The sequence below is a fragment of the Sorex araneus genome, chromosome 2, assembly GCF_027595985.1.
Source record: "Sorex araneus isolate mSorAra2 chromosome 2, mSorAra2.pri, whole genome shotgun sequence".
Classification (NCBI taxonomy): domain Eukaryota; kingdom Metazoa; phylum Chordata; class Mammalia; order Eulipotyphla; family Soricidae; genus Sorex; species Sorex araneus.
The window spans coordinates 342,276,902-342,421,080 of NC_073303.1; the positions used below are offsets into that span (position 1 = coordinate 342,276,902).

A 144,179-nucleotide genomic window follows, 5' to 3' on the forward strand; every position below is an offset into this window, starting at 1 on the left:
CTGCCTCTGGAAGCTTTGTGGCCTCTTAATATAGGGGAAACATGTCATTTGGTCCCGAATAATTGTCTGTCCATGCTGCTTCCATGGAAACGCTCCTGCTCTCCATTTTTTCTTCATTGATTTGTTAGTATCTCTGCTTGTGTCCTTTCCTGGCCACTCTTATGGGGATACTGCATCACCTAACAAGATGAAAGTCCTAGGACTGTAATCATACTTAGAAAGAATCTTGAGAGAGAGAGAGGGAGAGAGAGCGAGAGAGACAGAGACAGAGACAGGGAGAGAGACAGAGACACAGAGAGAAGAAAAGCACCTACCATAGAGGCAGGCTGCAAGGTGGAGGGAGAGGTGGTTGGGAGGTAAGCTGGGGACACCAGTGCTGGGAAATGTGCACTGGTGGAGGGACGGGTGTTGGAACACTGTATGACTGAAACTTGACCATGAACAGCTTTGTAAGAGTCTATCTCACAGTGACTCCATTTTTAAATATTTGAAAAAAAAAAAAGAATGCTTTGTGTTGTTACTAGTAAAGCACTTCCTGTGAGGGAAAACGCTAACCTAGGATGGCGGCGTCCTTGGTAAGCAGAGACCCGGGACCCGCACACAGAGCTCCCCACAGCGAAGACAGCAGCAGCGAGCGACCAGAGCACTGCAGACCTGCCACACAGCAGCGGAAGAGCAGCGACACAGGAGCCTGTGAGCATGCCACAAGAGCACAGCCCTGTTGCCACCTTGGTCTTTGACTCCTGACCTCGAGAACTGGGGGACAGTACTGGACAGTATTTTCCTGCTGTTTTTTTTTTTCCTTTCTTTTATTGTGAATAGGAGCTCCCTGTCACGGGTGTCTGGGAATGACTCCTGGAGCTGCCAGTCTGGCGTTGCGGGCCTGCTAGCTCCGGGTTCCACCACACTGTGGTGCTCAGGGTAACAGCAGGCAGTGCTTGGGGCATGCAGTGCCAGAGACTGAAGTCGGGCTTCTCACGTGCCAAGCATGTGCACTATCACTCCGAGCTACCTCAGCCTTATTTTCTCTTTCATGGAGTGGGGCATCTCAAGGAGTGCCCAGGGGGTCCTACAGGCCACTCCTGTGGATTCTCAGCCAACTGGGTGGGGTGGTTCAATGCAAGAGCCCAAGAATGCAGTGCTACTCGGGCCTGGAGTGTTGGGGACCACCAAGGACACCCCAGCATTGCTCACGGGCCTCCAGGGCTAACCCCAGTGATGGTCAGTAGAGGGCACGTGGTGCTGGGGATCAAATTAGGCATTCTCCCCGAGCCCGTGCTAGCTTCTAGGCCCCCTTTCCTCCTAGTTTAATCCACCCACTGTGATGTGTTGTTACTGCATCCTGGGGTAACCCTTACAGCCCTCTATGGAATTCTTCCAAATTACAGCCTACGTGTGAATTCACTGCAGTCTTTGCATCCTGAAAGTCAAAATTTACATTTAACATTTCCTTTGATTTTTTTTTTCTTTTGCTTAGTGGTGCTGAACATATTACTTTATTAGCCCTGCAGTCTTTTTTTTTTTTTTTTTTGGCACAAGGTCCTTTTTATTAAACTCATTTAGAAAGATGTGAGAGGTGTGAAAGAGAGAAGTATGTGTTCAAAAGAGAACACAGGCTTCTCCAGAGTGGAAATAAGCAAGCCAAGTAACAGCGACAAGCAAGTGAGATATGTGTTCAAGGGAGAACACGGGCTTGAAGATCAAGCCACAGACCTATATTTTGCGGTGCACATCCTCATCATTTAGCCATCTAATCCACAGGAACCATTTGTTTAATACTGATTTATAAAATAACCATGTATTTTAAAGATGTTGTGAGTTTTATCTTAAAAACAGAATAGAAGGGACACCCAGAGGAATTCTTTGATGGCTTAGAGCATCTGTCATGCAAAGGTAAAGTTGTCAGTTCAATTTTGGGCGCCGCCATGTGTGCTGAGTGGTACTAATGGTACCACAGTCTGGAAGCTCTACTCCTGGCAAGCACCACAAATAAAAGGTGTGCAGCCCTCAGTGAGCACCACGACTCACTGTGTGAGTACTACATACAGACGTGTGTAGCCTCATCGGCCAGCACAACCTTGCCGGAAATGAAGATTAAGATCATTAAGTAAAAATAAAAAATAGATGTGACATGGGCCAGAGAGAAAGTAAGCACAAGTGGTAGGGCACTTTGCTGCATGTGGCTGACCCTGGTTTCATCCTTGGCACCACATCTGGGCCCCTGAGCACATCCAGGGGTCACTCAAGCACAGATCCATGAATAGCCCTGAGCACTGCAGGCCCTCAAACCAAACATGTATGATGGGTAGTGGCACCACTTTCTAAGTTGTAGAAACTCACTGTGGTCAAGATATCCTAGTGGGAATGAGTGTGATAACCACAAAGAGGAGAAAAGGAGTAAAGAAATCGTGGTGAGAAAAGGAGTGAGAGAATAAAAGGGACTGGGCCTGCCACAGAGGCAGGGGGGAGGATGAGGTAAGGGGTGGCGGGAGGGATACTGGGAACATTGGTGGTGGAGAATGGGCACAGGTGGAGGGTACTTGATCATGGTATGACTAAACCATAATCACAAAAGTTTGTAAGTTTGTAACTGTATCTCACAGTGATTCATGAAATAAATCAATCCATTTAAAAATATAAAATTAAAAAAAAAGAAATCGTGGGGAGAAAAAAATTGGATGGATAAATTTGTTGAGGTTTATAGAATCACTGAATGCCAAGTTCTGGGAGGCTTTGGGAGATGAGAAAGTTGAGGCAGAAAAGGCTAAGTAATTTGTCCAAAGCCACTGAGAATTTCCAAAAGCTCCTGAGAGGCAGAGAAGCATCCTTGCCTTAGGAATGAATCCATGGGATCCCAATTAGTTTAGACAATGAGGAACAGCTCACCCAAATTCTTGAATAGCAAGGAAAGAGAATTTATAAAAATCCTGCCAGCACATCACCCAGGCTGAGAGGTGTGCTTCTAGCATACAGTCTCAGAGGCCTTGTTAGCCTGACTTTCTCATGAAGATATGGTGAGTAGGTTAATCCGTTATATTAGAGCCTCTCCGACAAAGCAGAAACACAGGCATTTCTGAATTTCCTAGAGCTAGAATGATTTGTTTCATATTTTACCCATTTCTCAGTGATCTCAGGAATAGGTATTTGGCTAAACATTTCACCATAGGATAGCACAGCTTAATTGGTGATTAATTTTAAGCATCAACTTGCAATGCCGAGGCCTCTGGTTGCCTCTCCCTCCCTCCTCAGGTCTCCATTTCTCTCCACCCAGTTTTCTCTCTCCCTGTGTCACTGCCTTCCTGCCTTCTTACTGGATTAGCAACTGCCTGACACAAACATCATCTCATCTTTTTAAATGTACACTTTTCACTGAATTAAAAGAAAACACGTCCCGTCCCATAAACCTGCACCATTTTTAAGTGTATATGTCAGAGCTCGGAGATCTTCAGCTGCTGGGGCTCTGTTCGGGGCAGGGAGGGAAACTCAACCCACCCTCTCCGAGGTGCCCGGTGAAGACAGCCAGGCTCAGGAGAAAGAGACTCTGCATTGCTCTCTTCTAGGAGTTTGGTTTTATAGTCTCTGGATGTGCTGTTGATGGGATTACATGGCACCGGGGGCAGTTTCTGGGTGTGACCTCCTAGCTACTGGAAAATGGGGGATCTGGGTGGAAGAGGCCCAGTCCCGATCCAAGCAGGCTTGGAGAATCTCTTGCTCCCCACACCTGGCTGTCTTCACTGGGGCCCCCTCGGAGGGGGTGGGTTGAGTCTCCCTCCCCGCCCTGAGCAGAGCCCCGGCAGCCAAAGACCTCCAGAACCTAGCCATAGCCATGCACAAGGCCCCTCTCCACACGTTCGGACGAGCTTCACTCATGAAGGAACTGGCAGAGAAACCCAGGTGTGCAGGACCCAGGGTGGAGATCTCCAAGCCTGCTCAGATCAGGACTGGGCCTCTTCTGCCCAGATCCCTCATTTTCTAGTAGCTAGGCGGTCACACCCAGAAACAGCCCCTCTATCGTGTAATCCCATCAGTGGCCAACATCCACAGACTATAAAACCAAGCTCCTGGCAGTGCGTGGCTGCGAAGCTTATAGCCTAGTTCTTATAGCCTATTTGTCCCTCTCGGAGAACGTGGCAAGCTACTGAGAGTTTCCTGCCCACATGAGAGAGCCTGGGAAGCTCCCTGTGGTGTGTTCATATGCCCAAACCAGTAACAATGATGGGTCTCATTCCCCTGACCCTGAAAGACCCTCCAATGCGACACCAGTGGGAAGGACAAGTAAAGAGAGCCTTCTAAAATCTCAGGGCTGGAACAAATGGAGATGTTACTGAGATCACTCAAGAAAATCAACAATCAATAGGATGATGATGATGATGATGATGATGATGATGATGATATGTCAGAGCATTGGAGCACATTCAGATTTCTGTAAAACAGTGCTCCAAAATGTTTTCAGCCCACAAATCAAAAACCACACCCACTTGATAAACAACTCTCCTTTTCCCCTTCAACACACACCCCCCCCAAGACCATTGCACTTTCAGTGTCTGTGAATTAGACTACTTTTGATCCTCATTTAAGTGGAATCCTGCAGTATTTGTCTTTAGTGGCAGGATGACTTCATCTGAACTAATTACATCTGAAGCAGCTATTTCCAAATAAAGTCACATTCTGAGGTTGTGGAAGATAGGACTTAAAAATATCTTTTTAGGGCCTCACAGAGAAGGCTTAAAGGGCTGAGTACTTGCTTTGCATGCTGGAGGCCTGGGTTCAATCCCCAGCATCACTGGAGGTAACCCCCAAGCATAAAGCCTGAAGCAATCCCTGAATACCAATGGGTATGACCCCACAATAAATGAACAACAACTTTCCCAAATGTGTGTCTTTTAGAAGGAACACAAGTCAACCCATAACACTTGCCTCACATGATTCTGACAGTTTTGAAGAGCACCGATGAAATAACCTTTAATTTGGATTCAAATTAAAATATGTAAAATATGTAAAATAACCTTTAATTTGGATTCACCTGACATTTTCTCAAGATGGAAATGTGATGATAGAGCATTAGTGGGAATGTATCTAAGGAGTTTATATTGTCAATATGTCATCATCTATGCTCCAAGAAATTTTTCACAATACCTGTGAGGAGGGGTAGTTGAGGAGCAGTCACAGTTGTCTGAAGGGGCAAGCAAAAAGGCACCTGGAAAAACACACATGAGGCTGCAGCTTTATAGGTTGGTGATGACAAATAACAGGATTCAACCAGAAATAGAGGAAAAGAGTGGAGCTAATATTATCCAGCCAGGACCCAGGAGATAGTATGGGGATAAGATGCTTGTATTGCATGCAAGCACTTTGGTTTGAATTCCCAGCACTCCAAACGGTCCCCAGAGCATCATCAGGAGTGATCCCTGAGCAGACAAGCAAGTGTAAGTCCCGAGTATACCACTGGTTGTGACCAAGAATGTGCCTATGGACCTAAACTTGTAGGATTTACTATTGATTTGAGTAAGAGCACTCTCACCAAGATTTTGAAAGAGGGGCTGGAGTGATAGCACAGCAGGTAGGGCATTTGTGTTGCACGAGGCCGACCTGAGTTCAATTCCCAGCATCCCATATGGTCCCCCGAACACCTCCAGGAGTAATTCCTGAGTGCAGAGCCAGGAGTACCCCTGTGCAATGCTGGGTGTGACCCAAAAAACAAACAAAAGAAAAGATTTTGAAAGAAATTATTGAATTTGGGCTTTGGTGGGGCTCTTTTAGGGGGAATTTATAAAAAAAGGGAACTTCACTCTAGATCAGCTGCTGTCAAAGAGTAGGGGGCGACTCTGTGATGAACAGTCTCCATGGTTCAACTGTGTGGGGGGCTGGCGGGAGCAGAGATATGAGTCGAGCTGAGACGGTGGCAGAGTCACTTCTCTCAGTCAAAAGGGAGCTTTGGTATTTTGAGTTTCACGATGATTTTTTTGTTCTTCATCACATGATCTCAGAACAAGCTTGACTGATGCTGATATTCTGCGAGATTGTTCTTTCTGACAGAACAAAGGCCCAAAGCTGCTTGTAATAACATTGAGGCCAGTTCCCAGCCCTTTTGCTTAAGTGACCGTAGAAGCACCTAGAAAAGAAAATCAGCAGATAGTGGTGGACTTGTCTGTGGAAAGGGGGAACCAGAGGGTTCTGGTTCTACAAAGTCTCAGCTGTGACCCTGGACCACAGATTGAATAGTGGCTGAGTTGGTGACGGGAGTTTTGACCACATTGAGCTTGAAGCAAACCCACCAACCCTCAACCTTGGAAGTAGACATTGTGTGTACACATAAAGGCAGACAACAAAACCACTAATGTTATATCTCCTGAAACATTCAGCACCTCTCAGCAAGGGCATTGAGGGCACGAATGCTTTAAACAGTATTTTCTTTACAGATCTAACACTTCCTCAGATTTTCATTTCTCACTCCAACCTTCAGTTTTACAGCCAGTTTCTTCGCTTTTACTTCACAGTTTATAGGACATCGGCTCCCCCTAACCACATTATGTCTTACCATCTTTCAAATTAGAAATAGACTCAGAATGTATTTCACCTCCTAACCCATTCCCCAGTTCATTCAAATCCAAGGCAGGCGGTCAATCTTATCTGGTCGTCGGTGCAGATGCTGAAGGCCAGCTGTGGAATCACTACTACTCGCAGTAGGCTGCAGGCTACTTGCTTAAGAACACTTGTGATGGGGAACTTTCCTCTGGCCTCAGCAGTCCCCAGCTGTCACTGCCAGTGATGTCACTCCCAGGAGTGAAAGGTAGTGAAACTGGGTACAAAATGAAGCAGAGGTTTGGAGTGATAACCTAGGGTTACGGGACTTGCCTTGCATATGGCAGTTTCTGTCGATTCCCTCCATGGTCCCTTGAGGATTGCTGTGTGCAACCCTGGGGGCTCACCCAGCACCACCAGGCACCCTTGTGGTGGATCCCTGGCACCTTCTGAAGCAAGAAGCACCAAGAAGCACCATGGCTTTGGGTCCTTGCACCAAGCCTTATTGGATGAGAATTGTAGTGAGGAGCACCTCCTGGACACATCTTGGGAGAATCCGAAAATAAAGTGATTTTAAAAAGACATAATGTGGAAATGTAGTGATTGGCTTAGTGGAGAGAAGCTGAGCCCTCACTTCTGTCTAGATGAGGATGTGGCTGAGTCAAATGAATAGTAATCAATAGTCTTGGTCAGTCAGGAGAGTGTGTTTGGAAAGCATGTTGGATATGCAAGAACCTGGGTACCAGTCCCTAATATGCGGTCAGTTTTGAAGGCATTAGTTAAAGGATTCAGAGTTAGGGCCAGGTTGGCAACAGTTCTTATCTAAGCCTCTTGCTCTTACCAAGTTGCCTTTCCCTTTCATATAAACAAACAGGAATTGGCACTCTAACCCTAGGAGACAGGCTAGTTTCTTGGGAACCACTGACAAGCTATCAGCTACTAGAAGTAACCCAGTTTGTATACTGAGTACCAGATTTTGCATCTTTGTTTTTGTTTTTTTTGCTTCGTAGCCATACCCATAGGTGCTCAGGGTTTACTCCTGGCTCCACACTCAGGGACCGTTCCTGGCAGGGGTCAGGGGACTATATGTGGTGCTGGGGATTAAACCCAGGTTAGCCTCATGCAAGGCAAGTGCCCCACCTGCTGTATTATCTCCCCAGCCCCAGGTCTTGCATCCTTGATGTCAAGAACTCAGACACGAAATGTTTCAAAATAGAGACAGTCAATTGAAAACATCCTAGACTGGGGCCAGGGCCCAAAGAACACAAAGGTGTCTTCATAATTTGTTTCAAATGTTGAAAGGCAGAGACTCAACTCTCTCCTTAGAGAACCTGGGGAGGGGGCCTGCCTGGAACCAGGCCCTGAACAACCAGTCAGGGTCGCATATGAGAAGTCAGTGTGTTGGAGGCAAGGGGCACCACGAGTGAGAGACCAGGTGTCAAAACACCTACGTGGGGCCTGCACTGTGGAGGCAAATGCACAGAAAATGCCATGAAACCTCTAACATATACCCAGCTCCATCACAAGCATCCATTCCATTCATGCACATCCACTCTTGCAACGACCAGAGAGGATTCTCAGGCCTCCTTAGCCCAGGGCAGAGGTCGAGAGTGAGCAGCTCTTTGGTTCAAGCCAGTGAAATCTCATTTTGGCCTATTTCATTGAAGGGAAATCTCGGGCCCTAAAATTGCCTCATCACAGGAAAATCCAGAACTTGTGTTTTATGGTGAGATAAGAAGTATGGCGCCTCCCTGGATGAATGCCACCCAGGGACATGCCAGCCTCAGGGCCAGGACCAGGACTGCGGCTTCAAGAGGTGCCAGTTCTAAGGGGACAGAAGGAAAGGCTGGTGATTAACACGGAGCACCTGAAGCGCTTCATATTTCTGGAATTTTCACTGGCATTAATCAAGTCTTCACTGTTTTTTCTTTTTTGAGTTTGACTTATTACTTGTATCCAGAAACATCTGAGATGTAAGAATGTTCATCTGGGTAAGACAAAAGAGGGTACAAAACCTCAGTAAGGGCTCCAAGAAAGTCTGGGAAAGAAGGAATTCGGAAACAGAAAATAGGTCGTATAATTTAAAGCTGTCCTAATTACTGGGGACATGGAGGCTTCACAGAGGAAGTAGATTGAGCCAGTCCTTAGAAACTAAGGAGGAAGAACTTATGGGCCATGGGAAGCTCAGGGAGGCAAAGGACAGTAATTTCTGGTCAGTGACTTTTGGGGTCTTCAGATCAATTTTCTAACGCTGCCTTAGGGCTAGGGTGGGTAGAAACAGGAAAACTTAAGAAGTAATTTCAATTGTCTGGTGGAAGGGTGGTAAATTCATTATGTTTCTTTTTGTTTTAATTGACATCTAATAAAATTAATGGAAAGGAAAAGAAACAAGCTGATGATTTGAAAATTCCCATGGTGATTTGAAGTGCTGTGGTTCTGTGATTCCTATTTAATGCATTTTTCCCAAGGGATTGGTAATTACACTTTAGCTTCTAGGCCTAGAGTGAAAAATTACATGCACTCCCAGAAAATGATTTTGGAGAAGTTTTTAGTATCTAGCTGGAAACTGTTCTTAAAAATATAACTCAAATATTATTTCCAGTGTCTACTAACAAGCCTTCCGACACATTTTATTTTCTTAAAGCTGCACTGGGAAAGCAGCATCTCATTCTCTTTAGAAGCTCCCAAACCTTTCAAATTGCAAAGAACTATTTTATATATATATACACATATGTATATGTATATGTATATGTATATGTATATGTATATGTATATGTATATGTATATGTATGTATATATGTATTGCTCTTTGGGTCACACCCGGCAATGCTCATTCCTGGCTCTGCACTCAGGAATTACTCCTGGCGGTGCTCGGAGGACCATATGGGATGCTGGGAATCGAACTCGGGTCAACCTCATGCATGCAAGGCAAATGCCCTATCCGCTATGCTATCACTCCTGCCCCTATTATTTCTTGCTTAGGTTTTTAACTGTAGTAGGCTGTTGGACTTCTTTGAAAACTAAAGTCAAGAATCAGAAATGAGTTACAAGAAAGGTTTATATAAAATGTGTAAAATTTCTGTAAACTCAGAAATTTTACAGAAAGTCTCACCCACCTTCCCTTATTCTTTTTTAGATTCTCAGAACCAGAACCAGAGCTCTAAGGAATTGTTTCAGAACATCCACAGATGCTCACATCCAGTTCAATTCTGTCATCTTAGAGAAAAACTATTTCAGAAAAGAACAAAAGAAAAATCCATCTTCCAAGAGCTACAATTGGATTTTTTTTTCACCTAACAACTATTTGTCAAGTTCCCACTTGGAGTGGCAGGTAAAGTTGAACAGGAAAATATTCCTTGTCCGCAAACATCTCACTCCAGTAGAGATAGTTTTACAGAGATTTTAACGTGCCTTAGCTTTTAATAGTTGTCACTTTGATAGATATAATCAAAATTGATTTAAATGAAGTTAGTGCCTCTCTAAAAGATCGAGTGTCTCAATGAGGGTCATTAGATTTAAGAAACACAATTCAGTTCAGCTGACTTGAATGACAAAGGGTTTATTTAAGGAGTTACCCGCACCTCACAGAACACAAAATGGACACAGTTGTGCCTACAGGGACTGGGTATGGAAAACCACCCAGAATGGAAAGAACCACCTTTACCTCTCTGTATTAAAAATGTTTAAAAAATTATTAATAAGAAATAACAAGAAACTGTGTACAAAAAAAATAAAATAAAATTGGGGGCCAGAGGCAGACCAGGGTTAAGACTCTTTCCTCATATGTAGCCTCTCTTGGTTCAATGCTCACCACCACATAAGATTCCAGCTCAGAGACAGGAATAATCACTAAAAACCAGTGGGTATGGTTCAACCTTCTAACCCCACACCAAAAAAAAATTTTTGAAGTAAAAAACATATAAAGGAAATGATCCTACAAAACAGGAAAACTGGGCATTCATTGGTAACAGTAACTAAATAGGAATCAGTTTCTTTAAAGTTGATAAAGTTAACCACTTGTAAAAAACCGACTTATTAAATATTTTCTCTGCATTGTCTAATTAAAAATGTATTTTCTGTTTAAAATCAATTTTAGGGTTGGCTTTTAAATTTTTTATTACATGAAAACACTGACCTTGTTGTAACTCCTAACTATAGAAAATCATACTGCATAGCCAATCCCTTTTGTTTTATAATAAACAACAAATACACTTTATTTTCCCATATACCATCCCCAAAGGGAAATGTTTCACATAGTGTGCAAACTTTATTTTTCTGCACAGGACACTACTGGAAATAGCACAGAAGCAGAACACAGTCCAGGCTCCATTTGCTATGATTGTCGAGTGTGTGGGAACCAGGAGCCTGCTCACCCCAGTCCCCTCCAGGCAAGATGCTTTCAATCTTTTGCTACTCTTAGAAAAAAGAAGTCTAAAAATATGTCATTAGGTATAAATTTGCATGTGTGAGCTATGTTTTGATGGCACATGCTTTTAAAAAGGCATCCAGTCTAGAGGTTTTAGTACATTTCTTGGATATATCTAAGTTCCCCTCCATGGGGTCCTTTGTGAGTTTCTGCATCATGAGGAGTGCCACTTCTTCACAGTCTCACCAATGGTGCTGGTGAAACCAGTGTGATGGTATTTATATTGTTTGTCAGTGTGAAACCAGAATTGGTACTTACCTTGTTTGCCAGTGTGGTGGGTCAGAATCATTACTTTGATACAACTGCAACCTGTGTCTCTGTGGGTAGAATTGATCTTTTGAATTGATCTCTTGGCTTCATCTGAAACTTGTCTACAGCAATACCACCCTGCACATGTCCAACCTCAACTAAACTTATTTCGCAGTAACTAGACATTCAAGAGCATGTATAAGGAATACAACACAGAGAGAGCCCTGGCCCCTTCCTCTCTCCTAACATTTTCACTGAGTTGGTCATGATGGTGTAAATTGCATCCCATTCTCTTCTTCCACTATAAACACAAAGACCCAACAGACTGAATAATGTTGCAACGAACACAAACTGCCTACAGACACGGGATGGGATTTGAGTTCCATTTTTTTTTCTTGTTCTCCGCCCTCCCACCCCCCATAGCCCAGGAGAGGTTCTAAAATCCTCCTTATTCTCCGAAACCCAGAAATGTCCAAAGAAACAGGCCAAAAACAGTGGGAAAACCTACTCTCTGTAGCTCAAGATTGAAGGAGAGGGGCTGGAGAGAATACAAGTGAGGCATCTGCCTTGCATGCAGTTGACTCTGATTTGATTGCAGTATCACAGATGGTCCCCCATGCCCAGCAGTGGGTCACTCCTGAGCAGAGAGCCATGATGACTTCTGGGCATACCTCCTTATTCCTAAAGAAGAATGTTGAAGAGTGGAGGCCAGCAGATACCCCCAAACCACACCCACCAATTCTCCAGAAAGGCAAAAGCCAGCAGGGTCGGGGAACCAGGTCCACACCACCCTCTCCAAGGTCTCGGGCACTGTCCTCCCCACAGGGCCTCTGGTGGTGTTCTAAGGCCCAGCTTCTTTATTTTGGGGGCCTCACCTGGCACTGATCCGGAGCCATTCCTGCTCTGTGCTCAGTTACTGCTTGATTTGCACACCTATTTTATATACCTATACTTAGGTTGCAAAAACCAAGTTGTGTAGAAAAAGTTTAAGCAGCTCAGCTCTATGGGGAAGGCCCTGCTTTTTATGTGCCCTGAGACTTTTGCCCATTTTTCGACTGGGTTTCCAAATACATTGTAAAATATTTAGAGTAAAAACGGGAGTTGGTCCCATGAGATGCCCTGGCATGCATCTTCCTTAATTGACTTTAGCCTAGTTGCAAGAAGGAACTGTGTATTGTTCGTATTATTTTCCCTCTGACCTCCAGCACTCAGTGAGACAAAGTAGATGCTTAATAAATGCAAAACAAAAACAAAAACCATGGGGCTTGGTAGGAATAGAGACAAGGATACCAGAACCTGCTTGAAAGGTTTAGACTGCACAGTCACTATATGCAAAATGACATTCATACAAGTCCAAGGGAAATGAAAAGGAAATTTGGTCACTGTATTAAGTAACCTTGTTCTGCCGGAACAAAAACACGCACAGGGTATCATAAAGACTCGAGGAAAATGCATAGCCAGCAAGATCTTTTATTCTAAAAGTCTTTGTAGCAGAGAAAAGAAGAACAGATGAAAGAGAGGGGCAAGATTATATAAAAGAAAATCAGAATCCTTGAAAATAAACTAGCTATGTATTTTAAACAACTTCCGTTGGAAAGTAGTCTCCAGAGGTAAATTAGCACCTCTTCTTTGAAAGGAAAAGAGGTATTTTCAGCATCTGCTCTCAAACTCTTTCAAAATAACAGTATTGTCTAGTTTATTTTTTAAACAACATTTTTTAGGAAGAATTAATTTCACTTTCCGTGTGTGATTTTTAAATAAAATTCTCTTGGCAGTGAATCCTTCACTATGCTTGTTTAAAATAACTAACCTGTATTAATTTTGAAAAGTAACATTTTTAAATACGCTGTGGAAAAGAGGAGTCTGCCTCTCATTTAGAAATATTTGCAGGTAACCGCAAAAGATACAGTGACCAGAATACAAAGACTATCTACAGAATGGGAAAGGATTTTTACACAATACCCATCAGATAAGGGGTTGATATCAATGGTATATAAAGCACTGGTTGAACTCCACAAGAAGAAAACATCCAACCCCATCAAAAAATGGGGTGAAGAAATGAACAGAAACTTTTCCAAGGAAGAGATACGAATGGCCAAAAGGCACATGAAAAAGTGCTCTACATCACTAATCATCAGAGAGATGCAGATCAAAACAACCATGAGATACCACCTCACACCACAGAGACTAGCACACATCCAAAAGAACAAAAGCAACCATTGTTGGAGAGGATGTGGGGAGAAAGGGACCATTCTACACTGCTGGTGGGAATACCGACTAGTTCAGCCCTTTTGGAAAACAATATGGACGATTCTCAAAAAACTAGAGGTTGAGCTCCCATTTGACCCAGCAATACCACTGCTGGGAATATATCCCAGAGGAGCAAAAAAGTATAGTCGAAATGACATCTGCACTTTTATGTTCATCACAGCACTGTTTACAATAGCCAGAATCTGGAAAAAACCCGAGTGCCCTAGAACAGATGACTGGTTGAAGAAACTTTGGTACATCTATACAATGGAATACTATGCAGCTGTTAGAAAAAATGAGGTCATGAAGTTTGCATATAAGTGGATCAGCCTGGAAAGTATCATGCTAAGTGAAATGAGTCAGAAAGAGAGAGACAGACATAAAAAGATTGCACTCATCTGTGGAATATAGAATAATAGATTAGGAGACTAACACCCAAGAATAGTATAAATAAGTACCAGGAGATTGACTCCATGGCTTGGAGGCTTGTAAGGTCTCTCATTCTGGGCAATTCAGAGAAGGGAACACCAAGTAAAATGTGGTCGGAGGTCATGCAGGGGAAGGGTGATAAGTGCCGAATGTAGACTAGAGACTGAATGCAATGGCCACGCAACACCTTCATTGCAAACCATAACACCTAATCAGAGAGAGAGAACAAAAGGGAATACCTTGCCATAGTGGCAGTGTGGGGTGGGGGGAGACGGGACTGGGGCGGGTGGGAAGGATGTTGGGTTTACTGGTGGTAGAGAATGGGCACTGGTGAAGGGATGGGTTCTCGAACTTTGTATGGGGAAAACATGAGCACAAAAATGTATAAATCTGTAACTGTACCCTCACGGTGATTCACTAATTAAAAATAAATTATTTTTAAAAAACTATGAAACTTAAAAAAAAAAAGAAATTTGCAGGTAGGTCAAAACAGATTTCGATAATGATTCTTAATGTCATAATTAAGGCACTGGTCCTACTTCACGCAGTTCAGGAAGCAAGGATGACATTCATGTATTAATGGAATGGTACTTTAGAATGTGGTGTACTGTCCAAGGAGATGGCAAGGGGCTGTCTTAATGAAATCATTCATTCATAGAACACTGCGCTTGATGCCAGAACAAAACGAACGCCACATACCACTGCTCTTAAAAAGCTAACAATCTGTAGGAGAAAGAATATGGGCAAATAAATAGCACGCTTTCCTGTAGATTATGTGCTACAGAGCAAGAAGGGAACAGATGAGAAATTTTATTTGGCTGGGCCAGAGAAGGCTTTCTCCGAAGATTTCACTGAATTTGAGGAGCAGTGCTCAGTCATCAAGCCCATCGAGTCTGGGGCTGGGATGGAACCATGTGATGGTGAAGGTAAGTGCCTAAAACTCTGTACTATCCATCTTTCCAAACCAAGCTTACTGAATTTTAAGAGAATTTAAAGCAACATGTAGTAGGTCCCTTGGGGGCTGAAGGTTGGGGGGGGGGGGGATGGCAAAGGAGAAGAGATCACAAGTTGACAGGAGCTAGAGAATGGAAGTGTATGTAAGTAATGAGAGGTATAAAGGCAAGTCAAAGCTGAACTGTAAAGGAGCTGGTGTGACAAAGAGAAATATTTGAACCTTATGCTGTAGGAAGTGAGCTGCCACTGATAAGAGTTTAAGCAAGAAAGTATTTCCAGAGACAATTTCTGTGGCAATGTGAAAGATGGAGTCAAGGAAAAGGACAAAATATTTTTCTGCAAGAAGTTAACAAGGGGAAAATCCTAGTAGTTGTGAAAACAAAGACCAGATGGACTGGGGGGGACAAGAGGTGAAGTAAGCTTAGAGGAGGAAGAGGACAAAGAAGGACGTGTCCTTTAGTGGCTCTATTTTTTACATTCAAAAACATTTTCTCAATATGAATGCACCATGATTTTTTCAGGCACACAACGTTCCAAAACCAATCCTACCACCAACTTCCCTCCACCAACGTCCCCGGCTCCCCACCTGTCAGCCTGCCTCTGTCACGCACATTTTTCAGTTCGGTGGTTGTGTACTTTGAGTCTGACACTAACAGTATTGATTCTGTAGTTCAGATTTATACATACACCATACCTCGACATCACAGATGCATCTAAGGCCCTTCACTGCTACTCTATTACCTCTCATCCTTCTTACTCCCCCTCCACAATCTCTCTTCACCGTTCTTTTCATTCCTATAATCTAGGGTCATGGTTATCTATGCCACCTTTCATACTTTGAACTTCCTCCTCCTGTTATTCTTCTATATGCTACAGAAAAGTGAGCTCATTGGGTGTTTACTCTTCTTTTAACATATTTCACTTAACATGATATCCTCCAGTTTCAACCGAGTTGCAGCAAATTACATGATTCATTATTCTTTGCAGCTGCATAGCATTCCTTTGTGTATATATAACATATTTTCACTATCCATTTGTCTGTTGTTGGGCACCTAGATTGATGCTATTTCCCAGCTAGTGTGTTGAGTGCTGCAATGAATAGTGGTTCGCATGTCCTTTTTGAACGAATGCTTTTGTATCCTAGGAGTAGATACCAAGAAGTGGAATTACCCCAGCAATTCCATTTATGTCTTGTGTCCTTTAAAAATTCAATAGATATATTAGCAGTAGTGGTATAATATTGTTAGTGTATTAGCAAAATATAGAAAGTATCATGCTAAGTGAAATTAGTCAGATTAGGGACAGGTACAGAATGATTTCTCTCATATGTAGGAATCAAAGAATCATAGTAATGAAATAACAAACAGCCAAAGCAACAGAACCCGAGGACTGGTCTATAGAACTGAGCTTCCTGTGGTGAGCACGGGGGTTGAGGGAGGGACATGCTAGTGGAGAATGTGGTGTTGGGTATTCATGAAAGCCTGTATGAACATTACTGTGGAGATGGGAGGCAGTACAGATGGCCGGTCATTTGCCCTGCATGCGGCCAAATAGGACTCAATCTCCAGCAGCACATGTGGTCCCCCAAGCATCATCAGGAGTGATGCCTGAGCACAGAGCCAGGAGTAAGTCCAGAGTACCACTTGGGTATGGCATTAAAAAAAAAAAGTACTGTAAATCACAGGGCCTACATTTTTAATATGAGGCTTTTTAACTAATAAAAAGTAGAATCAATTTCTCTCTCAAAATCCACATGAGGGGCTGGAGTGATAGCACAGTGGGTAGGGCATTTGCCTTGCACGTGGCCAACCTGGGTTCGATTCCCAGCATCCCATATGATCCCCTGAGCACTGCCAGGAGTAATTCCTGAGTGCATGAGCCAGGAGTAACTCCTGTGTATCACTGGGTGTGACCCAAAAAGCCAACAACAAAAAAAAAAATCCACATTAGTTTCCAATAATTTTTATGATCATAACTAGATTGATAAAAATATTTAAATAGTATGTTCTATATAAGGAAGGGGCCACTCCAGAAGGACTCAGGGACCCTTAAATATTACCAAGTCTCTTTTAAGATAAAAAAAAAGGAGAGGGGGATAAATATATTTTACTGAAATTTGCAAATGCAAGCTATGATCATTTTAAGCGTAGTTTGCAACCCAAGACTAACCATGTTGTCATCAACATGGTTATTCACTTGATATAATGTCATTCACTTGATATAAAGGGAAAAACAATGAACACTCAGATAACTCCCAAAAGGTCCTGAGAAAAAATAATTACATCATCACACAATGTCTTTAGAACATTATATTTCATAAAAGACAATGATAAAAAAGTACAAACATTTCTATGAGAAGCAAAAGAAAAAATGAGTACAAGAAACTTTTAGCATTTATTTCAGTGCATTTTACGTAGAAGCCTTTCAGATCTTAATAAATAAAATAATTTTAAGTACACTTTTCTTTCTGATAAACAATGCTAGGACATTTAAGTTCTCTCAGTTGGCATACTTGCAAATACAAGATAATAAATAGAGAATAATAATATTTACCTGACTGAAAGGAATATAAGAGATAAGCAAAGGCCAAATAAAATTATATAAAATCTGCCTTCATTTGTAGGGAGTCTCCAAAAGGAAGAGTATAATGAATTGGATATTTTTCCGTTTTGCCTTGAAATGGATATTAATATCTTAGCTGGGAAAGAAGTAAAGCAAGTTTTTTAAATATATTTTTATTTACATAAGAATGCAAATAAGATTTTCTTACTGAACAGCTTTTCATAAAATACAAACAGAGATTCAGATTAAAGAAATATTTACTAAATTCTAGTTCTGACAAAGACTAAAACAACTAGTTCCACTGTGACACTACAAATATGTGCACGTTTCCCTTTTCCTTTCTACAAATAGGCCCATTAATCATTCCTACTTCCTAGCTATGAGGCACTATATTACTTTTCCAATAGTGCCATAGGGACTTAGTAATAACTGTCTACAATTTTGTGACTTTGAGACTTAAAAATACAACAGATAAGTTTCCAAGAATGTCTTCATAGTTTTTTTAAAGGTTTCCACTTGCTTGATTTGATTTCTCTATAACTGAAATAAAACTTCTATTGATAAATCTAGCATTGCATCTACCAAGCAGGTTATTGATACATGTTCCCGAGCAAGTAATCAATACATTGCATCTAATACCGAGCAGGTATTCTGTTCATCAAACATAACCATGAAGAGGATGGTTTTGTATTTTCAAGGCATTTGTTAATATATGTGAAACATATATTTTCTTACAAGTAAAATAACTGGGCAAAGCTCTGTTACTCTTATGAAAACACACCAAAGTCATTATTTAGAAGCAAAATCAATTTTAAGTATGTTTTAAGTTTTACTTTAAAAAGCAAAGCAAAAATGTGATATTTTACACAAAATGGAAAAGCATGTTAAAAATTAAAAAAAAAAAACATTTGTACTACCCCTCAAATAAAATTACATGTAATTCAAGAAAATAAGGCAAAACTAGTGGTATTGAGTTCTCTTGAAAATGTGAAATGTGTATCAAAATGAAAAGATTCTGAAATGTGGAGAGTACTACATTAAAAATATGTTTTACTAATAAAATTCAGAAACAGCCCTAATTTCCCCTCCAACTAAATTATTTAAGTATCATTGGGTAAATTATGCTCCTATGTCCTTACTATCTTGTAAATAATCAAATTTGAACATTCCCAGCCTACTTTCTTTCATTTTATCAAAATTTTAAAACTACAGTGGCTACAAGACAGTAAATAAATCATTTTTTTGAAATCTTATTTTTCATGATGTTTGATTTTTCATTATTTTGAGTAACAGCAAACAAAAAGATAAATATTTACACCAATTCTAAGAAACAAATTTTGGATGGTCCTGCTTGGCATTATAACAGGTCTACTAATTTTTTCAAAGTATGAGAATTTCAGTTATTTCATGATCTTGTCTGTGGTCATTTGTGTTATTAGCATCACAGAAATGACACTTCAAAATTAAAATTACAACCTGAGATAAATAACCATATTTGTTTTAGGTGAATAATTCATGAGCAAACATAGTAAAAGTAGCTCTCATTTATAGATTTCTATTGTTTTTCATTGTTGAAAATTCACTTTATAAATATACAATGTTTTGCTTTAAGTTTGTGAAAATATCTGAATATTTTAAATAATCTTTGGTTAACTATAATAGTTTTCAAAGCAAGAATATTGTTTGGTGTTGCCATGAAAACAGCATCCAAATTTGATGTCAGATAGTGTGACTTGTTTTCAGAGAAGTGTCTATAACAATATATTAAATAGTTGATTTAATTCATGGTTTTAGTGAGGACATTTTAAGAATTTATTCCAGAGATGTAATCTGTAAATAAAAATAATGGTTTAAATGAACTTTGCCAACATTAAAGGATCTCTTCAAAACCTGAAATTCCATGAATCTAGGAATTAAAATTTGTTTTAATCTACTAAGCATTTATTTGCACAAAAATAGAACATTTATCTAATAGTATAATCCATTTGTATATTTTTAACTACTACTGTGCTTTCTAAAAGCTCATTCTTTTAAAAGAAAATGGTTCTGATTTTGTCAAAAGAAAATTTATTTTTGGCTTTCTGAAATGGAAATAATAAAACTGCTTATCAGAATTAAAAATAAAAGAAAGAAAATACAATGTACACACACAGAGAACCTTTTGAGGCACAAAATCCCTGACACTTTTGACACCAGAGGTACATGAAAGACAATTAACATAAAAAAAAAAGATCCTTTATATCATGTCACATCACAACTTTTAAAATTTTCTTGGTAATACTCATGCAATATGCATAAACAATATGGTTGTGATTTAGCAAAATCTGATGAGATTGCAAGCAAGGAATAAAATAGATGATCCTATAAGGAAGAAAAGCTGTTTAAGCCCTCCCTTCTTATCCTTTAAAACTCTAAGAGAGCTGTGACTTCTTCCACACAAAAGGCTGAAGGTCTAAAGCTCAAAACTAGTATAACAGTTTACTGTATTAGTTGGCTGTCAATTATTGACAGTTCCTTCATTTCACACAAGGGTTAACCTTTGTTTAGTGACATAAATTTACACTGTTTTTCCCATGCAAATAAAAAATGTCTATAAAAATCCCGTAAAGGCATAACCAATTACATGCAAAACTGCAACACATCTAATTTCTCAACATTTTGAACACATTAATTTACATCACATATGTACAAAATAGGTTTAAACAGAAATAAAGCATTCTCTTCGGTTAAATTACAGATTTTAGTATAAAAATTTTCTCTTTATAAGGAGTGCTCTGAACTTCCAGTCTTAAGCAATGGCATCTGGTGTCTGCAGTGTTTCCCATGGGGTATCTCGGAGTCCACAATGAGCAGACGGAGGATGACTCGATAATCCTGCACTGTAAACACGGGGCCTCTCGGCTCATCTCACAGGGCACTGGGACAGGTCCATTCACAGTCCTACACTTAGAGTTCGCTACAAGTTTATTATCCAGCATTGGGATCCATCCAGCCATGAAAGCCACTTCCTTTAATAGTCTTCGATTGGAGCTAGCTCTGGCATGAGGTTTACAGATATATTTGTATACAACCTATCAACCAGTACTTTTGGTGTACATATTAAATTATTCAGACCATCGATGAACTGACGTTCTTTTGAGTATCTTAGCAATTTATACCTACAATGTTAGAGGGGAAAATGAAGAGTAACAGATATATATTCAAAGAGAAAATCCAATGAGGAATATACTCAAGGTCATAATTATCATAGCATTTACAGCTCTTTACAATGTCTGGTTATCACGAATAACTGAAAAATTTTTAAAACTTTTTTTTTTTTTTTTTGCTTTTTGGGTCACACCTGGCAATGCACAGGGGTTACTTACTCCTGGCATTGCACTCAGGAATTACTCCTGGCGGTGCTCAGGGGACAATATGGGATGCTGGGAATCGAACCTGGGTCAGCCATGTGCAAGGCAAAGGCCCTGCCCGCTGTGCTATCACTTCAGCCCCTAAATCATTATTTTAAGTTTGCATTTTTACTAGTCTTAAAGCCACCTAATATAACACAATGAGTTACTTCTGATCTATAAGATGAGAGGTCAGAGTGATATAGTACAGTGGGCAGGGTGTTTGCCTTGCAGACGGCTGACTTGGGTTTGATTCCTGGCACCCCATATGGTCCCCAGAGCCTACCAGGAGTGATCCCTGAGTGCAGAGCCAGGAATAAGCCCTAAGCACTGCCAGGTGTGACCCCAAAACAAACCAAAAACAGTGATGAAATCATGCAATTCACTACTACATGCTGGAACTAGAGGATATTCAAGCTGAGTGAATTCGGGAGAGAGCTGGACACAGATCTCATATGTGTGTAATAAAAAAAGAAATTAAGGAAACAACAAAAAATTAAAGGCAACAGTAGACCCTGAGAGTCAGCCAAGAAACCTGAGACTGTTAGGGAGTGAGGGAGAGAGCATAGTAGGGGACCTTGACATTGGCAGAGGGCTACCGACTTTCTAGTGGATGGTGTGGCTCAATATTGTAAGTCTAAATTTTCATTAATAATAGCATTGTAAACTGCAGTGCCTAAATGAAATTTTTAAATGCTAAATAAAATGCCACCTAAAATTTACTTTAGACTCTTAAAAATTATATTTTTAATAAAATTCATACTTATGTTCAGATACTTTTACAGAGTTAACAAGTGTACATGTATCTGTGTAAACGTAGTTCTTCAAAATACACACTTAAATGCTTTATTTCTATCAAGAAAATGAGGGTCTGGTGTATCTGAAAAAAATTCTTTCCTACATTAGATAAAATTTGAAGTCTTATTATCTAAGGATGATGATAAACTTACCGTCCTAGAAACTGGACTTCCCCTCGGTGGTGATGGGGGATAGATTTGTACTTCCCCAAGTCTCCCTCCGGTCTGGTTACATTATATCCGGCATAGTGAACTCTACAACACAATACACGGAAATGAAAATATAAAGAAAACCTGACATAAAAATGGAGTACAAGAATTCAACTTCAAGTGCAAACCTTTTTTCTACTGTATCTGTGGAAAAAGTACGGAAGTCACTCAATGAGGAAAGGCAGAAAAGGAGATTTAGAAACCTCAATTTTTTCCTATCCCAAAGAATCTTTTCTTATAATGGAAAAGTTAAATTTATCTAATAGAAAGGAAACCTATAGAAATTCTATTATAAGCAACTGGCACCTCAACTTACCTGTTCCAAAGGTCATCGTCTTCTCCTCCCCATCCCCAGAAGGCATTAGGAAAACCATTGATTTTTCTAAACTGTTCCACTGTCAGTCCACTCACACCACCAAAAAATTCTTTGTATGGAAGACTGTAAGAGAAAGCAGGATACAACATTCATTTCTAAAACTGGAATCAGGGGGCTGGAGTGGTAGTACAGTGGGTAGGGTTTCTTCCTTGCACGCCACTGACCCCCACCCTCCCCACCCCTGCTCAAACTCAGCCAGGACTAATTCCTGAGTGCAGAGCCAGGAGTAACCCCTGTGCATCGCTGGGTGTGACCCAAAAAAGATAAAAAAAATTTTTTTTAATTAAAAATAAAAAAAATAAAAACAGACTCCAACTGGTTATCTGCAAAATCAAGTTTTCAGTATTTTATATGCTTTGCAAAATATAACTTTTATATAATCATTTTGACTAAATATTACCTGGAAAGTGTAGAGTACAAGAAAAAAAATTAGGTTCTAATGAAATAAGCACCTTTACCTATATTATATGAATTAGCACTGAAGTACTATCGTCCCATTGTTCATTGATTTGCTTGGGCGGGCACCAGTAACGTCTCCAGTGTGAAACCTGTTACTGTATTTGGCATATCAAATATGTCATGGGTAGCTTGCCAGGTTCTGCCATGTGGGCAGGATACTTCCGGTAGCTTGACGGGCTCGCCGAGAAGAATGGAGCAATCAAACCCGGGTTGGCTATGTGCAAGGCAAACACCCTACCTCCTGTGCTATTGCTCCAGTCCTATTATGTGAAGTATAAAACAAAATGTGTAGTTTTTGAAATTTAATGTTCAAACTGCTACTTTATGAGACTCAAAATCCAGTGTTCAATGTTGCTTTTTTCACAGCCAAAGTAATTCTGATTAAATATATTTTACAGCCATCAAGGCAATGTTATACATTGCCAAGCTAATCTTCTAAATTAACTGAACTTAATTATAGATGGTATCTGATATATAGACAATAATAAATGTGTATTTGCAAAAACATGTCAAGCATTTCATTTTGAAAGAAATAGCTGTCTTTTTCTATGATGATCCTCTTCCAAAATACTAAGGGATACCCAGACATACTCATTATTAGTGCAATAATATTTTTATAAATTACTGTTTTTACTGGTATTACTGACATGTAAATTTATGTTTATTTTTGGTGTACAACATAAATATAAGGTTTGAGATATGTATCTATTATTAAATGACCACCACAATTAATTTAGTAAATAGTAGTCACTTTACATAGCTGTAATTTTTTTCTTTGTCAATAGGGTTCTTAAGCTCTACTGTTTCGGCAATTTAGCTCTACTGTTTTGGGTCCACACCAGGTAGCACTCAAAGATTACTCCTGGCTCTGTGCTCAGGGACCAGTCCCTGAGGAGACCACAGAGGGTGCCAGGGATAAAATTCACATCAGCCATGTCTAAGGCAAGTACCTACCCGCTGTACATTGTATCTTTTCAGCTCCATCTGAGCAATTTTAAAATATACTACATAGCACGGGTAACTACCAACACCTAGTTGTACACTCTATCTCTAGGAATTATTTTCTAACTGGAAATTTAGAACTTTAGGCCCTCCTACCCATTTTATTCCCTCTACTCCACTCCTGGCAGCCCACCAGTCTGTTGTTTGTATCTATGAATTAGGTGTTTTATTCTTTTATTTTATTAAAAAAAAACCTTTTTTTATTCTTTGGGCCACACCTGGCAGTGCTCAGGGCTCTGCATTCAGGGATCACTCCTGGCAGGCTCGGAGGACCATATGTGGTGGCGGAGATCAAACCCTCCGGGTCAGCCACATGCAAGGCAAGCTCCTTACCCTCCGTAAAATTGCCTCACCCTGTGTTTTATTTTTTAGAGTTCCTATGTGAGACCAAATTAGTAGTTATCTTTCTCTAACAAATGACTATTTTTAAATGTCTTTTCTTCATGTCTAATACATGCTCTAAGGAATTTGGCAAACTAAGTTGTTTATTTAGATAAGATTGATTTTCTGAAGTCACGATATCATTCCTGACTGAAACTAGAAAGTTCAATAGGCCAAGCACGTACTCTAAATGGGAGATGCCCAGGTTTGATCCCTGGCACCACATGACCCCCAGGGCCCCTGAGAGCAATTCCTGAGCACTGAGTATGGAGCAGCCTCTGAGCACTGCTGTGTTCTCCACTCCAACCCATTCCCCTACCCTGCCCAATACACACTGTCACTGTCACTGTCATCCCATTGTTCACTGATTTGCTTGAGTGGGCACCAGTAGCATCTCTATTGAGACTTGTTACTATTTTTGGCATACCGAATACGGCCCGGGCAGTTTGCCATGCTCTGCCGTGCAGGCGAGATACTCTCAGTACCTTGCTGGGCTCTCTGAGAGGGAAGGAGGAATCGAACCTGTGCAAGGCAAATGCCCTCCCTGTTGTGCTGTCACTGCAGCCCCATGGAAAGGAAACCAAAAGCAGAAGCATCCCCAGATGTGCAGTCGTATTCTGCACCGTGCTAGAGCTCTCGATGGGGAGCCAGTAAGACAGGCGCCAGCCTCCCTCCTCCCTCCTCCTTCTATTTTGTCCTGTGTTGTTGTACAGGGACTTTTGCTTCCTTCATATTGGGGAAGCTGCTCACCAACTGGGATCCCTATATGACCACAATAGAAAATCCGTTCTCCCGTGCCAGGAACCAGTGCCTGGAAATGGCCAGAAATCAAAGCCTGGGAACGACCAGAAACCCATGCCTGGGAACCAGTATGTCAGTACACACTGACCTGTAACTAGGAACAACCGCTTCTTGGGAAAGGTTGTTGGGAACCTTTGTTTCTGAACAAAGCCCAGAGAAACTGCCATCGGGGCCCACATCCAGTTTCGTTAAACGTTTGCATTCTTTGCTATTCTCCCATTCTGCCCACTTCCTCATATAATCAATTATAAAAGACTAGCTTAGGAGAAATAAAGTTGGAGCTTGCTCCCATTCTTATGTCTGCCTGTGTCTGTCTCTTTCTTCTTGTGTCTGTCTCCTTTTCACTCGCGCACCCTCTCCTGGCTACCCACGGTGACCAAGTTGCACGGGACAGGACACTCACATGGAACTCTGGGTTTGCAAGAGTGTTCTAGGACATCTCATAATTTGGGAACTTGCAAAGCTAGGGTTGTGGTAATAATGCTGGCTAAGTGTAAGAGGCTTACAAACAATCATGGCACTGCTACATTTTCCACACAAGTTGCACTACTCTTGCCCAAACCGGTGCTCAGAGAAATCAGAAAGAGTACATAAATAGGGGGGTGTGTGTATGTGTGTGTGTGTGTGTGTGTGTGTATGTGTGTGTTTACTGACATGTATAGATTGACAGCACATTAATTTCTTTATTGTTCTGCTTCAATGAAACAATCACATACACAGAACACAGAATGAAAAACAAAATGTCATATAATATAAACTAAATTCAGAAAACAAAGGCTTGACAAACAAGTCTTGGAGTGCCTGCGGCTGGAGCAATAGTAGAGCAGGTAGGGAATATGCCTTGTAGGTGGTTGACCCAACTGTCCCAGCTTCAATCCCTGAGCACTGCCAGGAGTCACTGCTGAGTGCAGAGCCAGGAGCTATCCCTGAACATCACCAGATGTGGCACCAAAACAAAACAAAACAAAACAAAAAAGGTCTTGTAGAACCTATCTGACAATGTCCAAATTGACAACTGCCCAAAGACAATATACAAATACTAATTTGGGGTCTGGCTGTCTTGGTCCACACCCACTAAAGTGGACAGCACCTCTGTGTGGCGAGGGGGTTTCATCAGGCTTCAGCCCACAGTCAGCAGCTATGCCACTTCTGCCCATTCCCATTCTCTCTAAAATACATTCTCACTTCTGTTCAAACAGACAGATATTCTCCTAACCTTGGGTTATTCTAGCACTGCAGCACTGTTGTCCGTTGTTCATCGATTTGCTCGAGTGGGCACCAGTAACATCTCCATTGTGAGACTTGTTATTATTTTTGGCATACTGAATACACCACAGGTAGCTTGCCAGCCTCTGCCATGTGGGGGGGTTAATCTAAGCATATATAAATAGTTTATTTGCTAAAACTTAGGATTGTCAAAACTTAACACCAAATTATTAGTTTATATGACCTGTACGGTATTTTGAAATAAAAATCAACTATCTCGAATCCAATTTGACTTCCACGTCTACTGGGCTATAGCCCAAACTGAGTTTATACACATGCTAAGAACCAGACTGAATCTGGACAGCCTTGAGCAAGATGATGTTAGACCTGGTGTTCAGAGACTGTTGTAATAATATGAGAAATGTTTTCTCATGGCAATGGCTGTGTATTCAAGAGAGTGCGGGCACACGCCACACGTGTTTGGTGGCCATCAGCTGTCTCCCCATCCCAGCTGGCCGCTGCCAATGGAGGCATGAAGGAGGGAACCAGGCCGCCAAGCTGGTTGGTGATCAGTCACCGTTTATTCCAATCTCTGTCCTATTCTAGTCTCTCTCTGCCTGTATTCCAATCTCATGCGCCCCATTCCAGTTTCCCCCGCCCTCATTCCCATCTCCTCTGTCCCATCTCACAGCCTTCATTCTCGAGACCACCCCTCAAACTTGGAGGTAGCAAATACACATAGGTATGGTTGCACAATCAACAGATGTAAAGTCCTTCCCTTGCTTCTTCTAGGACAAATTCTCCTCCTGCAAGGAGATCCACCTAAGGGCGGAATACCAACTAGAGGCGCTTTGTCCTCTGTATCTCTTTATCCTAGTCCATATCAATTTAAACAGTCATCTTAGATTTATTTCTTAATAATCTTAGTCATTTTGTAAGGACACAGAAAGAGATATGTTAAGCTTAAAGAGTGGCTCTTCCTGGGACATCTTGCTACATATTCCCAACTACAGTTTTCAGGCCAGGTTAGTCTTTCACAACCCCAGCAGGGTCTTTATCCACTTACTTCTATTTGGGTCATGACAGAATTTGTCCATGACCGTCTTCTTAACTTACTATAAGTTTTATGACTGTTGGAGTGTCCCTTTTCGATGCCAGAGTAGCTCACAGGTTGCCTTGGGTCCATCCAAGTCCTTCATCGGGACCCTCCTTGTGGGGTGCTAGGAACTATGGGCAACTGAGGCATAAGTCAAGTAAATATGACAAATGCCCAGGAGTAAATATTATTCAGAACCAATTAACTCCCAAGTTACAAAAGCATTGCGTTAACTGTCTTCCTCTGTCTATACAAGGAGGACATTGCTCTGAAGTAAACTATGCGAAGAACATAAAGGAAAAAGAAAAGCAATATTTCACCTGCATATACAAAATCCAGAGTTCTAGAAAGAAAATACCCTGCAGAAGGTTTTTCCCAACACTGAACCATCACAACAGGAGGGAAAGTCAACAATGTTTGTACCCCACTGGGCTGCATGGTTTCACAGCAACCCTGGAGACAGGCTCCAGTACCCCCAACCGATGAGGGAACCAACAGCCACAGACATGCTTCCGAAGGTAACCAGGCCCTCTTGCTGCTCCTTGTGAAAACTAGAAGTGAATGCCCATTCGCTCTTTCCCACCATCCCACGCTCCAAAGGCTACAAGAGAGAGTATCTAGGATCAGTGGCTCCCAAAGCCTCCTTCAGAAAAAAAAAAATGTCACCATCCCCACCCCACCTGGAAATCTACCTTCTAGAATGTTCCTCCTTGTCCCCACCCCCCACCCTATTCAGGGCAGGTGTGGAATGGGGCATGACCACTTAGGAAACACTGATTTAGATAAAACAACAGGCTACTCTACATCCTGCCTCCCTAAGATGATAGGATAATATTCAAGAAAATGCTTTCTAGGTTCTTGAGTTGTCTCAGGCACAGACAAATAATGCTGATACCATTTCAGTGATGTGAGATTTTTGCGAGCATAGAATACATGTCAGGAAGATTGTGCACGACTTACATATACATGTATTTATCCAGCTTTGTTGCAAAATGACGAGGCATTTCCCCACATCCGTAATAGTTGCGGTCATTTTCAGGTAGATGATCCACATCATGGAAGATCACACAGTCCCAGACACTGTCTTTCATAGCCTCTTTGAAGCCCACATTGAAAAGCATGGCACGGTTAAAAGGCTGCGTCCCCGTCTTGACAGAGAGGAAAACAGAAATGTACTCAAGCTTTGTCATATGTGAGTTTTGTCTATAATTTTATAACCTGATAAATCATGATCAAATGATACTAATAAATATATGAATAAAACAAATAATAAGCATACTCCAAGGTTTTCAAATACACTATCTAAATTTATTTACATCATCTCTCCCATTGGTAGATAATTTATTTTCTCAAAATTTTTCAAATTTATTCAAAATACAATCTAACAGAGGAAAAAAATGATGAATTGGGTTTGATTTTTTAAAATGTAAACATCTTCTCTGCTAAGAATACTGCTAAAAGAATGATAAGACAAGTTACAAACTGAAAGAATATATTTTCCAAATACGCACTTAACAAAGAACACATACTAAGATATACAAAAACTCTTAAAATAAGGAAAAGGGGTGGAGAGATAGTACAGTGGGTTGGTAATGACACAGGTTCAATTCCTGGCACCCCAAATAGTCCCCTGAGCCCACCAGAAGTGATCTCTAAGCACAGAGCCAGGAGTAACCTTGAGCACTACTGGGTGTAGACTCAAAAGAAACACACAAAGGGGTGGGAGCAAAAGGATAGCAGGTAAGGCGTTTGTTTGCTATGCACGAGGCTGACCGGGTTTCAATCCCTGGCATCCCCTATGGTCCCCCAAACAGCCAGGAGTAATCCCAGTGCATCGCTGAGTGTGACTTAAAAAGTAAAAAAAAAAAAAAAAAAGAACACAAAACAAAACCCATAAGAAAATGAGCAGAATATCAAAATAGCACCTGATCAAAAAAATAAGACAAATGGCATGAATATTATGGATAATATACATATACACAAATGTCCATCACTGCTGTCTACCAGGAAGAAGCTGAACATTAAATCAATGAGTTATAATTATGCATCTGCTAGAATTACTATTATGCTTGAATTGTTAATTAAATTAACAGAATATAAACAATATGGTATCGATATATTTTATCATCATAAAACAGAATGTCATAGGCCTTTTAAAATCAATCAATATAAATAACACTTAGCACTGTAGCACTGTTGTCCTGTTGTTCATCGATTTGCTCGAGAGGGTACCAGTAACGTCTCCACTGTGAGACTTGTTACTGTTTCTGGCGTATCAAATACGCCACAGGCAGTTTGCCAGGCTCTGCCCGTGCGGGCAGGATACTCTCGGTAGCTTGCTAGGCTCTCTAAGAGGGACAGAGGAATCAAACCTGGGTCGGTCGCATGCAAGGCAAACACCCTATCTGCTGTGCAATATCGCTCCAACGAATATGATAATATAATGCATGTTTCTGTTTTACTCAAATAAATTAGATTATAGCTATTTATGAGCAAGGAAAAAGTTTAAGTCAATTCAAATAATATAGGCTGTGAAGCTTTCCATATGCTGTTAGAGAAAGAAAAGCAGAAAAACTGAAACTGACGACTAGTAACAAGGCCAGGCAGACTTACCTTCATGCTACTAATGCTTATAATAAACATCAAGACATTTTTAGATGCAGAACCTGTAACTTATTACACAAATATAACTCCCTTTATTACACCCAATTTCTTTAATCACTACAGAAAACATATTAAAGAATCCAGGCAGAATAAACAGTTCTTACTTTTCATTATTCTTGCCAGTAATAGAAGGGGGAACATTTTACGGGACAAAAAGCATGGGCTTTTTCTACACAGAACCCAAGTTATTATGCTATAATAACATCCCTTTTACAAACAAAACTTCATTAAGGTGCATTAGAAATAAAGCTTCATATCGCAACAAAATGAAATTAAGAAGCAGTTGCTATGCCTTAGTAATACATCTCAAATCATTTCTAAAATAGAAGATAATAAAGGATTGGGGAAGGAGCAATAGCACATCGGGTAGGGTGTCTTGCACGCAGCCGACGCGGGTTCGATTCCCAGCATCCCATATGGTCCCCCGAGCACCGCCAGGAGTAATTCCTGAGTGCATTAGCCAGGAGTAACCTCTGTGCATCGTTGGGTGTGACCCCAAAAGAAAAAAAGATAAAAAAGGATTATGACGAAGTGAATAAGGTACACAGTATAATTGGAATGCTCAAGAGTGAAATACAACTTCTAGTCCTGAGTCCTCCATTAACTTAATAGCACTGCAGCTTACTTTTTATAGTTCCTTTTTCCACCAGTGAAATGGAGAGAATAAAAAGGAAAGTGAGTTCAATTATAATATTATTACTAGCATATTAATATAGGGTGCAAGAAATTACCTTTCTTAAAGATTTAAAAAATCTTGTTTTCAGCTGTTGGAGCAATAGCACAGCAAATACTATTGCCGTACTATTGTGCACGGCTGATCCAGGCTCAATCCCCATGGTCCCCGAGCCCACCAGGAGTGATCCCTGAACAGAGCCAGGAGTAAACCTGGAGCACTACTGGGTAGGGTCATGCCCCAGAAAAAAAATTAAAAATTTTAAAACTGTTCTCATTAAAGGTGGCTTACAATAAAAAGTAAAAGTTTGTTTTTAATCCTTTTTTTCTCTAAAAGCAATATATTTCAACTCCTCTAACAGTTTATTCTGATACACATTTTCAAGTACCAGGAGTTGTCATTTCCTTGTATACTGATTTCCTATTATGGTCATTGAGAATTGCTACACCATTACAATCACTGCCCCTTCATCTAGTCTTGGGACATAATTACAGCATAAATTCTTGTTAAATCAATAATTTGCCTTTTTAAGAATTTTGTAAATGTTTCTTGAGCACTGAATGAATGGTAATTGTTTTCTTTTTCAGTCTGGGATAATTGTCTTCTGTGTTCTTCATTTTCAATAAAACTACCATTGCTGTATACAAAAGCTCCAATTGATACACCTATACTATTTAATAATAACTGATGTTCTTATTCCAGTTGACACGCCTAAACTCTTTAATAACTGATGCTCTTACTCCCACTGGAGCCCTTGTTTCCTGCTCTGGATTGGTCTGACACAAACGACTATGATCCTGAGACATCTTCCTTCTCCTGATTATCCTTGCTCCTAGGGTTTCTCAATTTACAAAGGAACCTCAAGGCCTATGAACAATATATGTTTTATTTTATTTTTTTTAATTTATTCTTTTATTGACACCATGTGGAAAGTTACAAAGCTTTCAGGTTTAAGCCTCAGTTATACAATGCTCGAACACCCATCCCTTCATATTCCACCACCAAGAATCACAGTATACCTCCCCCCACCCCGCCTGTGTAATTGATAAATTTCACTTTACTTTCACTTTACTTTGATTACATTCAATATTTCAACAAAAAACTCACTATTATGAATAATATATGTTTTAATTACAGCAGAAACAACTATATTTCAGTGTACTGGAGACTGAAAATGCTATCTTTCCATATGATTAATATCTGGCTTGCTAAAAAAATTCTAGCTTAAAAATAAAATTCCCTAGAATTTTAAGGGGATGACTCCATAATTTTCCAGTGATCAACATTCCTGGGAAGGTTCACATGCCTCTGATACATACTCATACAAAACTATAATTTTTATATAGGGCTTGTACAGCTTCTCTATTTCACTTCTAAAGAATCAAGAGTCTTCAGTATGGATCTGTATTTAATTTAAAGTGCACGCACAGACTTCTGTAATTTTAAAACTCCAGCCTCGCTTCTCAGAATTTTTTTTTTCACTTTTTGATCATTGCTCCCTATACCTGTTTTTTTTTGTTTGTTTGTTTATTTGCTTCTGATCTCTTTCCAGGAGCCTTGATTAGCAACATCTAAGATTGTAACAGTCGTGAAAGCTGGTAGCTGAAAAAATGCAGTGCTCATTTATTTTGCTCACAACCTCAGTGGACAGAAAATAGATGCGGCATCTGCCCGTGACGTTGGGCCAGCCGGCTCTCTCAAGGGCCAGCAAGTTCGCTTGAGACGCAGCTGCCTATGAGGCTCCGGGACATGGCAGCTGGCTGCCCTGAGAGCAAGCGCTCCCCAGACAAAGCACACTCTGAACGTCTCCTACAACCAAGCCTCCAAAGTCACCACAGCGTGGTGACCGCCCTCTCACCCCCCAGTCAGGCATAAGAATCCTCGGGGGCCTTCTGAGAGGCGGTGCCCAGGATATATTGGAACTCTTAGGTTAATCTTCCTAATTTCTTCTGTTTGGGTTCTGTTTAAAGAAATTAAATTCATTTCTAACTGAATCTTCCACTTATACACTGATCTACTGAAATTTTTATTTTAGCAAAGATTATTTCTTTTTGCAATAACTTTCTTATTCTGAGGGTTCTTTATGGTATCCTGTTTTTGTTTTGTGGATTCATTATCCTTTATCCACTCTGTAGACATCGTGATTTTTATTGTTTTTAAGTTCTTTTGGATCCCTTCATTGCCTTTATTTTCTGCATTCCTTTCTATTTGAATGGTTTTGTCTTTTCTTGTGGAGGAATTTTTTTCAAAATCTGGAAAAGTGGTAGTAGTCCATTTATGTTTGAATAAAGCACTGAAATACTGAGGTAAGCATATATGCAAGGGCTGTGACAAATCAGTCAAAACACACACATGCATACATGTTGCATGCAAATAAATCCCTAAACCAAAAGTCCCATTTCTCTTCCACATTGTTCCACTCAGAGCTCATAAAACAGCAATATCTTTGTTTAGGAAAAAAGCCACAGCATCACTATTGCTCACAATGCACTTCAAATACATCAGCAAATAAAATCACGTCTAACCCCATCCCGTCAGTCCCCTCTTCCTCCATTAGCCACGTCAACAACTTCTCCTACCTGAACAACTGAAAAAGCTTTCTAACTATTGGAGATTCACCCCTTATCCCACCCACTCTATATATTCTCTGGAAAGCAGCCAGACATCATTTTAAAACAGCAGTAAGATGTTGTGCTCCTCCTGCCCCAAAGTCTCCAGCATCTTTCCACCACTCATGACAAAATCCAAGTCTATCCTTGGCATATTAGTTCCTTCGACATCCGATTCTCACCCCCCCTACACTGATTTCCTCCTTTTCTCTTCCATACGGTGCTCTAGTGATGCTGACTTCATCGCACGAAAATATCACGCACTTGCATGGAATGTGCTTCCCCTCAATGTCAGCAGGCTTGTTCCTGTGTGTCAGTCGGGGCTACTCCTTGGTGAACACTTCCCCAAACACTTGCACTCAATAGCAACTCTCCCTGCTCTTAGCTCCCTTTGTCCTGATCATAACCTGATATACCAATTATAATTTTCTGCCCATCTAGCCTCACAAAAAGGCTCGTGGGGGGTGGGGGCGGGGGTAGAGGGGAGTGGCTGGTGGGGTGGGGAGACATCATATACACATGTCTGTGCCTTACCTGGACTGCTTTTGGATGTATAGCCCTTTTGTTGAATGAATGAAAGTAGGTTTTGTGGAGGTAAGATAAAATTATAAACTTGCCTTTCATTCTGGTGACTCCTAAATATTAGAAAGACCTGCTTTTTCGGGGATAATCTAATTCCCTAGTAGATTATCATTCAAGTCCTGTCTCAGCTAGAGGGGGGAGCCAAACTCAGACCTAACTAGTGACCTCAAACTGCAGAGGAAAGGCGTGAAGGTCACTAGGCTCAGCAGGAAGACTCAACTAACCCCCACAGCAAAGATGTGTCAGCCAGGTCACAATTTTCTCTAGAGTGGTTTTTCCAAAGGATAAACTTTTCTGGAAATACAAGCAAAGATGAGGAACTGGGGATTTGATTGTTCTGCAATCACAATTTTTAACAATTGTCATATTTTGCCCAGTGCTTCAATCTATCTCTGTGCCTTTCATTCCCCTTTTCTTGGTCTTTGAACCACACCCAGCTATGCTCATGCTTACTCCTGGCTCTGTACTCAGGGGTCATTCCCGGCGGTGCTTGAGAAACCATAGAGGGCGCTGGGGATGAGCCCAGGTTAGCTGCGTACAAGGAAAGTGCCCTACCTCAGTACTACTGCTCCAGCACTGTATCACATCTTAAGTGCCAAGATTTGCAGGGACTTACCCAGTAAACTGACTCAACTCTTTCTACACTCACCATTAACATGACTGAGGGTCAGAACATCCTCTGCACTGCTGAGGAAGTTGGCCAATATCCTAATTGCTTCCTGCCTTTCAGAATGTGTTTAAATCTCTTCTCTCAACTATTTCTGCTGTCTTTGTCATTGTGGTTTATGAACTATCTTTTAGGTTTTTCTTTCACTCTCATTTTTCAAGTTTGGAAAAGAGAAGTAGTAAACATTTGTTAATCATAGAAACTTAGATTAAAGTTTCTGAAATGATCTTCGATTACTTGATCTTTGATTACATTTCCGGCACCAAAACAGTAGAAAAATTATTCTTTCTCGTATGTGGCAAAGAGATTACTAGCTTAAAACCACACATGCCCAATTCAATCAGCTCAAACATGAAAGCTTTGTAGCTGTATCTCACAGTGAATCAAAAAAAAGAGGGGAAAATAATAATCAAACATACAGCCCTGAGTTAATATTATTCAAGGCTGAGATTCCAACTTAAGAGGTCATAAAATCTTGGTTGCTCTGTAAAGATTTCTTCATCAAATACACATGCCTTTAAAGGAGCAGATATCTCATATCCCAACACAGTAATGAAGACTAAAGTTTCAAAAAGGTAGTTGGTAAAAATGTGCTACAAGTTTGTATCTGCCTATCAAGAAAGCAACCAAAAATTGCAATTTGCTATCAAGTAAAAAAAATTACATAGAAAGAGTGTTGCATTCAAAATTACATTATATTACTGTATGCACCAGCAATAAACTTTATAAGTCATGTGCATATAAAGTACAAATTATATTAAATACTAAGTATTTCCAGGGGGAAAAGTAGAAGCACATAAATAAGATTGAAAACTTTTTTTTCAAAGGAGCTGAGAAAACAAACTAAATGTAACAATCTTGGGAATAAAATTTAATATTTCAGCTCCCAAAACTCAAACCCAGAACCATTTAATAATATTATAAGCTAGGTTACTTTATGCTACTGATAATTAAGAAAATGCACCTTTAGAACCAAAACGGGATGAACCTCACCAGAGAGTGGACCGACAGGAAAACCCAGATATGCGGGAACCTGTGACTGAGATCTCCAAGTCCACTTGGATCGATGTAGGGAGCCAGAGCACATTGCGCATGCGTGGCGGCCATGACAGAATGACCTCATATGGGGTGATTGGCGAGAGCCAATAGATGAGCACCACGTCAGAGGCGGGGCAACCAGGGCTATATAAGGACTGCCGTTACACGGGTTGAGGATCCTTCTGCAGCCGTTTTATTCAGTTAACTCCCGAAGAGAAAGAACCCCAACCCGGGTAACGGCAGTCCTTATATAGCCCTGGTTGCCCCGCCTCTGACGTGGTGCTCATCTATTGGCTCTCGCCAATCACCCCATATGAGGTCATTCTGTCATGGCCGCCACGCATGCGCAATGTGCTCTGGCCGCCACGCATGCGCAATGTGCTCTGGCTCCCTACATCTCCCCCTTATGTCTTTATTTATGGAGCCATCCTGTTGGTAGAAGGGGGTGGCGGTCACCACTGCCTGTATTACAAGGGACTGAGGAGGCCTCCGCACGTCCCCATCAGGTCGCGCCAAGGCTCCACCTGTCCCACCGTCCTCACTTCCAGGCAGGGCAAAATCCGACGGCGGCCCTATGCAAGTGGCTCGCCACCCTGAGTCGGGGGCCAACTCAGTGCAGTGCTCTCCGGCCTGACACCCTTCTCAGGGAGAATACTCGGGAGCACCCATACTCGTGCAATGAGCCCTTGTAGCTCCGAGCGTGCAAGGGCTGCTCCCAGAGCAGGAGCCATGAGCGCAAGATAGAGGGGGATAGCGGGAGCCCAATGAGTCCGAGCCCCCGTCAGAGGATTGGGGCACCAGGCAGCAGTCAGCTATAACACAGGTAAAAGCAAATAATCAAAACAACAATCAAAAATACAACCATCAAAAACAAAATCAGAAATGCAATCAACCAACATAGCATCAAGCGGTTTCCACGTCATGGTACACTCTCCGCATTGCGTATTAAATTTGTGGATAGAGAGCCAAAATCAGTTGCTGAATCTGCTGTCCCACCTCCCTTTCCCGAACCACATCGGAGGGACCCCCGTCAGGGCTATATAAGGACTGCCGTTACCCGGGTTGGGGTTCTTTCTCTTCGGGAGTTAACTGAATAAAACGGCTGCAGAAGGATCCTCAACCCGTGTCGTCTCACTCTTTGCTGGCGAAGGGAAATCGCGACGCGGGCCACGAACAGATCGAGACTCAGCTTCCTCCCCCCAGGTCCCCAGTTTTCCAGTAGCTTGGCAGACATACCCACAAACTGCCCCTGGCACCATGTAATCTCATCAATGGCCAAGGCCCAGAGACTATAAGCTAAAGCTCCCAGAAGAGAACGACACAGAATCTCCAGAACATTATATTCTGTCCATAACAAGCAACACAAAACAAATCATCTAGCACTGCCTTTTCTGCAGGTTTGAGTGGTGGTGAAACTGGTGTCAAAATATCAAATGTAACCAAAGTAGAGAGAATATGAAGGAAATTGTCTGCCACATAACCATGGGAAGGGTTGGAAGTGAGGGGAGACAGGGAATAACGGGGATTTTGGTGGTGGAAAGTGTGCACTGGTGAAGGGATGGGTGTTTGATGACTATATGACCAAAGCTCAAACATGAAAGCTTTGTAGCTGTATCTCACAGTGAATCAAAAAAGAGGGGAAAATAATAATAAAACAATAAAATAAAGTTAACGTTTAAAATAGAATTAAAAAAAAAGTAATGTGGAGTTCATGCCCAATTCAATCAGCTTAATCAATGGCTGAATAAATAGCAGGACTCCTACATTATTAAAATAAATAAATAAAATAAATAAATAAAATGCACTTTTAGTTAGGGGTATTGTGAGTAGTAAGGAAAGATCAGCATAAAAATGAGGTTGTGGGGGCTGGAGCGATAGCACAGCGGGTAGGGCGTTTGCCTTGCACGCGGCCGACCCGGGTTCGAATCCCAGCATCCCATATGGTCCCTTGAGCACCGCCAGGAGTAATTCCTGAGTGTAGAACCAGGAGTAACCCCTGTGCATTGCCGGGTGTGACCCAAAAAAAAGCAAAAAAAAAAAAAATGAGGTTGTGAATATCAAAATCAGAGGCATCCAAATACAATATGTTCAAAACAGGAAAAGAAAATGTACCATCTGAGAAAAGCTATACTGAAATCAGTGTCAAAATTCATCAAGTGCCCCAGGAATTTGGTGGATGGGATAGGGGAAGGTCAAGAAAGAAATAAAAGCTTTTTTGTTGTTGTTTGGGGGCTCTGGTGGATCTGGTGGTCCTCTGGACTTATTCCTGGATCATATGAGATGCTGGGGGTCAAACCTGGGCTGGCCAAGTGTAAGGCAAGCATCCTACCCATTGCACTATCTCTCCGGCCCTGACATTTTTTAGAAAAAACTATTTTTATTGAGCAGGATTTACATTACTGTTCATCATAATTTTCAGACTTTCATCATTCCAACACCGCACCCATCACCAGAGAGCCCTCTTCCCTCCACCAGTGTCCCAAGCACCCCAACCATCCCCCACTCCCCTGTGTTGAGTTGGTAGACAAAATCTTCAGTTCTGATGACTTTAGCCATTTGTTCTCTTACAATATTTATTTTACATTTCATGTTTGGGATAAGTGCCTCTTTCTCTCTTTCTTTGTGGAGGTGGTAACACCTAAACATACTGACAGGTGAATAGAGCTAATCTCCTGGAATTCCACAAAATTGTAAACAATATACTGGTAAAGTAAATTTTTTTTCAAAAACTGTATTATTTACAGCTATGTAACTTTTTAAAATTAATACTGAGTAATTCTGTGCTATTATAAGAAGTGCATGAAACAGAAATCCTACAAACAAAATTAAGAGTGAGTAAAGTTAAGAAAAATATAAGGGAGAGAATCTGAATAGACCTATATAAGTAATAAAGTGTTTGTCCAAAAAAAGAGAATATTGTCTTTATGTTATAAAATATTCTATTATAGACATTGCTTACGCATCTACATTAATAAGTAAGGGATTATAATAAAAATCTCTATGACTATTTTTAAAAAAAACCTCACCTGATCAGCTATACAACACTCAGTATAAAAAAAATTAATTTATTATTGTAAAAGTGTATGATCCTTTAGCAGGATGGAAGTCAACCTTTCTCAATATAGCAGAGGGCAACAGAAGCACCATGAGTGAATGCCAGGTTCAATGTGAAGTGCTGAGGAGTCTGTCTTGCCTTTGAAAGAAGCTCCTTTAAAGCTCCTTACAAGACTGGTTTCAAGGCTACAAATTCCCTAAGCTACTACCTGTCCCCAATGCTCTGCATCATGCCTTTATTTCTGAATGATAACCTAGCTAGACAGAGGATTCTTGGTGATGTGTTCAGTTCACTGAGTTTTTGTACTGTATCCTTCCATCTCTTCGGGCTCACAGTCTCACTTGATAGATCTGTAAGTCTTATGGGCTTTCCTTTGTGTGTAAGTTTTTTTCTTTGGTTTTGCTGCTTTCAATATTCTGTCTCACTCAGAACAGATTTTGTCCTTCTGAGCACTATATGTTTAGAGTTTTCCTATTTGAGTCTATTTTTGCCAAGCCCCTTGGGGCCTCTTGGGTCCCAGTGTCTGCATCTCTCAACTCTGATATTTCTGTTTGTTGTTTTTGTTTTTTAGACTACACCCAGTGATGCTCAGGGGCTACTCCTGACTCTGTGCTCAAGGATCACTCCCGACAGCACTGAGAGACTATGTGGGGTGCTGGGGATTGAATCTGGGGATCAAGGCAGGACTGGCCACATGGAAGGCCTTTTCCACTGCACTATCTCTCTGTCCCAACTCTGGGAAGTTCTTTTCTGATTTCTTTAATTGTTGTTTCTTCATTGAATTTTCTTTCCTGTTCTCAGGGACTCCAATAATTCTTTTTTTTTTTTCAATAAATCTCATACTATTTCTTTTGAACTTATTCCACAGTTCTCTGGTGTACTCTTCATTTCTTTTCAGAACTTTTCACCACCTTCTATTGCTTCCTAGAGGCTTCTCCGTCATGGAGCACAAGCATCTTTTCTCCAGCAATTGCTGTTATTTTGCTGCTCAAAGATTCCTCCGAGTTAAATTTTTGTTTGTTTTGTTTTTTAAATATCACCCACAAAACGCTTCATTTCTGCTTGTAGTTTTTTCATTTCAGCTCACATATCCTTGTGCTTAGCTCACTACCTGCACCATTGCTTTTCTGAGCTCATTACACATCCTCACTATAGTGTCATTAAAGTCATTGTCAGAGGATTTATTGAGCTGGTTGGTGCCAGTTGAGTCTTCTGTGTTATTGTTTTTGCTCAGAGCACTTTTATGTGTCTTCCTGTTGGGTTTGTGGTGCTCCTGTTGTGCTGAGTATGAATCTTTGTAATTAAACCCTTCACCCCTGAACTCTCTAGTGAATAAGGCTGGGAATTACTCATTTCCTTCCCTGCCTGTCTTCACCAAATGAAAGGAAATATAACTGTGAGCAGTGTGAAATCTGATGAGGAGAGCTGTCATGCACTTCATGAGCAAGAGGATACTTTAAATATAAAACTAGGTAATGACAGAAGGGGGAAAGTATCTCCAGAGGGTTCAAATAAAACTGAGAGACTGTGCATATGGAATTACTGTGACAATAAAATACTTACAGAACAAAACACTGGCTGATAATATGAAGAGAATTTAGAGGAAAATTTTCACTGTAATAGATTCAACATAAGGATTTTAAAAGACAGGACTATATTGACAAATAAACGAGTTAACAAAATGCATATAGCACCAACATATTCTATCCAAAATATAATTTTAACTAAATATAAAAACCCAGGTTTTGAGTTACCTGATTAACCTTAGTTAAATGTTTGAATCAAACCATAGCTAAGAGTTTACTAAGTTCTCATATTAATTATAATGTCATAATACTTAATTGCAATTTTGAACAATATTCTCACCTGTTCAATGACATAAAAAGCAAATTCCAGTCGCTGTTTCTGGAGCATTGGAATCAGATGCAAGAAAAAAATTGGAAGATGTTCGTGGCGATTACGGAAAGGAATAAGCACTGCCACCTACAAAACAAAACAGTCACAAATATAAATAACTAGCAGCTAGTCCTTTTGTTAATCTCTAGAGGTTTTAAAAGCCTAACCTCATGAATTCTTGCCAGACATGCAACAGTGAGTAAAATAACACAGTCCTTGTCTTTGACAATTTATGGCCTTCGATCCCAGGGAGGTATAAATGTGCTCTCAGGAGCTTTTTAATTAATACTGTGCTCTTTGCCCTGTATTCACCCTGAGAAGTTATGGAGAGATTAAATTAGATTTTAATTAGATAAAATTAGATATAGTGATGCTAAATATCAGCATTCTTCAACTTTTTTATACCTGACACCCAGCACCAGTTCACTGAAGGATGGCTGAGGAATTCTGGCAAACACTACTTTGTAATAAAGAGAACAGAAAGACAAAATTAAATTCAGGATGCTGGTTAGGAAAGCAATTTAATAACTATATCAAGATAGCAGCTTGAATTGAAGCAGACGTAGGGAAGAATAAAGCTTCATGGATTTTGAAATCTTGAATAGGTAAATTAACCTTTTTTTGCACCCTCAGGATATATTCCAGAAGTAGAATTGCTGGGTCAAATGGGAGCTCAATTTCTAGTTTTTTTGAGAAACGTCCATATTGTTTTCCAATTAAATATGAGGAATAAATGAGTAATGTGTCAATAATAATTTCTAAAGTAGGTAAAAATTACAACTATTGACTTTTTAACTTAACTAAGAAATACTGCACTTGAATATCTACTAACCAATATACAGCTTATTTGACCTAGGAATCTTCTTGAAAACGTTGGCATGTATCATGGAATAGATGAGGCTTGATAGTTATATTAATATGTTTCCATTTGATCAAAAATAAAAATTAAACTTTTGATACATGTTATATTTAGTAAGTTTTATATGAATTTAATTTAAAAATATTAAGTGCAAAGCTTAATTTAAAAAAATCATCTAAGTAGTACAGAAATATTATCTCTTATAAGCCTGTGAGCCTTTATTATATTATCTATAATTAAAAAATAAAATTATACACACATATATGGAAATTAAAAGTTTCAAAATAGATCAATCTTTCTTCTAACAGAAAAGGAAAATCACTGTAATGCAAAATCAAGAAAGAAACTGGAGTTTTGGTGGCAATCACCATGTAGCATAGATAGATGCTAATTTATAATGAATATACATGAAAACTTTAGATTTAGATTTTCAAACAAGTGTTACTTCAATAGAAAAAAATTAAGAGAAGAAAAAAGAAAAGACCAGATTTCTAGTAAATGCAGGGGATATACTAAACATCTGCATATCTGCTAAACTTCTGGATATACAGTGCAGGGGTTAAGGTGCTTACTTTCCACACAACAGACGCTGGTTGAATACCCAGCATCATATATGGTCCCCCCAGCCCCTTCAGTAGTGATCCTTGAGCACAAAGCCAGGAGTAAGTACTGCACACCACAGGAGTGTTACCACTGATACCCCACCCCACCTCCACACACACACAGGCATACACACACACAGGCTTAGTAGCAGCACATACGGAATGCTTCTTGTCTTCTCAATAATGCCAGATGACTATAAAATCAAAATGTGTATCTTCAGTTCAAAAAAAAAGAACATGCAACAAATACTGTATACAACTTGAATAAGGTACTTAAGGAGAAACAGTCACAGTGGTAAGAGTGTAGAATGATGGTTGTGTGGGGCTGGATGGAAAGAGGAAACCGGAGTTAGTGTTCAAAGGATGCTGTCCTTTTTGCATCTTTGGGATATATTCCCAGAAGTGGTATAGCTGGGTCAAATGGGAGCTCAATTTCTAGTTTTTTTGAGAAACATCCATATTGTTTTCCAAAAAGGCTGGACCAGTCAGCATTCCCACCAGCAGTGAAGGAGAGTCCCTTTCACCATACATCTATGCCAACACCAGTTTGCTTTTGTTCTTTTGGTTGTGTACCATTCTATGTGGAGTGAGGTGGTATCTAACTGTTGTTTTGATATGCATCTCCCTGATGATTAGTGATGAAGAGCATTTCTTCATGTGCCTTTTGGCCATCTGAATTTCTTCTCTGAGAAAGTTTCTGTTCATTCCATCGCCCCATTTTCTGATTGGATTGGATGTTTTCTTCTTTTAGAGTTCAACCAGTGACTTGTATATCCTTGATATTAACCCCTTATCAGAACGGTACTGGGTGAATATCTTATCTGTAATCTGTATTACAAACCATAATCCCATAAGTAGAGAGAATGGGGTGGTGGGGAGGAATACTGGGGATATTGGTGGTGGAAAATGTACACTGGTGCAGGGATGGGTGTTCGATCATTGTATGATTGAAACTCAAATATGAAAGTTTTGTAACTGTAGCTCACAGTGCTTCAATTTTAAAAAAATAATATATTTCACCCCCCCCCAAAAAAAAGTGCCATTTTGGGGGCTGGAGTGACAGTACAGAGGATAGGGTGCTTGCCTTGCACATGGCTGACCCAGGTTCAATCCCTGCAATCCCATATGGTCCCTGAGCAATGCCAAGACTGATCCCTGAGGGCAAAGCCAGGAATAAGCTCTGGGCACCGACTGCCAGATGTGGCCCAAAATACAAAAAAAAAACAAAACAAAAAAAAAACACTTTTTAAAAATTAAAAGGTACAGACTTGGACCAAAGAGAATACAGTGGGTAGGGGGTTTGCCTTGCACGCAGTTGAGCCAAGTTCAATTCCTGGTACCTCATACAGTCCAACGAGCCTGCCAGGTCTGATTCCTGAGTGCAGGGTCAGGGGTAAGTCCTGGGCACTGATGGGTGCGACACCAACCCCCAAACCCCAATAAAGGGACAGACTTTTTGCAAGATAAAAGAGTTCTGTGCTAGATGGCATGAAAATGCGATTAATGCCACTAAATATATGCTTAAAAATAGAAGTGCTAATTTTGCTACATAAATTTTATAACTCAAAGGGGAAAAGCCTTAAAATGCAATTTATATAAAATGTGTTAATGTCACATGGTAATAAATGAATAATTATCAATCACCATTTATTACCATTCCTGGCTCCATACTTTATCACACAAGCCAAGTTACCCTAAAATTAAGAATTTTGCTCTTGAGAAAGAAAAAACGTTTTCTAAATACTACTTTTCTCAGCAAATTTCTAAGCTGGCTTTACTGTAGTTGTAAATTTTCTATTAAAATTTGAAATGGAAATAGATTTTTCTACAGATTAGAAATTTTAATTCTAAAATCGATAGATTTCCAAAGAACTAAGAAAATATACCTACACTTCAATATGTATGTGTCACTGTGTGTTCTGGATTTTAAAATGCAATCTAGGGGCTGGAGCGATAGCACAGCGGGTAGGGAGTTTGCCTTGCACTCGGCCGACCCGGGTTCGATTCCTAGCATCCCATATGGTCCCCTGAGCACCGCCAGGAGTAATTCCTGAGTGCAGAGACAGGAGTAACTCCTATGCATTGCCGGGTGTGACCCAAAAAGCAAAAAAAAAAAAAAGGCAATCTAATCTTCCATGGAGGAGTAGCTGGGAGGAGTTCCTAGACACTGGAGGAAGTGGACACTGTGATTAATGTGACTGCAAGTGAAAAGTATGATTAACAATATGATAAATTCCAGAATCTCCATGAAAACAAATTAAATATAGTCTAATCTGGTTATAGCAAAAATTATATAATATGTTTAGAATTTATCTAAATTTGAATACCTGAATTTTTTTTTTTGCTTTTTGGGTCACACCCGGCAATGCACAGGGGTCATTCCTGGCTCATGCACTCAGGAATTACCCCTGGTGGTGCTCAGGGGACCATATGGGATGCTGGGATTTGAACCCGGGTCAGCCGCGTGCAAGGCAAATGCCCTACCCGCTGTGCTATCACTCCAGCCCTGAAATTTTTAATATTCTTAGTATCCTGGATATTTTTCAAAGATTTCCTCTACACAAAATAAATTATATCAATGAATGAAAATGCAAATAATTGAGAATCCACAGGACTAGAATCAACCCTCCTTAGATACAATGTCAGAACATGACAGGGTATATATATAGCTGGTACAAAATAGTAGTATTTTGCCAAAGTATTTTATATAACCAGGAACATAAAAGAATGTTTAAATAAAATGGCTTTAAATAAAAAGCAGAAAAATGTGATTTAGTGAAACTGAAGATGTCTAAAATGGATATTTCTATATGAACTTCCCTGAAGAAAAAGGAAAGAGGGGCATAGCAGGTACAGCAGGTAGGCATCTGCCTTGCGCACGGAAGATCCAGGCTTGATCCCTAGAACACTAGATGGTCCCCCCGAATCCTGTTAGGAATGATCCCAGAGTACTAGATCTCAGGTGTGGCCCAAAAGGGGAAAAAAAAGAAAAGAAAAGAAAAAAGAAAAAGGAAAAAAAGGAGTCAGAAGGTGAGTACAAAACCCTACCACTCACCTTACCTGAAGCTATCAAAACGGTAATTTGTAGCAAGTCAGGAATAAAACTTGGCTTCCTTATTTTTAACTTCATTACAAACTGGACACCTAAGATATAATGTAGATGTACTCTGAGAGCAGTTAAGGTGAATTATATACACTTATGCGAAGAAGTCGCTTGATAGCTGCACAGTTTAAAGAGCTCATATTAATCAAATACAATTAAGCAGATTGATGAACTAAATATGTAAGAATAAACAAAGGCAAAGCCTTGGCCCCTAGTACAGAAATTCCTTCAGTGAAGAGAATATTAAGTTGTTTTTTAATTTTATAAGGAAACTGAGAATGTGTAAGAGAAGTAGATCATTAGTGCCCTGGCAAATTTTAGTTAAGCTATTTAGCTGAAATTAAGCTAAACTGTTATTTTTAACAGCAAACAAATGTCCACATTCTAATAAGCCATTTATCAAAGATCTCAAAGCAAAGTTTATATTAAATAAAGCTAAGGAGACCCTTAACATTTCACTTAGTATATCCCTTTTTTAACTATGGAAAGATTCTGAATAGTTTATATTTCATTGTCTAGAAAAAGGTGTCAATGTTCTGTGACAATTTATTTTGAGGCTTAGTAGCCTTTGTTTTCATATAAGATGTACATTCCTTCTTATATGTGCCCAAATTTTATAAATTATATCCCCTATTAAGCCATTAACATACTTTCAAACACCAGGTCCAATCCCCGGCATCCCATATGATCCCCAGGGCACTGCCAGGAGTAATTACTGAGTGTAGAACCAGGAGTAATTCCTGAGCATCAACACATGTGACCCAAATAGCCAAAATTAATCAATCAATAAAAATTAAAGCAGGTTCTGTCCCTTCCCACTAAAATTGGAACGTCTGAAGACTGAGTTCAAAGATCTTTATTTTGTTTTGGGGCTACATCCTGTGGTGCCCAGAGTCTACTCCTAGCTCAGTGTTTAGGGAGCTGCCAACTCTTCACAGGTCTTGGGGATACCACATAATGTCAGTCATCAAACCTGAGCGTACTGCATGCAAAGTATGCACTCAGCCCTTGAGTTATTACTCTGGCCTAGAAAATTCACATTTAAGGAGGAGGAGTGTGCGCCATACCCAGTGTTCCTTAGGGCTTACTTCTAGCTCTGTGCTCAGGGATGATTGATGATTCCTGGTTGAAAGTTTTGGGGGAACCATATGTGGTGCTGATCTCTAACTGGGATTGGCTGCACGGAAAATAAGCAACTAGCCTGCTGTCCTATCTCTCTAGCCCAGCAATTTCACTTGTAATAAAAAGCATCACCATCTTTCTCTCCCACCCTTCTTTTTAGAAATAAATCTGCCTTCTAGTAAGGCATCCCAGCTGTGCTACACCTTCTACTTAAATCTGCAATGTTCAAAAATATCTAGGAATTTTTGTGAAATTACTAGCTTTGGATCTAGCTTGATAAATTGGCCATTAATTCATCTGACTGGCACTTTTTAACTTTGAAATCCCAAATACATAAAGCTGTGAGGCCTTGAGTTTGATCTTCAGCACTGAAGAAATAGCCTCCCCCGACCGACTCCCTCCCCCCAAAAAAAACCCTGGTCTGAAGGATCAAGTTGGGAGATGTTTAAAATAGATCTAGTTATTTCTCCTTTCTCCTGTTTTCAGTTCTGCTCCAAAATTAAAATGAGACATTATTAGAATATAAACAGGAAAAAAAAAGGGTGGAGAGAGATTATTAAATTAATTAAATATTGGGGCCGGAGCGGTAGCACAGCGGGTAGGGCATTTGCCTTGCATGCGGCCGACCCGGGTTCAATCCCCGGCATCCCATATGGTCCCCCAAGCACTACCAGGAGTAATTCCTGAGTGCAAAGCCAGGAGTAACCCCTGAGCATTGCTGGGTGTGACCCAAAAAAGCAAAAAAAAAATTAAATATTATCTCTGAATTATCTCCAAAATTCCTCTCCTACCTTCAAGTCCACAGTTTGGAACTGAGAGATTACCCTGATATGGATTAGTTCAAAGTCAAACTATCTAGGAATTTTTGTGGAATTAATAGTTTTGGATCTAACTTGATTCATTGGTCATTAATTCAACTGACTGGTACTTTTTAACTTTGAAAAACTCAAATACGTACAACCGTGAGGCCCAGGGTTTGATCTGGGTTACTCTACAGTCCTCAGATACACAAAGCAATTTACTGAGATGCCAGAATCAGATTACTCCTAGGAACTCCACTTCCCACACTACTACCTACTATAAGCATGGAGCTAAAGCATCTTGCTAAAATCCAAGTACTATATATTTGACGTATGATATATTTACGGATGTGTTTCTACTGGAAAATGAGAAAAAGAAAACTAACTCTCTAAATCTATTGTCTGATACAGACCACACAAAAAAAGGCTAATACTCAGATTTTCCAACCCACAGTCACTCACTCCAGATGAAGACAGGCCCCTCTCCGACAAAGCACATCCACTCCACACTAAAGCAGGAAAGCAAACGTCGCAACAAAGCCACAACATTTTGGTTTCCTAGGGTTGAATTTAATTTTAATTAAAATTTCAATCACACTAAAGTATAATGTATTCAGTGTGCAATAGCATTGTCAAAAATAACAATGAACATAATTCCATTTAAAAATACTTTACTGGACCAGAGATACAGTACAGGAGTTATTTAGGCACTTGCCTTGCATGCAGTTAACCCTGGTTTGATCCCTGGTACTGCCAGAAGTGATCCTTGAGCAGCACTGGGTATGACTCCAAAACAAAAATAAATAAAAATACTCTATTGGAGCTGGAGCGATAGCACAGCAGGTAGGGCATTTGTCTTGCACATGACTAACCTGGATTCGATTCCCAGCATCCCATATGGTCCCCTGAGCACTGCCAGGAGTAATTCCTGCGTGCAGAGCCAGGAGTAACCCCTGGGCATTGCCGGGTGTGACCCAAAAAGAAAAAATAAATGCTCTATTGCTAAAGAGAAAAAAAAAAACCGCTAATCATCATCTGAGCTATTCAAATAATGGAGCCAGACAAATGACATCATCAAGCAGGCTGCCACAAACCTTCAATTTGTTTTAAAAAAAAAAAGAAGACACATTTTCCCCACAGTATAATAAAATTAGTAATGACAATGGGATACTACTCTGCTATTTAAAAAGATTTTTTTAAAAAAAATCTATTATTTGCAACATCATGTATGGAACAAAATGGTAATATTCTAAGTAAAATAAGTCAAAGACAAATACCACATGATTTCACCCATATATGGTAGATCAACAAACGAATGAAGAAAACAAACATAATTTTGATTTATATGGTTGTGTACCTGAAACTTATATAATACAATAAATGTTACTTTAATTAAAACGAAGGGGAAACGCCATTTCAAAGCTTTTAGAATTGAGCATGAATTTTCTTCTTTAGATTCAACATATACACCATCACCAAAACAAAGAAAAAATAATTTTCCTAGGATATTTTTGGAATTATAACTGGACAGCACTTTAAAGATAAATGTGTGGAAATAAATAATAAAATATAAATTTATTAACTACATCTCCTCTGAGAAATGGAGTAAGAATATTATAAATGACACATTTAAAAAAAAAACTGTACCAGTGGGGCCAGAAAGACAGTACGAGGGGTAAAGTCTTTCCCTGCATGCAGCAGACCCCTGCTCCATCCCCGGCCCCAAATATGATTCCCCGAATAGAGCCAGATACCACTCCTAAGCAGAGAGCCAAGAATAGATCCGAACAGGGGTCGAAGCAATAGTAAATTGGGTAGGGAGCTTCCCCTGAGCATGGCTGACCCAGGTTTAACTGCTGGCACCCACTATGGTTCCCTGAGCACCACCAGGAGTGATCCCTGAGCACAAAGCAAGAATTAAGACCTGAGCACCGCTGGTGTGGCCCTCCCCAAATAACAACAACAAAAGAGAGTATCTCCTTAAGCACTGTTGACTGGGTCCCAACAACTCTCCAAACTGCTAGAATCCATTTAATATCCTTATAATGTGTTTGAGGCAAAAATCAAAACATTTTAAAATAAATATCTTCTTGTCGTCTTGGGGGCATTACTCAAGGTGAGTTCAGGTGGTACTGGGAGGTGTGGCAGCAGGAATCCTGGCCTACAGCAAAGAACTGACATTAGACCTCTCACCTCTCTCCACCCGTTTTAAAATAGCACTGTAGCACTGTCGTCCTGTTGTCCATCAATTTGCTCGAGCAGGCACCAGTAATGCCTCCATTGTGAAACTTGTTACTGTTTTTGGCATATTGAATACGCCATGGGTAGCTTGCCAGGCTCTGCCGTGCGGGCTGGATACTCTTGGTAGCTTGGCTGGTTCTCCAAGAGGGACAGAAGAATTGAACCCGGGGCCGGCCGCATGCAAGGCAAACGACCTACCTATTGTGCTATCGCTCCAGTTCATTTTTAAAATAATTTTTAATAAATCCTAAAAGGCATTTGTCTCACAAACTAAATTCAATAAAACTGGACTTCCGGCTTATTTCACACAAAATAATGTTCTGCATTAGAAATGCAAATATAAATAAGAAGAAGTTCATCCAACAGAAGTTTAAGACCATCCAACAGAAGTTTAAGACCAATCAGTCAGAGGACTTTAAACACAAGTTTAGTAGCATATAACTTTCCTTCCCAGGAAAATTTTTTTTCTGGGGGGAAGTTACCAAAGTACAAATACTTTAGTAAAATATTAACATTTAAAAAATTAATTTTAAAAAATTACTAGATTAATGTTACATCATAATCCTTGAGGCCCAAACATTTGATTTGATCATTTGTAGGTTTCACTTGGATTACGGCAATGACATATTCGACTAAAATACGACAGAGAGCTAGTCTGATCTAAACCATGGTTTTCCAGTTCCAAAAGCAACACAGGTGGGCACATCTCCTTGCAGTCTTAAAAAAAAAATTAAGAATCTTCAGGAAAAAAATGTAATTTTATCATTAGAAAGAGCTACCTAACACATGTGGGAAAAAAATAATAAAGGGATAAGGATCCTAAAATGTTCCTTTTTTGTGTCCAACTGCAACGTCTGAGTATTCTCTTTAGATTTCTGAGATTTTGAGGAACAGAATTTGAAAATTACTTTTGAACACAGCTGAAATTAGTGTATAAATATCTTATGTCCTAGGATTTGGTGGGGCTTTGCCTGCAGGCCAGCCGTCAGTAATCAGACAGAGCAGCTGCGGGAGGCAGAGAAAGTATAGTGTCTCTTCCAAACAACAAAGGAGAAAAATCTGTTTGTAGGCCAACCCCAGGTGAGCTCAATTATCATCAGGATCTCCAGGAAACCAAACATATGAACATATATTGTGCGTGTGCTGTATGTGCAGAGACACAGCTACAGTCTTTACAAGTAACGTTACTGAATCCTACTCGGGGAGACGGTGCTCCCAAGTGGTGCTCCCAAGTAGTGCTCCCCACGGTGCTCCCAAGTGGTGCTCCCAAGTGGTGCTCCCAAGTAGTGTTCCCAAGTGGTGCCTAAGACCCACCAAGGCCTGCTCAGGGGTACTCCAGTCCTTTGCGCTATCTCCTGGTCTCTTAAATCACACTTGAGATTTGATGTGTCACCAAAAAATGTTTGTTTCAGATTTATCAAGACTTACAGCTATTTCACCACATCTACAGAATTAAGCATACTTCCCCTCAAGTGCACAGTGACGGTGACATTGCTCAGGGAAAACTGTCCTCACCTTCCACCGAGGTTTACAGTCTTTAGGCCTCCAGTGTCCTCCTGGTTCAATATCTAAATCCTTGGAGAAGAGTTGATGAATTTCATCAAAACTGACTTCACTTACATTGACATTGAGGAATCCCCCTAAAAGATCAGAAATGCCAAGAACTGTTATACATTTGCTTTAAAGATAAAGATAGTAATAATTAATTAGCTGATGGCATAACTCAGTTTTCAGGACCACACATCAACTTTCATCACACAATTCTTAATACTATCCCCTTCACTTTTGGTTTGGGTGAATAATTACCTGGCTGGCTAGTTAAGAAAATCAAATCATCTAAACATTGTGTATTCAATATGCTGAGTACTTTAATATTTGTTGGGAAATGTTTGTACATTATTATAATTTTGCATACCAGTGTAATTAAACAATCATTCAGGTGTTTTCAAACTTTAAATTTCAACATAATCAACAAAGGGGACATAATAATAGGATATATAAGAGGTATTAAGTAGTTCGTTAGACTCAGAGCTAAAGTCTATACTTTTCTTGTGAAAAAATGATTTATCATCTCTAAGGCTCAGATTTCTCAATTGCTAAAGGATAGGGTAATACCGCCCACCTCCCAACACGGTTCTGTCTGAAAGAAGAAACAATATATAGGGATAAGTCAATTTTAATGCCAATCACGTGCTATAAACGCCACCCATTGTTGATGACAAACCTTTGAGAGAATTTGAAGATACAGTCGAATAATTTATTCTGAATTATTCCTTGACGTGCAGAATTGCAATACCAAAGACCTCTATTAGGCACTCTCTCTCTAAATAAATATATATTACTAAAGGTGTCATTAACAGTTTTTCTTATGCCACAGAAATACAAATAAATCTTGGATGAAAAAACACTTCCAATAACTTAATCAAGAATAGAACCAAGAAATGAACTAAATCCATTCTAAATTATCATCTCGTAAAATTAAAAATAGCAAATATTGAGGTTTTGCATTTCACATATTCTGGCATCAACTGTCCATGTATTTATTTCCTCTCAAGCACCCCTAAAGTCTCACTGTCCAACATGCCGGAGTGGAGTTCTCCGCAGCCACCTCTCCCCCCATCCCTCTCTTCTAACTAGGCAGAAACATGAGTCTCTTTCCACTAAGACAGAAGCTAGAGTGAAGCATTTGAAATGCAAATGTCTATAAGTTTTCATCAAGTAACTTAGGGAGAAATAAATCTGCAATGTTCCAATGTCTGCCTATTGAGCTGACAATGTTTACAATCTTTTATAACCAAATATCATCCCTTTGTATGACAAGATATGTGAAGTAGCTGTCAATCTAAGAAAATTTCGATTTATCAAGAGAGTGACCTATAAACTTACACAGAAAGGGCAGATCAAACGTAAAACGGATTAGTACGCCCAATCATGCCTCTGCTCTAAGAAATCAAACCGAGCACTGGAATGAAATAAAACTCACACAAAATTGATGCACTTAAGGCTATACATGATTACTAAAATGATAGTAATTAGGCTAAATAATAAGCACTTCATATAACTGAAGTTAGTATTCCTTATGCATCGCTAAACCGGATACTTTTTTAGCTTTTTCCAGCTTTACTGCTTCAACAACTGTAATCATTATTCCAGCAGTTTTCTCTAGTGTCATTTGCAGTTTAATGTTCATATGCAGGCAAAGAGACAGTCCTTGTATCTCTCACCTCAATGGCCAGATCTCCTGGGTCTATCACTTACTATTCCCAAGGCCCCAGGCACCTCAAGTTGGCCTCTCTCCAGACTGCCTCTCCCCCATCCACGTGGTCCCTTAGCCACATCCCTGTGTTTATAGCTCTGCTCCGAAGGCCTCATGCTGGCTGCAAGTCAAAGATGACCGAGTGTCCAGGGACATGAACAGCATCATCATTTGGTGAAGGGAAAAGGGAGAGGTGAGAGGGAGACATCAAGGCGTTATGGAGCGGAAGGAAGAAAAGCAAACACTGACTACAGGGGTGGGCCGGGGTGGGATTAAGGATAAGACCCTGTATATCGGAAGAAAAGGGAAATGGGTATGTTTCTAAGAGGGCAATCAAAAGGCAACACAAGACGGAGCAATTAGAGCAAATGTGACTTCCAAACTGTCTGCAATAGAAACTCAAGGTGTGGCCCCCAAACCACATATATACACGCAAATGTGTATATGTAAATATACCTTAAAATAATGCCCAATACTTAGAGATTACTTATATTTATATTTTTATTTCATTTCAAGTAACATTTAAAGCATATAGAATCTCTAGCCAGAAATTTTCTATAAATTCCCAGTTGAAAATAGCTTCAATCAGTTTGAGACCCACATCTTTTTTTTTTTTTTAATCTAAATCCCAATTCTGGTGCTCTGGCTTGCGCTGTTGTTTTACCCTCAGAGTTCTAAATGGGCAGAAAGACCTGAATTTTCGGTAGAAACAACCCTTCAGAATCAGAGATAGTAATAGGAGATTAGGAATCAACCTTACTTGAAACTGCTTTGGTTGACCCAGACACTACATACGGTCCCCTGAGCACGGAACCATGAAGAGCCCCTGAACACCACTGGTGTGGGTTTCCCCTCCTCCACAATCTCCCCGCCCCCCCCCCCCACCAAGAAAGAAATAGCCCTTCAGGTGCATTGATACCCAAATACTATTTTAATGACCAAGGGCATATCCCTGACCAACCTCAGGCATCTGCCCCACACCTGCTGGCCCCTAGGAAGCCAATACTGGACGCTGCACATTTCCAAGACTTGCCTTAGGTTTCTTGTGTTCTGGAATTTTATAACCTCTTCTCATGTAAATGACTTCTTACTCGAATATTCTTGAAGTGACCAACTCCAAAATTCCGAACACCAAGTGGTGTAGTCACATGCAGGCACACATCCAGGTGGGGCAGGAGCAGGGAAGGACAAGCCGGCCAAGGACAGCCTGGCCTCACCCTCCTCCCTGTGTCCTTCCTATTTGCATTTACCCCTTGGCTCCAACAGGGTCAAAAATATTCCTTGAGGTCATTTCTGCAAAGATACCCCGCACGCAGGTGACCTAGGACACCAGCCAAAATACAACTCAAGTCTTGTCTCCTCTCCTGCCCGTACTGCGCAGTTCCCAGTACACATCCAAGGGCCTTTCTCCTTCCTCAAGGTTCCCTCCAGCTTGAAAGCCTCCCGTATAACCTTCACCTAATAGTCTTTGAAATGCCTTGCGAATCCACCCTGGGGCATCACACCTTTTCATCACCTCTCTCCCAACTGTTTCCCTAGTCCCTGACGATTAATAAACTGACACTCTCCTTTAAAGTCATAATCCACATCCTTGGGGCCCTTGCACTGAACGACTGGGAGCGGCCCCTGGGTTCCTGAGTATTGCTTGGGAGCGCCCCCATGCCCAAAACCCCAGGTGAATACACTAAAATAAAATGTGTAAGTTAAAAAAGAGCAACTAGGGGCTGGAGCGATAGCACAGCGGGTAGGGCATTTGCTTTGCACGCAGCCGACCCGGGTTCGATTCCCAGCATCCTATATGGTCCCCCGAGCACCGCCAGGAGTAATTCCTGAGTGCAGAGCCAGGAATAACCCCTGGTCATCACAGGGTGTGACCCAAAAAGCAAAAAAAAAAAAAAAAAAAAAAAGAACAGCTAGTTTTTATGAGTCACTCTAAAAATGTATATTCTCTGCCTTCCCGGCCACTAAACTGTGCTTATGGGAGCAGAGAAAGCACAGGGGTTAAGATTCTCGCCTTGCACGCTGCTGACTCCAGCCCAGTCCCCAGCACCACAATGTTCTCCCAGCAGAGCCTGGGCAGTCCTCCATGGGGGGATCCAAAGCCCACAAAAATGCTCCAACTGTGCTTATGGTGGCTCCTGCTAAATTTCCATTAGCCAAGTTCAGAGGCCTTCCTCACTGCCTCATCCAACTTGCTTCCTCCGAGGTATGTGATCAACCGAACACTCCTAGGAAATCTTCCCTTGCTGTCCCCTGCGATCCCCTCTCTGACTCTGCTCTGTCCCTGTTTTCCCTTCTTCCTCACCCCGGAAGGCTGATGTTCCCCAGGGGCCCACGCACAGGTTTCTTCCAGTCTTGCTTCCTCTCATCTCCTGCCCAGATCTCTCGGATAAAATTCAGACCCAGATGAATCTCCTGAGCTTTAAACAAAACAGGCCCAACATGGAATTCGTCAACGTCCCCATGTTTATCCTACTTTACTTGCTTCGGTGTATGGTCCTCAAGCCAAGAAACGGGAAATTAACTCTGGTCCTGCACCATCTCTGGACATACGGGCTCCTCTCCTCTCCCCCAACACCCTCTGACACATGCTCTGGTCATATCTCTGGGGTCCCTGCAGTAAGCACTGCACTAATTTTCCTCTCTGGTATTTCCCCTTTTCTAGCTTCTCATCAGAGTGATCTTTCTGCAGCACCCTGATTTACCTAATGCAGATAAATGTCCCCAAAGAACTAATTATGGTTTGTCTGTCACCTAGATCTTTCGAGAACAATCTACTCCCACTTTAGAGAAATGACCACAGGGCCCCAAAGATCAACCCTTTGCTTAAAAGCTCAAGATCTCTGTTCTTTTTGAACACTTTCTAATGGACAAAAGGGGAGTCAGCGAACTCTGCACCTGCCACTGCAGACACCGAGAATTTGCAGGTACAGACTTCCTAGGTTGTTCAGCTGATCACACACCTGTAAGCAGGAAGCAAGTTCACCGAGGCGGTGAGGAAGGCCTCTGAATCTGGCGAATGGAAACAATAATACGGAGCCCGCATGCTGGTCAGTTCTCTGCCTGTCGAGCCTCATGTCCCAGAACCCTGCCACGCCATCACATGGGACTACTCTGTTCCCGCAACACATATAGAGCCTTTCTCTCATGTTCTGACACTGCTCCCTCGAGAACCTACTGGCCCATCGTGGGAGATCGAGCTCCGCTGTGCCCGTCTCTCAAGCCTCCCTCAGATCCAACTATGACCCACACACGTCAGTTTCTGTCACCTAACAATCTCATAGCAGTTAGTGCCTGCCTTTCTCTGCCAGGGCAGATACCGGGAATTTGCTGGCACAGAGAATTCAAGTCAGCTTGGTTTCTCCTCTCCCTGTGAACAAAACAGGGTTCAATTCAGTCAGTGCTCAAGATGCGTCTAATCCTGTAAAATGGCACCCAGCTCTCTTTTTAACAATAAATACAAGCATGATGATTTGTACAATAAGCTTGTAACTTCTTCGCATTTTATCTGTTTATCTTTTCCCTCTTTGCTTATTTCCATCTAATTTAAACTTATCTCAAAAAAAGCCCATATTGTTCTGGCTATGTTCGTGAAATTAAAAACTATAGAAATGGCCAGGATTATACCATTTAAAAAAAAAAACTATTCAGCAAGCATCAAGGATGGACTATATAAAATTTACTGCACATGTATCCTATTTGAATAAGGATTTTTAAAGTAGAAAAAACTATTTTAATGCAAATTGCACAACTGATATTTTCCATCCTGGAAAAATCAAGACATCACTAACTCTCAATAAAGTAAAATTTCTATTTTACTTTGTTAGCAAAGAAAGTCTCACATAAATTTAATAAGCTAAAATACTGGTTTTTTGTACTAATGGCAACAATAAAATATTCACACATTGTGAATATAATAACACACATTGAAATAGACTACATAGGATAACTGATTGAATATAAAATATTGACAAAATCAATTTTATCTAAATTCCAACTGGACAAGTTCAAAGTCTCTCCTTATGGTAAAATGTACCAATAATCCTACTGACACACTTGAAAAAATCAAAAAGGAACTACAAACATTGATAATCACATCAAATTTTAGCTTCAAATTCACCTTTGGCCATTATAGGAAAATTAAATACCATTCAAACTTAATGAGAGATCTTAGTCTAAGAAGTAGAGCTCATTCTTCCATAGATTTTCTTTACTATTTGAGGTGGTATCATGTTCAATTATTTTGTATAATATTACAAGATTTTACATTTATGTATTTTACTAGGATATTCTCTAACCTTGATGAAAAATAATTTTGCCAATCAAAAACAAAAAATGAAGGGTACACAGTTAAGTCCAATATTCCTTAATGCCACATAGTTCTCCTGGGTTTCTCATTCCCTTAAGCACTACAAAGCCTGATTCTATCATTCAAGTAAATGAGGAGGAGAAAATATGAAAATAATATCTACCAAGCATAGGACCAAGCATAGGACAGCTCAAAAGCAGAGCACATCCTTCACATGAATGAGGCTCCCGGCACCCCAAAAAGTAAAAGGAGAAATAAATCCATCATAGCTAAAGCACTGTGCTTCACTGTCTCCTCACATCAATCCAACACTGATCCTTTAATCTTGATGTTCCCAGATAGGTAAACTGAGGCTCCATTTTACAGAGGCCACAGTGCTGGAGAAAGGGCTCTTGTGGAGGGCTGAGGCCAGGGCCCTTGGAAGAAGTGTCCCAGGCTGCCTGTTCCCAAGGTTCCACTCTAAGGAGTTATCAGATCACATTTCCTCCTCACAACCCTGCCAGCCCAGGCGCAGCTACATCAATGAAGGACTGGCGCTGAACTGAAAGCCAACAGCCCGTGGGAAGGTCTGATGTGAAAAGGGCACGAGCCAAGCCAGTGGGACTCTGCTGTGGAAGCGTGTGTGGCTGAGGGAAGCGGAGAGAGGCAGAGAGAAGCACCAAGACACGCAGTGAAGTGGCATGAGTAACAGCCACGCCCCGTGTCAAGCCCCCGGGCAGCGAAACCAACAGGTTATAGGACAGAAGGAGATGAGTGGCAGCGTGAAGGCTGGCAGGCAGCTGCTCTTAAACAGTTTAATCAGTACTCATAAAGCTCTAATTAACTAAATGACAATTAAGCCAAGAATAGAAAGAGTTCCTCAAACTATAAACCCTGAATATACAAATTATGAAAATTAAATTAATGTAATCAATATTTCAATGGAACATTACTCAGTGGTATCAGTACTACCCAGACAAAAATGTTCATTTTTAGAAAGTCAAGGCTGTAATAACAAAGTAATGACAAAAAAAGATAACTCCAGAAATCACAGCTTCATTCTCTAGAATGGAACAGTTAAGAAGATAGCAAGATTTAAATCACTGGTAATTTTTTTATAGCTATTTCCAGGCCCCAGGTCAGAATAATAAAATTTATAGGTTGTGCCCCCCAAATTATAGAACATTTTCAAGCCATTTGTCATTAGGGATGAGACCTACTCCTTTAGATCAGTGAGGTTTTAAAATCTGACTCAAGGACCCCAGCATCAACAGTGCTCAGGAACTTATTAGAAATGAGGATTCAGGGCCCAGAGAGGTAGTGCAGCTGTAGGGCACTTGCCTTTCACACAACTGACCTGGGTTCAAGCTTCAGCATCCCATGTGGTCCCGAGCCTGCCAGGAGTGATTCCTGATTGCAGAGCCAGGAGTATCACTGGGTGTGCCCCCAAAACAAAAACAAATGAACAAAAAAGAATTGCACTACCTCCAGAACCCAAGATTTTTTTTCAATACAACATTATTTTTATGATTTGGGGGAATGAAAACTTAAAATACAGTATCCTGAGCTCCATCTCATACACACAAGAGTTAAAAATAACATTGCAGGGCTGCAGAGATAGCACAGTAGGTAGGGTAGGGTGTTTGCCTTGCAGATGGCCAATCCGGGTTCAATTCCCAGCGTCCCATATGGTCCCCTGAGAACTGCCAGGAGTAATTCCTGAGTGTATGAGCCAGGAGTAACCCCTGTGCATTGCCGGGTGTGACCCAAAATGAAAAAAAAAAAATGCAAAATTATTAGAAAAAAATTTTAAAGTATTTGTATGTTTATGGAATTAGAAAAGCTTTGACTCTCTGGAGTGCGGGAGCCCAGTGATGCTGAAGAAATTTCCTGGTATTAGGGAATAAACATGAGCTCGATCTGCAAAATATGTGCATACAACTCTTTGAGTCATCTCTCTGTCCCTGGAAAGCTTTCTTAAAAAAAAAAAAAAAGAAAGAAAAGAAATATCCTTAAATGTAATGTTAAGTACACCTGAAAATGCCATAACTTCAAATTTCCATTAAATGGAAGACTCAATAAACCAAATGAAAAGACAAGCCAAGGGACTGTGGAAAAATATTACCCCATACAATAGGCAACAAGCAGTCACTGCTGGAAATCACATAAAGAACTCCCACTGATCAATATAAAAGTCTAACTAACCAATGAAGGACTAATAAAGCAGATGACTGAGCAAGTCACAAGAGAAGAAACTCAAAACTACGTATAGACACACAGAAAGCTACTCAAACCTACTCTCAATGAGGAATGTGAAAACTGAAATGAGAGCTCTCTTTGTCATAAACTTATCTGTAAGATTAGCCAAAAAAAATTTAAGTCTCTCAGTGTGAAAGAAGTACATTCATACTTTGCTGCTGGCGATATAAAATGAAACAGCTGCCTGGCGTCCACCAAGCCAGCCGAGCCAGCAATTCCAGTTCTAGGTATGAACCCTCAAGCCCAGACGTACAGATGCACGTGGAATCCCACACCAGGCTGCTCCTATAGCACTGCTCGAGAGAATAAGGAAGCAAGAACCATCTAAATGCCAAACAGTTTTTTTAAGAATGAAGCCAAGTAAAATGTGGCACATTTATTCAAAGACACTACACAACACTTAAGAGAAATAAATCTGTACGTATCACCAAGGATAGTTTTACAAAACATAGTTTTTACAGTTCTTTTTAAATTTACTAATAGTTTTCCAAAACATAGTTTTTATAGCTTTTTTTTAAAATTTACTGATAGTTTTCCAAAATAGTTTTCCAAAACAAGTACTATAATATAATGTAATTTTAAGACCACTGATAAAAAAAAAAGTTTCAAACCCCTTATAATTCTGAAACATCTGATTTTTCCACCTACCTGTAAAAAATAAGTTTAGGGGAGAGGAACGTCATTCTGAGATATAGCACATGCTTGTCATGTGTGAAGCCCTGCATTCAATCCTTAGCAACTCCCCAAAATAATATTAACAGAAGCAATAATTTTAAAACCATAAGAATACACATTAAATTCACAGCAACAGTTATTTCTGGTAAGCTTTTCCTCAGCTTTTCAATCAATCCCCTTCCCAAAAAAGATGCTTTTCAACCCTTACTCCCCCGCCAAAATATGTCAATTAACATACTGCATAATATGCACATTAGCACCAACAATAATGATCTGAGCCTAGTGTGACTTTCACTATTTTTATAATACAAGCAAGCGGTTAAGTCAAAATTAGATGACACTTACGCATGTAAGGCAGTTTTTCTGGGCAGGGGAGGTATGGTGAATAGGTGAAGTTTTCTGGAAGATATGTTGTTGTTTGAACAAGATAATCACTTGAATTATTGCCTTCAGGATAATCTTGGAGAGAGAGAAGAAAAGTTACAAACAAAAAATTGCCTTTTGCTTTGTTCCCAGTATGAAATATGTCAGCGTCACCAGAAGAAGGCCTACAATACAAAATCTACAAAAACACTTAAAAGCAATTATCTATAAAGAACAAGAAGCAAAACACAGCTGCTGGAAACTCTCAATTCGCCCCTGACTGCTGCCAGAATGGGCCTCTCAGCATGATTTCCCCGGGGAAGCCTGGGCAAATCCAGAGAGCAGCCAGGCCTGGTCCACGCAGAAACACAGAGCGGGGCTCAGGATGGTCCGAGACACCTGCTCCCATGCCTCTGCCAGCTGAGCCAGATGGGATGGAGGGCGGGCACAGTCAAGGGGGTCCCGGACAGTCACACTGCGATGGTCCAATGGCTCTCGCACCCTCAAGTCCAGAAGGGAGGGAGTCAAGTTTCCCCAACACCCCACCACCAACACTGTGACTTACCCACTCAAACTGACTTGTAATCCAGCCCCTCCTCACTCAGTCTCTAAGGGACCCATTTCCGAGAATAGGACTGCAATCCCCCGAACCCTGCAGCTATTACATTCTAGATGTACCATCCTCCCCTTGTGTACGTCAGATGGCATAGGGCAGGCACTGTCTGAGAGCACCGAAATCAAATACTGAGGTTCGAATCCTCGCTCCCCACAAACTAGTTCTATGGTACGGGCCAAGACACAAGGTCGTTTCCGTCTTCTTCCTTTCCCACCTCTTCATGCTGGTCGGTTCAGATGGAAATGACCGTGACTGGAGCAGAGGAGGTGCCTCTGACAGATTTCAACAAAGCCTCAGAGACTGTGTCCCATACAATCCTGGGCCTGTGCACAGTCCCTCCCTTCAGCTTGGAGGGACTGCGTGTTCAGCCCCAAACCCCAACTCAAGGCAGTCAGAGCCGAGGAGTTTCGAGCTCAGAAGCCAGAGATCACATGTCAGTCCCTTTGAGGGATAACGCTCTGAGTCTGGAAGCCACACCCCACAGTGGCCACTCATGAGGGGAGCCTTGACCAGGGCTGTGTAGGCACCTCCGGTGCAATTGGGAGGAGCTTTTGTTTTTCTCCAATTAAACTAGGTAGCTTTCAAAGGGAGTGGTGCTGAGTAATTTTTTTTTTTAAAAAGGGGGAAGGAGACCAGTAAGTCTGGAACTCTCTGTGATTCTAGATATAAATAAAATTTCAAATATTATTCAGAAAAATGTTTCTCCATTTAGAGGGTCCCGTACTAGACGAGTGAGCATATACTACACACTATACAATTGCCCATGCTGGAAATAGAAGATAAATAACCCTGGCAGTTCACTGCCTTTATGTATCTCAAAGACTCATTGTCTCTATTCCTGAGGCAAATATTCCTAAGGCAAATAACATTCTCATGAAACTCTTGAAGTAATTTTGTAATGTCAAGTAGTTAAGTTTAAATTATTCCTCATTCTCCATTATTTATTCATTATCGCCATTAGTGCTTAGGCGCCTTCTCCTAGCCGAATGCGGTGATTCTATGAATTCACATCCAACTTACAAAAATCTTAAGCTCTCTGGACATTTCTACAAACCGAGCATAGCTCCCCTGGAAGAACCGACAATTATTTCTTCACTTTTTATTTCGGTGCTAAAATGACTGAAACTTTCACAAAAGAGCTAGTGCATCACTTTCTTTGAAAGCTCAATTAAGTTTTTAAAAAATAAAGACACACAGGGACTGGAGTGATAGCACAGCAGGTAGGGCATTTGCCTTGCACGTGGCCAACCCAGGTTCGATTCCCAGCATCCCATATGTTCCCCTGAGCACCGCCAGGAGTAATTCCTGAGTGCAGAGCCAGGAGTAACCCCTGTGCATCGCCAGGTGTGACCCAAAAAGCAAAAAAAAAAAAAAAAAAAAAAAAAAAAAAAACCATACAATCTTAATATATGCACTTCCTTTAAATATAAACTTTTGCAGTTAAATGTGTTATTTTTGGCCATATAATTACTAATGATTATGACTGGCCCCTGATCCATTATCAGGGTTATGGAAATGTCTCTACACTGCTTAAGTCCTATGCCCAGTGATTCTTAGGCCACCCAATGGCCATTATCACTTAAGGAAAAAGGAAAAGAAGACCCAAAGAGAATAAGATCATAGGAATTATATATCAATCAGCCACTAGTAAGAATATCTTCCAACTGAGAATCAAACTGTTTTCTAATAGCTAATACCTACAACGTAGTAGAAACATACTGCAAATAAACACCTCTCAACTAATAATATAACCTTGATTTAAACTGTTAGAGACTACACAGTAATAAAGCCACAAAATCATTATTTCTACAAAAGTGGTTTGGTCTATCCTGTGTAACCACTGTTTTCAAAATGATGAGCAGTTTTAAAAGGTTGTACATAATAGACGTAGCTGAGACTGAAACACCACAACTGCTGTAAAATGTAGACATTATTTCATCTAATGATTGGATGCAAACACAGTGTACTCTGAGCCCACCGACTTCCTCCAGCCTCCCAGACCACACTCAAAGTGAAGGCAACACAGAAGGGAATGGCCAGGCCAGACTCCACTCAGCATCACTCAAAGTGACATTATCACTTAAGAGACAAGGAGAGTAAGACCCAAGGAGATGCACCAGTGGCTTTGTTTTATACACAAAAGAACGTTTTAGAATTGGTTTTGAAACTTAAGGAGCAGTATAGTCTGTTCACCTCTAGCTTCCTATGTCTGTCTGGCAGTAGCTGAGAAACTCAAATCCTCCATCTATCAAATAAGACATGCACTGAAATATTTCTAATCAACCACCAACACTGTGTGGCCCTTGTTATCTGCTTCAGTAATTATTCACTGAATACATCTAGTTTTCTTAATTTGACTGATTCTCTTTGATTAAGGCACCTGGTTAAGAGGATGTGATTTCTTTAAAAAAAAAAAAGTTATCAGGAGATGCTCTAGGAGAATCTAAAAACCATGATAAGAATATAAAGGACCATCAAGAGTCCAAGGTTTTTCTGTTGTGACAATACCCAGATTAGCTTTTATGTATGCAGGGAATTTGTATCCCAAGACAATTTTGAGAGAACGTATTAACTGTCTCCCAAAAAACATTGTTTTTTATGCTCTCTCATGAACATGTATCTCTCCTTATATCCCCTCACATTTCTCTAAGAAAATTTAAATAAAACTATTTCACTTCACTTAAAATATAATATGTATATTAAAATATGTATATATATAAACACACATACATATATAATTAATCACCTTATACTTTAAAAAAAATTTTTTGTTGTTAATGAGTCACCGTGAGGGTACAGTTACAGAGTTTCGTGCCTGTGTTATAGTTATACAACACTCGAATACCCATCCCTTCACCAGTGCCCATTCTCCTCCACCAATGGCCCCAGGGTACCCCCCCTAACCTCCCGTACTGTCCCCACCTCACATGCTGGGGGAGAGGGCAGCTCAGATAGAGAAGGGAACACCAACTAAAGTGTAGTGAAGGATCCACTCAGGATGGGAGAGGCGGGTTGAAAGCAGACTATAGATTGAACACGATAGCCACCCAGTATCTCCATTGCAAACCTTAACACCCAAAAGAAGAGAGAGAATAATCACCTTATACTTGATGCTTCAGAAAGTCGGGTATGATGCCTATACATATCACTAGTTGCAATTAAGTGTTAAAATTTTGAATTTTGTAAACTAATTTTATTAGCATATAACATTGCTTTACTTAACAGTAATAATATTATCTTTGTCATAATGACAGAAATCATAGAGAAAGCTGGAAATGATCACTCTGGATAGGAACTGCATGCTGAAATTAGGTAAAGGAACAAATGTGGTAACCTCTCAGTCTCGGTGTTGCAGACCACAGTGCCCAGGAGAGGGTGGGGAGAGGAGGAAAGGGGAAGGAAGAGAATGAAAGTGCCCGCCATAGAGCCATACAGGCAGGCTGAAGTGAAGGGGAGGGGAGTGGCTGGAGGGAAACTGGGTCATCGGTGGTAGAAAATGGACATTTTGGAGGGATGGTTGTTGGACTGTATGGCTGAAACCTGATCATGAACAGCTTTGTAACTATGTATCTCAAGGTGACCCAATGAAAAAAATTAAAAATTTTGAAAAAATAAATAAAATATATTCCACTTAAAGATTTATATTAAGACACATTAGGAAATGATGACAACTAATTTAGTTAACACCTATCACCTCACAGTTACAATATTTTTCTTGGATGAAAACTTCTTATTGTTTCATGCTCGAGGCTTACTCCACCTCTGTGCTCAGGTATCACTCCTGGTGGAAAGCATAGTGGTGCCAAGGATAGAACTGAGGTAGAGCCTGAAAGGCAATTTGCTACCCCTTGGACTATTTATTCTGCCTCTTATGATGCAAACTTTAAAGATGTAAGTGTTAAAGTGAATCAGTACTTGTCCCAGAGAGCTCAATTAGCTCCTTAAACATCTTATTCGCCATAAGCTGTCCTTTTGACAGATTATATTTCTATCAAGTCTTTGCAGAAATAAGCAATTGCATTGGGAATACTTATGTTTCACCATCTCTTGCAAAAGCCCAAAAAGGCTCAATTAGAGGAAATTTGTCTTAATGTCATATCTCTAATCCACTAAGATACTAACTATAATAAACTTCAATATGAATGAACATGGTAGAACGTCAGTTGTCTGTTAAAACTTCGTTCCCATTCTCCTTAAATAACAGAGCCCCAGTTTCACTGAGAACACCAGTATGTACGGTGTAAAGATTTTAACTCCCAGTGGTATTAGCTAGTCATAGCTATAAGCAGAAATATGTACGGGTCTTCTGGAGAGGCTTCCACAGGGCACTACACTTGTTCCTGCCCACTTCTTACTGACCCAAGAGAAAATACAAACACTATAGCCCCAACATCCATCTTAGGCCATGAAGTTCTGTGACAAAACAGAAAATAGGAAGTGGTTGAAGATTCTCTCTAGAACAGCCAGTCATCCAAGCTTCTTTTATGAAAGGAAACATTCATTTATATCACTGTAGTCAAGAGTCTCTTGCAACCAAACCAATTTCTGGTACAATGACTATCTCCTAAAACAGTTTTACCTCAGAACTGGAACAACATGCAAACTTTTCCAAGGTTGAGGGGAATAAAACAGTAATGAAAGCGTATGTTAGCTGTTTCATCCTACTGAAACTATGAGCAGGTGATGGGAGAAGAGAATTTCCTCTTTTTTTACCCCCTCTGTTGTCATAAAATTCTATGGAAAAAAGTCATCTTGCCCAAGCAATCAGTTCTCCTAATCAGTTCAACATTGACATATTACTTACTGAACTCCCATGAAAGAACATGATTATGCACAAATTTTTTTTAGCACTCGTATAAATGCAGCAACCTAAAGAGGCTAAATATCTTTTTTTAAATTTTATTTTATTTCTATAAAATTGTTCACAATAATTTATTACATTTAATATTAGAACACCAATGCCACTACCATTACACCTTCCCACTACCACATTTCAAATGTTTCCATTCTGAACCCCAAACCCTGCCCCATAGCAGAACTGAAACAATTTATTTTGTATTGCTTGTTATGAATAATCCACTAAAAATGATCCAACTGAAACGTAATCATGAAAGTTTGTAAGTCTGTAACAGTATCTCATGGTGACTTATTAAAAAATTAAAAAATAAAAAATTCTTTAAAAAATTGTTACTAGAAAAATTGAAAAAAAATTTTAAAAGTTAAATGATCCAAAAAAGTTTCCTTGGAGGAAAGTATGTGATGAAGATTGTTGTATTTCACCCTGGAGTCATTAAGTCCTTCTATAAGAGATTACTAATATGTTGTGAAAGGTTGAGCTTTGTGTGCTTATATATAGATACAGATACAAAGATACATATAGATATATGCATATATATATATATGTCTGTATCTACCTGAGATTGAAGAGGCTTAATTTCTTAAAGCCTCTTTAGATTCAATAATGTTCAATTATTGAATGCTCCGGAACCCCAGACCAGGCAGACAACACCGGGACACCCCAAACGGAGAAGGTGAGCCTCCCAACCTTCTCCAGATGGAGTCCAGGCGACAGAGCTTCTACTAACATGGCTCCGGTATGTGGGGCTGGGACTATTTCTCCAAACTTTTCCTGATGTACAAAAAGCCACTCAGGAACGGCTCCCCCACCCCTGAGCGGCCATTATCCCAGAGGCACAGAAACCAATCTAGGAACGCAGCGGCTGCTGGCAGATATACTCCTGGACTGTGAACTAAGCTATGGCCCTGTGCAGCCCCGGGAGGGGAAGGGTTTTTTGTCCCTTAGCCTTTTCCCTTTGCGGCAACATGGTGACCGCCACCTTTCAGAGCCAATTGGACAGAGAGTAGGAGATTGAAGTGATGGGGCACTCGGAAAATCTCCCGATGCAGGGGGCAGAACCGGCCCTGCTCCCCACCCAATGAGACCCCGAGCGGCCGCCCACGAACAGCCCCTCCGCTCCTGAATGGCCATGATCCCAGAGGCACACAAACCAATCTCAGAACGCAGCAGCTGCTGGCAGAAATACCTCTGGACTTAATTACTAAAATACCAGAATTCCCAAACTGGGCGGCCACTTTCGAGACCGTGCAACATCATATGCTCTTTGTTATCAGCAATAGAAAACATACGATCTAATGATGCCATTTCGACAGGTCTGATTGTTGGGGGAAAAACTCCAAACAATAATAGTGGGTTTTCTGTCGAAAATTGAATGTAATCAAAGTAAAGAGAGAGTAAAGTGAAAATCATCTGCCACACAGGCAGGGAGGGAGTGGGAGGGAGGATACACTGGGGTTCTTGGTGGTGGAACATGTGCACTGGTGAATGGATGGGTGTTTGAACACTGTATGACTGAGACTTGATCCTGAAAGCTTTGTAACTGTTCTCACAGTGATTCAATAAATAAATTAAAAAAAAAAAAAAAAGAATTTAGTGTGAGGTGGTGGGATTGGTGATGGATCACTGTATCACTACATGTACTTCATGTAGCACATAGGTACGGTGTTTGTCTTACATGCAGCGGATCCTACCAGGAGTTACTCCTGAATGCAGAGCCAGGATTAAACCCTGAAAACTGCTCAGAGTAGCCAAAAAAACAAACAAAAAATTCTGCCACCAAAGAACAAATTAGCAAATGACAAGAGCAGCTATAGATTTCTGATTTAAAATAATTTATCTGTTAAGCCCTAGAAAGACTGTAAAATCATCGAGAATCTTCCAAAATTAAGAACAGTAAATAGGGCGAAGGGATAGGTCAGGAGTTAAGGCACATGTCCAGCATGCACTGACCTGGGTTCGATCCACAGAAGTGGCCTCCCAAGGCACAGCCGGCTTAAAGTGCCTCACCCACAGACCTTAGCACTGGACTGCCTTCCAGGGGCCCAAATCAGTGGGGTCCCCAGGCCTCCTGGGAAGCATCTGGGAGGCCCCCTCCCAAAATGTATTTCTACAAATATTTGGATTAGGAAACAGACTGAACATAAAGAGAAACAGCAAAGTGGCTTCTGTGAATCAAGCATTCCCTTATTAATTTCTCTACTACATAGATTTTAAAAGGAATGAGTTCCTCCTACTTTATTTCATTTACATTCCAAGACTTATGAAGCACCTTTGGACAACAGCTCTGTCACCAACCAGACTTTTTATATCCTAAAATAAGCAACAATACTGGCTTAAAGAAATAAAGAGAAAGTCTCTCTATAATAGAGTTGTCCTAATCTTTCACAGAACCACTAAAGTTTAAAGAGATTTGGTTTACTGCTTTTCAGATTACAAAAGTAAGCAAGATAAACTTGGAAGAAACCAGTGATTAAACAGGAAGGAAAAAGATTACCTGTACCGTTGAGGGTAGAGTTTTTGTTTGTGTACAACCTTATCATATGTCCTATTGTTTTCACATTTTCTTTCAACATTATTCCTCGAGCTTGGACCATGAAGAGATATGTGTTGGCTAGAGAAGGAAAAAGAAGAGAGAATTTTCACTCCATGTGATTTTTAATATAGGAAAATACTGAGAATTAGAAATGATCCAATAAATGCAATTAGCATATCCCCCAAAAAACCGAAATATGATTACTTCCTATTGTCAAAACTTATAAGTGCTTTTTAAAAAACATAAAGAACTATAAATTAAGGTTCATATTCCTAAAGAATTAAGCTAAATGAACAAAGTAAAATATCATAATGAACTCCTTTATTCAAAATGAGACTAAAAATGTACTTAGAAATTTCAGATGGCTTATTTTAAGTATTCAATCATATAACTATAAAATTCACTTAATCTAAGTTTATACTAATTCTTTCAAACCAGAAACTTCACAAAATTGAGGATACCTTATCTAATATTAAATACATTCTAAATACTATAATACCTAATATAAGTATTGTCATGGACTATATAAGTTCTCAATATAGAATAGGGATTGTAGGAAGACAGTTGCACAGAATGATCCAGAATCTGTACCTATTTTGGTCATTTCTTATCTAACAGTTAATTACTTGAACTGTTATACTTCTTTCTATTCACAAATCTATCTACCAAAATTGTAAAAGCAGACAAAATAAAAATCAATGTGCATTTTCAAGTGGGTCAATTTAAATCTATGTGGTAAGTGCTTCAAAAATAGTCCCCTGATTTTTTCCTTTGGGAAAAGAATGGTAAATTGACAAAGATAACAAAGATCCTGGTCTTTAGTTGCCAAGCCTCGGAGTCAAAGAACTAAAGTCAGAAGATGTCTGTGGTCCCCAGGTGCCTAGCACAGCACAAACTTGAGCTCACTAATCTCTTTCCTCCTCTAAATAAGACATTAGTGTCTCAAAGAGGGCTCAAAGGGCCCGAGTCCTGGGTTCAGTCTCCAGAACCACATAGTCCCGAGCACTGAACTGGGAGTAATCACTAAACAGAGCCAGATGTAGACCACAGCATGCAAGGTATGAACCTTGCAAAAAAACAAAAAAAAAGGCAAATAAAATGGGCAGTACTACTGCACTGCTCTCTAAAGGCCCTGCTACTCTAAATACTCCAAGAATAAAACAAATATTCACACAAGAACAAGAGAGGCTTCAAGGCTCTGTCAATGACTCCACTTTAAGATAAATTATGAACATTGTAATGACAGATATAACTGAAAAATAGTTGGTGAATGAAAAATTTTTAAATGCCAATCAAATTTCTGAGCCATTTTCGACTTCCTGGAGATGATAAAGAAATATGGATAAAATGTAAAGTTTACTGGCTGCTTCCCACTGTTATGTAAATTTAAACTTGCTCAAAATACAAATAAGCAGTAAGTAAATAAAATTAGTGAAGAAACAGAATAATATAACCTTTTTCCCTTCCTCTTCAGTCTGCAAAAGAAAAAAGAAACAGAAATCCAGGTTTCACAGAAGCTTTACCTGAATCTTTCCTAAAACCATGTCGACATCCTCTCCAGAAAGCAGTCCTATAATTAGAGTTAACTTGCTTAGGCTTGAATTCATTACACTGGGTTACAGATACCATAAGCTTTCATTATATTTTTGCTCTTGAGCAAACTTTAAAAGAAAGAAAATGATAAAAGGAAAAGAATAGCCACCAAAAAATGTGGGGGAAATATTCCAAAAAAGTCAAATTAACACTGGCCATTCTGCCTTAACCAAGATCTAAAACTCAACTGAAACAAGAGGAAAAAAAAAAAAAAACATCAAGTGAACTACTCAAGCCAATTGGCTTACAACACTTCTTAAATGTTTATGACATCTTAAAGTTATGTATGAGATGTGTTACCGGTAATATAATTATCTTCTGCTATTTGTTCTGCACCAGACTGTCAACAGAAGACAGAATGCTAGCTGGGTTGTAAAGCAGAAGGCCTGAGTCAAGGGTTAAGGAAGCCAAGGCGTGGCCTGAGGCCTTGCCAGCCCTTGGAAACAACCGTGACCTAGGCAAGGACACACACGGCAGAGGAAAGTCATGCAACCGTCAGTCCTGGAAACGGCCTTTTTCAAAACCCAGAGATAGCTTTTACTTCTAAGTCACACACCCACTCACATAAAGAAAACTGTTTGACATCCTCAAACCAAATAAAATTTAAATTATCAAAGGAAAAGATCTGGAGTAGAAAAGAATTGTCAATTTTCCTTAAGATTTTTCCAAAGATAAGGAAACAAAATTTTGGGTTTTGTTTTAGATTTTTTTTTGGGGGGGGGAAAGGAGAGGCATATCCAATGGTGCTCGGGGCACTCTGCTCAGGGATCATTCCGGGAGGGCTCAGAGTGATGTAGGCAGGTAGACAGGGAAAGGCCCTTGGCAATGAAACAGATTAATATAGTCTCCGGGAAGGAGAATCCTGAGACTGACCCACCCTGTGGATACAGAAAACAGACCTGATAAGACCTTCAGCAGACCCTGAGGAGGTTGGACCCCTCCCCATGAAGTTCCTCAATTCTATGGACCTCTCCCTTAATCTGATTAAAATGTGATCCAGCCTAAAGAAGACCATCACCACTCCCAACCTCCCTGGTAACCTCCTTAGCAACGGACTTTTACCTGGGAAGAAGCCCCACGTGGGGGCAGGTTGAAGAAACCCTATAAAGGCCACCTTGAACAAAGGACGTGCGCGCATATGCTGCCTGAGCCCATGTGCTGCTTGTGCCCATGTGGCCGATCACATGTGGTGCCTGAGCACATGTGTCGCCCGCATCTCCCCCCTTGAGATGTGTACTTTCATGCTTTCATGTCCAGTGCTAGGATGTGTGTAGAGCCTCCTCCACCCTTGGAGAAGCCCGAGTTCTCTCTTGAGCACGTTATTCCTACTGTTTATTTCCTTTCCACTTATCCCTTCCTCCTTCCCTCAGAAACCTCTAAATAAAATCTGTTACTTCACTGCTTGTCTACTCCTGAAATTCTTTTCCGCGAGCGAAGACAAGAACCCAGTAACTCCGGGTCCCGGGTGGTAGAGGTGGCTGGGGAGAAAGTGACGTCTTTCTCCTCCCTGCTTCACGGAAGTCACCCGTGGGGCCCACCGACATCAAGAGGACCAGAGGTGGATCCCCCAGGATCGAAACCAGGTTGACCCTGTGCAAGGCAAGATATTCCTCCGACCCAAAACATTTTTTAAAGGTGCAGAGTGTTATTTGAAGGCACCTGAGACAAAGATGAACCATTTACCTAAAGAAATTACTATTCATTAGCTGGAGAAAAAAAAGTAAGGAAACCAAGATACTAAGCTCTCCAATGGAATAACTAGTTTGTTTTAAATCATGTATAGCTAATTGAATTACATTCCTTAGGTTAACAGTCCTCCTGGGTTTTGTCCCTAAAGACCATAACCCATTAGGGAATGAAACTGTTTAAGTGGCATCATTGTTCGTAAGAAAATAAAGCTAAGTGTCAAACAAAGTATTACAAGGCACACACTTAAACTACCATGAAAATGCTTCCAAATGTCTAATTTATAAACATCATAAAACTACATTAATGTGCACTTATATAACTATATTCCTGCTAATTTCTGTTAATAAAAATATAATGATCTGGAGCCCCAGCAATGACCGTCCAAATAGCACCGCATTTCTGGGCCTGAGCATTGAACTGTCCAGTCCCGTCAGCCAAATATTACCCTGGCCCCTACCCCAGAAAATACAAAGTAAAGATATAAAATGTAACATTTTATAGGCTAGCCAATGAAAGGAAATCCACTTCTAAACTCTTATTCCAATTGTAAGAGACCACAAAAAAAAAATACCAGGGAAATCTTTCCCAGGATTGCCATCAGGTCTCCAGATAACTCAGAAATATATTAAAAATTACTATCACTTGAGCCAGGGATGTGGTTTAAGCGCTTAGCAACAAATCTAAAATACGCAAGGTCCCGAGTTTGATCCCAGGTACCACATGGCCACAGACACATTTAAATTAAAATCATACCATGTAATTTCTAATTTTGTTAATTTGCTACTTGCCTCTGCATTATGAGACATAAATTTAACTTACTGTACTCATTTCCGAGGAAAAAAATTATACCATCTTAAAAAAAAAAAACTTCAAAATTAAAAACTTTACAGGGGCAAGGTACGTAACTCTGCAGTAGAATACGTGCGTGTATGTGTGGGGTCCTGGTTTTGATCCTCAGCACCATGCAAAATACACACACACACACACACACACAAAGAAAGAAAAAAGAAAAACCTCAACAGTTTATAACAGCTTCTAGGTACCTTGCCTACGTTTGTGGAAAGAAAAAGGTTGGGCATTTGCCTTATACATGGCCAACCCAGGTTTGACTCCTCCCACACACACCCCACCCCTGCCCTAAGCCCACCAGAAGTGATCCTTGAGTGCTGAGCCAGGGGTAAGCCCTGAGCACTATCAGGTGAGGTCAAAACAAGCAAACAAGCAAACAAACAAAAACAAAGAACAAGTGACGGGAAGTCCTCCAGTCTGCAGAGATCTGGAAAGATTTCTTGGGTTTGGCTGTCTCTCGTGATTATCAGGATGCTGATGCTGATACCCTTATTCCTAAACTTACGACACACAGTGACAATCTTCAGGTCCTCTGACAAAAGACAAGCCAAGAGCTGATTTTGAAAGGGAGATTGTATTGGGCCAGCACTTTGGCACACAGTTGAAAATGCAGGCTGTGGAATGATCTTGCTGATATATGGATTATAGAGAGATGGAGTAATGGAATAAGTAAGAGTCAGTGGTATCAGACCCTGAGAGTCAGCTGCGAGGAGTGAGAGAGAACAAGAAGGGACCAAGAGATACTGGGGCAGGAATACTGGCACTCTGATGGAGTGCATGGCACAGAGATATTCTAGTCCCAAAACATTAATGCCAGTGTCAATCACAGTGTGTAAATAGAAAGTAAGTAAGGCTATGGGGGTCTTGGACAGTATATAGGCGAGAGCTCTGGCTCGTGTGCGGCTGACCCCAGTTCAGTCCTTGGCATGAGTCTCCAGAACACTTCCAGGAGTAAGACGTGAGCAGAAATACAAGAGTAAAACCTCAGAGTAGCTCGGTATGGCTCCTACACACCCCCAAATTAAAGGGGGGGTTTTCCATTAAAATTTTTTTTATAAAAGAAACAGCACTGGAGCGATAGCACAGTGGGTAGGGCATTTGCCTTGCACGCAGCCAACCTGGTTTGATTCCTCCATCCCTCTCGGAGAGCCCGGCGAGCTACCGAGAGTATCCCACCCGCACGACAGAGCCTGGCAAGCTACCCGTGGTGTATTCAGTATGCCAAAAACAGTAACAACAAGTCTCACAATGGAGACATTACTGGTGCCCGCTCAAGCAAATAGATGAGCAACAGGATCACAGTGCTAGAGGACAGTGACAATGTTACATGAAAGAAACAAACTGGAATTGACAAAGAGGAACCAGAAATACAATATGATAATATTTAATCATAGAAAAGAAAGTTGAGTCCACAGGAATGAATTACCAGAGTGGGGAAAAATCTACAAAACAGGAAAAAATGTGAAGTACAGATGCACAGAATAGAGCAAAAGACAAAAGAAAACAAAGACAAAGACACCCTCAGAATGACACGATCTGAGTTTCAGTAGGCTGAAGAAGCTCATGTAAAGAAGAGAGTAGTATGGCCTCTGTTGACAGGCTCTGAAGAAAAATTGGAAAACAATTACAAAATAAAAAGCTAACACTTAGCAGCACAAAACGTTGGCCAGGCTGTTGGATGTCCAAACTAATGCAAAGCCTACAAGTAGCCCTAAGAGGTATTAGGAATATCCCCATGTTACAGATAAAGGAAGTAAGGCACAGAAAAGATTAACTTGTTTAAATTACACAGTGATCTTAGCAGGTGGTGGAGCTACAACTCTGGCAATTGTTCTTTCCCAGATACCTTTTAGCCTTCAAAATAAAGCAACTGCAGGAGGGGTGAGAGCAGTACCAAGGGGAGAGGGCTTGCCTTGCATGTGGTAGACCTGGGTTCATCCCCAGCATCCCATATGGTCCCCTGAGCCTGCCAGAAGTGATCCCTTGGCACACAGAGAGGAGTAAATAAACCCTGAGCACCACCTAGTGTGGCCCCCAAAACAACAACAAAAAAACATACAATTGGGGCTAGAGAGAGTACACGCTTGCCTTGTATGCAGCTCAGGTTCCATACCTACCACTGCATATGCTGAGCATTGCAGGAGTGATCCCTGAGCACGGCAGGAGTAATCCCTGAACAAAGCCAGGACTGGATACGTCAGTGGATGTGGCCCCAATAAAAACAAAATAAATAAAATGGAAGAATTAAAATGCTATTATGAGAGCACTATTACTCTTTAAGAAACAATGGAAACAAAAGGAAAATATTGGATAATATTTTGGATAAAATATTGGATAATATTTTGGATAATAATTGGATAAAAGAAAAAAAACTGGATGATGACAAGTTGAAGGCAGTCACATTCCAGAAAATATAAAAAAGCAAGGTCACGGAAGTTGATCTGGATCAGGAGAAACAAAAGCAAGACTGTAGCATGCATACAGGAAAGAAAGGCCAAATATACGACAACTAAAGTAAGAGAAGAGCATTTTCATGGAACAGGATAAGCAGAGGCTCTGAAGAGCACTGGTACATAGCATATCCAGAGAATAACACAATGGACAGTAAGCAGTAACAGACAATGTGCACAATGTGTGAAAAAGCTAGTCAGAGAGGGAACCAGAAATTAGCCAGAAGTGAAAATTAACTAGACTGTTGGCAGTACAGGCAGGATGGACACAGGTACTACCTCTATGGAAAACTGTGGAGAGACCAGAGCAACAGGACAGGGGGTAAGGTGCTGGTCTTGCCCCTGGCACCACATATGGTTCACAGAGTTCTGCTGAGGGTAATCAATGAGCACAGAGCCAGGAGTAATCCCTGAGCACCACCAGGTGTGTCCCTAAAACAAACAGAATACACTATAGGGATTTTTCTAAATATTAAATAAAGATCTACTGTATGATTCAAGAGTTTTCTTTCCTAGGGCTCTATCCTCAAACAAAATACTAATTCAAAAAATATAGGCACACCTATGTTCATGGCAGAACTGTTTACAATAGCAACATGCAACCAATGCAAGTGCTCAACATAGATGAGTAGAAAATGATGCTGTGGACCACACACACACACACACACACACACACGCGTGTGTGTGTATATATACACATACACACACATACACACACACACACACAAGAAAACTGCTCAGCTGTAAGATTTTTTTTTACTTTTTAAATTTTTTTGCTTTTTTGGGTCATACCCAGCGATGCACAGGGATTACTCCTGGCTCATGCACTCAAGAATTACTCCTGGCGGTGCTCAGGGGACCATATGGGATGCTGGGAATCGAACCCGGGTCAGCCGCATGCAAGGCAAACACCCTCCCCGCTATGCTATCACTCCAACCCCAAGAAAAGATTATATCTTGCCTTTTGCTACACAACATAAATGGGACTAAAAGGTCATGCCATGAAAAATAAGTAGGAAGGAGAAAGAAAACAAACCACCTGATTTCATACATATATGGAATATTTTTTAAAAATCAAAGGAAAAGAAGACAAAGCTAAAGGAAAATAAAATCCTTGAGTCTACAGAACTCAGGTAACCAGAGGGGAAGAAAGGAGGGAGATTAAATGGGGCCCAGTGGTCTAAGGTGTAGAGGATAGTGGCACTTCAGAAGGTGTGAGATGCACTTGAAGAGTTGTATATGGAAGAAAGCATATGCCTAAAACTTATGAAGCCTTGTAAACGAACACTATCAATAAAATATTTAAACAAGAAAGAACCTATGGATAAGGGAAAGATACTGACACTTTGGTTGTGGATATGATATCGTAGTAATGTACACCTAAAATGTAAACATTTACACTGCTGTAAGCCGTTGTTACAGCAATTAAAAAAGATCTTTTTTCTGAGTTCAGGACAGTGCTCAGGGGACCATGATGTGCCATAGATCAAACTCAGCCTTCAGCAGGCAAAGCATGCATTCCAGCCCACCGATTTATCTCTTTAATCCTCAATTTTCTAAAAATAATAATAATAATAATAATAATTTAAATTAATACTTTTTTTACAATGAAGTTTTTTTCACATATATTCATTTGTTCAACAAATTCCCAGAAATTATTCCTCCCAGATCATTGAAACTAAATAAACTATTTCCAATATTATTGAACCAACACTATATGTGAAATGAAGCTCATTACTTGCCTAGGAGAAAAGTACTGCTTGGGTTAAAAACAAACAAACTTCTAAGCTGAGTCTAGCATAAAACAAGAATACCCTTTATGCCAAAGTACCATTTAAGAAAAGTAGCTCACAGTGGTGATAATAAATTAAAACCAGATATAGGTTCAATCAAAACTAGAGTGCAAACAATTACCAACCTATATCCTCCCGAAACCTTAACTCCAAATAAGTCATGGGCAGGGGCTGGAGCGATAGCACAGCGGGGAGGGCGTTTGCCTTGCACACGGCCGACCTGGGTTCGAATCCCAGCATCCCATATGGTCCCCTGAGCACCACCAGGAGTAATTCCTGAGTGCAGAACCAGGAGTAACCCCTGTGCATCACTGGGTGTGATCACAAAAAAAGCAAAAACAAACAAACAAAAAAAAAAAACAATTAAGTCATGGGCAGTCTAACAAACACAGAGACTGAGTGAAAGAGAACCGTGTTCAGCATCCCTTTCCAACAACTGTGAGTACAGTGATTACAGTACAGATCTATTCCACAGGCTAATCAACAACTCAAGTTTTCTCAAGTGGTCACTAAAAACAAGATATTCTTTATAAGAGGAGCTTTTCCACTGCCACTTTGCAGTTCCACAGTTTTACATTATTTCTGGATATTACTTGTGCTTAAATACTGGACAAAAACAAATTTCTATTGTTATTTAAAACACACGTGTGAAGGGGCAGCCGGAGCTAGAGTAGAGTAAGTAAGGCACTTGCCTCACAGGTGCGCTATCCAGGTTTGATCCCAGCAGCCCATGTACGGTTTCCCCAAGCCCTGCCAGAAGTGATGCCTGAGTGCAGAGCCAGGAGTAAACCCTGAGGTTCTATGGGATGGCCCCAAAAACCAAATAAATAAATAAATAAATAAATAAAATTTTACTTTCTCAATGCTTACTAAAATTGTTCAAGATGGAGGTGTTTACTAAATAGATATCTATTAATAACTACCATTTACCAAGCAGAAGAAGAATACTAAAGCAATGGGAATTCCGTTTTTCTTTTTTGGCTTTTTGGGCCACACCTGGTGATGTTCAGGGGTTACTCCTGGCTCTACACACAGGAATTACTCCTGGAAGTGCTGGAGGACCATATGGGATGCTGGGGATAGGACCCAGGTCAACCGCGTGCAAGGCAAACACCCTACCCGCTGTGCTATCTCTCCGGCCCAGAAATTCCTTTCTCAAAAACTAAAATCCTGACTAATCATAAGCTGCATAAAAGCTGGAAGTGCTTTTGAAACAAGAAGATCATCAATTCAAATGCAATTAAATCTTAGCTGATACTTTAAGAAAAAAAAGAGATGGAAGAAGAGTAGACAGATGGTGCAACAGGCTGACGCACATGTTTTGCATGCTTTGGGTTTGACCCCTGACCCCACATGGTCCCACGAGCACTGGTTTGGTTTGGTTTGGTCTTTTTTTTTTTTTGGTTTTGAGTAACACTTTTCTGTGCTTAGGGCTCAGTCCTGAGATTGTGTTCAGGGATCACTCCTGGTAGTGAAGCTACCATTTCAGGGACCAAATGGGATGCCATGGATCATGTCTGGGTCAGCCACATACAAGGCAAACGCTTTACAATGATGGTTGGAAGGTTTGCTCAGGAATGGAGATGTGTGCTGAAAGTAGATAAAGGCCCAAACATGAATGGCCTCTCAATATCTGTATTGCAAACCATAAAACCCCTAAGTAGAGAGTAAGAGGGAAATCGTCTGCTATTGGAGGGGGAGGGGTGAGATGGGGGTATGGAGGGAGGCATGAAACTACTGAATTGCTGAAATTTGATTATTTCAGAGCATATAAGGCGACACTGGTGGTGGAAAATGTACACTGGTGGAGGGATGCGTGTTCAATCATTGTATAACTGAAAATCAAACATGAAAGTTTTGTAACTGTAGCTCATAGTGATTCAATAAAGGAAATAAATTAATTAAGAACAAAACAAGGCAAGCACTTTACCTACTATACTATCTCTAGAGCCCCCAAATCAAATTTTTTAAAATAACTTAAAAATGTATGACTTGGGACCTAGAAATATAATAAAAGTATGTCCTTACAAGATTACTATTAGCAGTGTGATGTTAATTTACTTAATTCATGTAAAATAAATACGTGGTTTCTTAAAAGCATTGCAGCAACACTCAAGTGAAGACATACATTATAAGCTGTACTGGAGAAGAACGCAATCAGAATGAAATGAGGGAATTTGAAAGGAAGATGCAGACAATTAAACAGATTTTTAAAATCCTAATCAGTAAGGAAACAATGAAATTGCAGACAAACTGTTCAAACCATAAACAAACACACTTGGAAACATTACTGAATTGCTGGAATTTGATTATTTCAGAGCACATAAGGTAAATTAAAAAATGGACCTATTCACTAAAAATGGTGATGAGAAAAAAATTAAAGAGAATTATTTGAACTATATGCTTATAATCATTCCCAGTTTGTGTTATCACAATTAATACCTTTCACAATTGCAGCTTATTAATGAAAGGAGAGTGTCTAAAGCATGCAGAGGCAGAGGACACTGCACGGGACAGGAATTCCCAAAATTTCCAAAACTAGAGCATACTTCCAAACTCACAAAGACACCTTATAATTCTCAATCCTTAAGTCACTCAATCCAAATGAAAATAAAATGGAATTTCCCTTCCTGCGACAAACTAAACACTCAGCCATATTAAGTCATAATTACTGAGTGACTAACTTAATTACTAGGAAGGCAGTCATTTTAGTCAAGTCATATGAACCCTAGCAAACCTCAAATACACAAAAATAAAACAAGCGGTGTTTTAATCATGATAGTACATTATGTGGGCCAGAGAGATAGTAAATAGGGAGCTTGCCTTGCATGCAGCCAACATGGATTCGATTCCCAGCACTCTATATGGTACCCCAAGCCCACACCAGGAGTAAGCCCTGAACATTGCCAGATGTGGTCCCAAACAACAGCAAAGACAGCATGTTGGAGTAATAAACCTGATGATGCTACTTTCCTTTAAAGATACTATAAAATACTACAAAACATTATTTCACTTAAACGATGTACAAAATGAGGTTGAGAAATTACTTCCACTAGGAACAGGAGATAAGGCAATTCCCAAAATGCCTGCTTTGCAAGAGGCTGTGAGTTCAATCTCTGGATCCTCTAAATGCACTGAGCATAATCCTGGTAGTTCTGCTTTCTGGGATCCCCAGAACTACCAGGAATTTCCAGCCAAATAATAGCAAGATGTGTGCAAACTTTACAGCTAAATGGTGCAACTCTAGGTGAGCACTGCAACTTGGAAAAACTTTTTTAAATATGCAAACACAGAAGTCAAAGAGTTGCTACTCCGGAGCTGGAGGGACAGGACAGGCCAACCCTGGTTCTATTTCCAGCACCACATATAGGCCAGGAATAAGCCCTGAGCACTGCCAGGTGTGGCCCAAAACTTCCTCCCCTACCAAAAAAGTACCAGTGTAGGAAAGCACCTATGTGAGCACTACAGCAACTCTTATGAGCATTACAACCTGTATGTGATGGCTGCTCAATCCAACAGGAGCAACAGAAGGGGGATTACTTTCCCTGACCAATCTGCCTTAGTAACTTTTATTGATCTTGTACCTGAGATACAATGTATCTTTCCAATATTTAAAAGCACAAACAAATATAGGAAGACCTATAGCGACCTTGTAGCCACTGAAGACTCATGAGAACAAGATACTGCTTGTTTCAAACAGTCTGTCCACTAAGTTCGTGTCCATTATGGAGGGAAAAACTCTCCACCATTAGAAAAAAAAAAAAAAACTCTGCACCATTAGCGTCACCTCTGTTTCCAGGAAAACACTACTATAAACAAGGTAATCTGGTTTACAAAAGCTCAGAATAGCTCAGTAAAAGATCATATTATATAAAATAGTCAATTTAGAAAAAGTAGAGCTGTTTAACACCCAACATTTCCCAAACACTATTTGGAATATTAATAAGAATATTCTCAGAATCCAAAATTACCCAGAGTTCTGTATTCAAAATGAATTAGAATCGGAATGCCTGGTGATAAGACCTGGAAAATAAGCGTATTGATGCAGAACTCATATTTAAGAGCATTGTTAGTACTCACTAAATCTAATAACATTTATAACAAAAAAAGTAGACTTTTCCTTTCATAAAAAAAGCATTCTTTTAGAGCTTTTAAAGTTATGCCCAATTCATTCAAATAGAATAATCTGTTCATCTTCAATGAACAAAAAAATAAAAATAAAAAACAAAGATTTTTACTACTTGAGTAAAGAATCATGAAAACAAAGATAGATGCAAAAAGCCAGATTACCCCTCCAATGAAAGTTAATTATAAATTTAATATTTAAAATGACTAAGTATGTTTTTTCTAAATATTTTGCTTTCCCTCACTGCCAAAAATATAACTACTGATAAACATCTTTTTAGCTATCTGTCCTATATTAAACAAAGAGAATTTTTGTTATATTTTAGCCAATCTCTGCCAGATCCTGTTTTCACCATGAACAAGTGTGCCTATGAAACATAATGAATCAACCTGGCACAATAGAAGATTTAGGAAGTACAGAAAAGACTGGGTGCTATCTGAAATTCTCCAGTGAACCAAAAACATTTAAGTAAAAATACTACAGAACCCAGTTTTTTCTGTACTTCCTAAATCTTCTATTGTGCCAGGTTGATTCATTATGTTTCATAGGCACACTTGTTCATGGTGAAAACAGGATTTGGCAAAGATTGGCTAAAATATAACAAAAATTCTCTTTGTTTAATATAGGACAGATAGCTAAAAAGATGTTTATCAGTAGTTATATTCTTAGTTTTCCTAATACAATGGTATTACTGAAATTCTCAGAAAAACTTTCAATTGACCAATGTTCAACCTGAATCACAATATTACCTGCCCATTATTCTCCTTATTGTCCTGATAAAAGCAAACATGGAAAGAAAAGGTCTTTCAACATCAAATCACTCTGCTTTCCAAGAATTTAAAAAAAAAAAAAAAGTGGGAGGACAGGGCAGGCAGCTGTGACTAAACTCACTGCAGTCTGCGTGAGGCAGTGGTGACAAGAGTCACGTGATCCATGCATGGTAGCGAGGAAAACTGACCAGGAACATACTGAAAACATACAGAGCCCACAGAGCTCTCTGGCACCTCCAAAAAGCCCCCCATGAGCGAGGAAACGCACGTTTCCCTCTGCAGTCTACCTCTCTGCACTCACCAGCAGCCTCCCACCCGCCTGGCACACTATTCGTTAGGTGAAGACAAACGTGAAAGGCAGCTGGGAAAGGGAGTCACAGAAAGCTGTGTGGGCAGAAGGAGGGCTGGAGGAGGACAAGTCTGGCCCCTGGATGTGTGAGTCGGGGTGTCTCATGGTCTGAGTGCGCATTAGAAGCACTGCACCGCGTCACCAAGTTTAAGCCACCCAAGCACAGCACGAGCCCCAGCCTAAGTAGGACCCCATGGACCAATCCCCCAGCTTGAAAACATACTGCAAGGAGTGCTTGGGAGCCCCCCTATCTCACTGTTCACAGCTCAGTTCGAATCGTTTGGTTTGTTGGCAATGGTCCCCCCAATCTGTCTCGCTGCTCGCTAAGGCTACCCTGAATAGTTTCAGCGCTCATTAATAGGATATATCCTTTTAGCTGAAGAAAAGAGAACACCCATTTCCCCATAAAGCTTCCATTTTCAGGGCAATGCTGATGCGTTTCTTTAACTCAGGAACAATGCTGGGTTATCTTCCAAACAGCACCTCCTCCAGCTGTTCTACCAACAAGACTTCTGGCAAGGGAATCTGAGTGTCTGTCTCTGCAGGTCTCTCTACCCCAAAATGGTCCTCCCAGTAGGGGATCGAGGTAGGGCTGAGACACCTTGTGAAGCTTCAACACTGCACAAAGTGGTACCCACTTTGGGGCTTCTTCGCCCGCCAGGCTTCTTTACTGCCAGAGACACACCAAGAATTCTGTCGATAAGATTCCCATAGGCGTGGAGGTTTGGCCAGAGAAGCAAATAGGAGAGAGGCTCTGAGAAGGAAAAGGGTATGAGACACCCAGCTGAGACACCCAGAGGCCAAGGCCTACAAACAAAAGTCACCTGAGAAGTCTTGTGGAATATCCTAATAAATGAGCTGGTCACACAATTGGTTAGGAAAATATTCAACCTATTTACTGTAATTATTTAACCTAATTATTCAACCTAATTATTGACAATAATCCACTCTATAGCACAGCGGGTAGGGCATTTGCCTTGCACATGGCCAACCCAGGTCCGATTCCTCCATCCCTCTCAGAGAACCCGGCAAGCTACCCATGGCCAAAAACAGTAACAACAAGTCTCACAATGGAGACATTACTGGTGCCCTCTCAAGCAAATCGATGAACGGGATGACAGTGCTACAGTGCTATTCCCATCCCAAATTTCAAATAGTACTTGGAATACCTACACAGACACAGATGACAAATCTAAATTAAGGGTTTCTCCTTTAAAATTCTCCATAGACATGGCTATTTTTACCTTTCATAAACATTTAAAGGCAGTAATGACAAACTCTGCTGCAGAATGAATTCATCACTAACTCATTCCGCTATGTTGTTTAATACAGCTCAAATCTAGTCATGAAAGAATCAGGAAGAGATGGAATGTTACTCAGTCACAAGAAGAAACCATACCTTTAGCTACAACAGAGTTGGAACTAGAGGATGTCAGGCTAATCAAAATAAACAGGAAAGATAAATATGAGACAATCTCACTCAGAGGCAATATTTAAAGAAACAGTGCAAGGGGTCAGATAATGTCCAGTGAAAACCAACCCTTACACTCTGACCACAAAACTGAGGTTACCAAAGTGGGCAGAACTGGCTGCAAGTTGCCAGGGGACTATGATGGAGAGATAATGGCACTTCAGTGGCAGGCATGGCCTTAAAAATATAAATATCGATGTGCTTGTAGACCCACGTTGTCTAAAAAGAAAAGAAAAATTATGATGGGAAGAATGATACATGTCAATGAATCCATTTCCCTTCAAAATTACCTGATTTTTGCCAGGTCATCAGATTTAGACTTATTTAAGCAGAAATGATAGAGCTGAGTTAGAGATGCCGCTCGAGAATGACAACCTGACGGTGGCACTGTGCGCGAGCAAGCCTCCCCGCCCCACAGCATGGGCTGACCTACCGACTCTCGCGACGAGGAAAAGGGGGTGAGAGTCATGGGCTGTGAACAGGCCAGTGTGCCAACAAGTGAGGGAGTCTCCACCCAACAACCTACCAAGAACTGGGCATGTCTTCATCTCTAAAATTATTTACCGATCTCATGGGCCCCACTCTTCTAATTCCATTCACATCAGAACAGCCTAAATATCTCTGAAATAAAAATCTGATCCCACTTCTAGCCCATCAGTTAGACTATTTCCTCAGACTAACGGTCATTCTCAAAAATCCCACTCTGTATGACCTCTATGACCCAAACTTATTTATGTCTCTAGCTTCAGTCCATACTCCCTTCCATGTCTATGTTCCACTCACATTTCTTCATGTTACCATTTCTCTCCATCAGACTTCAAATATCCTATTCCCACCCAAAGCACTTTTCCCCAAGCCAACCCTCTAATTACCTAACCCTGGCCTCACTTAATCTTTCTCCTCTTCAAATGAAAGCATTTGACAGTCCTCACCACCTCCCCCTCCACAGCATGCTGTATTTCACACGCTATTCTAGATGAGTGCCTCAACTGAGCACATTCCTCTGGCTATATCCTCTACAAAGCCAGGAACCATGTGGATCCTGTCTGATGCTGTAGCACAGTGCTTTGCACAGATGAATATTCTGTACAAATAAGTAAACAGCATTCTCCCAGATCACATACTGTAACTGGTTCTGCTAATGAAATCTTCACATTCGTTCCTCACTCCTGTGATTCCCCCTTAGCTCTGGTCTTCCCTGTTTGCCCTGTTCCTTTGAGTCCTCTTTCCCCTTCACTTCATCCCCTACCTTCAGTAAATGAGCCCCTTTCATGGGACAGCTGCCTTGCAGCCCAACTCAAGGCTGGAGGCCCTGTACAAGACAAACCGGGAACTTCAGACTTACCAAACCAGAACCCAAATCAAAACCACCTGTGTAAAGAGCCATGCAGATCAGAGGTGTGGGTAAGAATGCCAACAGGACCTCTGCAACACAAAGCAGGGGCTCGAAACACTGCAGGGAGCTAGAGTCCCAGCCAAGAGAAGGTCCTCAGGAAGCCAAGATCTCAGGAAGGTCCTGTGTAAGCAACCTGCTCTAACAACTCAGAAGCTGGCACTTAGAGCCCTTTCTGACCTCCATCACCATCAAACCGAGCAGAGGGTGGGGGGAAACCCTGGGGGCACCAAATAACACAACACTAGGCCAGGAAATCCCTCAAAGCACACAGGAATTCACCAAAGTGGCCCAACCAGATTCCACCTCGACTCAAAGAAAAAAACCGCCTGTCAGCAGCAAGGTCAGGACCTCTGCTGAGTAATTTGGACTGAAGTAGTGCTCCGGGAAGTTGTGTATGTGTTATGTATGAAGTATGTGCTCAGGAAGTCTTCCCCACAATATTGCCCATGAGCTCACAGGGACATCAACTTCCTTCCTAATCATGGACAGTGTTTTGGTCAAACTGAGGGAGCCAAGGCCATTATTTTCACTCTGCCAGGAATCTGAGGCTGTGCAGGGAAACTCCAAGAGTCCTTCAGTCTAGTGCCTCTGTCTTCCCATACCCTATATCGCAACCAGATGGAAATACTCTTATTTTCTGTAGCCCATCTTTGCTCCACTGCTCCCTCTCAACTAGAATCCTTTGGCTTCTTCAAGATCAACAGAGAAATCCTATTCCATCTTCCATGGGCCTTTCCAATCACCACCCACCCTGAAAATTCTTCATCTGCTTCAGTAATCAGTGCATGATTTCCATGGATTTGCCAGAGCTCTTTCATGGTGCTCATCCCATTTTGGCATGAGAAAAGAACAATGTCTTAGTCATCTACCTTCCATGCCTAAAAATCTGAACTGCTTCCTTCATTTCTGCTGAATGAATTTGTCATAAACGGTTTCACACTAAGTGGGATTCTACTCTCAGTCCAGCCTGGCCAGTTTTTTGCTGGAGGGAAACTGCCCTCACCTTTCTCAGGCCTGCACAATGCACAACGGCTGGGACCAGAGTGTGGGCTCCTGCTTCTCCAGGGTGGACATGGGCAACTTTTCCATGAAGTTCCTGGTGCAGAGAAGCAGGGCCTATTGATCAATATCCAATGGGTACTGAAGTCATAATACAAAGACGATCCTTGTTTCTCCTACATAATTTAGATTTAAGGAAAAAAAAAATTTTTTTTTTTGGCTCACACCCGGTGATGCACAGGGGTTACTCCTGGCTTTGCACTCAGGAATTATTCCTGGCAGTGCCCAGAGTAGCATATGGGACACTGGGGATCAAAACAGGTCGGCCGAGTGCAAAGCAAACATCCTACTCTCTGTACTATCGCTCAGCCCCTTAAGGAAAAATTTTAAATCATTCTTCTAATGAGTCTCATTGCAGCTGATCACCCAAACAGACCCATAAAAACTGAGCAACGTGAGATAACACAGAAACTTAGACTAGACTCTCTACAGCAATGCAGTGTTATCTGTTCAGGAGAAAGAGAGGGAGCAAGAGGAACACAGCTGTAGCAGTCAAAAAACTGAAATGACCAAAAGATTTTCAGGGAAGGCAGAAAACAAAATTGGGTATCTGGAAGGAAAAGAAAGGAAAATATAATTCACATCTAAGAAAAAGGCTGCTATGGATAGGTTTAACATGGAATTTTTAACAGGAGGTTTCAAGTATTTATTTAGGATCAACCAAAAAAAATGCTCTCTTAGACAAAATATGCTTTGGTAATAAGAAAATATCTCCCCAGAATGTAATTATGGCTAAAACATTAACTATTTTAAGAGGAAGCTATGTATATCTAATGTAGGCTACTTGGAAGATCCAAACTAGTGGGGCATGTTTTACTAACTCCATGAGGAAATGAGATACACACATAAAGCATTCCTGCAGCATATCAGAGTATCGTGGTTATACTAAAAATTAAAGTGTGCAACTGACTGTCTCACTTGAAATAACCATTTTTATTTTTAATGGAGCATCATTTTTACTTGAAAGAACTGGTTATTTAAGCTCCTGTATTTGACCTACATTTTCCAAATAATGAACGAATTGAGCCTGACACATCAAGAAAAACTTAAAGTATTTGTTGCCAGGATCAAAATTCAAGCATTTAAGCACAGTTATGACAAACTTTTGGAAACCACTTTTAATATTTAAGGGCTAGGAAAGATCAAAGATAGACTTTTAATTTTTTTTTTTTGCTACTATTTAACACTGGAGATTCAGTTTAAAAGTTGATTTTACTTTGTAAATTTTGGTTTTTATTCTGATCTGTTTTTAATTATATGACAATTATATTTTTAAAAAAGAAACATTTTTCTCCAAAATTTCTAAATCCAAGGTTTGATAAAATGACATCCCATAAAGATGTCTGATCTTTAAAGAGCTGCATTAAAAAAGTAGAAACAGCTGCAGATAAAATATGATGAACTTCCAAAATGGCAGAGGAGTTTAAGAAAAGCCTGCTGACTATTTTGGCTAACGACTTTTAAATCCACTGAGCTAGCATGTCATTTCTAATACATGCTTAAAGGGAGTGTTTTATTTAGCCCAAAGAAAAGACTGCAGTAATGGAAAATACTATGTTAAAATATTCATATCTCCTCAAATGTAATCTCAAAGTTCTATATAGGGATACAGCAAGGCCTCAACAATCATATCTTCTCAGACTCATGATCCGAGCTTAGACATCTTACTTGAAACAAAAGCTGACATCTTACAGTTAAGAAAAAGTCATGTGGCAATGGGAATTTTGTTTTAGAAAATGAAACTATGTCCATGAGACTCCCACCCACACCCCACAACTCATTCAATCTCTCAACACCCAGGAATGCCCTAATAATTCCACCTCAGAATTCTGCAGGTGTTTCCACTCTGTTAAGAGGCCTTGCATCTTTAGCTCAGCAGTAAAAAAAAAAGACACTGGCTCAAAAGACTACTCCAACCTAGAAAGAACTGATGGACACGGCTAAGCAATTGAATGCTGAATCCAGAAGAACCAGGGGGAATTGGAAATGTGACGAGTTTTAATAGCCACATCAAGTTCCTAACTGCCTAAGGAATTATTAGTATATTTAATGATGAAGCCAATTTCAGTAGATTATACAAAAGTGTACTTCGGCCCAAAGACCAAAATTGGTAAATGGGTGAAACTATAGGGGTCAGAGGGTTGGGCACTTGCCTTGCCCGTGGCCTATTTGGGTTTGATTTCCAGAACCCCATATGGACCCCGAGCTTGTCAAGAGTGATCTCTGAGCGCAGAACCAGGAATAAGCCCTGAACACCGCCAGGTGTGGCTTCCCAACCCCCCCCCCAAAAAAAAAATCCCTTTAAAGCATAGGCTAGCCTACATAATTAGTACTTGAATCACTATCTCAGAAACCATCCTAACAGGTAGCACAGTCTGCCCGCCCTTGAAAAGCACACCCAAGCTGAGGAAATCGGAGAGCACTGTTTTACAGGACCACCCTTCCCTCAGAGATCCCCGAAGTGTGCCACAAATGTTCAATGACCCCATTTTCGGGGGGGAGGGGGGAGAAGAGAGTGTGACCTAGAACACCTGACCATGCACGTTCTTGAACTCGATCGCATTTCTGGGTGTTTCCCCATCATTGTCCTACGACCAGTTATTTCCTATCTGAAGGTGTCTGCACCCCACTATGATTAAGCACTAAATTTAAGCCTGAGGACTCGATGTTCTAGGAACCCAGCTGCCAAGAATGCCCTCATCAGATTTCGCTCCGTCCGCTCACCGCAGCCTGCAAGAGAGTGAAACGTGCAAGAAGGAAAGTCACACATCCCCGAGCCGTGCCCCCGGGCGCTCCGCGGGCCCGTCGGAAACACCATTTCCCGTCCAATCGCTCCCGCCCGGCTCCCGTTCCTCCCGCTCCCCAGCCCCGGAAAGTCGCCGCCCGCATTTCCTTGGGGGGTGACCGAGAAGGGAGGGTGTGTCTTGGGTGCTTACCGATGCCCGGAGCCACGTAAATGAAGTAGAGGCAGGACGAGGAGAGGGAGAAGAAGAAGATGAAGGCGAGGAGGGAGCGATTGGAGACCCGCAGCATCCGCCGAGGCACGGACATCTTCCTCTTCCCGGCCTGCCGGCAGCGGCGGGTGGGCTGCGCTCTCGGGCCGAACTTGGGGTGGGGGGCACCGCTCGGGCCCTAAACTTCCATGGATGTGCTCAGAACGCCGAGACTGCCGCAGCCGGGTGGGCGCGGGGCGGCTCCGGGGGAGCGGGCCCGGGCGGGAAGGGGAGCGGACGGAATGAATGGGGAGGCTGGAGGGCCGCGGGCGGGGAGGGGAGAGGCGCAGGAGGCGGGAGAGGGAAGGGGGAGCGGGGCCGCAGCGCCGGGGGCCCGGAGCCCAGGGAGGCCGGGTGGCGGGGTGGCGGGGGCGGCTGCGCCCCTCCGGAAAGGGCCCGCCGAGTGCGGCAGGCGCCGGCTCCCGGGCCGGGCTGCCGAGGCGCAGGGAGCGCAGCCCGCGGCGCTCAGGGGCGCGCCCGCCCGCGCACCGCAGGCCTGCACCGCCTCCCGGCCGCCGCGTCTCGTGCCTGCGCGGGGCGAGCGTGGGCGCCGGGGCCGCAGCCGGCGCGCGCGACGCGCGGGGGCCCGCGGGGGCCCTGGGGGCCGAGGTGCTGGGCGCTCGCCGGCGCGCAGCCGCTCCTCATGCCGCGCCGGACCCCGGCGCCCCGCGGCGGCCGCGGGAGCCGAGCGCGGTGGAGGGCGGCGTCCCGGGCCGCCCGCACCCGCGCAAGGGCGGCAACCGCAACGGCATTACCGCCGCCCGCCCGAGCCCGGGCGCCGTCGGGGCCGCGTGTGAGGGTCGCCGGAGCCGGGGAGGACGGGCCGCGAGGCGGGGGGGCGCCGCGGAGGAGACCCCCAAGGGCTCGGCGTCGCGCGCGCGCTCGGAACTGCAGGCGGCGCTGCGCCCGCACCGAGGGAACCTGGCGGCCCCCGCCCACCCCCTCCCCAGCCGGCGCCCCGAGCACCGCGGCTCCCGATTGGTCGGCGCCGCCCCCTCCCCCCGCGCCGGGACCCGGGACCCGGACGCTTCCTGCGTCACCGTCGCCCCCGCCCCGCCGGAGACCCCGGTGCTCACCGCGCCTCTGCGGACTAAGGCTCAGGTCTGAAGCGGCCCCCTGTGCTCAGCCCTGCAGGAGCCCTAGTGAAGGACGACGTTACCTGGGGAGAGAAGGGTCAACGCCTGGAGGGAGAGCCCCCCCCCCAAACGGTGTCAGTTTCCTCCTAAGATTCACGCCCCTGGGAGACGGGCTATTTTCGCAGTGGATCTGTGAAACCCTGTCTCAGACACGCCGTCACAATAGGAGCGGGCTGTTTGCACGTATGGTCCTTATAATTGGTGTCTTCCCATCTGCACGGGAGTCCCGGCTCTTCTGTCGTAGCCGCGTCCTTCAGGCAGATCCGGAAAAGACTGCAGCCTGCAGGCCCTTGAACGCTGCAGCACCGGCCCCGTTCAGTGGGCGAATCGTTATTCACCTCCCCAGGCCCTTTGAACTAGTTCTGCTCTGGTTCAAAAGCGGCTCTTGCCTGCCGGCTGAATTAGTCCAGATCCTTGCCTATATCATTTTATTGGTTGGGGGGGGGGGGCGGAGAGAGGGGTGCATTCACATGTGTCTTTGTTAATCAGATTGGAAGTGGCTAGATACCTCAAGAATTAGCTGGCACTTCTAGATGTCAGAATACTGAGACATCAAAGCCTTTACAGAGGTTTTGCTACCTTCAAAGCAAGATACCTCCGGTGCCATTTTTTCTGGGTTGGTACTATGCCTCAACACCTGGGTTTTCCATTCCACTGAGGCTTTTTTTTAACTGTGAAATTCATGCCAATCTACCACCTTCTCAGACTTCTTTTCTTTTTCCTTAAATGGTGGCTGTGCTACCGTCATGCAAAGCTGCGACATTAAACAGGAGAACTGAGTGAAAAAAAAAAACAGCATAATATGTGATTTGTTTCATGGAATAGACACATATATATTACAATTCCTTTATATGATTATATGATTTCAGTCCCACGGTGGAACTTTCCTTTGTGGGGTGTTAGGAACCATCACAACTGAAGCCTGAATGAAGAAATTATGATTGGATGCTCAGGAGTTGATATGTTTCAGAGTCATTCAACTCCCAAGTATTAGGAGCAGCATTAACGGTCCTTCTGTGCTTAAGCAAAGAACATTGCTCTATGGCAAAACATGAAAAGGCTATATGTGAAACTGAAAAGCATGTAATTCACTACAAATACAAAGTCAGAGTTACCAAAAAGTTTTGGCTTATAAGTAATCAAGACTAACTTGGAGAATTGTGACAATGAGAAGTGAAACACAAAGAAAAGATTAAAAATAAACTCAAGATTAGGGATGCTCACAAGAGCACTGTAAGCTTCTTTAGGAGGAAGAAAAGGGACAATTCACTGATGAAGCCTAAAACACTTAGGGTTAATATAAAAAAGCTTCTAATATTTGGGTCACTGGTTCTTATTTGTGTGTCTCAAACTATAATGTATATAATATATATAATGTATATAAAAATTTTTAAATATACATTACTTGCAGAGGATGATAAGAGTGGGCATTAGATTAATGGGAAGCAAACATGCTGGTGGGGGTGTGTTTGAATGTTTTATATATGAAAGCATGCCAATAAAAGCTTTGTATATCATTGCAAAATAAGCAAATATTTTTAAATATTTAAATATATTAAAAATTTTATTACATGGCTCGGGGGCAGTTTGTGGGTGTGACTGCCAAGCTACTGGAAAACTGGGGAGCGATACAGAATCTCACACGGCAGAGCCTAGCAAGCTACCCATGGCGTATTCAACATGCCAAAAACATTAACAATAATGGGTCTCATTCCCCGGCCCTGAACATGACAGGGACGAATGGAGACATTACTGGTGACCGCTTGAGCAAATCGATGAGCAACGGGATGACAGTGATACAGTGACAGTGATTATATGATTCCTTTAGTTGACTGGATATTCATTTTTAATATTTTGCCTTTTGGAGTACTTACAAGTTCTCTGGGTAATTTGATAGTTAATGTAAGAGAAAATGACTACTTTGTAACATTCGTAGCTTCTTAAGGAAAATCTGAATTGTAATCTGGAATACCATTGAATAGCAGATAAGCCTCAAGTAAAAGAAATCTATGAATGGTAAGGAAGCAAAGTAGTGGTATTTCTCTCTCTGACCCTGCTAGTTTTTCATCTCTTCATCTGCACCCGCTCAGTTATTTGTTTATAAGCTACCACTCTCTGTGCCACCCCCTTGAAGAAGTCCCTACCTCAGCTGGCTTAGGAATGGATGAATCTTCTCAGGCAAAACTGGTTTCCTAATAGGAACATGTACTATAAGACTAAGAGGAAAGTGTGAACATCTTAGAAATTGACTATTAATCATACTTTGGAAAGTCTGAAGTCGATAGATGTGCTAGGCCAGCATAGATAACTACAATTGGTACAGCTTCTAAATTCACCACCGTAACTGTTGGTACTGACAGTTCTTCCTGTGAAGAGCGTACCCCACAAAAATATGTCACTAAATGTATCCTGGCAATGGTTATCAGCAGGTACATAGAGAAACAACCGGGCTGGATAAGGTGGAGTCCCAGACACTCGAAGATGGCTTATGCATCCTGGGCATCTGTTCCCCCAGCAACAAAAGAAGGTCATCATGCTGCCTATAAGTTTCTCATGAAGATAGGTTAAATGAGTTGATGGGAGAGGGGCTGGAGAGATAGTCCTGAGGGTAGGGTGCTTGCTTTGCCTACAGCTCACCCAGGTTTCATCCCTGATACCCCTGAGTGGTCCCTGAGCCCAGAGCCAGGAGTAAGCCCTGAGTACCTCTGAGTGTGTCTCCCCTCCCCCCAAACAAACAAAAGACTCAGTATTTGTTTTGATATTACAAGGGACCAGATATCAAGAACTGTGAAGACTCAAGATATTATCAGCCTATTATCAGCCCAGTTAATGTCTTTCCCCAAACAGCAGTAGCTTCCAATTTCACACAGACTACTTTGCCAATCAGGGAAAATGGTTTATTATTATTATTATTATTATTATTAAGTACATTCTAATTTCTATAAGCAGATGCAAATTATATTTTAACTTTTTTTTTACCAACTTTGTCTCAGACCTCTGTGTCAAGAATTCTATCAATGATCTATCTGGTGCATAAAGTGAAGGCCCAACTGACTACTTCTTGCTTATCATCAATTGATAACTTTTTTCCTCATTCTTTTCCTCAGGGAATCTGAGCTGCCAGGCAGTAAACCCTGACTGGCTCCGAGGCTGTCTGGAAAAGGAAAGCTTGCCCAGCAGGGCAGGATGAGAATGTGCTCTGAGAGAGAGCTCTGAGGGTGGACGGCAAGGGAAGAGTGATAAAGAGCAAAGGCAGAAGACAGAGCAGAAATCTCATAATAGCAGTACTTTGGGCCTGCCCGGGGAAAGGGGTACTGTGTGGGCACCCCCCGGGCAAGGCTGGAAGGCTGTCTTTGCTTACTTGAAGCGCCTACCTGGGCCCCCTGCAGACTTCTAGAGACTGCAGGAAACCAAAGTTTCCCCACACCTGAAACCCAGCCACACAAGGACCTTGGTGTGTGACGCCCCCTCCCCCCCAGCCCTAAGAGGAAGTGCATAAGGCAGGCTGCTGGACAGACAGCACAGTAGCCACGTCCCCAGGGCTCTCTTGAATTGTCAGGCCGGGCGAACTCTGAGATACCTTCATTCCTGAGCTACATAGCCACAGCTGTAGAGTTCTTATTTTCTAGTTTTGTTGGTACGTTTGGGTTGGGTTGGGTTGGCTTTTGCCTTTTTTGAGGGAAGGATGGGAGATAGGGCAAGGCTGAGACAATTGATTTGCGTTCAGCCGCCCGCAGTTTGATCCTTGGTACCAGGAGTACCAAGCACAGAGCTAGGGCTCGCCTATGGGTACCACCATGCGTGGCTCAGCACCTCCTCCTCCCCCAAACAGCAAAAAGGAGGAAGGGTCCAGGAATAGAGATGAAGAGGCTGGAACACAAGCCGTGCATGTACAAGGCCAAGTTTAGTCAGTCCCTGATACCTCGTGCCCTCCCACCCTGCCCCACCCTAGTACCCACATGTGGCCCAGCTAGACTCAACAGCTGCTGAATGGGAGCTTTCTCACATGGGGGAGGGGAGGAGGAGGGAGAGAGGAAATCCTACGCACAAGTAGGGAAGTCCCCCCCCCAAAAAAATCTATTTGACACAGTTTAAAAGAATCCGGTTGCTATGGTACCGCTTGCTATGATCAAAATATCCTACCCTCTCATATAATTTCTCAAGAAGTCATTTTCTGAACACAGTTCTACTTTGAAAAGGAGAATAAGCAACTGTTGAAGGAACGCTCTGTTTTAATTTTTATTATTATTTAGGGGAATGGAGTTCGGGTCAAGCCTGGTGGTACTCAGAGCTTACTCCTGACTCTGTTCTCAGGGACTCTGTGTGGTTTCAGGGGTCAAACTGGGGTCGGCTGCCTGCAAGGCAAGTGCATTAGCTCCTGCATTGTCTCTCCAGCCCTGAATGAGCGCACTCTTAGTCTTTTACATAATGGTGGTAACTGTGTGTATTCCTTTGAATTTAGTGTAATAAGAAGTACAAGTTTGTTTACCTTAATTCAGAGCATTTTAGGAAACCATTATCCTAGGTAAATGGCGTATGAAAGTACCAGATAAATTATACAGATGCAAGGTCATTTAAGGTTGTTCTTTTGTCAGAGCAAGAATTTTTATAGATGTGGTAGGAAAAAGCTACACAAGAAATGGAATCCTAATATTGAGTAACATTTGTAGCCATCCCTGGCACGCTCCTGAGGCCACCGGGTGCCAAGAATCACTCAGAGCTTTGGGGCTGGAACGATAATACAGTGGGTAGGCCGTTTGCCTTGAACGTGGCCGACGCGGGTTCGATACCCAGCATCCCATGTCGTCTCCCGAGCACCGAGCACCGCCAGGAGTAATTCCTGAGTGCAGAGCCAGGAGTAACCTTTGAGCATCACCGGGTGTGACCCAAAAAGCAAAAATGAAAAAAAAAAAAAAAGAATCACTCAGAGCTTTACACAGGCTAAGCATTTATTTACTCAGCTGCCCCAGCTGTCTTCCCCACCTCCAGAAAAACTTAATTGACTTTTGTTGCCAGTTTTCTCTTATCTTATTTAACATCAAAGTGTTCAAAGGACTACCTCAGCCTAGTCAAATGACTGGGGAGAGGATGGGGAGAGGCAGAGGTCCCAGTTCACCTGCCTTGCAAGGAATGCTTTTTACGAAATGAAGTTTTGACGAGAGAAGAAAATATAATGCTGTTAAGAAAATCAGATAAACAAGACAAGAAGAATACCAAAGAAGAAAATAAAAGAAGGTAAAAAATAAACTTTGTTTTTCTAATTGATCTAACACATAGCTGTGGTGAAAAGAGTAACCGATGTATTTGTTTCTGTATAAATACATATGTGCACATATGTGTATATTAATATGTAAGCTAAATTAATGACAACAGTAATACAAGGAGCAGAAAGGTAAAAGTAGGATTTTTATTTAATGATAACATGCTCACACTCCCTAGTGGTCTACTATTATTTGAGAGTGAACTTGAATTCCTTGTAAATGTGCACTGCAAACCTAGGGTAACCACTGAGAAGGCTTGCTTTTAAAGCCTAACCTATATACTAAGAAGGAGAGAATGTAGAATTACATAAAATATTTAACTGAAAAACATAAAAAAATGGGGAAAAGAATGAAAGACAAAAATAGGACTAAAGAACAAGAACAACAAATAGAAAATATTATGAAATAAGGCCAGTGCAATAGTACCTCTCGTAGGGCACTTGCCAGGTACATGGCCAATCGACATTCGATCTCCAGCACCCAGTATGGGCTCCTGACCCTTGAGGAGTGATGCCTGAGCACAGAGCCAGGAGTATGCCCTTAGCACCACCGTCTAAAATGTGTGCCCAAATAAGGCCCCCTCTCTGCCAAAAAAATAAAAGAGAAAACTAACAAGGTAAATGTTAATCCAACTAGATCAAAAATAACTTTAAATATCAATGGCCTGAATGTACCAATTAAGACTAAGATTCGGGCCAGAGACATGGCACCAGAACTAGAGTATGGCTTTGCATACAGGAGGCCAAAACCCCAACCCTGACGCTGTGGTTATCCAACCACTGCCAAGAGCAACATCCCAAGCATAGTTGCCCCGAGTGCAGAGCCCCACTGGGTTTAACACATCCCCACCCACAAGAAAAGGATAAGAATTAATTTAATACATAATTTTATACATATATAAATAAAATTTCAGCAAGGAACTTTTTTGCTGGTTTGTTTTTGTGCCATATCCAGTGGTGCTCAGGGCTCGATACTGTACCGTTACAGTACCCAGGGTACTGTACCCAGGGATCACTCCTGGCACTGCTAAGAGGATCAGATGGGATGCCAAGGAACCCAGGTTGGCCAAGCATAAGGCAAGTGCCCTATCAACTGTACTATCTTTCCAGTCCAAAAGAACATCTAAATATAAAGACATGTATGTTGAATGCAAATGTTAGTACTGTTAGCACTGTCGTCAGGTTGTTCATCGATCTGCCTCGAGCGGTCACCAGCAAATGTATCATGCTAACACTAAAAGAAAGGAAGAATTGCTATATGCATTTCAAAAAGAATGGAAAGCAAAGAAGTCATCGTGAATAGGAGTACTGCCTTATAGGATCAGTTCTTCAAGACCACTCAACAATCTTTCACATGCATGCACCTAAAAATAGAACATCAAGTATTGCAAAGCAAAAGACAAATTAATGCAAGGAGAAACAGATGAATCACTGTCAAGCTAATACTTCAGTACTACATTTCCAGAAATGGAAAGACAAGGTAGACAGAAAATCAGTAAGGATAAAGTTGAGAACAACTATACCATTAGTCAACTGGATATAATAAGCATCTATAGACTTCTTTATTCAACAGCAACAGAATACATGTCTTTCCCAAGATCACATAGAACACTCGTCAAGGTACTCTGCATTGTGAGACAAAGCAAAATAACACTGAAAAGGATAGAAACTACATAGTCTTTTCTCAAACCAGAAAGAATATAAACTAGAAACCAGTAACAGAAAGACAATGAGAAAATCCCCTAAATAATGTGGAGATTCAGCATCATATATATGAAAAGCACATCACTGTCACTGTCACGGTTATCCCGTTGTTCATCAATTTGTTCAAGCGGGTACAGTAACGTCTCTCAATGTGAGACTTATTGTTACTGTTTTTGCCGTATCCAATACACCACAGGTACCTTGCCAGGCTCTACCATGCGGGCGCAATACTCTCGGTAGCTTGCCGGGCTCTCCGAGAGGGGCCAAGGAATTGAACACGGGTCAGCTGCATAAAAGGCGAACGCCCTACCGCTGTGCTATCGCTCCAGCCCATGAGAAGCATATAGGTCAAAAAAAAAAAAAATCACAGGAAAATTAAAAATAATTTGAAATACATAAAATATGAAAATAAACTGTAGCATACATATTAATAGATAAATTTTTAAAAATTGTCACTGTCGCTGTCACTGTCATCCCATTGCTCATGAATTTGCTTGAGCGGGCACAAGTAACGTTTCTATTGTGAGACGTGTTACTGTTTTTGGCAAATCAAATATGCCCCGGGGAGCTTGCCAGGCTCTGTCGTGTGGGCACGATACTCTTGGTAGCTTGCCGGAATCTCTGAGAAGGGCAGAGGAATTGAACTTGGGTTGGCCACATGCAAGGCAAACACCCTACCCATTGTGCTATCACTCCAGTATTTTTCTACCACAGGAAATTTTTATTTTATTTATTTATTTTTGCTTTTTGGGTTACACCCAGTGAGGCTCAGGGGTTACTCCTGGCTCTGTGTTCAGGAATTACTCCTGGCGGTCCTGGGGAGACCATATGGGATGCCAGGGATTGAACCCTGGTCGGCCACATGCAAGGCAAACACCCTACCTGCTGTACCTGCTCCAATCCACCACAGGAAATTTTTAAAAGAGCAAATTAAATCTGGGGGGTGGGGGGGAAGAGGTAAGAATTAGAGAGGGGAAAATTAAACTGAAAATAGAAAACTAATAGAGAAAAATTATCAGAGCAAAAGCTAATTCTTGGGGAGGGGGTACACCCAGTGGTGTCTGGAGCTATTTGTGGCCTGTGTTCAGGATAACCCTTGGCAGTGCTTGAAGGGCCTTATATGATCCTAAGGGTAGAGCCAGAGTTGATTGCATGCAGGATGAGTACTCACCTCTTTTACTATCGCTCTGCCCACAACAGCTGTTTCTTTAAAAAGACTTTTTTTAATTGATAAAACTTGAACTAGGCTAAGAAAAAAATAGAGTATGAATTGTGAGATATTCCATGAACATTAAATGAATAATATACAACACTGTCACCAACTCTGTACCCACAAATTTGATAGGTGAAATGGACCAATTGTTTGAAGGATACCAAAACTTTTAGAAGATAAATATCTAAATAGACATACATAGATATAGATATAAAACTCTACAGGACTCTCCAATAATAGTATATCAGGTAAATAAAGCACATCTATTCCATTGAAAATTATGCCTTGTTAAGGAGGTCAAAGAGATGGTGCAGGGGTTAGGCACTTGGTTTGTACAGGGCTGACCCTGGTTCGATCTCTGCTATCCTATATTGTCACCCAAGCCCACTGGGAGTGATCCCTGAGCACTATGGGGAGGGGAAGAGGGGGGGGAGTGTGGGACAGAGAGAAGGAATGAAAGGAAGGAAGGAAGGAAGGAAGGAAGGAAGGAAGGAAGGAAGGAAGGAAGGAAGGAAGGAAGGAAGGAAGGAAGGAAGGAAGGGAGGAAGGAAGGAAAGGAGGGAGAGAGGGAGGGAGGGAGGGAGGGAGGGGGCAGGAAATTCTGCCTAGCCTAGTAGAGGTAATGTGAGTTGATGCAATCTCACACTTAAACTCCAGAAAACTGTGTGTAAGTTTTTTTCATCTGTATCTTTAGGATTTCAGCAGGTAACACTCAAACTGAATAATCGAAGGTGTTTTTAAATGAGACGTTTGTAAGTTCTGGATGGAGTGTGGAGAAACGTCTAGAGATAAGACAGGACACTAGACCCAGAGTTGGCCTGTAGAGGGGCAAGAAAGGAAGTGTTAGCTAAACTTCAGAGAGTAGTTACTCTCAGGGAGCACAGCGAAGATTCCATCCCTCTTTTCTTCCTCTTAGACCTTGCAGAAGGAAGCCAGACATTAGGGAATTCACAGATGAATACACAGTGGAGTCCTAAACAAGGTTAAAAATTTCAAAAGTAGAATAGATTTAGCTATGCGGTATCCTAGTTTTTGAAAAATGGAAATATATACATATGTGTGTACCCAAGAATCTGGCATTAGGAAAAGCAGCATAGGAGCAGGGATCTTTGGGTCTTCACAGGATAGGATGAAAGAAATTCATACTTTCTCTACATTATGCATTTTACTGTTGACACTGTTGTAATCCTTTACATGTATTATTCTTTGAGAAACTAGCCAGTGGCAGAATTTCTTTTATTAGAGCATTTTTATTTAGCAAATCTCTAGTATGTCATCCTGACTTTTTTGAAAAAGGAAGTTTGAGAAACAGGAGAAAAAATGGAAATAAAACCATTCTGCTTTTGTACTATAACAAGGATAATTTGGAGATGATATAGGAGCCCAGAAATGGATAAAATGGAAAGAATTTGAAGAAAGGCAATTGAGATACAGAAAATACTAGAGCACCGAGACCTGACTTGCAAAAAGTCCACTGCCATTTCTAGACCAGTAGTAATACTCAGTTCTGTATTTCTCAATCCTTTAGCCGAAGCAGCTAAATTCCCAGACTTGTGTTTACAAAAGTGGGAAGGTTTGAGGGGTGGTTGGGAGAAATTAATGGAATGATGACTCAATTTCCTTTTTTGGGTTGTGTTAGATCCGAAAATAAAAAGTTACAATTGGCAGTGTTAACAGTAAAACAAAAAAAAAAAATCATTAAATTCAGTCACTTAAGCTGAATCCCTCCTCACCAAATTTAAACTTAACACTTATTTCAAGTTTCAGACTCTCTAGGAAATGGAATTATAAACCAGTTAGTCAAAAACCACCTACTCAGGCGCTCTCCACCGAGATGCGACCCGGGTGGCCACACGTTTGTGCGGCCACTCTGCTGTTGATCGACCACGATCCGGAGGCCAGCTAGACTACTTTTGGTACCAGCAGCTGCTTGCAGCAATGTCTCTAGACTGTGAACTAAGCCATAGCCCCATGCTGCCCCAGGAAGGGAAATGATGCAATTTCTAGCATAAATCTCCCTCTACTTAGTTACTAAAATACTAAAATCCAGAACTCCCAAACCGTGCAGCCACTATTGCGTCTGCGGCCCCGTGACTTCATATCTCTTCATTCTCAGCAATGGAAAACTAATTATCAAATGCTTCCTTGTCAGTAGGGCTGTTTTTGGGAGGGAAACTCCAACAACAATAGTGAGTTTTGTGTTGAAATATGGAATGTAATCAAGGTAAAGAGAAAGTGAAGTGAAATTTATCGACTACGGGGGGCGGGGGAGGTATATTGGGGTTTTTTGTGGTGGAATATGTGCACTGGTGAAGGGACGGGTGTTCGAGCATTGTACAACTGAGACATAAGCCTGAAAGCTTTGTAACTTTCCACATGGTGATTCAATAAAATAAATAAAATTTTTAAAAAACCACCTGGTCAGAACTGGGGAAATAATCTTCCTGACAGACACTAGCAAAGGAAAAGGACCTTTAAAGCTAAGTGACCTCCTCACAGCCAATCCTGTTTTTGCTGTGTAACTTCCTCCACAGCCCAGCCCAGCCCTGCCCGCCCCCCACACACACACTCTCTTCTGCCCTTAATAGTTTTTCACATTGTGTAGTAATTTGGAGGGTTTTTTTTCCTCCTAGATGAAAGGATAGATTGGTGCTCTACTCATGAGTCACTAAATAAAGCTTTTAAGATCTTAATATTTTGCTCAGTTTGATTTTGTTTTCTCACAACAAACAGGCAAGGCAAAAACTGTTTTAAACCAGAAATTGGGACAGACCCTGATTTAGGAAAACATAAGCCCATGAAAAATCAATACAATATAGGAGGGATACTGATTTTGGCAATGAACATTAAACCAGTATCAAGAAATGAATGAGCCTAAATAATCTGACTTCTGAGAATGCTGGGGAACCATGTAATATCATAGAATTAGAGGAGAGCCAAATAACTGTGGTCAAGGACATATCTGACTTGTACTCCAGAAACATCTAAGAATTCATCTGGAGAAATATATAAAGCTGTGAGCTTTGAGCATAGCTACTTTGCATTAGCTGTTTTGCATATCAGCAAAGTTAAGAGGTTTAAATTCTGTTCTGCAAGATAAGTCAGTGTTTTTTGATTAAAAAGAGAAAACCACTTTTTTCTATCATAACATGTATCATAATATGAATACATAGCATGTATTCAGGCCCAGATTTTAATTCTTCTATATCATCTGCATACTCAAAAAAAAACACTGAAATAAAAAATGAATAGGAAAAACTGGTCCAACAAGTTTTGCAGTAAATAAGTTAGAAAGATCATTCAGTACAAATAATATGAATAATTGGTGATAATTTTACAGTAATTACTAATCTGAAGAATCTAGAGGACGCCAGCATATCAGAAATAATAGAAATGGTTAAGTAAAGTAAAAATCTTTATAAAACGCCTTTTTGTATCACAAAAGACCACTAGTCATCCTCAGTTCAGTTTTTGTAACACATCCCAATAAAGTGAGATATTTAAATTTCTTTTTCTAAGAGTCATGGTGATTTGCATCTTTAAAATAAGTAATATGTAGATTTTGTTATCTCTCCAAATCTGTAATACATACTTGTGAATTAACCAGTAGGTATAGTGATACAGGCAACGAGCAAGAGTGTTTCAGGGTATAAATAAATAAATTCAAATGAACTACTGCCTAATCTATACATAACATACAATAATCAACTCCTCGGCTCACTGGGACTGCCCTTGCTTACCTCCTCACCCTATACCCCCATATCTTTTTCATTTGCTGTTCCCACCAGAGGTTGCATCTGTTTGTGGTGCTCATACAGTGCAGCCAGATATCACTGTGGTGGCAGGGATTACATGCACAGCAGAGCTGCCAGGGTCATGCTTTAGAACATGTAGGGACACTGGGGGTTTGAACTCAAAATCATATGCTTGCAGGCATATGCTCTAAGCCACTAGATTCTCTCTCTCTGTCCTCTGTCTTTCTCTCTGTCTCTCTCTCTCTGTCTCTTTCTCTCTGTCTCTGTCTCTCTGTCTCTGTCTCTCTGTCTCTCTTTCTCTCTCTCTCTCTCTCTCCCTCTCTGTTAACTCTGACTTATCGGAAGCTGGAGTGATAGCACAGTGGATAAGTGGATAGGGCATTTGCCTTGTCGAGGCCGACCCGTGTTGGATTCCTCCGCCCTTCTCAGAGAACCTGGCAAGCTACAGAGAGTATCTCGCCAGCATGGCAGAGCCTGGCAAGCTACCCATGGTGTATTCGATATGCCCAAAACAGTAACAACAAGTCTCGCAATGAGAGATGTTACTGGTGCCTGCTCGAGCAAATCAATGAGCAATGAGATGACAACGACAGTGATAATGACAGTGACTTATTGGTGAGAATAAAAAGAGAGTGTGTTAAGAGAGAGTATCCAAAATGTGGCAGTTTGGCAAAGGGCGTACAGAACGTGCTTTCAGAGTAATACCAGGGCTTTGTTAACCACCCACTCCTGGATTACTTTATCCAGCATAATGTTTCTTTGTTTGACTTTTATACAAACCTTTTTGATGATTTGTGCATGAATTAGGAGATCAGACTCAAAGGAGTTACATAGTAAATGGAGACTCATTGAAGGCTTTACTTATAGCAATTAAATTCTGTCAGGTAAAAATATGGCCCCAGTGGGTATAGGTTCTTTTATTGCCCTGTACATCAAACATTCTAACATACTTAAATATCCATAAATACCTAGGTTCTCAAAATATTCTTTGAACAGTTTTTTTTAAATCTTTCTGATTTGTTCATTAATGCATTAATAAATCTTTAGCATGAGTTCATTCTGTATTAGAACCAGGATGGTTTTTGCTTCTGGATAATTAAATTTTGTAGTTACTGAGAACTTAGTAAAAGACATAATAAATATTTGATTTTATTATGTCTCATGCCATGAGAGAACGAACACTAGTGGGACCCCGTGGATAGCGAAGGGGCTTACAGCACCTGCCTGGTGAGCATCAGGCCCTGGGTTCACTCTTCAGTGCTGCTCTGTGCACTGACCATGGCCTGGTGGTTCTGCCATTCGTGCCTGGCAGTGACCCCTGGGCTGCAAGCACTTCCAGCTGCACTGCACTGAGGAAGCCCAACCCAGCGAGCACAACTATAAGATGCGAAAGGAATTACATATAAAATTTAATAAGAATTTAATTATAGGTTATATATAAAAATTGAACATAAAAATTATATACATTTTACACAAAATGTATATACAAAAATTATACATATATAAATAAATTATATATAAAATTTTATAAGAATACAAATAATTTAAAATAACCTTATAAAACTTTTAAGACACCTCTGTCTTCCCATATTGCAAGAACGGAATTTTTTGTTGGAATATTGAAATAGAAAAGGAATTTTTGTTGAAATACTGAAATAGGAAAGAATTCCATATTCCATGGAAATAGGAATGTTGTATTTCTAAGACTTTTAATATTAGTACTATTGAAAACCTCCAGAACCCAGCCACAGCCATGCTCAAGGCCATTCTTCACACACAGGGACCAGTAGAGGAACTCAGGTATGCGTGACCCGTGGCTGACATCTCTAAGCTTGCTCGGATCAGGACTGGGCCTCCTCCACCCAGATCCCTTATTTTCCAGTAGCTTGGCAGTCATACCCACAAGCTGCTCCAGGCACCATGTAATCTCATCAATGGTCCTTCTCGGAGAGCCCAGCAAGCTACCCAGAGTATCCCACCCACATGGCTGAGCTTGGCAAGTTACCAATGGCGTACTGGATATGCCAAAAACAGTAACAAATGACAGTCCTCATTCCCCTGATCCTGAAAGAGGCCCCAATACGCCATCAGGCTACACTAGCACACAACAGGGATGAATGGAGATGTTACTGACACCCGCTTAAGCAAATCAATGAACAATGGAATGACAGTGATACAGTGAGACAGTGAATCTTTAATTGTATACTTAAACCGGTTTTTTACAGTATCCTTGAATTGCTAGAGCTTAGACAGATCAAATAAAATACAACAATCATAAAAATAGCAGAACTGTACTATTGCGAAAAGAGAAGCTAAGCACTCTCAAACATGCTGACATACCTACATTGTTTAGCTGTTCAGTCTCTAAATACTCATCTTGAGGGGCCAGAGCAATACTACAGCAGGTTGGATGTTTGTCTTGCACACAGAGAAACAGAAGTAAGCACTACTTGTCGATTGTCTTTCTCTCTTCACGGGTGTAACCAAGCACCAAAGGAACTGGACAACTGTTTTTGAAAAAGTAATATGAAAGACAATTTTTATAGACTTCTGATTTTGGGAACTCAAGACAATTAACTATACCTCTTTCTGTCAGAAGGAGTAAACTGTTTTATTTCTCTCTCTCTCTCTCTCTCTCTCTCTCTCTCTCTCTCTCTCTCTCTCTTGAGGGGTGAGGGAACCACACCTAAGGGTGCTCAGGGCTTATTCCTGGCTCTGGGCTCAGGGATCACTCCTGGAAGTGCTCAGGGAACTATCCATGGTACCAGGAATTGAAGCCGGGCCATCCACGTGCAGCACAAACACGCTGTCTGCTGCGCTATTTCTCAGGTCCTGGGCTATTTTTTTCAAACTTCACTGCCACCTAGTAAAACAGAATCCATTTCTTTCTCTTCAGTAACATTCACTCATATTCCAAGACACTCTCTGGTTAGTACAGAGTATAATATGTCACTAGCACCTGTAACCCAACCAATGCATCTGACTTGAAAAACAATCATTTCCTTTCTCACTCATTGATGCGGATGAGTTGGCCTCATTAAGAACTGAGGTTTAAAAAAAGAAGAAAAATTTAGCTTTTACCACAATGAGAAATGTGGCAAGAGAATTTTGCCCCAAACTAGATGAAGAGGTCAATTTTCCAGATAAGTTAAACATGCACTGTTTATCATCTAGAATCTTTAAAAGCTCAGGAAAGATATGAATAAAACATTTTTATTGCTGTAAATTATTTAAATGATTTTAATTAGCAATCTGTCTCAGAAGCTTTTCTGACATTGTCAGTTAAGGACTTTAGTGCCTGGAAATTTTCTTATTTCAGTATTTCCTTCCTATTATACTTAACTTATAAGAGCCTCAGTACAAATTTTTGAAAACAAATGGTGAAGCAGAAGGTAGAGATCTTGGCTTGCTCCTCCAGCCCGTGTCCTCCCTCAAACATGTGTCTCGCTTGCTTGTCGCCATGTCTCCTTGCCTGCTTGCCACTCAGAAGCCCGTGTTCTCTCTTAAACCTGTACTTCTCCCTTTCTCTCCCCTCACACTTTTCTGAATAAGTTTCAATAAAAACTATCTGGCATCACCAAAGAAAAAGAAAAAGAAAAAAAAAGTAGAAATCTCCAACACCACTAAAGTATACTTACTATCTTTTTCCTGATATAATATTTCTACACACACATATAGAATATGTGAGTATACTTTTACACACATACATAGAATATGTTCTATTATATTTATTTGTATATTTGACATATGGCTGGAGCAATACCCTTGTGGGTAGGGTGTTTGCCTTGCATGCGGTCGACCTGGGTTCGATTCCTCTGACCCTCTCAGAGAGCCCGGCAAGCTACCGAGAGTATCTCACCTGCACGACAGAGCCTGGCAAGCTACCCGTGGCATATTTGATATGCCAAAAACAGCAACAAGTCTCACAATGGAGACGTTACTAGTGACCGCTCGAGTAAATCGATGAGCAACGGGATGACAGTGACAGTGACATATACTACAAAATGAGATCACCTTAAATATGAAGTTATTAACATTTTCTCATGTATCATGAATTTTGATCAATATCATTTTACACAGACCTATGTTGTCCTTTTTGATGACTGTATAGTATTCATTTACTTCGATTTATTATTCTGAAATTTAACACATAATAAGAAAACTGCAGTTTACAGTGAAGTCACCTATGATGTTAGTATTCTACTGCTGTATCCACCTTCACTTTTACATGGGGCAGGTCTAGTGTGAAACTTAAATACCCATTTTTTTTTTGACAGAGGCCTCTCCAGTGGTGTTCTGAGATCCTCATCCCGGGGAAATTTAGGCTCAGCAAGTTTCCAGTTCTATATAGTGGTGGAAGGAGGGCATGCAGTGCAGGAACTGAACTGGCAATCTCTATTTAAAGCCATTTGCTCCATCCCTTTGAGTTATCTCCCTGACCCTAAAACCCTTCCATTAAAGCGCATTCATACAAGATTGTGATACATGTGGGGTTTTTTTTGATACACGTGTTTTCAAGAATAAATGAACAACTTTCCTATTGCTGAACATTTACTTATTTTCTAATTTTTTACACAAAATTATAGTGATATTGACAGCAACAAATGGAAGAAATCTAAAATTAGCAAGTAATTTTAATTCTCTCTCTTTATTCCATTTCTCTGTTTTCTCCAGTACTCTTGCCTTCTTATGCCTCATTCCATGGATCAAAAATACAGTAAAATTCTGGATAGAAAAATAAAGAAGTGAAGGAAGCTAGGACAAGGAGGAGTTTTATAGAAGACTCTAGAAAATATTGGGAAAGAAAAGCCAAAAAAAGGTCAAGAAAGCAAAGAACTTCTCAACTAAATAATTCAAGAGCAAACAGTGATGTGCTATAGGCAAGAGGCCATCCTCAGCTTGCAGAATGAGTGATTGGAAAAGGATGAGACCAGGTTGATCATTCTAGATCAGCGGTGCCCAAACTCACTTGTCCTACTGCCCCCTTTACAGAAAAAAAAATCACTCAGTGACTCTTCTGGAAATCTACCTTTTTTAAAGCAAACAAACAGAATGCACCCCACAATTGCACCTGAAGCTAAAACAGCTTCCCTCTTCTCACCCCATCATTCTGATGCTCTCCATGAGGTGGCATTACCCACGATTAGAAATGCTGTGTGCGTTTTTATGCAATCAGAATGCCTCTTTTAGGGGCTGGAGTGATACCACAGCAGGTAGGGCATTTGCCTTGCACGTAGCTGACCTGGGTTTGATTCCCAGCATCCCATATGATCCCCCGAGCACCGCCAGGAGTGATTCCTGGGTGCATGAGCCAGGAGTAACCCCTGTGCATCACTGGGAGTGACCCAGAAACCAAAAAAAAAAAGCCTCTTTTAAATTTACTTTCATACTATCAGAGCTCCTCCTATGCATTTAATTTTCACAACTGTTGCAAGTTTAATCTAACTCAATAAAATTCAGAGACAACTATAGATTCTAGCTCTCTTTGCTTCTCCAGCTGTGTGCCATGCTCTGTCATATGCATGGTTTCCTTATCTGTAAAGTGTATAAGCTAGATTAGATTAATCTACAGTCATGCATTTTTTTTATTCCAAGAGAGAGTAATAGTTTCAGTTCTGTAATTAACCCTATGTCAGAAAGAACCTTTTCTTTAGTCTAATTTAAATTACCCATGACCACATTGGTGGTGGAGAATGGGCACTGGTGGAGGGATGGGTACTTGATCATTGTATGACTGAAACGTAAGCACGAAAGTTTGTAAGTCTGTAACTGTACCTCTTGGTGATTCATTAAAAAAATTGTTTTAAATAATAAATAAAATATCCATGACCACTCATGACCACTGGATTATATGACACTGAGCCCTCCGTAATCCATAAATACATATCGCACTAGCACTACATCCATTTTCACTCAGAAGGTTGTTCTGCCACTCAGAGGGCAAAGAAAAGTCATCAATTCTAAGAAGGATTTCATTAAAAGAAATCATAACAAATTTACAAAGGCCAATATTTACAGGAATTATGGTAATTTGAAGGATAGTTGAGAACATGAAACATCTTTATCTGGGGCCAGGAAAGTTACTCTTGAAGCTGGTTCACTGCAGGGAACATGTGGAGCACTCTGCAGCAGGGCCCGGGGTCTAGCCCCAGCACCAGTTGGTCCCACCGCTGGGAGCAGTTCCTGAACACTAAGCTGGGAGTAGCCCCTGAGTATCACCAGGTGTAACCCCAAATTTTTTACAAATGGAAAAAGGACACTAAAAAGATCTGTTAACCCAGAATGTAGGGAAATGATCTTATTTGAAAAACAAACAAAAAAAATGGATCTTTGAAAATGTAATCTGGGGTTTAGGAGCTTGCTGGGCATGTAGTCAACCCTGGTTCTTTCCCCAGCATTGCATGTGGTACCCCAAGCACTGCCAGGAATGATCCCTGAGCATAGAGCCAGGAATAGGCTCTGAGCACAGCCAGGTACAGTCCTCACATACCCCCTAAACAGAAACACCAGAAGCGCCAAGCCTATTGATTTAATGGCTTCAGATTTCTGGTTCCTGTCCTCCAAGTCTGTGAGAAAGTAAATTACTATTATCTTACACCATCTAGTTTGTGATAATGTGACAGCAAAACACTAGCAAACAAAGGTATTCCTTCAAAACTATTATTTCAGAAAGTATTGATCCTTGTAGAGTTCCTTGAACACACTCTATGTCTATACATATAGTAGAATTCTGGTAACCAGAACAGGGAATGAAGAACTTGCCTTACAAGCATCTTAACTTGGGCTCCTGGACCATTCTTTTATTTAATTATTTGGGTCTCACCCAGCGATGCTCAGGGAATGCTCCTAAGTTCTGCACTCAGAAATTACTCCTGGCAGTGCTCGGGGGATCGAACCCGGCTCAGCTGCATGCAAGGCAAATGCCCTTTGTGCTGTACTATCGCTCCACACCTGAGCATTCTTTTTTTTTTTTTTTTTGCTTTTTTGGGTCACACCTGGCAATGCACAGGGGTTACTCCTAGCTCATGCACTCAGGAATTACTCCTGGCAGTGCTCAGGGGACCATATGGGATGCTGGGAATCGAACCCGGGTCGGCCGCATGCAAGGCAAACGCCCTATTCACTGTGCTTTTGCTCCAGCCCCCTGAGCATTCTTAATCTAATAATATTACTAAATATTGAGGGTAGCATAGAGGAAAGATTGCATCACGCACCTCACAAATTTTTTATCCTGCTCTTTTTCAACCCTCTCATGTTTCCTTTCTTTTCCAAAAGCCCAAAATTCTGATCCATATCTCTGCTGCTGGTGCATGCCATACCCCCAACCCTGTGTATCATATTCTGAAGAATCAAATGTTCACCTTCTTCATCTTTTTTCATTATATTAAGCATTTGACACGCTGGTGCCTAATCTGAGGATCACCTTCACCCCACTCTCCCACCTGATAAACTCGTATTCATCTGTGTATCTGTTGGACCCTGTTACAGAATGAAAGATGTAATTATTTAGACATTCAGACTGTTCCAATACCCCTCCAAATTCACCAGTCACCATCTCTTTCCCACATATCAGCCTCTGTTCTTTCCTTTCCCTCCCCAGCTTAATGATAACTCTTAGAGACTCAGCGCCCGCATTGCTTATTTACTCACCACTAAGCACATGGTAAAAATGTTTGTCTCCTAGAGCTGAGAGGTAGCACAGTGGCTGGGTTCCAGCTTTACATGTAAGGTTAATTCCCAGCACCCCATGGTGTCCTGACCCAGAGTTCAAAAGACCCCAAGTCTCCAGGAACTCAGGGTGCTCAGAGGGAGATGAGATGCAATCTGAATAGTCTAGAATTTGGCTTTGGAACAGACTGGTCATGAGATCCGTGACAGAGAAAGCTGAAAGAATGCTCAGAGCTGTTCAACTGAAGGACGAAATCTGATACCTATCATTTTCCTCAGTGTCCTAGTTCAGACCCTGAAATTTCCTCACAGGACCGTCATGAGTGGTTCCCTTTGCTCCTGAAGTGAGCCCAGCGTGAAGTGAGCTGCAGGGTGCAGGGGGAGAGAAGGGTGAGCACTGGAGCAGGAGAGGAAGGAGGGAGGATCCAGCCACCCAGGCCCTTGAACTGCAGAGGAAATGGGACAGTCCCGACACCGCTGGGCAACACTGGGGTGCCAGATCAGAAACTGAGGAGCCCCCAAATTCACCCCCTTATCCTCTTTGCTCCAAGAACAACTTCTTGGAGGGAGCCCCAAATCATCACTCAGCCACAATTTCCTAGGACCCCGGTGTGCCCCAGGAGAGGTGAATCCCATTCAAGGCAGTAGAGTGAGAAGAGAGAATTTCCCGTGAATTGGGTGAGTTGTCGCCACCTCTCCATGTAGGCCCTCGGCTCACGCTAGAACCTGCCCGGGAACTGGTCACACCCTGAACCTTACGAAACTCTACACGCTCAGCACGGAAGGTGCTTAAAGCACCAGGTTATAACTTAATCTATATTGTTTTGGGTTTTTTTCAAAATAAAATAGTTTTATTTATGTAAGGGGTGGGGGTCAGGTGTGATGCAGGCAACTGACACTACTTGTTTGCTTACTTTGGTTTTTACGGGGGTTATACCCAGTGGTGCTCAAGGATCACTCCTGGCTCTGTACTCAGGGGACCGTGTGCACTGCCCAGGATGGAACCACAATGTGCTGTGTGCAGAGCAAGCCCCTTGACCCCTGTACTATCTCAGCCCCGGGTCTTCTGTAGCTCCTCTTTCAATAGTCTTAACAACTACAGATATTAATAACTCTGATTAAGCTCTAGCTGATGAATAAATTATCATAGACTGTTGATACTCTCTAGAAAAGCTCAAATAAAGAATCTATTTTAAAAATAACTTGCTCTGTTAACCCTCAAAACACCCTTCCTGAATATATTGCAAATAAAAGGCACAAAATACTTAGCTTCGCAGTCAGCTTTCTTTTTCACTTTTCCATGGTAATAAAAGTGAGAATTTTTTATGCATTCCAATAGCATCAGGCACCAGAGCCTAAAGCACTGTTTTCTATATATGGCCAGAGAAAACAATTTTGAAAAGTATTTTCTTGGCTTTGCATGTGTGAGACCCTAAGTTCAATTCCTAGAAACACTAAAAAACAAAATTCTTTTTCTCAAAAATTTCGTCTAGTGAGAGCCACCCTCTAAGACCCCTCCACCAGGAGGTAGGACTTTCTTTAGTGACGTAGCCTGTAGGTGGTCCTGGGAGGGGGGGTGTTCCCGGCGCGCCTTCCGCCCAGAGATGAACCGAGAGCCGCGGCACGAGAAGCAGACCCTCCGCGCCTATTGACTGTGATCCTGAGGTCTCCTAACCCATTTTGGCACCAGAGCGGATTCTTGCAGCCATCCATTTTGACTGTGAACTGAGCTAAAATATTAGAAACCCAAAACTCAAAGTCTTCACTCTTAGCAATGAAGAGAAATTATTAGATGATGCCTATTCAGCAGGCCTGATTGTTGGGGAAAATTTCCAATCAATAATAGTGAGTTCTGTATGGAAATATGAAATGTACTCAATATATATAGAGAATAATGGGAATATCATTAGCTACTTAGATGGGGGGTGGGGTGGGAGGGGGGTGTATTGGGGTTCTTGGTGGTGGAACGGGTGCACTGGTGAAGGGATGGTGGTTTAATCAGTATTTGGCTGTGACTTAAACCTGAAAGCTTTGTATTTTTTTTTCTTGTTTTCACGGTGGTTCAATAAAATATTTCTTTAAGGAAAAAAAAAAACTTTCGTCTAACTCCAGCTTTAAACTGTAGTTTTAATTTTCTTCCCTTTAATAAGCCAGGAGTTGGTAAAAATTAAAAGTGTCCTTGAGTTTATGTATTGATTGATTTAGCATAAGACTCAGACATGAAAGTAAAAGGGCTGGAGATCATGGCCCACGGGATAGCTCAGTGGCTAAAAACTCCTTTGAGGTCATGACTTTTACCTTTAGTGCTCCCTGCAAGCATCAAACTTGGTCTCAGTGGCTTTGCTGCAACACTAAAATGGATGTTGAGTGTGAAATCTCCAGTACACAGGGAGGTGTATATGGCCCTACAATGGAAGATGAGTGAGCACTGTGTCCAGGAGTGTGGCTTTCTGTGTACATGTGTGTGAGCACCTGAGTAATCCCCTCCATGGAGTATTGCAACTAGAATGTGCTATATTTGCACATTCATCATCATCATCATCATCCCGTTGATTGTGGAATTTCTTGAGTGGTCCCAGTAACATCTCCATTCGTCCTAGCTCTGAGATTTTAGCAGCCTCTCTTTACTCATCCTTCCCAATGGTGCTGCATTAGAGGCTCTTTCAGGATCAGGAGAATGAGACCCATCATTGTTACTGGTTAGGATATATGAAAATGCCATGGGGAGTTTGCCAGGCTTTCCTATGTGGGCAGGAAACTTTCGGTAGCTTGCCAGTTTCTCCAAGAGGGAGAACTAGGCTATGAAATGTCGCAAAGCAACCACATGCTTCCAGGAGCTTGGTTTTATAGTCTCTGGATGTTGGCCATTGGTGGGATTAAACGGCACCAGTGGCAGTCCGTGGGTGTGACCACCTAGCTACTGGAAAATGGGTGATCTGGGTGGAAGAGACCCAGTCTCAAACTGAGCAGGCTTGAAATCTCAGCCCCGGGTCCCACATACTTGGGTTCCTCTGCCGGTTCCTTCATGTGTGAGGCTTGTCTGAACATGAGGAGAGGGGCCTTCAGAATGGCTGTGGCTGGGTTCCGGAGGTCTTTGGCTGCAGGGGCTCTATAATATATATAATATCAATCACTGTCATCCAATTGTTCATCCATTTGCTCGAGCGGGCACCAGTAACATCTCCATTGTAAGACTTGTTACTGTTTTTGGCATATCGAATATGCCACGGGGAGCTTGCCAGGTTCTGCCATGCGGATGGGATACTCTCAGTAGCTTGCCGGGCTCTCCGAGAGGGATGGAGGCAGTTAGGGTGGCCTCTAATCGCCATTATAGGTATTCTGATGGTTCACACCATATTGGAACCCCATCAAATATGGTGCAGTAATACAATATATAAGAAATGAGAAATAATGGGCTGTCACAAAGGCAGGCTTGGTTGCAGGCTGGGTGCAGGAAGGACTCAGCGGCAGCATTCGGTGGACTGGGTGCGGTTCCCCTCCCTAGGCTCCTCTGGGACGATGGTGAACTCCCCATCGTTGTCTGACCTCTCCATTTACTGCACAGTCATAGTCGTTACACCATAGTCCTGGTCACCAGGGTTTCCTCATCCTAGTCTTCTCACAAACCTGTTCATCGATTTGCTCAAGTGGGCACCAGTAATATCTCCATTGTGAGACTTGTTGTTACTGTTTTTGGCATATCAAATACGCCATGGGTAGCTTGCCAGGTTCTGTCCTTCGGGTGTGATACTCCCGATAGCTTGTTGGGCTCTCCAAGAGGGATGGAGAAATAGAACCCAGGTGGGCCGCGTGCAAGGCAAACGCCCTAACGAGTGTAATTTGTTATATAGAAATATTTACAAAAGAGTTTTGGTTATGGTGTCTACCTTTACTAAGTATTTATCATTCTAAAGTATACAAAATAAAAATTTCTGTCTATGTATACTTCAAAAAAGTATACTTAAAATATATATTATATATGTATATATGTAATTGCAATATCCCCCATGGTGTATTGCAACTAGAATGTGCTCAAGCTCATCGACAAATGTCATGATGCCCAGTGAGCACCACAGACAAGTGTCTGGAGCCACCCCGCCAGTTACCGCAATCACAGCATAGCAGGAAAAACAGAAATCACACAAGAAGGGCTGGAGACTAGATAGTCTTGTTATTTCCACTCAATTTCAGATTTCTAGCAGAGTAGCAAATGTATCTAGCAAAATAAGACTTAAACACGTTCACTAGCCCCAAATCCATCTAAACTGGAGTTGAAGGGAAAGAGCAAGTGTGGAAGTACCTTAGAAAGAACATTTCATACTAGATCCATTTTGCACAGCGGGTAGGGCATTTGCCTTGCACGCGGCCGACCCAGGTTCGATTCCTTCGTCCCTCTCGGAGAGACTGGCAAGCTACCAAGAGTATCCCAACAGCACGACAGGGCCTGGCAAGCTACCCATGGCATATTCGAGATGTCAAAAACAGTAACAACAAGTCTCTCAATGAAGACGTTACTGGTGCCCGCTCGAGCAAATCCATGAACAACAGGACAACAGTGCTACAGTGCTACAGCAAAAAGAATAACAGTAGTACCAGGCCAGCAGCCAGCCTCAGGCACTGTTGTGGATGCTGCTAGGTAACAAACAGCACATGGACAGGTAAGCGCTCAGACCTCCAGAACCCACAGAGGGCTGAGTTCACCATGTGAAGTAAGACATGGAGGGCAGATGCAAGAGAGATAGATGGGTGAGCTTTTAGAAATTCTGGGCAGAGGGACGCAAGTCTGTGCTGGAGATTGAAAAGAAAAAAATTCTTCCTCTTGGCACAATTCAGGCCCACTTACTTTCTTTCAGGTTTTAATACTTCATTTTCTCTTTGTATAAAATGCACTGGTCCTGGTGGTCCTATCTGTTGACTCACACAGATGCCAAGTCTCTGCTGATGAAGGAGAGCCATACTATTTTTATCTTGACTATTATTTCTTCTCAAAACACAAATCTGGGGGCTGGAGGGATAGCACAGAGGGTAGGGCATTTGCCTTGCATGCGGCCCACCCGGGTTTGATCCCCAGCATCCCACATGGTCCCCTGAGCACCGCCAGGAGTAATTCCTGAGTGCAAATCCAGGAGTAATCGCCAAAAAGCAAAAAAGAATAATAATAAATAAATGCAAATCTGGTCTCTATCAGACAAATAAAATGCTATATGATTTCTGGTCTCTATCAGACAGATTAAATGCTATATGACTCCAGATCTAAGTTCCCACTTAAAATCATATTTAAAGTCCCATCAAGCTCAGCAGAATGGATAAACGGTGGACAAATATCTCTGTGATGGGTGAGAGATGAAATACAGCCAAGTATTCACCAGCCCTGATTACAGTGAGGTCAGCTAAAGCAAACAGTGCACTTAGTATCTAATGGTGACAAAACCCCAAGGTGTCCTTTCCATAATAAGGAACCAGGAAAAAAGAAATTTTCAGCGATAATAATTTTCAATACTTTTACAAGTAAAATGATAATATGTTTCTAAAGTGCTTTAACTAAACAAAAGGACAAAGAAGTGCATTTAAATGCTACAAATATTGAAGAGGCAGTGACCAAGAGTAACTTTGTTTTCAGAAGATATTCTAGCTTCACCTAAAATCTGGAAGGATTTCTAATAGCTATTAGACAGAGTAAAGTTTTAATTTTTGTTGTTATTGTTGTTAAATTGACAATAACTAACGCCATATTTAAGAGCCTAAAACTTCCAGGATAAGCATGTCTACCTAAGATAATAAGATTTTCCCTGTTTGCTGAAGTCCCGTGAAAACAAAAAGGGGGAATAAGTACAATTCCACAAAACACTTTCAGGAAAACTGAGAAGCAAACACACTATCTAACACATAGATAAGAACTACCCAAACCTGGAGATGAGGCAAAATGAGGAAAAAAAATATGGAGATGCTGGGGAACAGAGCCAAGCATTCTGCTCCAGCCTGGGAGAGTGCCTGGAAGACAAAAGAACGTTTGTTCAAAGGAGGAAATGGGTCGTTGGTAGAGGGTGGGGTGACCGGCAGGCGGAGTCCTAATGACTTTGGTTCCCGTAAGAGGTGCATTGCCCAGACATGGCACAAATCCTGACCCTATACTATAGGAGGCACTTCTGCTGATGCAAAGAAGGAAAACTTCAGCTAGCCTGGCCTGTCTCTCAGCCTCTACCCCCGGGATCCTCTTTCCAGGAAACCTCAAGTCAATTGGTGATGAATCATGAAATAAAAACCCAACCCAGCATCATTGGGTTGGGTTTTCCTCCTTTTGCCTATCTCTCCAGATTTGGGCAGCTCATGCAAATAATATGGGGGGAGGGGCGGCGGAGGGAGAAAGTAAAATTTAAAATAGCTAAACTAAATAATAGATGGAACAATTCATCCAAAATATGTAGCTGTGAAGAGTTGAAGTTTGTGATCTAACTTTATTGAATAGATTTTTCATTGGTTTTCAATACTTTAAGACTCCCCAGCACGTGTGAATTAGGGCGGCGCTGAGGTTGACTGGCAGCACTCATCTGCAGAATATAAAACAACAGAATGGAGGGGCTGGAGTGATAGCACAGCGGGTAGGGTGTTTGCCTTGCATGCGGCTGACTCGGGTTTGAATCCCAGCATCCCATATGGTCTCCTGAGCACCGCCAGTGGTGGTTCCTGAGTGGACAGCCAGGAGTAATCCCTGTGCATTGCCAGGTACGACCCAAAAAGCAAAAAAAAAAAAAAACAAAAAAACCAGAATGGAGGCCCAACACCCAAGAATAACAAAAGTAAGTACCAGATTTGCTCCATGGCTTGGAGACCAGCCTCACATGCTGGGGGAAAGGGCAGCTCAGATAGAGAAGGGAATACCAAGCAAAAATGTGGTGGGAGGACCCATTTGGGATGGGAAAGGCGTGCACGGAGCAGACTATAGACCGAGCACATTGGCCACCCAAGACCTCTATTACTAACCACAATGCCCAAAGAGAGAGAGGGAACAGAGGGGAATGCTCTGCCAATAAGACAGGGTGGGGAGGGGAATGGGGTGGGAGGGGGTGGGAGGGATGATGGGGTCATCAGTGGAGAATGGGTACTGGTGGAGGGATAGATACTCAAGCTGTATATGACTGAAACACAAGCACGAGAATATGTAAACCTGTATCTGTACCCCCAAGGTGATTCATTTAAACACACACACACACACACACACAACAGAGTAGGAGACCAATATCCAAGAATAGTAGAAATAAGTACCAGTAGGTTGGCTCCATGGCTTGGAAGCTGGCCTCACATGCTGGGGGAAAAGGCAGCTCAGATAAAGGGAACACCAAGTGAAATGTGATTGGAGATCCTTCTCGGGAAGGGAGATGTGTGTTGAAAGTAGTCTAGAGACTGAACACAATGGCCACTCAATGCCCCTATTGCAAACCACAACACCCCATTGGAGAGAGAGAGATCAAAAGGGAATACCCTGCCAGAGTATTCCCTTTTGAGGAATACAGAGGCAGGGTGGGGTGGGGGGTAGATGGGATTGGGGGTGGCAGGGATACTGGGTTTATTGGTGGTGGAGAATGGGCACTGGTGGAGGGATGTGTTTGCAAACACATGTGTATGAGGGAAAAACAAGCTCGAAAATGTGTGAATCTGTATCTGTACCCTCATGGTGACTCACTAATTAAAGAATAAAATAAATTAAAAAACAAAAACTCCCCAGTACAGCCTGAGCACTCTCTGTGGCATAAGACTCACTGCAACCACCTCCAAATTTCCAGTGCTATCCTGCCATCACCGGGACCCCTCTATCCTGCCACTCACCCACCCCCAAACCTCCGGCAGCCACCACAGTTTTCACAAATCTAGGAGCTCGTTTTGTTGCTTTTGGCTAATTTGCTTGCTTCAATTATTTAGAGTCTGCATGCAAGTAAAACCATTTGGAAATTTTCTTTACTTCCTTATTTCACTTAGCATAATCATGTCCGGTTTCATCCATCATTGCCTCAAAAGGCACAATTCCTCTTTCTAATTGGCAGAGCAGGATTCCACAGAGAATCTCTCCCACGGCTTCTTTATCCAGTCATCTGTCGACGGGCATTTAGGCCAGTTCTTGTTTTAGGCTGTTGTGAGTAATAGTGGGGAGAGTGAGCAGTGGGGAAGGCTTGCACTCAGCGGGTCTGGACTCCATCCCCCTCCCCACAGCACAGGGCCATTGGTGCTACCTGAGAGCAGAGAGAGAAATGTGCTTGAGAATTGCGGGGTGTGTCCCAACAGCCCCACCCCTGCCAATAAATGAGAAGGTGAACAGAGTCTGAGTGTGGCAGTCTTCTCTGCTCCTCTCCCCGAGGGGAAGGTGCAGCCAGGAAGGACACTTCGCTTCTGATGAGGAAACCGGCTGCATTCTGCCAGCTGTCTCTGCTAGCTCATTACCAACTGCCGCCCTAACTCTGGGGCTGGAACCATAAAACAGCAGGTAGGGCGTTTGCCTTGCACAATCACCGTGGTGGCGGCACCCTTAACAGTCCTCCCCTCCAACCTTCCAGGAGTGATCCTTAGTGCAGAGCAAGGAGAAAACCCTGAGCACCACGGGGCGTGACCCAAAAAGAGGAGGAGGAGGGGGAGGAGGGAGAAGAGGAAGGAGAGGGGGATCTAGATGTAGGGCATGCAACAGCCAAAGTGTCTTTCTCTTTCTCTTTGGGTCACTGCTAAAACTAGGGACCAAGACAAGGCTCATCAGGAGAGAAACAGCTTTCTAAAACCTTCTGGATGGAGTGGCCAGGGCTAGTTCTGTACAATATAGTACTGCTTGGTACCTGTAGGACTAGGGCCACCAGGGCCACGTAAGCCACACTTGGCAGTGCTGGAAGTTCCCAGGACCCACCTAGAAGTGCTCAGGGACTATCCAAGACTATGCCCAGTGGTACTTGAAGGACACGCAGTGGTAGATAGAACTTTTGGGGGTCAAAGAGTAAAGTGTGAACTCCAACCCTCTGAGTCATCTCCCTAGTGCTGGATTTCTAAATTCTTTAATTTTAGTCAATTTCTTAAGATTCTAAGTGTGCTGACTTCACCATCAAGCCACCAATATCCCCTGTATCCCTTCCTGCGCCCCCCACACCCTGCCTCTGTGGCAGGTACTCTGTGGCAGATACTTCTCTCTCTCTCTCTCTCTCTCTCTCTCTCTCTCTCTCTCTCTCTCTCTCTCTCTCTCTCTCTCTCTCTCTCTCTCTCTCTCCCCCACCTTTTGAACATTATCGTTTGCAATACAGATACTGAGAGGTTTGGTCTTTTACCCACTTCTAGCACACATAATTGTCCCTTCTCCATCCCAACTGCCCTCTCCCTGAGCCCTTCTCTTGAGGCAGGCTTCCAAGCATGGACCATTCATCCTGGCCGTTGTTTCTGCTGCCCTTGGCTGTTAGTCTGTTAGTCTCATACTATGTTTTATATATATATATATACACATATATACATATATGTACACATATATACACACATATATGTAACTTATATATGTATATATATATATATATCCCACAAGTGAGTGCAGTCATTCTATGTCTGTCTCTTTCCTTCTAACTTATTTCACTCAGCATGATACTCTCCATGTCCATCCAATTATAAGCAAATTTCATGACTTTTTTTCCCCCTAACACCTGTATAGTATTCCATTATGTAATGTACCACAATTTCTTTAACCAGTCATCTGTTCTAGGGACTTGGGTTGTTTCCAGATTCTGGCTATTATAAACAGTGCCGTAATGAACAAACAAGTACAGATGTCATTTCAGCTGTGTCTTTTTGCACCCCAGGGGTATATTCCTAGACGTGGTATTGCTGGGTCATACAGAAAGTCAAAATCTATTTTTTTGAGGAATGCCCATATTGTTTTCCAAAAAAGTTAGACCAATCAGTATTATTCCCCATATTCTTGAGTGAGAAAAAAGTTATACTATTAAATTGTCCATACTACTCAAGTCATTCAACTTGAGTCTTATAAAAAATTTAATGACTTTCTTTTTTTTCTGCTTTTCAGGTCATACCCAGCGATGCACAGGGGTTACTCCTGGCTCTACACTCAGGAATTACCCCTATGGGGACCATATGGGATGCTGGGAATCGAACCTGCGTGCAAGGCAAACACCCTACCCGCTGTGCTATCACTCCAGCCCCAATGACTTTTATATATTTTAGAAAAATCCAAATTGTATAGAACTTAATTATCCAAAGCAATCTGAGAATGCAGGAAAGCTGAAAAAATTGTTCTCTCTAGTTTCAAACTATAGTACAGACATACACTAATCAAAGCAATGTAGAACTGGCATGAATACAGATAACTGGAGCACTAGCACAGTGGGTAGGGCGTTTGCTTTGCACGGGGCTGACCTGGGTTCGATTCCAACCCTCTCAGAGAGCCTAGCAAGCTACGAAGAGTATCCCACCCCCATGGCAGAGCCTGGCAAGCTACCTTTGGCATATTCGATATGCCAAAAACAGTAACAAGTCTCACAATGGGGTTCCAGCAAGTGCTTGCACCCATGTATGGAGACTGTGAACTAAGCTTTTGCCCCGCGCCAGCGTGGTGTCTGACATTTTGTGGGTCCGCTGAGAAGGTATGAACTTATGGCGCGAAAAAAAAAAATGTGTGCTTTGAACTTGAAACAGCCGCGGGATACAGGGCCAGCCCCAGCCGGGACCGGCGGCTTGGCTCCGGCCGGCCGGGTTTTCGGCCCGGGTGCCCATGCCTCTGCAGAGCCGGTGGATGTGGAACGAGCGGGAACCAGAGACAGCTTTAGAAATTGGGGTTCCAGCAAGTGCTTGCACCCATGTATGGAGACTGTGAACTAACTTTGGCTACATGCTGTTCCAGGAAGGGAAATGATTCATTGTCAAACTTAAATCTTCGCGGACTTAATTAGTATAATATAGAAATTGTAAACCGGTAGCGGCCGCGCGACATTTTATCTCTTCATTCTCATCAGTGGAAAACTTATTATCAAATATTTCCCTGTTAATAGAGCTGTATTCTTAGGGGATAAATTCCAACAAAAATAGTGAGTCTGTTTTGAAACTCTAACAACAATAGTGAGTTATGTGTTGAAATCTGGAATGTAATCAAGGTAAAGAGAAAAGGAAGTGAAATTATCACTCATGTATGGGGTGGGTTGGGGGGTGAGGGGTGGGATGTATACTTTTTGTTTGTTTGTTTGTTTTGTTTTTGCTTTTGTTTTTGTTTTTATTGGTAGTGGAATATGGGCACTGGTGAAGGGATGGGTGTTTGAGCATTGTGTAACTGAGATATAAGCCTGAGAACTTTGTAACTTTCCACTTGGTGATTCAATAAAATAAATTAAAAAAAAAAAGTATCCCACCCCCATGGCAGAGCCTGGCAAGCTACCTTTGGCATATTCGATATGCCAAAAAACAGTAACAAGTCTCACAATGGAGACGTTACTGGTGCCCAATTGAACAAATCAATGAACAATAAGACGACAGTGCAGTGCTACAGTTTCAAGCTACAGTACAGACATACAATAATCAAAACAATGTAGAACTGACATGAATATAGATAACTGCGCCAACAGAGTGGAACAGAGTACTTAGAAATAAACTCAGGCAATAGACAGTCAAGTAATGTTGCATAAAGAACCAGGAATATTCAGTGGGGAAAAAAAAAAACTGGTGTCTTCAATAACTGGTGTTGGAATAACCAGATATTACATGCAAAAGAATAAAACTGGATTCCTATCTCACATCTTACACAAAATTAAGATGTGCATTAGAGACATTGTAAGAGCTGAAACATCAGTCTCCTTAAAGGAAGCATCGGGGAAACTCTTTGAAATAAATTTTCACGATGAATTTTTGGATATGACATCAAAGCAAAACAATAAATGAAAAAAGGCTGGAGAAGTAGCAAAAGGGTTAGGGTTCTTGCCTTGCCTACGGCTGACCCCTGAGCACAGAGCCAGGAGTAAGCCCTGAGTATCGCTGGGGCGGTCCAATGCAAAACATACAGGAAAAGCTAGATGCAGAGTAAGTTCTATGGAACCTTCTATTGTACAAAAGGAGGGAGAAGTTAGAGTAATGCATACAGTTTCTGGGTTTCTGGAAGCCTAGATTATCTTATGGTGATTTTGGTCATTTCTGGCAAATGAAAAATATTCTTCTGTAAGTTTGAAATTTTATACATTTATCATAAAACATGGGCTGGAGCGATAGCACAGCGGTAGGGCATTCGCCTTTCATGCAGTTGACCCGTGTTCGATTCCTCTGCCCCTCTCAGAGAGCCCGGGAAGCTACCGAGAGTATCACACCCGCACGGCAGAGCCTGGCAAGCTACCCGTGGAGTATTGGATATGCCAAAACCAGTAACAAATAAATTTCACAATGAGAGACGTTACTGGTGCCTGCTCGAGCAAATTGATGAGCAACGGGATGACAGTGACAGTGACAGTGATCATAAAACACAATTAAAAGGAATAACTTCTTTTTTTTTTTTTTCAGACTAACCTTTGGAAGGATACGGGATCCTGAACACTTCATCACTTCTGGACTCATGATTTCCTGCCCTCTAGAGGCTGCTTTGAGCATTTGACATGGTTCCGCTGTAAGCGACCTTCAGTGAGTATCAGGGCACAGACCAGTGACAGCTGTTCATCTCTGCCAGCGACAGTGGTTCCCTTTGTGTTGGCCTCAAGGGTCATTACAATGCGAAGAAGTGGAACTTGAGTGAATCACAATAGAATTCTCAGACATGGGAAGGTGCGTGACAAAAGGAATTGAAAAGGAGTTTTTCGTCCGGAGTGAAACACCACTATTGCTTTAGTATCCAGTTTTGGTCAAAAACATAAAAGTAGAAAAAATGTGGAATGATTATTAATTTACATTTATGTTCTAGCCTTTGGCACTTTGGCATGATCATTATGAATTGCATAATCATGATACTGGATTTTAATTTCTGGGACATTCAAACCATACAGGAAGGGGGCTGGAGCAATAACACAGCAGGTAGGGAGTTTGCCTTGCACGCGGCCAACCCGGGTTTGATTCCCAGCATCCCACATGGTCCCCTGAGCACTGCCAGGAGTGATTCCTGAGTGCAAAGCCAGGAGTAACCCCTGAGCATCGCCGGGTATGACCCAAAAAGAAAAAAAAAAGAAATAAAACAAACCATACAGGAAGGATACTATAAGCATTTGTTCTCACTGCAGGCTGCAGCTGAAAAATATGAAAAAAATAAGTCAGTTTAACTTTATTTTTTTGAAATTCAAATTCAAAAAATGTAATATAGCAGCATTAAAACAAACTTCCGTCATTGAACTTTGTTACTGTTTCTACATTTTTTTCTATTGATTTCTTTCTTTTTTTTTTTAATTGAATCACCATGTGGATATAATGCTTTCAGGCTTAAGTCTCAGTTATACAATGCTGAAACAACCATCCCTTCACCAGTGCACATATTCCACCACCAAAAAAACCCTAGTATACCTCCCATCCCCCCACCCCTGCCCCCGCCTGTGTAACTGACAAATTTCACTTTACTTTCTCTTTACTTTGGTTACATTCAATATTTAAAAAAAAACAAAAAAACTCACTATTATTGTTAAGAGTTCCCCACTAGAATCAGACCTGCTGTGAAGAGATATGAGGTCACATGGCCGTGATAGCGGCTGCGCGGTTTTGGATTTCTGTATTTTAGCAACTAAGTCCAGGGAAATTTCTTCCAGAAATTGGATCATTGCAAGCTTGTATCTCTCATCTGTGGTCCTCATAATGTGGTGGTCGCCACGCCCTTCCCCCCGCGCCCCACCCCCCACCCCCCGCCCCGTGCCCAAAAAGGAAAAGGTGAGAGAGAAAAGGGCAGGCATGTGGCTGCGGCTTAGTTCTCAGTCTGGATACATTTCTGCAAGGAGCTGCCAGTACCAAAAGTAGTTTAGTTGGCCTCTGGAATCATGTTCGTGCAGCTGCGGTGAGGCCACACATGTGCGCCCCCTGGGATCACATCTCAGCGGAGAGCGTTCCTATTAATTTCTTGTTTGGACTGGAGCAATAGCACAGCGGGTAGGGCGTTTGCCTTGCACGTGGCCGACCGGGTTCGATTCCTCCATCCCTCTTGGAGAACCCGACAAGCTACCGAGAGTATCCCGTCTGCACGGAAGAGCCTGGCAAGCTACCCGTGGCTTATTCTATATGCCAAAAATAGTAACAAGTCTCACAATGGAGACATTACTGGTGCCCACTCGAGCAAATCAATGAACGACAGGATCACAGTGCTATAGTACAGTGCTACAGATATCTTGTTTATTTGTTTGGGAGCCAAACTAGGCAGCACTCAAGTGCTATTCAAGCTCTGTGCTTGGGGTTACTCCCACATGTGCTCAGGGGACCATGTGGCCCAGGGAGTGATTCCAGGTCTCCTCCTGCAAAGCATATACACTAACTAGCCTTTGGGTTATTTCCCCGCCCCCAACTAATTTCCTTAAAAAATTAAACACTAAGATGGACTTTTATTATAAATAGAAAATGATGACATGCCCATTGACAGATTCAAAACTATACAGTTTAATATTAATGATGTTAAGTAAAATTATGAAATTTTGGCAAAAATCAACTTGTTTTGTAATTAAAATATTTAAGTCAATCAACTGTTTAGGCCAGAATAACAGCTCAACCGTCTGTGCTCAAGCTTTTCAAAGCAGGAGACTCGAGTTTCGTTCCTATCACCAAAGGTCCCTGAGTACGTCCAGGAGTGACCTCTGAGCCCTGCTGGCCATGACTCCCAAACAAAACAAGCCAAATGCAAATATTCATAACTTTTAAAAAGCCTTCTCTGCAAGACGATGATTATTTAATCTTGTTTAAAACTGTGGAGTGGAGCGATAGCACAGGGGGTAGGGCATTCGCCTTGCACGCGGCCGACCTGGGTTTGATTCCTCTACCCCTCTCCGAGAGCCCGGCAAGCTACCAAGAGTATCTCGCCCACACGGCAGATAACTAGAGTGATAGCACAGTGGGTAGGGCGTTTGCTTTGCACGGGGCTGACCCAGGTTCAATTCCGTCCTTCTCAGAGAGCCTGGCAAGCTACCGAGAGTATCCCGCCCGCACGGCAGAGCCTGGCAAGTTACCCGTGGCGTATTCGATATGCCAAAAGCAGTAACAACAAGTCTCACAGTGGAGACATTACTGGTGCCCACTCAAGCAAATCGATGAGCAACGGGACGACAGTGCTACAGTGCTATAGTTTAAAACTGCAGTTAAAGTTCTTTGCAAATTATTACACAAAGATAAGGATTAAGTAAGACGTTACCTATTCTATGTTTATCCTAAATATTCTTAGCAGTCATCAATAAACAGAATTTTTCTTTTTGGCAGATCAGAGTCACTCCCAACAGTGCCCAGGGACCAGGGACCTCTGCCAGAGACGCTTCCTGGCACAGGGCGAGACACAGCAAAGCCCTGAAGTGCTGCTCTGCAGAGCTGGGGAATGTGGGGGGACCCTGAGGGGTCGGGCTCACACTGGGGCCTCAAGCATGCAGGTCATCCACTCCAGTTCTTTGTGCTATCTCCCCAGTCCCCAGGGAACAGTACTAAGTAGCCAGGGAGCAGAAGAGTTGATGTAGGGGCTTTGCAAATCCACAAACTTACAAAGTTTATAAAACATCTAAATGTGTGAGGGCAAGACCTGTTCCTAGGTCTTCCAGAACTTTTGCCAGTGCTTCTTCTCTATCTGAACCCCTAAATGCTGCTGCTTATGATTTATTTTTCATCCATGTCATGCTCTGTATAAACTCTCCATACTGGTTCCTTCAATTCTTCTGGTCTGGTTGACACATCTCTGCATGTCAGTGACACCCATACAGTGTCCCCAGCCCTGGACTTTCCAATGATTCTAGGATGGCTCTGTCTTTCTCCATAAGGTATTCCTGCGTGCATCAAACTCAGCCTTTCTACAAGTGAACTCTTCCCCCATAGCTGAACCATGGATGCAGCCAGGACCCCAAAGTTCTTTCATATCAAGCCCCTGCCTTCATATCAATTTTCCCAAGCATTCTGTACTACCATCTTACTACCTAAGCATTGTCACGTTTTATGCTCTTTTTCAGCCCTGAGCATCTGTCACCTACACCATTTCGATCACTTCCTAATCATTCTTTCTGCTCCTGTCCTTGACTTTCTGGTTTTTTTTTCTTTTTGGGTGACACCTGGTGATGCTCAGAGTTACTCCTGGCTCTGCACTCAGGAATTACTCCTGGCAGTGCTGGGGATTGATATGGGGTCATATGGGGCCATATGGAATGCTGGGGATCGAATCCGGGTCGGCCACATGCAAGGCAAACACCCTACCCGCTATACTATCACTCCGGTCCCCTTGACTTTCTGTTTTTATCTTACAATGTAATCAGAATATTGGGCTGAACTGAGGATGATTGGAATTTCTCCCTTCATCTGGCACCAGACACTGGTATGACTTCCACTGATGATCACCAGAACCCTTTTAAACTGTTCTGAAAAACCCCTGATGCTTCCAAGAGCCCCTGAAATTCCACTGCTTGATGCTGGCAAGATACCATGAAATTGCAGAAGAGTTGGGTGTGTTGGAGCTGTAGAGGGCAGAGGCAAGCTGACCCCACTCAATGGAACCCAGAATTATTTTCATTGGAAATGCTGTGTCATCCCAGTTATTGTAGATAATTAAGTACAGAGATGCTAAGTAGGACTTTGGGGGCCAATCTAGAGAGTTAAACCATAGGTTAAGCATTGTGGCTGTGGGAAAATTTCTTCCAAGCTGACTTAGAAACACTTGGAGGGTAATCAACTGATATTTGAGTCCAAATGAATCTTAGAAACACGTTCATGTTTAAAAGTGCCTATTTATGACATTATCCACATGAAATGAAACATTCATCTTCACTATTTATGGCTCTTTTCTTTAGTAGGCACAGGACAATTAAGATGGCTAATCTGAAATTATAACTCAATAACTAATAGGGTGCCTATTGAATTCAGAATATTTTTGGACTTGTGTGGACAAAGTGATCTATATGAAGTTATTTTCTCATATTACTCTTTTTGCTCCTTTACTATAATTTTTTTGCTTCTTTTAAATTTTTTTCTTTTAGTAATGCCACACCAGGGGGTGCTCAGGCCATGTGGTATTAGGGATCAAGCCAAGCTTCCTTGTATATACATATACATATGTATATGTATATATACATATATATATATTACATCTATGATTTGTTGCCTACTGTCTGAACTCCATCAAATATGGTGTGGTAATTATGGAAAGTGGGTAGGAAATGTCTTATAATGTCTTTTTTTTTTCCTTTTTGGGTCACACCTGGCGATGCACAGGAATTACCCTTGGCCGTGCTCAGGGGACCATATGGGATGCTGGGATTTGAACCCGGGTCGGCCGCGTGCAAGGCAAACACCCTATCCGCTGTGCTATCTCTCCAGCCCAAATGTCTTATAATGTCTTATAATGAGTGAAAACAGCCTGGTGTGGAGTCCCCCAGCCTCATCAACTGGCATAATAAAGACTTCGTTCTCCCACCATGGATTCTCTTGGTGTGCTTGATTAAGCGAACACCTGTTATGACACTATCTTCATCTCCTCAGATTTCTATTTCTGCTTATCTATCTCATTATTTCCATTTCTGCCCCATTTTCACAAGTAAACAATCAAGTGTTTCCCAAGTATTGTTGGTGAAGTATTAGGTGCTTGGTTTAAAAACGAAACAAACTCAAACATATTCCCAGCTTCTCCATTAATCAAGATCTCAGTGTGGGGACCAGGAACACATATTTAAAATGGTTCAATTCGTATAGACCGAACATGAAGACCACTCAATACCTCTATTGCAAACTACAACACCCAAAAGAAAAGAGATCAAAAGGGAATGTCCTGCAGCAGAGGCAGGGTGGGGTGGTGGGGGATGGGGTGGGGGTGGTGAGAGGGATACTGGGATCATTGGTGGAGGTGAATGGGCACTGGTGGAGAGATGGGTAAATGATCATTGTATGAGTGAAATGCAAACACAAAAGTTCCTAAGTTTGTAACTGTACATCACAGTGATTCTCTAATAAATAAATAAATCACGATCACGATCACGAAATCCCCGTTAATCGTCGATTTCTCGAGTGGGCTCAGTTCTCCATTCGTCCTTTCCCTGAGATCTTATGTCTTTCTCAATTAGGCCCTCCCAAGGATGTCACACTGGGGGCTCTTTCAGGGTCAGGGGAATGAGATCCAGCTAGTTACTGGATTTAGCATATGAATACACCGTGGGAAGCTTGCAAGGCTGTCCCATGTGGGCAGGAAACTCTCAGAAGCTTGCCAGTTTCTACCCAGAGGGAGAAGTAGGCTACAAGTAGGCTAAAAGTGAGCTTCTGGGAGCTCACTTTTAAGTCTCTGGATATTGGCCGTTGATGGAATTACACATACCTGGGTTTCTCTGCCGGTACCTTCATGCGTGAGTCCTGTCTGAACATGTAGAGAGGGGCCTCGAGCATGGCTGTAGCTAGGTTCCGGTGGTCTTCAACTGCCGGGAGATCTTCTCGGGGTGGGGAGGGAAGCTGGAGCCCATCCCCGAGGGGCCCCGGGGAAGATAGCCAGGCGTGAAACAAAAAAAAAATAATTAAAATGGTTCACATTGAATAGATCACTTGCTATGCATGCAGTACACCCAATATTGATCCCCAGCTCACATAAGGTCCCCTTTGTCTGCCAGGAGTGACTCCTGAGTAGAGCCAGGAGTCAGCCCTGAGCTCAGCCAGCTTTCCCCTACCCTCACCTCCAAAAGAAACATTGAGGTTCTCTTTTCCATGCCTGGAGAATCCTCCAAGGAGCTGCTGGCTGCTGGCTCTTGCAAGTTTGGGGCAGGCTTGGGGCAGAGGAATGATTCAGACTCCCTGCTTAGAAAAGGATTATAATCCAAATCTGGAACACAGACAGAAGGCTCGTGCCCGCAGAGTCTGGGAGACTGCCTGCTGCGGAGGTGCTGTGCAACAGGCAGCCCCAAAATGGCCAGGGAAGCTGGTCTGTACTGACACAGGTTTCCCGAAACCCCTCTTGCTCATAACCTTGTTATTTCAAAGAGCCCATTTTCAGTTGTTTTTGTTTTGCTTGGAAATAAGCTCAGTTTCTTTGAAAGACTGGATCTGTTGGCACATTAGGAGGTTACATCCGATACCAAGGGTTACTCCAGAAAGTAGGTCGTTGGGGGCTGGAGCGATAGCACAGCGGGTAGGGCGTTTGCCTTGCACGAGGCCAACCCGGGTTTGATGCCCAGCATCCCATACGGTCCCCTGAGCAGCGCCAGGGGTAACTTCTGAGTGCAGAGCCAGGAGTAACCCTTGAGCATCGCCAGGTGTATGAGCCAAAAAAAAAAAAAAAAAAGAACGTAGGTCCTTGGGATATTCTTATATGTCCCCATAAGGGGACAACTTGACAGGAGTGAATGCAGTTGGAGCAGGCATTCGGGGATTGTGCTGCCAGGACACGCATACCCACCCAGTCCTTTCAAAATAAGAACTGAAAATCCAGTCCCATGTTTATTCACCAAATAGGGCATTGATTTTCAATTTTAGATTGCTGAGTCATACTCAAATTGCTTTATCTGACTAATTTTGAGAACTAACTTATGACCAAGGAAGATCTTTTTATAAAGTGATATTTGGTCATAAAGCTCTGGGACCCAAAACGGATTTCATGGGTATCTGTAACAGAGTAAACTAATAATTCTGCCACTTAGTCACAAACCTATTTAATCTGAGATTTTTTCAAATTCATTTACTTAAGAAATTAAATCATTTGTTATAATTAATTTGGCAAGCAAGGACAACCAGCTGCTCAAGTGAGATATAAAATTTTCCAACAAATTGAATAAACACTAATTTATTTGTTGTTGATATGATTATTGAATTAGCCAACTGGCTGGTTAAGATACAAAATTTCAATGAGGGTTTTTTCCTAAAAAGAAAAAACCTTTCAGTCATACTAACTAGAGAACCTATTGATCACAAACTTTTTTTTTTTTTTGCTTTTTGGGTCACACCTGGCGATGCACAGGGGTTACTCCTGGCTCTGCACTCAGGAATTACTCCTGGCGTTGCTCAGGGGACCATATGGGATGCTGGGATTTGAACCCGGGTCGGCCGCGTGCAAGGCAAACACCCCACCCGCTGTGCTATCTCTCCAGCCCCAATCACAAACTTTTTTATGAATGTCATTAAAAATAAAGACCAGGGGATGGAGTGATAGCACAGCGGGTAGGGCGTTTGCCTTGCACGCGGCCAACCCGGGTTCGAATCCCAGCATCCCATATGGTCCCCTGAGCACTGCCAGGGGTAATTCCTGAGTGCAGAGCCAGGAGTAACCCCTGTGCATCGCCAGGTGTGACCCAAAAAGCAAAAATAAATAAATAAATAAATAAATAAATAAAAATAAAGACCAAGGTTCAGAGAAATAGAATGGGAGATTAGGTACTCCCTTGAACATGGCTGAATGGCGGTAGGGGAGGTTGTTCTCTCTCTCTCTCTCTCTCTCTCTCTCTCTCTCTCTCTCTCTCTCTCTCTCTCTCTCTCTGTTTCTCATCTCCAGTCCTTTCCTCCTTCTTAGTAGAGTTATCTGTGTAATAAAAACTAGTAACTTTCTTCACACTGACTCAGATGGGATGATGGAAACACTTTTTCTCCATCTCTCATCATTTGCAGACACAAATTCTGTCAGTGATTGAAAAGAGCAAAATCTGTTCTCTTGAAATTGAAACATATTACGGAGCATTTCATAGCCTACTTCATTTTTCCGTAAATTCTGTGAGCATAGGCAAGAAGAGAAGCATATTTTAATCTAAAGTCCTTGCCTCTTCAAAGTAATTGTTAATGCTTACGTTCCTCTAAATCCTCAGCAAAATTGACTGCAATATATTATTCATTTAAAAAATCTCCATTTACTAATGAAGTTCATTATTATATCCCACAATAATTGCTCTATGGCATTCTGTAATTAAGAGGAAAGATAAAATGGAGCCAGCCTATTCATGTGAACATTTTCCCTGTGTTCTACTCTAGTTTCATACCAAAACCTTGAAAGTTGGGCAAAATTTATATTCACTATTGGTGCTAATTACATAGTGTTTACCATATATATGTATATATGTTTACATATCATCATCATTATCATCATTCCATTGATCGTTGATTTTCTCAAGTGGTCTCAGTAACGTCTCCATTCGTCCTAGCCCTGAGATTTTAGAAGCCTCTCTTTACCGTCCTTCCCAACAGTGTCGCATTGGAGGCTCTTTCAGGGTCAGGGGAATGAGACCCATCATTGTTACTGGTTTTGGCATATGAATATGCCACGGGGATATATTTACCATATATATGTTATATATATATGGCAAAGTGCTAGGAATGATCACTGAGCACAGAGCCAGAGTCTCCCTCAGCACTTATGAGTGTGACCCAACCAACCCCCCCCCAAAATCAGAAATATATATATATATAAGAATATATTCTTAATATATAAGAATAATGAAGTCTGGGGCTGGAGCGATAGCACAGTGGGTAGGACGTTTGCCTTGCATAGGACCAACCCGGGTTCAATCCCCAGCATCCCATATGGTCCCCTGAGCACCACCAGGAGTAATTCCTGGGTGCATGAGCCAGGAGTAAGCCCTGTGTAACGCCGGGTGTGACTAAAAGAGAAAAAAAAAGAATAATAAAGTCTGCCACTTGTCTTTGAGTCATTCTATCTCTTAACAAAGGTAATATAAGAGCCAGAAAGATAGTAATAGTACAGGAAAACAGAAACAGCACCACATACAGGGCTTTTCTCTGGAAGACCCACAGTGAGTGGTGGGCTCTCAAGGAGAGTCTGGACCCATTTCCGGCACCTTCATGTTGTCAGCTCTAAACCAGCACAACATACAAACACTGGGCCAGTGCAGGGCCCTGGCAACTGCACCATGGAGTCCTCACTAGCCAGGTAATTGGGGAAATTTACGCTAACCTCATCCAGAGAGGAGGCTCTGAGAGCACTGGCCTAGAAGGTGCTTTGCACTGAGCAGCAGAAGGCCACAGAGTGGGAGAAAGTTCTATTTGACCCTTTGTTAAAGTTAACGGGTAAACAGAAGCTCCGAAAGACAAAATCATTCCATATATCAAAGCACGTGAAGGGAGGAAGGTAAGGCACTTGCCTTGCACACAATTGACTCCAGATTGATCCCTGACACCACATTTTCTTCTCCAAGCACTGATAGAAGTGATTCCCTGAGCACAGAGCCAGAGTCCCCCTGAGCAGAACAAGAAAGAAAGAACTGAAGGTACCACTGGGGAAAATATGGAAAATGGAGAAAATTTAGGGAGAATTTGATGAAGTAGGTATGAGAGGTCAAGACTAGTGCAGTGTCCCAGGAGCAGCAAATAGACCAAAAAGACACTCTGGGGGGGCGTGTGGCTCCTGGAGGGACAGAGCAGCTGAGAGCTTCAAGGACACAGCCACTGTGGGGAGTTGGAGAGTTAACTATTACTAGAAAAAAATATGTGTATATTATGTTCATTATGCATTGCAAATTCATCTCTTTTCCAAATCCTAAACAATTGTCTGATGTAGGTCTAAACGGAACCAAATTTGTGTTATATTAGTATGTGAGATCATTCAGACTACCTGACTGGGGAGCAGAGACATTGAGTTCCACTTCCCAAGTTCAAATATTCAAATGGCAGGAAATGTTTGTGTGATATTGCCCCTTAAAATCAACAATGACACAGGGGACCAGAGCGATAGTACAGGGTTAAGGTGTTACCTGCACACAGTCAACCTAGGTTCAATCCCCGGCATCCAGTCTGGTCCCGCTGAACACTGCCAGAAGTAATTACTGAGTTCAGAGCCAGGAGTCAGCCCTGAGTATCATTGGGTGGGGCCAAAAAGAAACAAAATCAATAATAAATGGGTGAACTGAGGAAATTATGCTAATAGAATAAGCCAGAAAAAATATAAAGCTACATGATGTTGGGTATATATATACAACTCATTAAAAAAAAAAACTATGCCGAACTCACAGAAATGGAGACTAGACTAGTAAGTTGCTGGGGTAAGGTCATAGCTTTAAGGACAAATGTGCATATTCACATACCAAAGAGCTGAAGGTTCCGGCCCCAGTACAATCGTTCCCTGAGCACCATCTGGGATGATCTAGAAACCAAAAGCAAAAAAAAAAAAAAGGAAAAAGTGGTTACCATGAACCCAATGGTTGGAAAAATTAGACTCGTAGACTTGCAGTTGAATGAAAGCTAAGGATCTAATATTTAACATGAGACTATGACACTATAACACTATAACACACTATAATGTAGTGTAGATTACACTACATTAAATAAGTGAAAATTGCTGAGAATAGAATTTAAATTTTTCACACACACAAAGGTGAATTTGTGAAGTAATGGATGTTGGCAGATTCAATAGGGGACTCTCACGTGTGTGTGTTTGTATGTGTGTGTGTGTGTGTGTGTGTGTATGAGTGAGCGTATGAGAAAAAGAAAGAGAGAGATAGATCATGTTGCATACTTTAAATTCCTTACAATTTTATCGGGGCCTGGAGTGATAGCACAGCCAGTAGGGTGTTTGCCTTGCACATGACTGACCTGGGCTTGATTTCCAGCATCCCATATGATCCCCGGAGCACTGCCAGGAGTAATTTTTGAGTGCATGAGCCAGGAGTAACCCTGGTGCATTGCCAGGTGTGACCCAAAAAGAAAAAAAAATACAATTTTATTTAAAAATGGTGTTTCAAAACATCTCTGGAAAACAAAAATAACGCGAGAAAAATATGAGGAGGAATAAAATTCAAATAAAGCATTTATAGGAAAATTAAAAAAAAAAACTGTACAGAGCCAGAGAGATAGTACAGTGATCAGGTGCTTGTCTTAGTGAAGCTGAGCTCTGTTCAATTTGTGACATCACTAATGTCACAATTGCCTGAGCACAGCCAGGAGTGGCCCCTGAGCATAGAGCCAGGAGGAATAAGCCCTGAGAACGGCCAGATGAGCACTCAAAAAATAAAATAAATATAATAATAAAGTGACAAGTCATTGTAAGTCATACTTCAAAAACATATTCACTGCTGCTGCCAAGACCAGCCAGAGTAGCCCTGATAGTGAAGGGGGTGAAATGTGATGTCCAGAGTTAAATAGTTTGACATAGGAGGGCCAGAGAGAGAGCACAGTGGGCTGACACATGTTTGGATGCCAGAGCAGGGACTTGGTCCCCAGCACTGTATGGTCTCCCAAGCACTGCTGTGTGATCCCCAAACACTGAAATGGGAGTACCCTCTAGCTGTGTCCAAAATACAACAAAACTTTGAAATAGTTTTAGCATAACCAGTCAGAAAGGAAAATAAGCTTCAAATAGAGGAGAAGTGAAGGAAATATAAGTAAGATCATTATATCTAGTCAGCAAAACTTAAAGAAAGATCAAAATAACAGGTAAAAATCAGAAAAAGAAATATTGGAAAGGAAAGCGCCAAAAGATCAAAATAGAATGGACATTGCAAATATTAAATAAAATTTATTTTCAAATCAAAAAGCACTGGAAGAAATACAGAAGGTGAAAAAAAAGAAGAGACAACAATAAGAATTTCAGGATTTGGAAGCCTGTCGTTAACAACACCATGTTAGGGGTTTTTCTTGGCGCTTCATTTCATTAATAATTCAAAACAAGCGTTTACATTATTTCAATGGTGCAATACTTGTCTAAACTCATATTGCTTATTTGTCAGGGAGTTAGAGTTTGAACTCTGATGTTTAAAATTTATGTTCCTTATTATCTGAGTTCTATACTGTTAGTTTGGTGTATAATTATAGAAGCACTTGGGTAAAGTGCATGGCCATCAGCTACAGATTTCAAGAGGAAGGAAATATTTTCCCCAGTGCACCATTATGTACAGACAGAAAGCTAACTAAGCATCTTGTTACCAGATGAATGCTCAGACCCATCAAACCATAGCATGGAAGTAATCCAAATAAACTCTCCAGGGAGGCTGTCTCCTACGTGAGAAAGAACCCTCTTGGAACAACCTTAGCAATTGCTTCTAAGTGACCTGGAGAAACTTTAAAAACTCTAATCCAAAGATCCTGAAAATCAGCAAATCCTCTAGGTCTTAAATTGTAAAGATAGTGCAAATGTTTCTTAAATCACTAGCCTTCCAGAAGGATGTGGTAGTCCTGTGCTCTCCTGGTTAGATAAATGGCCCTAAGGGTGAGTGCACATGTTTTGGATGAGGGAAGTCTGGTGTGATTCCCAGCATCACACAGACTCCTGGTATGGGAGCAAGAATAGCCTCCAAGCTTCACCAGGTGTGGCCCATCCACTCCAAACGTGTTCCCATTTATTTCTAAGGAAATACTATAAGAATTTCTCTTTTCATTAATAGTCAGCATTGCAATTTATATCCACTGTCACTGTCATCCTGTGGCTCATCAATTTGTTCGAGCGGGCACCAATAACGTATCTCATTGTGAGACTTATTGTTACTGTTTTTGGCATATCCAATACACCACGGGTAGCTTGCCAGGCTCTGCCGTGCGGGCGCGATACTCTCAGTAGCTTGCCAGGCTCTCCGACAGGGGCAGAGGAATCGGACCCGGATCGGCCGGGTGAAAGGCGAATGCCCTACTGCTATGCTATCACTCCAACCCATTTATATCCACATACCAAGAAAAGTAGACTTTCATGTAATCGTCCAAGAAAGCAAAGCAAGCATTATCTATAATTATACAAGCTGACATTTTCAGAGTTGGCCACTTGGCCTTAGTACTTTTACTTAAAAAAACTTAAAACGAGGCGGTGGTGATGAAAATAAGAGGAGATGAATAAAAGGTAAAAACTTCAATACACTAGATGGAATTTCAATGAGGTAGGAATGTTTGAAGGTTTAAGAAGTGTCAAGGAAATCACTTTGAAGTACATTTGACTTGAGGAAGATATAGGTATTTGCAAGAGTCAGTGATACAATGTTCCCTGGCACCAAATGTCTGCCCACTGCCCCCAGAACTAAGACTTTTGGTCACCATAAAAAAGAAAGTAGATTATAATGTCAGGTTACTGGCCTGCTGATGTGCACTGACTTCTCTTGAACAGAATCAAATAACAGACTTATTGTCAGTCCTCTAAGGTGAATTGAATTGTTCCTGAATGAATCTTTAAACTCCTGTTGCCCCTTAAGTATTTAGTGGGGAAGAAGAATAAAACCCATTCATAAGTGGAGAAAGGAGTTTCCAAAGCTAAAAACAGATTTTTGCAGCAATAATTTCTGGTAGATTTTCCATTTGCTTCAGGCTAGAGAGAGATAGTACAATGGGTAGGGTGCACTTGCCCTACATGCAGCAGCTGACTAGAGTTCAGTGCCCAGCATCCCGTACGGTCTCCGGAGTCACACCTGGAATATCCTTGAGTGCAGGGCCAGGACTAAGCCTTGATCACTGCCAGGCTGTTGCCCAAAAACAAAACAAAAAAAGGAATTAAATTTGTTGGATATTTAAGTATTAACAGTGTTGGAGGTTGAATAGGAATTTTCTGTTTTGTTTTGCTTTGTTTTTTGTTTGATACTGATTTTTGATTTTACATTGGTCCTTCCTTGGAAATCATGAGGACCATTAGCTGTCAGAATCGTAGAAAAAAAAAGAACAGTTCTCTCTTTTTTTTTTTTTTTTTTTTTTTTGCTTTTTGGGTCACACCCAGTGATGCACAGAGGTTACTCCTGGCTCATGCACTCAGGAATTAACTCCTGGCGGTGCTCAGGGGACCATTCGGGATGCTGCGAATCGAACGCGGATTGGCCGAGTGCAAGGCAAATGCCTTACCTGCTGTGCTATATCGCTCCAGCCCCTCTTTCTTCCTTCCTTTCTTCCTTTCTTCCTTCCTTCCTTCCTTCCTTCCTTCCTTCCTTCCTTCCTTCCTTCCTTCCTTCCTTCCTTCCTTCCTTCCTTCCTTCTTTCTTTCCTTCTTTCTTTCCTTCTTTCTTTCCTTCTTTCTTTCTTTCTTTCTTTCTTTCTTTCTTTCTTTCTTTCTTTCTTTCTTTCTTTCTTTCTTTCTTTCTTTCTTTCTTTCTTTCTTTCTTTCTTTCCTTCCTTCTTTTGATTTTCGGGCCACACACAGCAGTGCTCAGGGCTTACTTCTGGCTCTGTGCTCAGGGTCCACTACTGGCAAGGTTCAGGGGTTCATATGGGGTGCCCGGGATTGATCCTGGCCAGTCCCATACAAGACCAGGCCCTTATGCCCTTACTATTGCTCTTACTATTACTCCAAATTTCCTTTCCTAGCATTAACTGAAGAGAGAATATTGGTCCTTCCCAACCCATCCTCCATGTTAGAGTCAAGGTGATCAACTTATTAACAGATTGAATCACATTTCCCCCTGACTTAAATCTTAAATATTCCAAGTAAAAGATGATAATCCCTCATGATATGATGTTTTCCTATAGTTGGGCCTGTCTACTCAATTCCCAAAAGCCCTCACCACATCACACTCTGTTCCAGATGTACAACTGTTGGTTTGGCCACATCATTTGACTTGGGCTATTTTTCTAATACTTCCAAATTGGTCTTTCAGGGCTTTTTTTTTGTAATGAATTACTATGTGATACAGCTACAGACTTACCAACTTTAGTTAATACATTTCAGTCATACAATGATCGAGTACCCATCTCTCCACCAATGCCCATTCTCCACCACCAGTGTTCCTAGTATCCCTCCCACTACCCCCACATCATTCCCACACACACACATTGCCTTTGTGGCAGGAACATTCCCTTTTGCTCTCTTTCTCCTTTTGGGTGTTATTGTTTGAAATACAGGTAGTAAGTGGCCATCATGTTTGTTGAAAGTAGCCTATGGACCAAACACGATGGCTTCTTTCAGTTTTTTGACATAAAGTACCAGGATATCCAATAAAGTACTGTAAGAATACAAACACAGTATGTACCATAGTAGCTAAGACCAGCCTGGACACATGGCACTCTAAACAAAACGGAGGTCATAAACCTTATGTAAATAAATGAGTGTGTCTGGATTCCAGGAAATATTTATTGACAAGACCAGAGATATAATACATAATACAATAAGTAAGTGCTTGTCTTGCTGACAGTTGATCCTGGTTTGAATCTGCAGCACCACAAACAGTCCCTCAAACAATGCCAGAGATCTCTCCTGAGCACAAAGCCAGGAATAGCCAGTGAGCACCTATAGTTATGGCCCAAACCACACTCCTGGTTCTGTGCTCAGAAGTAACCCTGGCAGAATTCAGAACTAGGAATAGCACTGAAGACACATCAATTGCTTTAATCCCCAAGACAGAGTGAGAAACAGTCCCTGTGCTCCGACAGATATGGCCCAAAATCCTCAAGATAAATATTGATATTGAAATTTGAATGTCATGTAATTTTTTGTATCATGATCTACTTTTCTAACAATTTGTCCCAATCATTTAAAAATTCAAAACTATTGCTGGAGGAGTCGGTCGGGATGGGAGATGTGTGCTGAAAATAGATAATGGACCAAACACGATAAACTCTCAGTGTCTGTACTGCAAACCATAATGCCCAAAAGTAGAGAGAGAGTATGGGGAATATTGTTTGCCATGGAGGCAGGGGGAGGGTGGGAAAGGGGAGTATACTAGGGAGATTGGTGGTGGGGAATGTGCACTGGTGGAGGGATGGGTGTTTGATCATTGTGTGACTATAACCCAAACACGAAAGCTTGTAACTATCTCACGGTGATTCAGTAAATTAAAAAAAAATTCAAAACCATTCTTAGACTGCAAAGAACAGCCACTTCAAAATAGGTGGCAGCATTTGGCCCCGAGAATATAGTTTGCACCCTCTGGTATATGTGAACCAGACCCAAGTAGATCTAGAATGCACAGCTAGTGCCCCAGCAGACACAGTGGCTCAGGGTCTCGCCAGCATTTCGTTCTCTTCTCCAGTCCTCTCTGAGAGACACTCATAGAAGGGAAGAGGAGAGTTCCCTGTGATGGCTCTGCTGGCTTCTGGAAGACACGGCGGGTACCACACCCACTGCCTGGACTGTGTAGATCTGGAACAGACTTTGTTTATAAAGGCCTGTAGGTCATCTTTTCTCTAACTTAAACCTGCATAACAGGGTGTTCTACACATACATTCTACACATACACATACATACATATACTACCAGCTATGATTCGGTGAGTCTGGGTGGGATTTAAGGATATATATGCTTTTGTTTCTCAGCTTCATCAGTAATACTGAGAGATAAAATCAGAAGGTATTTAAAGCAGATAATGAAATGATTTGATGCACATGTGACAGGATTTCCTGTAGTAAGTTAACTCATACATCTTCCACATATTTGTCTCTTTGCAAAAGTTTTAAGTTATGCTCCCAGTAAATTTCAGTCACACAAAAAAGTGCCCTCAACTAGTCTCTGAGAGACTTCGGGTGGACCTGATGGGGCTCTGTTCCAAAACTGACCAGCAGAGCTGAAACAGAATCTTTCTAGATCTTCATACTGTCTCCTAAAGGAAAATCTTAAGTAGACATCTATTTTAATGTTGAAAGTCCATGATTTAGCTCTGCCTGGGGCAAATAGCCAAATGCAAATCCCACTTTCCTTGACCCATAGCAATAGGTTTTGGTAACTTACAAAAACACCCAATTTTAGTATTCATCATAAGAACTTTTGCCATGTATCTTCCTCTGACCTCCTCTATTTAACCTTCTGTGTGTATGTGTGTGTGTGTGTGTGTATGTGTGTGTGTGTGTGTGTGTGTGTGTGTGTGTTGCCAGGGAATAAATCTAGGGCCTCACCTATACCACAGTGCTATACCTGATCCCAACTTTGAAATATTTGGTACACAGAAATAGTCACATTGATAATTATGATGTCCAGCAGGAGAGCCTGTCATGTAATAGTTCCCCAATAATATTTAGTGGATAAACATTTCAATCAAAGTTTTCTAAAATTATTTCAAAACAGGGAAAATCAGGGAGTTTGCACTGTGTGGTATTTTTAATTAACATTGCATACTATTTTTATTACAGAAAAGAATGTAACTTCCTGCCAAAAATGGGTAATTTGTGTAATCAAAGCAACAAAATTGATGCACAAATGAAAGGACTTAGAGGTAACCCACATAATTTTGTCTGGTATTTAATCAAAAACATGTTTTTAATTGCCATACTAAATAAAGTCACTAATGACAGAATATTTTATTTGAAGCACTAATCCTCTTTTGCAGACTAGTTCTGCTTCCTTAGGGCTATCCATAGTTATAATTTTAATAGAATCACCACTGGAAAATTGACTTTATTGTGACCATGAGGAGGTAAACCCTTGAGCTCTGACCCCAGGGAGAATGGATTAATGGTTTCGAGGCCGTATCCACATCCTATGTGTTGGGAGAAACTTTCCACACCTCAGACCCTGACAGATCCACAAAGTCATAACTTGGTTTAGAAATAGGACAGAGTTCTCAGTACAGGCTCAAGAAGAGTTGTAATCTTGTGCAACCACTCTCTGTTATGGTTCTGAAAGCAGATCATGAAATTTTTTTAAAGAGTACTGGAGAGAAGCAAAGACTTCTTGGTGAAAGTGAAATAAAGATTCAATGCTTGTTTTTATTTTATTTTGTTTTGTTAGTGTTTTATTTACTAAGCTCAATGTTGTAGCACTGCACTACACTATTGTCCCATTGTTCATCGATTTGCTCGAGCAGGCACCAGTATCACTTCACTTGTATCACTTGTCATCCTGTTGATCTTCGATTTGCTCAAGTAGGGACCAGTAATGTCTCCATTCGTTCCTGTCTCATGCTAGTGTAGCACAATGGTATCTGCTCACTCCAGGAACAGGAAGAGCCTCAAACCATTCGTTCAGGGTTTTGAATGACGTCTCCATTGTGAGACTTGTTGTTACTGTTTTTAGCATAACGAATATGCCACAAGTAGCTTGCCAGGCTCTCCGCGAGGGACGGACAAATCAAACCTGGACTAGCTGAGTGCAAGGCAAACGCCCTACCTGCTGGGCTATCGCTCCAGTTCAAACCCAATGTTATAAATTATAATTTTTAGCCAGTGGCTATCCGCTACTGCTTTGACGGGGAGTGGGGAGCAGGGGTAGAAGGTGGGGATTGGGAGATTTTTGGTGCACTGCTAGGTCCACAGACCACAGGATGAATAGTGGAATAAGATAATGATTCTAAAATTCCTTCACTTTTTAATAATACTTTGTTTTTCCTCATAAAATACTAGAAAAATACACAACTGATTAGTAATAGCTAAAAGGAACCCAGGTGTGTGCGACCTGGGGCTGAGACTTCCAAGCCTGCCCAGATCAGGACTAGGCCTCTTCCGCCCAGATTCCCCATTTTCCAGTAGCTAGGCGGTCACACCCAGGGACTGCCCCCGGCGCTGTGTAATCCCAGCAATGGCCACATCTGTAGACTATAAAACCAAGCTCCCGGAATCAACATCTGATAGCCTAGTTCTCCCTCTAGGAGAACCTGGCAAGCTACCGAGAGTTTCCTGCCCATATGAGAGAGCCTTGCAAACTCCCCATGGTGTATTCATGTGCCAAAACCAGTAACAATGATGGGTCTCATTCCCCTGACCCTGAAAGAGCTTCCAATGTGGCATCACTGGGAAGGACAAGTAAAGAGAGGCTTCTCAAATCTCAGGGCTAGGACGAATGGAGATGTTACTGAGACTGCTTGAGAAATTCGATGATCAACAGGATCATGATGATGATGATGATGATGATGATCCTAAAGCAGTAGCTTCATAAATATTCATGCTGATAAAGTTAGTCCTTTGCTTATTCCCTTAGTCCAGGCCTACACTCAATTCACCTTTTCCACAATATACTGGACCCCTATAAAATCATGCCACAACTTCATCACAAGCTTTCAAGTTTCTAGCACAGTTTTCTGCAATTCTTTTTTTTTTATGGATCACATTGCAACCCAATATATATACACATACATATATATGTATATATATATCCCTTGTTGTTATATCCTGCTGAAGATAAATTCAATATGATCTGAATCATTGTTTCATAACTCTTGACTCTCCCTAGTCTAGAGCGATGTCTGGCACATGGAAAAATCTTTAAGAGTATTTGTTGGATTTGAAAAAAAAAAAACTGAAAGAATCAATGAAATTTCTCATGTGCAATTTCTAGGTGCCAGATGAAGAGCCAAGCAATAAGGCAAGATAAGATATAATCTTTCTTCTCAAGAGATCTTTAGTCTAGTTGGACGCACAGGAGAGAAGTAAATAATAACATCCAGTGGCATATTCGGAGGACCCAAAGAAAACTAAATGAAGCAGAAAAGGTCTCGTGGAGGAGATGCAATTTAAGCATTGTCTCAAAGGAACAGTAAAAATTGCTTGATTTCCTTGGAAGTCAAACTTGTCATTATAAATTAATGCACGGGGGTGTCACTTTTCAGAGTTGTGTGGTGTCTCAGTTCTCATGAGTTCACTCAGTTTGAAGGGCATTGACATCATTGATCATTGGGGATTTCCAAAGCTGAAAGAACCAGTGAGAGAAAGAATTTGATGACAAGAAATAACTGAGACATCTATGCCTCAAGGGAACAAATATGATTGAAAGTTCAGATGGAGGAATTTACATGGGAAAGGGAATAAATATTTTTTGTTTTGAGAGTGGAGGGATAGAAGTTATCAATTTGGATTTGAGTATGTAGGGAACAAGAACCTAATGCTGGAAGAAAGGGCCTTGATCAGATCCTAAGTATACAACAAACAGAAGTGACATCACAGAGTAGCTAAGAGTCTGCAGAGAGAGCACCTACATTTGCATCCTACTTCTGTACTTTGTAGTAGTCTGGCCTTGAACAGTAATAAACTCCATGTTCAATTTACTCATCTGTAAAATGAGGGTCAGCTAGTAGAGTTACATGACTGTTACACTCAAGGGTTTATCGTAAGGAGGTCTGTGGGTAGAACAGACCTTGCCTTGCATGTGACCAACCTGACTTGAACCCCCAGCATCCCACATGATCCTCAACCTACCAGGAGTCATTCCTGAGCACAAAGGCAGAATAACCCTTGAGAACCACCAGGTGTGGCCCAAAACAAAAAAGAAAAGGGGCTTGTCATGAGAATTCAAGTGAAATGAGGCACATTCCCATACTGGAGTCACCCACACCCCAATTTGGGGTATATAATTCCTTCCTTTTATTTGATGGGGTTTATGTGTCCCTTTCTCCCCTCTCTTATATTTCCTAAATAAAACTATTTTGCTTCACTGTTTTAAAAGAATGATTAATACAAGAAAGATTAATGTAATACTAAATAATGTCTGACACATAGATAGCTCCTTAGTATCCGGGGTCTTAGGAAGAGTGGAGCTCTCCGGTACAGCTGTGAGAAACCAGAGCTTGTCAGATAAACTGAGTTCCTACTGTTTCCAAGTGAGGTTGCAGACTGTGAGCTGATGGTTGTACTAAAGATTTTTTTCAGTTTTTCTCTGGAAGAACTCAGCTGCCTGGTGTTGAAGAGAAGAGTGGGCTTTAGGAGCTATCTGCAGGGGGGATTTATCAGGTGAGTTTTACAAAATCCCTGAGCTATCTGCCAGGAATTCTGGGGAAAGCAGGCATTCAATGGGTTCCTGAACACCAGGGCCAACAAAGGTGGTTGTAAAGATGAGAACTCAGAGTGTGGGGTCCTGTACTTGCCAACATCATGCAAGGTGACGGGAGAGGGAGGGAAGAAGAAAAGCTTGGGTTCCAATGGTGAGACGCATCATCTGGGGATGGTGCTTTTGATGTTCAGTTAGTGTCCACTAGGGAAGTTTGTCGAGCTGAGGCAGTCAGGAGCAGCTATGCAGAGAGAACCTCCAAGAGGGAATTGCTGAAGGGAGTGGAGAGATGGCTACTCTAGACTAAAATGTGTGCCCCAAATTCATACTGAAACCCTAATATGCATGACTATTTGCAGATAAGGCCCTTAAAAAGGCAATAAAACTTAAGTGAAGTCATGTAAGCAAGCATCAGACTCCATCTCACTTTTTACATTTCTCACATAGACACTTTAAAATTTTTTAATTTAATTAAAAAAATTAGGAGGCCACACCTGGCCATGCTCAGGGCTTGCTCCTGGACTGTGCTCAGGGAAAACCTGGCAGTACTTAGGGGACCGTATATGGTGCCAGGGATTGAACCCAGGTCAACCACGTGCAAAGCAAGCACCCTATCTGCTGTACTATTGCTCCAGCCCCTGTATGCATTTTCTATGACCTCTCTTGCTCCCTGAGTCTCTGCCTTGTCCTTCAACCCTAAGAGATGTTCTCATGCTCTGTGTTTGACATGGTACCACACCCGGCTATGGAAGGGAAGGTGGAGAGGAGAAGAGATGGGGGTGGGTAACAGAACCTCTGAGAACACTGCTGGGGCTAATTATGCCCAAGGATTCCTCTCTCCCTTGAAGAAGAGTCCAAGCAGGCGCTCTGGGAGGATCTCTCAAGGCGATCATGCAGATCCTGGAAAAGCAACCCAGGTTGGAACAAACAAGGAACAAACCATCATTCTCCAAGGATCCATTACACAGTGACGCTGTGTGAGAAAGAATTCCCTGCTCTGTCCTCAACCATAAATGCCTCCTAACTGCCCAACCAGTTCCATATAAACCCCTAGCCCTGACTTGAGAGAAGGATGATTTTTGAGAGGACAGGAGCCTGCCACCTTCTCAGGTTGCTAGTCCCTGAACATTTTTCTCACAGTAACTCCTATCTCTCAAGTAATTGGCAAATACCCAAAATGCATTCGGTAATTTTCATAATATTAGCTAAAGAGGGTGGGTTGGGGGCTGGAGCGATAGCACAGTGAGTAGGGCATTTGCCTTGCACATGGCCAACCTGGGCTTAATTCCCAGCATCCCATATGGTCCCCTGAGCACCGGCAGGAGTTAATTCCTGAGTGCATGAGCCATGAGTAACCCCTGTGCATCGTTGGGTATGACCCAAAAAGA

General features: G+C 41.6%; 1 protein-coding gene across 1 annotated transcript; it reads right to left on the reverse strand.

Moving 5' to 3' along the window:
• Nucleotides 1–17,124: 17,124 nt before the first annotated feature.
• B4GALT6 (beta-1,4-galactosyltransferase 6) lies at nt 17,125–88,902 on the reverse strand. The gene is made up of 9 exons (XM_004606042.2): nt 88,350–88,902; nt 67,830–67,946; nt 59,844–59,957; nt 50,536–50,660; nt 40,264–40,380; nt 28,070–28,257; nt 22,105–22,227; nt 21,732–21,833; nt 17,125–20,550 (listed from the first exon to the last, which is right to left on the reverse strand). Exons 1-9 carry the CDS (start codon nt 88,462–88,464, stop codon nt 20,403–20,405), a joined length of 1,149 nt encoding a protein of 382 aa, XP_004606099.1. The 5' UTR covers nt 88,465–88,902; the 3' UTR covers nt 17,125–20,402.
• Nucleotides 88,903–144,179: the final 55,277 nt, after the last annotated feature.

Excerpts from the sequence above, each read along its gene's own strand:
- B4GALT6 (XM_004606042.2), bottom strand. The coding sequence starts at position 88,464 with ATGTCCGTGCCTCGGCGGATGCTGCGGGTCTCCAATCGCTCCCTCCTC. Across the intron at positions 67,947-88,349 it reads TTACGTGGCTCCGGGCATCG|CCAACACATATCTCTTCATG; the intron begins GTAAGCACCCAA and ends TTCCTTCTCTAG. Across the intron at positions 20,551-21,731 it reads GAAGTCCAGTTTCTAGGACG|GTATAAATTGCTAAGATACT; the intron begins GTAAGTTTATCA and ends CTAACATTGTAG.